A 125,305-nucleotide genomic window follows, 5' to 3' on the forward strand; every position below is an offset into this window, starting at 1 on the left:
CTGGAGTTTGATTGCAGGGTTGTGGGTTCAATGCTTGGGGTTGAAAAGCTGCCATTGTTGGGCCCTAAGCCCTGTGTCTATGAAACTGTATAGCAGTGAAAACAATATAACAATTATTTATTGATACATGACTCCAACATTTTGAGACCAAGCAAGACCTAATGTCTGCTACAAAGGACTTATGATCAACATTCAAATAACAATTACAATTTTTATATATTTTATTGTATCTTTGTTAGCTGTAACATGCTTCCTTCTCCTACAACACATAAATTATCAAACAAATCAATATATATATATATATATATATATATATATATATATATATATATATATATATATTGGCCTCACACAGTTCTATGATCAAATGAAAGAACTCACAATAACACAACTACAATTTTTCTCAACTGCAAGACTATTATTTTATATCATTTGATGAAAAATGAACCATATTCATCTTATGGCCACTGCTTATGCATCTATCTGTGCCTCCAGTTTTCTGTGGTTTAATTGGTTCCTCTTTCTGTAAACTGCATCAGAAAAGCTAACCTCATAGCTCTGCCCACCGCTTACAAACTTTTAAACATTGCATAATGCTGCCGTGTCTTTGCTGTTTCGTGTCTGTGTTTAGACAGTCTGAGGTTACTTTTGAAATAGCTCACAGTATCTTCTGTTTTATGGAGGATTAATCATGCAATGTCTTTTTAAATAAATAAATATCACGAATAACACATTTATGTTTATTATATATGTATTTATTAACCCCTGTTCACAGTGGCCATAAAATGCAATTTTGAAAATCACCAATATGACACTGTACACTTGTGGTTAATGGGTTTCATGTAATAGTAGATAGTTTGGTAGACACTGTTTGGTAAATTAATTAACCTCTTTTTGATTAAATATTTTGATAATTTTCCAAAAAAAAGTTTTTTTGCCCACACAAATAGCCATATCTTAAAAGTACATGATGATATCAAACTAATTCTGCTTACACAGATGCACTTACTGCCAAAATTTTGTTGAGCTACTTATTATGGTTTGAGTTTTATTAAAGATTAACCACAGAGTGCCCAGTGTGGAAAGGGGATAATTGCTTATACAAGTAATTGCAAGATATAGGCATGCATTTGAGATTCTTCAGCAAGCATCCATATATATATATTTGGATTGGCTTCAATATAGTGCAAATCAGACCAAGACTAATAAAAGGTGTAAGATCACCCCAATGGGTCTGTACGAAAATGTAGTGATGCCTTTTGGACTAATCAATGCTCCCACTGTCTAGCCATGCACCATTCATGAGTTCTTCTGTGAGATACTGTATTTGGGGCCCTATTTTAGTGATCTATAGGTGAGCTACTAACCTTGAACCATACAGCTTGATTTAGGGCATGTCAGTGTGCCTTTGCTGTTGTAACAATGGGAAAAGTACACCTTGAGTGGCTCGAAATGAGCAAAAGACATGTACTAATTCTCTTTATTAATCATGGCCATTTGCCATTTGCTCATCATTCTCTTTAAGAGTCAGGTGAGCTCTGACTTTAGCGGTTTGCTATTTTAACAGTGCAGCTACCTGGACTTAACTGAGCTGCTGGTTGATTTATATTATTGATGTAAAAGTTGGGTTTGTGCTGCATTGTCAAGATAGCGATGAACGTCTGACTGTTGGCGTCTGTCTAGGTTGTATTCAGTCAGTGGAGCTCCTGTGTTTTCTGTTACCAAGATAAACAAGCAAAACTCCAGAAATTTACCTGAACACACCTCATTTCCAGAACACCACGCCATCAGTGTAAATACATTCAGAAGCTCTGTTGCTATTTATATGACACAGGAGGAAGACATGAAAATACATTGTTGTCGGGATGTAGGCTAGCAATGAACATTAACCTACATCTATATCCAAACCTAGTACTAATCCTTAAGATAGTAGTTAAAAGTAATATTGTATTAAGTATATATCTTAGTTTATGTATCTTATATAAACAAATATATACAGCTCTGGAAAAAATAAGAGACCACCTAAAAATGATACGTTTTAATTTTACAAACTGAAAGCCTCTGGAATATAATCCAGCACAAAAACACAATACTTCTCTAACTGTGATTGTAAGAGTATGTCTTAACTCTGGGGTTTAGGCTTCTCGTCAGTGATGCTGATGGGAGGAACTTTGAGTTTGAGCAATTTTAACTCCTTCTGAGGAAAAGGAACCAACCACACAAGACTCTCACTCAGAGACGACGACTATTTATAAACTCAAGATCAGTTTAAGAATACTCGTGGAGTAAAGCTGAAGTTCAGGATGAAAATTCTCCTCTTCCTCACCTTCTACCTGATCTCAGGTCAGATTTTATACTTCATTTTCAAGAAAATAAATATTGTTCAGTTTATATATGTTTATAAAGCAGTTATAAAGAGGTTTCTGTGCTATGTATTATATATATTATTCTGAACTGTGGATGTGAGACAGTTAGATATAGTATTTTAATGAGAGTGAGAATCTTTAACTTGATTGGCAGGTGATTTGCTTTGAAGTGATTGGTTTCTCTGAAGGTAGTGTCATGACTTACTGCACAATACCTAAGAATATATATTTCTGTAAGGAACCAGGTTACCACTGTGTGTATCTGGAACCTAAGGAGAACATGATGCCAAGATGCATGAAAATAATATGTGATTAAAAAACAGGGTTATTCCACCAAATATTGATTTCTGAACTGATGACTATGAACTTGTTTTCTTTGCATTATTTGAGGTCTGAAAGCTCTGTATTTTTTTTGTTGTTATTTCAGCCATTTATCATTTTCTGCTAATAAATGCTCTAAATTACAATATTTTTATTTGGAATTTGGGAGAAATGTAGTTTATAGAATAAAACAATATTGTAATAATGTTCATTTTACTCAAACATAAACCTATAAATAGCAAAATCAGAGAAACTTATAGAGGTCAGAGAGTGTAGAGTTAAGGGTATTGTCTGGTAAGGAGTACTCTACACTAACTGCCTAAAACAATCATAATGAGTACATCCTGGTTAACTCTATGGAAAAAAGAGGCTAAGCAAAAATGGTCACCTAAAATAGCTTGTGAATAACTTTGAGACATAAACACTACATGTTCAGGTATTTGTGGGCATCTCTTGTAAAACAAATTGTGACAAATACTGACACAGATGTGCAAATGCACCAACATAGCTTGTCCTGTCAATAGATATTGATCTCGGTGTTGAGCTGTAAAGCAGTTGAACTGTGCTCAGTGTGTGTAATCTGAATGCAATCAAATTTTCACATCAGTGCTCCAAAGACTTGAGAAAGTCTTGCCTGGACAAAAAAGACACTGGGACAGTCAATGTCCCACAGCAATTTTTGATTATTATTTTTTTATAAATGTTTTAACCAGAGACAATAATTTTATACTGAACTTTTAATATTTCACAGGTACATCACCAGCACCATTACCACCAGGACCAACAGCACCACTACCACCAACATCACCACCAATTAAACCAACAACAACACTACCACCACCAATAACACCACCACCACCAATTAAACAAACCACAACACTACCACAACCAATAGCACCACCACCACCAGGAGCAACAGCACCACCAATTAAACCAACAACACCACCAGCACCAAGAACACCACCAATTAATCCAACAACACCACCAGCACCAACAACAGCATCACCACCAGCTCCAACAGCACCAACAGTGACCTCATCTGGTAAACTCTCTATTAATTCATTTCTTCATGTATGTTTTTCTTTGGGATTGATAGATTTTGTTGAACTATCAGAACGACCAACTTTACCAAGCTTGCCATTTATCTGGTCCAACTGGTTGATGAGTTTGTTAAAGTTGGTTGGCCAAATTGATCTTAAACCGATTAAGATCTATTTCTTGACCAGCCAGATTATGCTGGTCCTACTGGTAGGCCACCTAAACCATCACACTCAAATGGAAACCAAAGCTAATCTGTTTTTTTTTTCAGTAGATTAAAAGTAAATATGTTTGTAGCTGTTGGTGTTCTTTATTGTTTCCATGTCTCTCTCTCTCAGCTTCAGGTTTCTCTATCATCATCATCATTGTGATCATCTCTGTGGCTCTGCTTCTGATTGGAGGAATAACACTCATCATTTTTATTGTGATTTTCAAAAAGAGACAAGGTATTTGTTCAACTCACAGTTATATGTAGACTACACTTACTGTAACAGTTCCCACTCCTGATCAATAACTGTAATCAGGACTGAATCAATACAGCATTTCTATAAGTGACGTTTCTCTGTTTCTGTAGACTCCGCCCACATGGGACAAACATCTGGAACTAATGATGCAGTAAGTGAATGAGAACTTTACTTTAGGTTTACTTTACCTTTAGCTGCTTCTTGTTTTTGAGTCTTTCTGTTTTCAGTTGGGTCATCGGTGAGTTAAACAGCTAAACTGAATAATAAATATAAACTGTAATTTAACATCATTAATAGCTTTTAGTTTTTATATGTAGGGTTGTACAAATGTGAAAATGGGATTAAATAAAAATGTCATTTGTGAATGTGATTTTATTCCATGATTTTTACCAATCAATCTGAAATTTCTTCTCTTTTTAGCAGTTAAACTACAGAATATATAGAAGTGCATGAATAATTTAAAATGGATTCTTGATGTGTGATTTCAGAATGACAGTGATTATGAAAATGATCCACGTAGAACACAAAGGAACATCAGCATGAGCCCAATCTACCAGAACAAGGGCCCCAACACCATCCAATCAGATTCAGTCTACCAGAACAAGGGCCACAACACCATCCAATCAGATTCAGTCTACCAGAGCCTTGACCTCAACACCAACCAATCAGATTCAGTCTACCAGACCCTAAACACCAACACCAACCAATCAGATTCAGTCTACCAGAGTCTAAACCCCAACACCAACCAATCAGATTCAGTTTACCTGAGTTTAAAACCCAACACCAACCAATCAGATTCAGTCTACCAGAGCCTGAACCCCAACATCAACCAATTAGATTCAGTCTACCAGAGCCTAAACTCCAACACCAACCAGTCAGATTCATTCTACCAGAGCCTAAACCCCAACACCAACCAATCAGATTCAGTCTACCAGAGCCTAAACCCAACACCAACCAATCAGATTCCATATACCAGAGTCTAAACTCCAGCACCAACCAATCAGATTCAATCCACCAGGGTCTAAACCCCAACACCAACCAATCAGATTCAGTCTACTAGACCCTAAACCCCAACACCAACCAGTCAGATTCAGTCTACCAGAGCCTAAACCCCAACACCAACCAATCAGATTCAGTCTACCATAACCTAAACCCAACACCAACCAATCAGATTCAGTCTACCAGCCACTATTGACCCAAAATATTTTAAATACATTAAATACATTTTACCGATTGGTTTCTATTACTTTTATATTATATTATGTATGTATTTATCCTTTTCAAATCTATTGTTTTTATTGTTTTATTTTGGTGTGATGTCACACAGTTGCAGTAACCTAGAGTTGATGTTTCATCTATGTCAATGAATCAGTTATACCTTTTTGATACTTTCTTTGAATTGTTACTTATCTTAAAAAATCCTTTCTGAAGCGCTAGATCTCATGATGTTATAAGCTGTGTTATCCATGTTTAACTTTTTTTAACGTAAATATTTTTCAAATTATCACTGAATATGAATATGCTGCATTCAAATAAACTTACATTACTTTTACAACATTTCAGCTGAGGATATTTTACTGAGGATGTATGTTAAATTGTAAGTTAAATGTATTGGATATGTATTCAATTTTAAATATCAATAAAATTGTCTCAAATCTGAACAAGCGTAGAAGATTTGTTTTATATGTTGCAGAGAGAGATTGATTTCGCTGTGTAAAGGTAGCATAAAAAACATCAGATTTAATACGTGATACTGTGATGTCAAATGTCTTAGGACAGCAGTACTGTATATATTTTGTTGTTTGTGAAATACAGTAGGTCTCTCTGAGTTGTTTATGATGCTGCACATGAAACTCTTCCTCAATCTCCATTGTCTGCAGTAACTAGTAAAAGAAAGTGTTCAGAAAAATGAGTCGATTAGGAAAAGCACCTTGTCTACTTCAACCCGTGAATTAGTATTCATGGCTCCGCCCACTTTGGCTTGGGACCGCCCAGAGGCAGAGCTGAAGCCGGGCTGCAGCAGACCTCACACTGTCTCTCATCAGCTAAAGAGTTTACAGCTCTGTTTACAGCAGCTAGTTAGCGTTAGCTATGCTGTGTAAGTAACTACAGGTTTAAATTGGATCTCCAGTGGATTCTGCACAACGCTGCTCACCACCGCAGCCGAGCAATGCCGCTGAGATTCTGACTTTAAGTTAAAGTAAAGTGTAAGGGTTAAATTTATCGAGCACTCAGTGCTGTATCTTTATAACTAAGGCTCTATCTGTGAAAATATTTAGTTATTTTTTAGAGTTTTAGAGCTGTAAAATTCACTGTGGGGGGGAGACAAATTGGTGTGCTCTGCTGCAGTGCTGTTAGCCAATCAGAGGCGATGTGTTTGAATGTATAAATATTCATGAGCAAGAGTCCAAATCATGTCTTTCTTCAGAGACCACTAATCCTATGAACTAAAGCAGGGCTAAATAGAAACACCAAAAACGGCTCACATGGCATTCATTTATACTAGAGACACAACTAGACATTTTAAAATGAATAAAAAAAAATATTTATTTGGATTAACCCTCACTGTAAGCCCGCATAAGTTGAATTTACTTTAAAAAAAAATTGAGGAAACCGGTTGCCTTAAAAAAGTTAAGTAATGGGTAGTGAAAACTTAAGTTAGCATAACTTAGAACATCAAGTGATTTAAAAAATATATTGTTATACTGTAAGAACAGATAAGTTAAGTTTACTTAACTTTTTTAAGGAGCCGATTTGCTCAATTTTTTGAAATATTGTGGTACAAAAGTTGAGTTAGCATAAATTAAAACATCAAGTTATTACAACTAAAGGGGAAGTTGATTTATTTTTAAGGTAGCCCAGGGGGAATCACTACACACTGATAGTGAGTGTCAGAAACTGTTGGACACACCCAGTATGCAAATAGATTGTGACAGAAGCCAATGGAAAAGAAGCTGTTAATGGCAAAACAGACTAAACTCAGTTATTATAACTCAAAGATCTCAGTTTGAATAGTACAGTATATGTGCTCACAAATTCAGTTCAAGTAACTCTAAATAGTTGAGTATTGTTTAGAAATATCCAATTTTAAATCATTTGAGTTCAAACAGCATATGGGTTTACAGGGCAGTTTTCTAAGCAGTTTCAGCACATAAACTAAATATATCTCTGAATGTGTTTGTGAGAGTATGACTTTAACACTCTCTGGTTTGGGCTTGTGGTCAGTGATGCTGATGGGAGGAGTCGTGGGTTTCAGTAATTTTAACCCCTTGCTGAGAAACAGGAACTAACTAAACTAAAGAGAACATTTTCTCACGGAGACGACGACTCTTTATTATAAACTCAAGATCAGTTTAAGAATACTCGTGGAGTGAAGCTGAAGTTCAGGATGAAGATCCTCCTCTTCCTCATCTTCTACCTGATCTCAGGTCAGATTATTCTTAATGTGCTTCAGTTTTTAAATAAGATATAATATTCAGTTTGTATGTGTTTATAAAGCAGTTATAAAGAGGTTTCTGTGCTTCAGATATTCTAAACTGTAGAAGTGAGAGATAAATGTTGGTACCACTTTAAAATTAGGCTTCTTTGTTATTAATTAGGTTGCAAATAGTTTAACATTCATTATTAAGCAGCTACAACACATAAATAGTAACGGCAACAGTGGCCTGAGTGCATAGACCACTGAATTCATGCGTCATTCTGTAGTCCTCGTACGGCTTCCGTGTCTAAGTGTTTTTTCCCTATGAGAAAATAAATGCAGTCGCAATGAGAAAAATGCTAACTTTAAGCTAATGCTACAGCGGAGTGAACCGACCTCCCGGCGTCGCAGCAGAGATTAGCAGGGGACTGTTTTCGGCGCAACACCAGAGAACTCCAGCCGTCAGTTAGGAGCTTTTTACACACAGCTGATCCAACTAATGATCACATGTTTATTAAATATTTATATAAACCACCACATTTCATTGTATCACTGTAATGTTTAATTTTCTATTTTTTTATATAAACATGGTTAATATAAATGCTGTATAGGCCTACAGTATATTAGAGCTTAGATTGGGCCCAAAAAATCTGTCCCGACCCATAAACTGTCTGTTTTCGGGCCGTTCTTACTTACAAGGTTCTAATAGTTTTAACATTTTCATTATAGTTTAATTTTATTTTGTTTACACATTTTCTCCTCCAATTCAGTTAGTTTAAATTTGTTTCTCAGAGTGGGTTTGCTAGTTTAAAAAATTATAAACTATGAGCGAGTGAGGGAGATAGAGAAAGAGAGAGAGAGACAGATTTATCAGTTCATCCTCCCGCTTGAGGTGTTCAAGTGTATGAGCTGCTCACATGTAACGCTTCTCTCAGCTGTTTCTCAAATGGATTTATATCTGTGTGGAGTTTACTCCTCATACTGTATCTCCTGTTTTACTACAGAACACGAGCTTTTATCTCCCTCACACTCATATTCTAATCCCATACACAATTCTGCAGCTTCCTCAGTGTTTTCAGACGTTATCTCGTGGCTAGAGCGTGCCGCCGCGCTACCGCTGTTGTGCCGAATCAGACTTCCTGCAAGTTGGAGTGGAAACAGCGCTTATAAAAAAATACGCGAAAACAAAGCATATTCTATCAGTAATTTCAGTTTATGTTAGTTAGTTTTATAAACACACGATACAGTTCCTAGTGAACTGAACGCAACACATTTTTAATAAAGAACTTCAACGTGAATTAGTTCACTTTATGTGTCATGAACGGCAGACACCACTGTAAATGAACGTTGGCTAGTTAATAACATACTGGCAACGACGCGGAGAACGCGCAAGAGAGAGAGAGAGAGCGAGGGTGAGAGAGAGAGAGAGAGAGTGAGAGAGAGAGAGAGAGCATGGAGTGTGCAAGAGAGAGAGAGAGAGAGAGAGCGAGGGTGAGAGAGAGAGAGAGAGAGTGAGAGAGAGAGAGAGAGCATGGAGCGTGCAAGAGAGAGAGAGAGAGAGCGAGGGTGAGAGAGAGAGAGAGAGAGTGAGAGAGAGAGAGAGAGCATGGAGCGTGCAAGAGAGAGAGAGAGAGCGAGGGTGAGAGAGAGAGAGAGAGAGAGAGAGAGTGAGAGAGAGAGAGAGAGCGAGGGTGAGAGAGAGAGAGAGAGAGAGAGAGAGAGAGAGGGTGAGAGAGAGAGAGCGAGAGAGAGCATGGAGCGTGCAAGAGAGAGAGAGAGAGAGCGAGGGTGAGAGAGAGAGAGAGAGAGTGAGAGAGAGAGAGAGAGGGTGAGAGAGAGAGAGAAAATCAATAAACTTTGAAATACCCATTACAATATGGATCAAACTTTTTAAATCTGTTATAGAACCAATAGCCCTGTATGGCAGTGAGGTGTGGGGACCCCTGGCACAAAACGACTTCACCAGTTGGGACAAACATCCGGTTGAAATTCTGCACACAGAATTTTGTAAGAGCATCCTGCATGTGCAGAGAAAGACCCCCAATAACGGCTGCAGGGCTGAGCTAGGTCAGTACCCCCTCCTCATCACCATACAGAAACGAGCTCTAAAATTCTGGAAGCACATAAAATCCAGTGACCCCCAGTCACTGCACTACCAAGCACTGTCCGAACAGGAGCTCAACATTGAGCGGAGTCCCCTCAGCCAGCTGGTCCTCAACCTCAGTGACCTAAAACCCAACAACATTACTGACAACAGATATCCTCACCACACACTCACTCAGACCATCAGACCCAACCAAATCACAACCCAACAACAACAACACTACCTCACACACTGGACCCACACTACACAACAACAATCCAAACTGCAATGCTACACAGCCCTCAATCGTGATTACACACTGGCCCCATACCTCACAGTTCTCAGAGAGAGGTCACTGAGGAAGATCCTCACCAGGTACAGACTCAGTGAGCACAGTCTGGCTGTAGAAACTGGGCGTCACAGACAGAGCTGGGCTCCCAGAGAGGCCAGGCTGTGCTCTCACTGTGATCTCGCAGTGGTGGAGACAGAGCTGCATTTCCTCACAGAATGTTCTAGATATGAGTCTGTGAGAACCCGGTTCTACCAGAGAACGAGCAGAGTCTGCCCTGAGTTCCAGCTCTGCTCAGACTCTGAGAAGCTCCAGTATATACTGGGAGAGAAGAGAGAGCTGATCACTCAGGCAGCTCGATATGTTACAGACTGTCACAACCTGAGGGACAAAACCACACAATATAAATTATTATAACTCATTTCTAATATTACTGATTCATTGATATTATTACACATTTATAAAGTCTCCACACTCTTATTTCCTTCTATTTGAATGATCATTAATAATAATTATAAGTGTTAATCCTGTAAATAATCATTTCTGTTGGTGTAATTGTATATATGTAATCTTTCTTTTAATTATTTGTTATTAATTATTATTATTATTGTTTGTTTTCTGTTTTATGCTTTGGCAATAGTGTTGACTTTTACATTCATGCCAATAAAGCACTGTTGAATTGAATTGAAATTGAGAGAGAGAGCATGGAGCGTGCAAGAGAGAGAGAGAGAGAGAGAGAGAGAGCGAGGGTGAGAGAGAGAGAGAGAAAGAGAGAGAGTGAGAGAGAGAGAGGGTGAGAGAGAGAGAGAGAAAGAGAGAGAGTGAGAGAGAGAGAGAGAGAGAGAGAGAGAGAGAGAGAGAGAGAGAGAGAGAGAGAGAGAGACCAACGACGAGAGAGAAAGCGCTGCAATTAAAAAAATGTCTAGTGGAAGTGATGCACGGAGACAGAACAGATTCTCCTTATGAACATTTTCATCAGCTGGTGAGAAACCCACAATTACAGTGTCATGAGTAAACGTCTACAATGAGCAGTTTAAAGAAGGTATAGTGATTTCTAGCTTGTAGTGTGAACAAAAGTATTTATTTGAATATCTCACGAAAAAAGTAAAATGAACTGAACTTTGAACTGGTTCAGAATTAAAATTGTGAACTTTGAACGTGAACTGTTCACTTTGAGCGTGTATGAACTGAACTTGAACCAGTTCAGAAAAGCACAACACTGACAGTTCCAGTTAGTTGTTTTTTTCTTTTAATTACCGTTTTCATTAGTTTCAGTTAACAAAAATGTTTTTTTTTACTTTCAGTTTTAGTTATTTCGTTATTAACGATAATAATTGGTAATTAGGCATATTGTGATTATCACGCCGGAGATTTATATGAAGTAAAAATACCATTAAAAAACAGATGACTTTTTCACAGACTATTTTCTGGAGCCCGACCCGGATCGATTTCGGGCAGAGAATCTAAGCTCTACAGTATATGTGTTGGGCAGAACCTAGCTAAGTATATTAGTTTGGCCCTCTGAAACCGTTGCAATTTCTTATTAATTGCCCACCCCTGGTCTATATTATTTTATTAGATATGTTAATGCTGACTTATAAGAGTAAGATAAGCATCCAGAAAAATCAGAGGTTTGACGGTAAATCAGTATGTGGGATTAGTACTGATTAATAAAGTTTTGTAAGTATTTTAACATAATAACATTACTAACTTCCTTATAAACTATGTCTAAACCTTTTAGAAGGGACCTTTAGTTTAAAGTGTTACCGGTATTTTAATGGGAGTAAGAATCTTCATGTTGATGCAATTTAAAATCTTCATTTTGATTGGCAGGTCCTGTGAGCTGCTTTGAAGTGACTGGCTACACTGGAGGTAGTGTCATGATCTACTGTACAATACCACAGAATAGAGGACACAATGGACATTTCTGTAAGCTTCCATATGAACACTGTGTGTATCTGAATCCTGATGAATCACAGAACACATGGGATCATAAAGGCAGAGTTTCTCTACAAGAATCTGATGGATTCCTCATAGTGATCTACAGAGATCTGACTTCAGAAGATGCTGGAGTTTATCACTGTGGAGAGACTGGAGAGCCAACCAAATTAATAAAGCTGGAAATGAAAACAGGTCAGAATAATCTACTAATTTGTATAAAATATCTTTAAATTAATTACGTATAGATGATGATGTTCCTCAAGCTTCTTAATATTCTTCATGCAGATGTTTTGAGAAATTAAATATATTGTTTATGTTTTATAGATGAATGTTGTCAGGGGTCGAGGGTTGGTACTAAAACTGGAGAGACGGTCACCATCAGCTGCTCCTATCCAAAGGATTTTAAAGGAAAAACAAAGTTCATCTACAAACTGGATGGAGAAACGTTTACTCCAGTGATTAAAACCTCAGAGTCTCAGAAAGGAAGATTCTCCATCTCTGATGATAAAAGCTCTGGAGTTATCAGTGTGAGAATCAGTGATGTGATAAAAGATGATGGAGGAGTTTATTACTGTGGAGTATCAGGTGATGAGGGTGTAGCCAATTATGAAACTCTCTTTAATAAGATTAGTCTACTGATTGAAGGTAAGTTTAATTACCTCTCCTGTTGTTCACACGCTGTTAGTTAAAGTTCATAAGTGTGACTTTTAGTGATTTATGTAGAGTTTTCCAAACACTACAACACCAAAAAGTAACCAATACAGATATCAAAGTCTTCTGTCGTAAGTTCTCTTTTTAGATGCTTTATTTACATTATTTAGTGTAAGGACTTATTTAGATCTTCTAGGGCCCTATTTTTGTGATCTATATGGGAACCTTCAACTGTGCACTGTGCAGCTTGATTTAGGGAGTGTGAGTGTGTCTTTGCTATCATAACCACGGGAAAAGTCAAGGGCGTAGGAGCGGGTTTGATATTGGGGGGACACTTTTGCTAATGCACCAAATATAGTTTCTTAGAACAACATAGGAATTACTTTTAATCACAAATAATCCCTTTTTTCTGTACTCTGTTTATTATTAGTTACATCCAAGTAAAGGTGACTTTACAATGTTACCATGCCATGTTACTCCACATTACATTTAAACAAATATGCGTGAAATGTCTGAATTATATACATACATGACAAAAACTGATCAGTTATCATCTGCGCTTTTAATTGTTTCTACTGAAAGCACTTCTTATGATGGTGTCCTTTTTTGAAAAAAGAATGTAACTTTACGTTTCATAGAGATTTTTTACAGAAGTTTATATAAATATTAGACTAAAGAAAAAAACATTTGGATTCGCCTGGAATCCCTCTATTTACTCAGGATTTAGTCTTACTGTGAACTACAAATAAACAGAAGTCAGGTTAGAGCAGTGTTTCTCAACCCTGTTCTTACACATTCTACTGCATATCCCCACTGCCTACTCTGCTTTAAAGTCACTTAATAAAGTAAGTGGAGGTATGATGTGTCTAATACACTGCTGACATACATAATGAAAAGGATTTAAACAGGTAAACTCAGTAAAGGACTGTTTATTAGCTAATCAGTTGGATCTGGTAGAAAACACACAATTTTAGGGCAGAGATCAGGGTTAATAAACTGCTTTAAACTACCAACATAAAGTATTGTACTAAATTCTGACTATCCACTACATCTGGCTTCTAGCTAACTATTTTTTTAGTTTACTATAGCTTACAATAAGTCCTGCAATCCTAAATGAATAAACACAATTTGAAAATGAAATAGTGATTAGCTGATCAGGCATATCAGGGCAAGCTGAACATAACATATATGTTTTTTTAAGCCTTGACTCCCTGTCTAGCTAATTCCAAAGTTAAGATAACTGACTAACACAGCTGCAGTTTATTAATCACACGGTGGGTTTAATCTGTGTGTTTTGATTTGGAGAGGAGTCTTTTTAACCAGCTATCAGAAATAATCTCAACACAGGTCATAGAAATATCGCCGTATATCCAGATTTACTTCAACACCAGCTGATGCTGGACACCGCTTCTAAATCTCACAGCGAGGGGGAGGGGCTTCTCCTCCACCAGCACGCTAACTCTTCTCGCAAGACCAGCGAGCTGATTGGCTGTTTCTCCTGAAAGGCGGGACTTTCTCCCTGAACCGGCACCGTGATTGGTTTCCCAGCGCTTAGCGGTCGGTCTCTTCATTAACAGTACGACTGAGCTGAGTGAAACTATTTGATTTTTGGGGGGGACAAATCCACCTGTTTCCCCCCGGTTCCTACGCCAATGGGAAAAGTACACCTTGCTCGGCACAAGAATTCCCTGACTTAATCATGGGTGTGTTATGGGTGTGATGTAAAAGTTAATGTATGTGTAATAAGTGGGGGTGTACGCTCGGCTCGGTGCGCCTGTGTTGTCAAGATAGCAATGAACGTCTGACTGTTGGCGTCTGTCTAGGTTGTATTCAGTCAGTGGAGCTCCTGTGTTTTCTGTTACCAAGATAAACAAGCAAAACTCCAGAAATGTACCTGAACACACCTCATTTCCAGAACACCACGCCCATCAGTGTAGATATATTCAGAAGCTGTGCTGCTATTGTAACCAGACAGGAGGAAGGAGTGATAATAAACTGTAGGCAGGGTGTAAGATAGCAATGATGACCTTGATGTGCCTTGTAAATTGTGTAAGATAGGGCTGTAGTGTTAATTGAGTTAGACAGGTGAGAGAATGTACAGTTAGGTGCATTGTCTGGTCAGGAAACTGAACCATAGTCTACTACAATAAGCCAGTACTCAACACTAACTGCAACAACCAATCATAAAACAATTTGTTGACTTTTTAAATTAATTCTGTGGGGTGGGGATCATCATCATTCAACATCTTGACCTCATTAATTTTCTATTGTTCAAAATCTAGTAAAAAGCCTTCCCTGGACACAGAGCCATGTCAAAGACCATTGTGTTGTTTTACTTTTTTTTTTATATATTTATTCACAGAACCACCATCAGCATCAGCAATGGCTATGTCTTGTAAAAGTTTTCATTTGGGTTTGATAGATTTTGTTGAACTATCAGAATGACCAACTTTACCAAGCTTCCCATTAATCTGGTCCAACTGGTTGATGAGTTTGGTAAAGCTGTTTGGCCAAATTGACCAGCTGATATTTCTTTCACCTAAACCATTACACTCAAACTACAAATCATTACAATAGCAAGCTGCATGGTGCACAGTTGACGACTCGTCTATAGATCACTAAAAAAGTGCCCTTAATGTTCAAAATCTAGTAAAAGGCTTTGTCTGGACAGTAGAGCCATGCCAATGTCCCACAGCAACATTGGATGTAGACTATTGTGTCGTTTTATATTCCATAAATGTTTCAATGAGAGATCATAAGTTTACTTCAATGGAACTTCATAGTTTATTTCAATGGTCCATCCTACAAAACCACATCACCTGCACCACAAGCACCACCACCAATTGCACCGACAGCATCAACAGTGCCCCCAACAGCACCACCAGCACCACCAACAGCACCACCAACAGCATTAACTGCACCAACAACACCTTAATATATTTTTTAAAAATATGTTTTAATTTTGATTTGATAATTCACTAATCTAACAGAATAAACAACTTTACCAAGATGGTCACCTAAACCATCACACTCAGATAAACACCAAAGGACTTTGTTTAAAGCTAATCTGGTTTCTTTTCAGTAGATTAATAAGAAATATGTTTGTAGCTGTTGGTATTCTTTATTGTTTCCATGTCTCTCTCTCTCAGCTTCCTCTATCATCATCATCATTGTGACCATCTCTTCGGCTCTGCTTCTGATTGGAGGAATAACACTCATCATTTTTATTGTGATTTTTAAAAAGAGACAAGGTATTTGTTTAACTCACAGTTATATGTAGACTACACTTACTGTAACAGTTCCCACACCTGATCAATAACTGTAATCAGGACTGAATCAATACAGCATTTCTATAAGTGACGTTTCTCTCTTTCTGCAGACTCCGCCCACATGGGACAAACATCTGGAACTAATGATGCAGTAAGTGATTCTCGTTTTAGGGTCTTTTTGTTTTCAGTTGGGTCATTAGTGATTATTCAGCTAAACTGGATAATAAATATAAACTGCAATTTAACAGCATTAATAGTGTTTAGCTTTTAGCTCTAGGGTTTTACACATGTGGGAATGTGATGTGAATTTATGCATGCTTAAGTCTTAAAAATCTTCTTCCAAATCTCTTTTGACGTTTTGTTTTAATTAATCTGACATTTCTGTTGTTTTTAGCAGTTAAACTACAGAAGATATAGAAGTGCATGAATAATTTTAAATTGATACTTGATGTGTGATTTCAGAATGACGGTGATTATGAAAATGATCCACGTAGAACACAGAGAAACATCAGCATGAGCCCAGTCTACCAGAACAAGGGCCCCAACACCAACCAACCAGATTCAGTCTACCAGAGCCTAAACCCCAACACCAACCAATCAGATTCAGTCTACCAGACCCTTAACCCCAACCAATCGGATTCAGTCTACCAGACCCTTAACCCCAACACCAACCAATCAGATTCAGTCTACCAGACCCTTAACCCTAACACCAACCAATCAGATTCAGTTTACCAGACTCTTAACCCCAACACCAACCAATCGGATTCAGTCCACCAGACCCTTAAACCCCACACCAATTAATGAGATTCAGTCTACCAGAGCCTGAATCAAAACCTACTTAATGTATTTAATGTCAATCTGCTTGAGCCTGAGTCAACTAAACTGATTTCTCAGAGTCTAAATCCCAAAAGCAATCATGTTCAGTCTACCAGTGCCTACAACCCAACACCAACCAATCAGGTTCAGTCTACCTGTGCGTACTACCCAACACCAACCAATCAGGCTCTGTCTATCAGACCAGTGCCTAAAAGCCAATGCCAACCAATCAGGTTCAGTCTACTAGACTATAAACCCAACTGCAACCAATTACATTCAGTCTACCAGTGCCTACAGCCCAATACCAACCAATCAGATCATGTCTACCAGACCCTTAACCCCAACACTAACCAATCAGGTTCAGTCTACTAGACTATAAACCCAACTGCAACCAATTACATTCAGTCTACCAGTGCCTACAGCCCAATACAAACCAATCAGATCATGTCTACCAGACCCTTAATCCCAACAACAACCAATCAGGTTCAGTCTACTAGACTATAAACCCAACTGCAACCAATTACATTCAGTCTACCAGTGCCTACAGCCCAATACCAACCAATCAGATCTTAATCCCAACACCAACCAATCAGGTTCAGTCTACTAGACTATAAACCGGGTTCGGTCTCTATCAGTCAGTATTTACCCAATATATTTTGAATACATTTTTAACACTTCAACACATTTCTGCTTCAAATTAGTTCTATTCCTTTTATTTTATAGTATGTATGCATTTATTTTTTTCGAAAGCTATTGTTTTTCTTTTTTTGGTGTGATGTCACACAGTTGCAGTAAACTAGAGTTGATGTTTCATCCATGTCAATTAATCAATTATACATTTTTGATACTTTCTTTGACTTGGTACTTATCTTGAAAAAATTCTGAAGCGCTAGATCTCATGATGCTATTAACTGTATTATTCATGTTTCACTTTTTAATGTAAATATTTTTAAATTACCACTGAATATGAATATACCACATTTAAATAAACTTACATAGCTTTTACAGCATTTCAGCTATTTACCACACATCCACTGAAATTCATTTTCTCTTGATTCTAATGAGGATTTATGTTAAATTGTGAGTTAAATAGATGAAAAAGTCACATAAATGTATTGGATATGTATTACATTTTAAATGTCAATAAAATTGTCTCAAATCTGATAAAAAAGTAACACATCTGTTTTATATGTTGCAGAGAGAGATTGATTTCGCTGTGTAAAGGTAGCATAAAAACCATCAGAACTAATACGTGATACTGTGATGTCAAATGTCTTAGGACAGCAGTATTGTATATATTTTGTTGTTTGTGAAATACAGTAGGTCTCTCTGAGTTGTTTATGATGCTGCACATGAAACTCTTCCTCAATCTCCATTGTCTGCAGTAACTAGTAAAAGAAAGTGTTCAGAAAAACGAGTCGATCAGGAAAAGCACAGTGTCTACATCAACCCGTGAATTAGTATTCATAGCCCCACCCACTTTGGCTTGGGACCGCCCAGAGGCAGAGCTGAAGCCGGGCTAAAGAGTTTACAGCTCTGTTTACAGCAGCTAGTTAGCGTTAGCTATGCTGTGTAAGTAACTACAGGTTTAAATTGGATCTCCGGTGGATTCTGCACAACAAGTTTAAGGGTTAAATTTATCGAGCACTCAGTGCTGTATCCTTATAACTAAGGCTGTATCTCTAAAAAAAAACATTTTGTCCTTTTTTGAGTTTTAGAGCTGTAAAATTGACTGTGAGAGAAGGCAGGTATGCATTCTCTGCTGCAGTGCTGTTAGCCAATCAGAGGCGATGTGTTTGCATGTATGAATATTCATGAGCAAGAGTCGAAATCCTGTCTTTCTATAGAGATCTCTAATTCAGTGATCTAAAACAGGTTTATATAGAGTTTTTTCACAGGGCATTCATTCATACTAGAGACACAACTAGACATTGTCACGTCCTGGTCTTGTCTCATGTCTCTGTGTGTCATTCCCAGGTGACCTGTGCTCCTCTGTGCTCCACGTGTTTCTCATTTGTAGCTCCGCCCCTTCCCCAGGTGTTTCCAATTCTAGTGTGTTTCCTGTTTGGTTAAATAGCCCTCCTCTGTCACTTGTCCTCCGTCGGTCTTTGCACTAACCCCTGTTGTTTCGTCTCTCTCTGTACTTCATAGTTTATCTCAGTGTTTCATAGCCTCTGTTCTTCACGTCTTAGTTTCTGTGTTTATCCCTTGTTCATGTTTCTAGTTTCTTGTTTATTTCCGTCTTCCTTAGCTCCTTGTAGATACCCCTGCTTAGTGTTTATTAGTTTATTTCCTTGTATTTATTTCCCTAGCCCTGTTAGTTTATTTCTAGTATCTCTTGTTTGTTTAGGTTTATGTTATTTTGTTTCACTGTTTATTTTGGTTATTGGTTTATTTTGGTTTATTATCTTTGTTACGTGTTTTATTGTGTCTTTGTTTATTTGTTATTTATTTAATAAATTATTTATTGCGCCCTTACCTGCACTTGCGTCCGTCTCCTCGTCTCCCTGCCTGGGTCAACCCGTGACAGACATTTTTAAATGAATTTAAAAACGATGGAATGAGACTTTTAACCTTTGTAATGTAATTATTTTAATTAATCAGCACATAATTAACAGTATAAATATATACTGTGTTGGTCTATACTGTGAGTATGTCTCAACACCCTGGCATGTGGTCAGTGATCCTGATGGGAGGAGCCGTGAGGTTGAGTAATTGTTACCCTTGCTGAGAAAGAGGAACCAACAAAACTAAAGAGAACATTTTGTAAAGGAGGTGACGACTCTTTATAAACTCAAGACCAGATTAAGAATACGCGTGGAGTGAAGCTGAAGTTCAGGATGAAGATCCTCCTCTTCCTCACCTTCTTCTCTTTCTCAGGTAAGATTGTTCTTACTATACTTTAGTCTTTAGATACAATAAGATATAAAATTCAGTTTGTATGTGTTTATAAAGCAGTTATAAAGAGGTCTCTGTGCTTCAGACATTCTGAACTTTAGCAGTAAGATATTTTCATGAGAATAAGAATCTTCATTTTGATTGGCAGGTCCTGTGAGCTGCGTTTATGTGATTGGCTACACTGGAGGTAGTGTCATGATCTACTGTACAATACCAAAAGGTGGACACAATGGACATTTCTGTAAGGAGCCAGGTCAACACTGTGTGTATATGAATCCTGATGAATCACCAAACACATGGGATCATAAAGGCAGAGTTTCTCTACAAGAATCTGATGGACTTCTTATAGTGATCTACAGAAATCTGACTTTAGAAGATGCTGGAATATATAAATGTGGAAAAACTGGACAGCCAAGCCAAATAACATTGCTGGTAATAATAACAGGTCAGAATAATCCACTACTCTGTATAAAACATCTTTCAATTAATTACATATAGATGCTGATGTTTCACAAGCTTCTTAAGATACACCATGCAGATGTTTTGGAAAGTAAATATATTGTTTATGTTTTATAGATGAATGTTGTCAGGGGTCGAGGGTTGGTACTAAAACTGGAGAGACGGTCAACATCAGCTGTTCCTATCCAAAGGATTTTAAAGGAAAAACAAAGTTCATCTACAAACTGGATGGAGAAACATTTACTCTGGTGATTAAAACCTCAGAGTCTCAGAAAGGAAGATTCTCCATCTCTGATGATAAAAGCTCTGGAGTTGTCATTGTGAGAATCAGTGATGTGATAAAAGAAGATGAAGGAGTTTATTACTGTGGAGCACCAGATAATAAGGGTGGAGCCAATTATGAAAACCTCTTTAATAAGATTGGTCTACAGGTTACAGGTAAGTTTTAATACATCCTCATATTCTTCACGCACTGTTAGTTAAAGTTCATTAGTGTGACATTTTTTAATGATTTATGTAGCTTTTTCTAAACACCACAACAACAAAAAGTATGTGAGCCTTCAACCGTGCACCATTCTGCTTGATTTAGGGAGTGTCAGTGTGTCTTTGCTATCGTAACCATGGGAAAAGTACACTTTGCTCAGCACGAGAATTTTCTGAACTAATCATGGGTGTGTTTTGGGTGAAATGTATAAGTTTTTGTGGGTTTGTGCTGCTGTGTGTTCATGTGTGTGTAATAAGTGGGGGTGTACGCTCGGCTCGGCACAGCGCCTGTGTTACCGAGATAGCGATGAACGTCTGACTGTTGGCGTCTGTCTAGGTTGTATTCAGTCAGTGGAGCTCCTGTGTTTTCTGTTACCAAGATAAACAAGATAAAACTCCAGAAATGTACCTGAACACACCTCATTTCCAGAACACCACGCCCATCAGTGTAGATATATTCAGAAGCTCTGCTGATATTTAACCAATGCAGGAGGAAGGAGTGAAAATAGACTATAGGTGATTCAAATCTAGTAAAAAGCCTTCCCTGAACAGTAGAGCCATGTCAGAGTTTTACCATTTCCAGCACCACCAACAGCATCACCAGTTTGATAGATTATGTTTAACTATCAGAATGACCAACTTTACCAAGCTTGCCATTAATCTGGTCCAACTTGTTGATAAGTTTGGTAAAGCTGTTTGGCCAAATTGATCAGCTGATTGGTCATATTTCTTGACCAGCCAGTTCATACTGGTTCTGATGGTAGGCCACTAAATCCAACACACTCAAATTACAAAATATTACAATAGCAAGATGAAGCATGGTGCACAGTTGACTACTCACCTATAGATCTCTAAAATAGTGCCCTTATTGTTCAAAATATAGTAGAAAGCTTTGTCCTGACAGTAGAACCATTTCAATGTCCATTGTGTCATTTTATTTTCCATAAATGTTTCAACAACATATCATTAATTTACTCTGAACTCTTTAACACATCACCAGCATCTACAGCACCACCAGCACCACCAACAGAACCACCAACAAAAACACAAAAATTCTCTGTCATCATCATCATGGTAATCATCTCTGTGGCTCTGCTGCTGATTGGAGGAATAACACTCATCATTTTAATAGTGATTTTCAAGAAAAGACGAGGTATTTCTTCAACTGGGCACAAAAAACACAGTTATATGTAGACTACACTTACTGTAACAGTTCCCACTCCTGATCAATAACTGTAATCAGGACTGAATTAATACAGCATTTCTATAAGTTACCTTTTCTCTCTTTCTGCAGACTCCGCCCACATGGGACAAACATCTGGAACTAATGATGCAGTAAGTGAATGAGAATTTTACTTCAGGTTTACTTTACTTTACCTTCTTGTTTTTGGGTCTTTCTGTTTTCAGTTGGGTCATCAGTGAGTAAAACAGCTAAACTGAATAATAAATATAAACTGTAATTTAACATCATTAATAGTGTTTAGATTTTAGCTGTAGGGTTTTAAACATGTGGGAATGTGATTTTATGCGTGTGCAAGTTCAAAATCTTCTTCCAAATCTCTTCAGGCTTTTTTGACATTTTGTTTTAATCAATCTGAAATTTCTTCTCTTTTTAGCAGTTAAACTACAGAATATATTAAAGTGCATGAATGATTTTAAATTGATATTTGAAGTGTGATTTCAGAACTATGGTGATTACAAAAATGATCCACGTAGAACACAGAGGAACATCAGCATGAGCCCAATCTACCAGAACAAGGGCCCCAACACCATCCAATCAGATTCAGTCTACCAGAACAAGGGCCCCAACACCATCCAATCAGATTCAGTCTACCAGAACAAGGGCCCCAACACCATCCAATCAGATTCAGTCTACCAGAGCCTAAACCCCAAAACCAACCAATCAGATTCAGTCTACCAGACCCTTAACCCCAACACCAACCTATCGGATTCAGTCTACCAGACCCTTAACCCCAACACCAACCAATCAGATTCAGTCTACCAGAGCCTGAACCCCACCCCAACCAATGAGATTCAGTTTACCAGACCCTTAAACTCAACACCAACCAATGAGATTCAGTCTACCAGAGCCTAAACCCCAACACCAACCAATGAGATTCAGTCTACCAGACCCTTAAGCCCAACACCAACCAATGAGATTCAGTCTACCAGAGCCTAAACCGCAACACCAACCAATGAGATTCAGTCTACCAGACCCTTAACCCCAACACCAACCAATCAGATTCAGTCTACCAGACCCTTAACCCCAACACCAACCAATCAGATTCAGTATACCAGACCCTTAAACTCAACACCAACCAATCAGATTCAGTCTACCAGACCCTTAAACTCAACACCAACCAATCAGGTTCTGTCTATCAGACCAGGGCCTAAAACCCAATGCCAACTAATCAGTTTCAGTCCAACATTGCCTACAGCCCAATGCCAACCAATCAGAATTAGTCTACCAGTGCCTACAGCCCAATACCAACTGACTCTATCAGTCACTATTTACCCAATATATTTTGAATTCTTTTTTTACACTTCACCACATTTCTGCTCCAGATTATTCCTATTATTTTATATTATAGTATGTATGTATTTATTCTTTTTCAAATCTATTGTTTTTATTGTTTTTATTTTAGTGTGATGTCACATAGTTGCAGTAACCTAGAGTTTATGTTTCATCCATGTCAATGAATCAATTATACCTTTTTGATACTTTCTTTGAGTTGTTAATTATCTTGAAAAATCCTTTCTGAAGCGCTAGATCTCATGATGCTATACGCTGTATTATCCATGTTTTTAAATTTCCACTAAATATGAATATGCCACATTCAAATAAACTTACTTTAACAACATTTCAGCTATTTACCACACATTAATCAAAATCCATTTTTTCTTGATGTTACAGATAAAATCACTAGAATGTGCTCAGTGTCCTCATGCTATTAGCATAGCCGCCATTTAGCTATTAATCATGTTTTTGCTAATTCTATGCTAAAAACTCATTTCTGTTAATTTCATTCCTGTTACTCAAAACTTAAAAAGTAACAGGAGTGATTATTATTGATTATTTGAACATGCAGTCAAATATTTCTTTAAAATAAAGATTTTCTTTAGAGAAAATTAAAGAATTAGTGGACTTGCTTTTAAACATGCTTTTTAAATACCATCTTCAGATTAGAAACCTTGTAAAAAATTGAGTAAAGGTGCCTAAAATTGACCAGTACATGTTTTGAATAGTTAAATATATCTGTTATTAGATTCAGAGTTAAACAAATCTAAAAAATAAGTTTAATTTGAAAGAGATACAACAAAAATAGCACCCATTTGGCGGAATAGCCCATCTACTGTATAATAAAGCTGAATAAAACTCATGATCTATTGTGTTCTTATTGAGTTTGGTGTGACTGTTGTTTTTTTCCCTCCTTCTATAAAAAAAGTTCCAGTCTGTCTTTAATGAGATCATCACACTGATCTAATCTCTGAGTCATCAGATCTGATTATAGAAAAACGACTAATACAACAGAATTAGAGACTCAATGGAGAAAATCCATTTTAAAAAATTGTGCAGTCTTAATTTCTGATTGGGCCTACAGGGACAAGCTTCAAATGATGGGTGGACCTTGACCAAATAACCCATAAAGATGTATAAACTCAAATGATTTAAGTCTGTTTTACATTGTAAAATTGGATATTTCTAAACAATACTCAACTACTATATTTTGAGTTAGTTGAACTGAATGTGTGAGCACATATACTGTAATATTCTATATATATATACTGAGATCTTTGAGTTGAACCAGCTTATAATAACTGAGTTTAGTCTGTTTTGCCATTAACAGCTTCTTTTCTATTGGCTTCTGTCACAATCTATTTGCATACTGGGTGTGTCCAACAGTTTCTGACTAACCAGACACTCACCATCAGTGTGTAGTGATTCCCCCCCTGGGCTACCTTACAAATAAATCAACTTCCCCTTTAGTTGTAATAACTTGATGTTTTAATTTATGCTAACTCAAGTTTTTATTCCCCATTACTTAAAAAAAAAATTGAGTAAACCGCCTGCCTTAAAAAAGTTAAGTAAACTCAACTTATCCGGTCTTACAGTTTAACAAAAATAAAAAAGTTAAATCAACTTCCCCTTTAGTTGTAATAACTTGATGTTCTAAGTTATGCTAACGTAAGTTTTCATTACTCATTACTTAACTTTTTTAAGGCAACCGGTTTCCTCAATTTTTTTGAGGAAATGTAACTTATCCGGGTTACACTGTAGTTATTTGGTTTAATCCAATTTCGTTAACAGTTTCAGCACATAAAACTAAATATATTCTGTGTTTGTGAGAGTATGTCTTAACACTCTCTGGTTTGGGCTTGTGGTCAGTGATGCTGATGGGAGGAGCTATGAGTTTGAGTAATTTTATCTCTTGCTGAGAAAGAGGAACTAAACACACTAACCAGAAGAGACGAGTTTTCTCACAGAGACGACGACTCTTTATAAACTCAAGATCAGTTTAAGAATACTCGTGGAGTGAAGCTGAAGTTCAGGATGAAGATCCTCCTCTTCTTCACCTTCTACCTGATCTCAGGTCAGATTTTCTACTTCAGTCTTTAAATAATGTAAAATATTCAGTTTATATGTGTTTATAAAGCAGTTTTAAGGAGGTTTCTGTGCGTCAGTTATTCTGAACTGTTGAAGAGAAACAGTTAGAGAGATTAAAACCCTATATTTCCCTAATAAAGGTTTATAAATAGTTTATAAATGAGTTTATTAACGTTATTAATTAGACTGCAAATACTGTAAAATTCATTAATAAGCAGCTACAACACATAGATAGTAAGGGCAACAATGGCCTGTTTGCCAAACAGTAACCCCACACATACTGTCAAACCTCAGATCTGCTGATATGCTGATTTTACTTTGCTTTTCAATCTGTCAGCATTAATATACAGCTCTGGAAGAAAAAGATAAGAGATCACTTAAAAATTACGAGTTTCTTTGATTTTACCAAATTGAAAACCTCTGGAATATAATCAAGAGGAAGATGGATGATCACAAACCATCAAACCACCAAACTGAACTGCTTGAATTTTTGCACCAGGAGTAAAGCAGCATAAAGTTATCCAAAAGCAGTGTGTAAGACTGGTGGAGGAGAACATGATGCCAAGATGCATGAAAAAAACTGTGATTAAAAACCACCAGGGTTATTCCACCAAATATTGATTATTTCTGAACTCTTAAAACTTTATGAATATGAACTTGTTTTCTTTGCATTATTTGAGGTCTGAAAGCTCTGCATCTTTTTTTTTTGTTATTTCAGTCATTTCTCATTTTCTGTAAATAAATGCTCTAAATGAGAATATTTTTATTTGTAATTTGGGAGAAATGCAAAGTCAGAGAAACTGATTCAGAAACTGATTTTTTCCAGAGCTGTGTTTGATAATAACTTTATTCAGTTATTTAGTTATATTAATTATTTGCTTGGTAATCATAATGGGCTGTATACTAACATATTAAATGACTAAAGTGACTGTTTATACTATTTTATTAGATATGTTAATGCTGTTTTTGATTGGCAGGTCCTGTGAGCTGCTTTGATGTGATTGGGTATCCAGGAGGTAGTGTCATGATCTACTGCACAATGCCTAAGAATAGAGGATACAATGGATATTTCTGTAAGCATCCAGGTGAACACTGTGTGTATATGAATCCTGATAAATCACCAAACACATGGGATCATAAAGGCAGAGTTTCTCTACAAGAATCTGGTAGATTCCTCATAGTGATCTACAGAGATCTGACTTCAAAAGATACTGGAGTTTATCAGTGTGGAGAGACTGCAGAGTCAAGACAATTAATAAAGCTGGAAATGAAAACAGGTCAGAATAATCCACTACTTTGTATAAAATATCTTTAAATTACTTATGTATAGATGCTGATGTTCCTCAAGCTTCTTAAGATTCTTCATGCAGATGTTTTGAGAAATTAAATATATTGTTTATGTTTTATAGATGAATGTTGTCAGGGGTCGAGGGTTGGTACTAAAACTGGAGAGACGGTCAACATCAGCTGCTCCTATCCTAAGGATTTTAAAGACAAAACAAAGTACATCTACAAACTGGATGGAGAAACGTTTACTCCAGTGATTAAAACCTCAGACTCTCATAAAGGAAGATTCTTCATCTCTGATGATAAAAGCTCTGGAGTTGTCAGGCTGAGAATCAGTGATGTGATAAAAGATGATGAAGGAGTTTATTACTGTGGAGCATCAGGTGATGAGGGAGCAGCCAATTATGAAACTCTCTTCAATAAGATTGGTCTACTGGTTGAAGGTAAGTTTCATTACATCCTCATATTGTTCACATATTCATTCATTATATTCTAATAATTAAAGTCAGTTACTGTTTTTCGTTTGTGAGACTTTCAGTGCTTTATTCAGCTGTACCTTAACAACGTCTGAATGAATTAAGTTACATTTATGTAGCACCTTTCTAGAAACCCAAGGGCGCTTTACAATTTACATGTTGTTACACACAACCGTTTATACTCAGCTCTCATCCACACACCGGTGAGAAGTATCAGCCAACAGCGCACAGCGTACTCTCAACCGGAAACAACCGTCCACCTAGAGGACTGCCTTGTGCACTGCAGCATTTACCCAGCACAGAGTGCCAATTAATATCTGGGCACTAACCTACACAGCTACAGGGAAAACATGGAAATTCTACCCAGATAGGGACTTGAACCCAAGACCCCAGTGCTGGGAGAGTAACATGCTAACCACTAAGCCCCAATGCCAACATAACACCAAAGAGTAACAACTAATCCTGTCTTAGTTTCTTGTCTTTGGTCTGGAAATGAGGTGTGTTCAGGTAAATGTCTGGTGTATTGCTATCTTGGCAATGAAAAACACAGGAGCTCCACTGACTGAATACAACCTATACAGACGCCAACAGTCAGACGTTCATTGCTATCTTGGTTACAAAGGCCCCTGAAACCCAAATATTAAATACTAAATAAAATAACATTGCTGTTCCCGTAAATGAGCTCAGTTTCCTCTGCTGAGAAGAGTTTGTTGAACACGTCCAGGTAGCTGCACCGTTACAATAGCAATCCACCAAAGTCAGAGCTCACCTGATCTACTCTTAAAGAGAATGATGAGCAAGAGACACTCTGACTGGTTTATCATACATTAAAACATACCCATGGTTAATTAAGATAATAACTACACGCCTTTTGAGCATTTCGAGCTGTGCAAGGTGTACTTTTCCTGTCGTTACGATAGCAAAGACACACTGACACGCCCTAAATCAAGCTGAACAATGCACGATTGACCACTAGCATATAGATCTCTAAAATAGGGCCCTTAATGTTCAAAATCTGGTAGAAAGCCTTGGATGTAGACCATTGTGTCATTTTATTTTCCATAAATGTTTCAACAAGTGATCATAGGTTTACTCTGAACTCTTAATATTTTAAAGGTCCAACCCAAAAAAGCACAGCACCAGCACCAACTGCACCAGCAGCATCAACAGTACCACCAACAGCACCACCAGCACCACCACCAGCACCAACAACAGCACCACCAACAGCACTAACTGCACCAACAACACCAACAGTGACCACATTATGTAATCCTTCTTTTAATATATATATATTTTTTGTATATATATATATATGTTTTCATTTTGGTTTGATAAGATTCGCTATCAAAATCTATCAAAATTACCAACTGTACCAAGCTGGTCACCTAAACCATCACACTCAAATGAAAACCGAAGGAATTTTACTTTGTTTAAAACTAATGTGTTTTTTTTTTCAGTAGATTAATAGGAAATATATTTGTAACTGTGGATGAAACTGATCTTTTTTTTTTACTCTTTCTTTATTGTTTCCATGTCCCTCAGCTCCAGGTTCCTCTGTCAAGATCATCACTGTAAGCATCTGTGTGGCTCTGCTGCTGATTGGAGGATTAATACTCATCGTTTTTATTGTGATTCTGAAGAAAAGACGAGGTATTCTTCATCTGGCCACAAAAAAAAAAACACAGTTACACATAGGATACACTTGCCAAAATCCAACACCCTACTTAAGGGAACCCAATAACCAAGAAAAATTAGCAACATTATAGCATCCACTTAGCGTAAGCAAAACCTTGGACCTTAGCAATCATCAGCATCCAGTACCATAGCAACCACCTAACAATATCATAGCCACATCCTAACAATACTCTAGCATCCATCTATGGACCACTTAACAACTGCCCTACCGACCATCTGTTGTATCATAGCAGCCATCAAGGACAAGCAACACCACAGCAACCACCTAACAACAACATAAAAAGCATTTAGCAACCATCTTGCAATGCCAAAGCAACCTAGGAATGCCAGCTCATCTAGGAACAACATACAAACCACCTAGCAATATCATAGCAACATCCTAAAACACTATAGCATCCATCTAGGGCCCACTAAGTAGCTGCAACCATCTGGTGTGTCATAGAAGCCACCAAAGATATGTGCGACACTAAAGCAATCAATCAAGACCCAACCAAACAAAAGCAACCACCTAAAATGCAACATCTTTCACCAATAGCACTATAGATAAAACTTAGCAACACCACAGCAACCACCTACTGTACCAACAATATAACATCCATTTAGCAACATACTAGTAACCACCTGCAACGCAACAACACTTGCCAACAGCACTATTGCAAATACTTAACAACACCACAGCAACCACTTACCAACAATAAAACATCCATTTGACAACACCTTAGCAACCACCTGAAACACAAAACATGCACCTGGCAAATCCATACAATTGTCATCTAGGAACAACATACCAACCACCTATAGTATCATAGGCTACTGACTGCATAGCAACCACTGCTGAAAATGTTCTATTCTAGTCTGAAATCTGTATATCTGACCTGCATTATTATATATTCTGTACATTTACAGGCTCCACCCCTTCAGCCAGAACCAATCAGAGTGACCATAAAGAGGTTGGTTATAGTTATACTGTATGTTTTATGTGTTAATACGGTTTTAAACAACAACGTTTAGGTTTAAAGATCTTCTCATTCACTTTTGTCCTCGCTTAGGTTCCTGCTGTGGTCAGTAAAGATGAAGAGACTGGACTCACCACCCCAACTCCACCCAAAGACCAAGAGATCACCTACTCCACTGTGAGTTTCCATAAGAACCCAGGTTCTCCCACTGATGATTCAGTTAGCGTTAATAAGGAGGAACCTGAAACTGAGTACTCCACCGTCAAAAATCCTAAGTAACTAAGTTAAAGGAGAACTCTGGTATAAAATGTACTTTTCTTGTAGTAAAACATGATAAAAAGTTCTTATCTTTGATGAATAGCACACCTCCTTTCTCCCACAGCGTTCAGAGATCCAGAAATTTTAACAGTTTGTCCAACAAACAACCTTCAAGAGCTCACCTACTCCACTGTGAGTTTCCATAAGAACCCAGGTTCTCCCACTGATGCCTCAGTTAGCGTTAATAAGGAGGAACCTGTAACTGAATACGCCACCATCAAACCTCCTAAAGAACTAAAATAACTCAGTTAATCAGTACTCAACTAACTATTTATCACCAACTTACTGATAGTTCTACAAAGATCAGTCTTAAAAACTTGTTGTTTGTTGTATAAATGCTCAGATTATGTTTAACAATTCTATTTACAACCCTGTTATTTTGCCTCAGAATGGAAAGGTTAGTTTCCTATATTGCAATAGACTTGTAAACGATATAAAAAAGTAAGTAAAGTAGTTTATTTTATTGAGTGGCATTACTAGGCTAGCCTTGGTTAGCACTCTAAACAGACAGCCTTGTTAGAAACCAATGAACTTAATCAGCCACATTCCCCACTTAGCATTTAGCAACACCCTAGCAGCCACCTTGCAATGCCAAAGCAATCAACATCTAGGAACAACATACCAACCACCTAGCAATATCACTACCACATCCTAACAACACTCTAGCATCCATCTAGGGACCACTTAGGAACTGTCCTAGCAACCATCTGATGTACCACAGCAGCCACCAAGAATATAAAACACCACAGCAACTGCTTGGGACACTAAAGAAACCAACTAAGACCTGGTCAAACAAAAACATCCATCTGAAATGCAACAGCATTCACCGATAACAGTATAGAAAAAAACTTAGCAACACCACAGTAACCACCTGCCAACAATATAACAATCATTTAGCAACACCTTAGCAACCACCAGCATGCACCTATCAATGGCATAGCAACCATCATCTAAGAACCACATACCAACCTACTAGACAGAAAAATAAATGCTTTTTTTTTTGGGTGGCATAACAAAGCATGGCTAGCTTATATATCAGCCAAATTCGCCACTTAGCAAGACTCTTTATTTAGTAATTCAACACGTGGGGTATTGTTAGCATTTAGCATTTTTAGCCTTTCTCACATATTCTTTATATGTCGCTATTGCATTTAGTTTTATACGCGTTTTATAGTAGGTGGGCTTTATAAATATTTTGGGGGCACGAACATAAAAACTGTCAAAACTGTGAGGTAATAGTTTGGAAGTTTTGAAATTGGACATTTTAAATCTCAGTTTTGGTTCTGCTGGATGTTTCTTTAAAGCAGGACTAGCTGTGTTTGATGTTCATAGTTTGTCACTTCCATCCTTATTGCCTTATTGACTTGCGTTATTTTAAAATAATGTGTTTGTATAGCTTGTTTTGTTTTTCCGCATTATGTATTTTTGCTATTACTTTTAAATAAATAGACACCTTCCAAGCTGATAATTTGTCTGTGCTACTTATTACTTATTTTCTTAATAGTTGTACTTGTTTATTGCTAAAATTGTAATTTGTATTGTTCACTTTACACAGAACATCATTAATAATACAGTGAATAAACAGTAAGGTCATTTTGTTGTGGTATATTTGTTTAATAGTATAAAGTATTTTTCTGAATAAAGATGCCTTTATACATTACTATAGCAAACCATAGTTACCTAGCAATGTTACAGCAACTGGCTTTACCACTTAGTTACCCCTTAGGAACCCCAAGAGGTTTTCTTTTAAAGCCCATATCAACAAACTCGCAATTAAGTGCTGACAAATACTCAGGTTCTTTTATCAGAATAAATTGTGGGAAACAGATAACTGTTCTTGTAAAGCTTTCGTTTTGTAAACGTCTTCTTTATGTTTTACGTTATAAGGGCTGGTGACTGGCAGAGGCATCCTCCTGGGCACCAGAGGGCACTCCAGACCAGCACTGAGGACTGATTAATTGATTTCTAACACCTGGGTAAACCCATATTTAAGGGAAACCAATCAGTCACTCAGTGTTAGATCTTTGGCATGTTGTACGTTTTATGGCATTTCCCAAACTGCCGTCTGTGCAGGAAATGGCCAAGATGCTACTGGACCAGGTTGTCCACATCTACAAACTGCCCTCATACATAGTTTCAGACCATGGGGCTCATTTTACCAGTCGGTTCTGGGGTTCCCATCTGTCACTTGTTGGGGACGGATATCAGTCTCTCCCCAGAGTTTTATCCCCTATCTGACAGAGAGGGTCAAACGGGATCTGGAGAAGACCTTCTGCTGTCTGAATTCCTCTGAGCTGTCTACCTGGTCCGACCAGTTGAAGTGGGCGGAGTATGCCCACAACACACTCTGGCACTCATCCTTGGGGATGTCATCCTTCGAGTGCCAGTTTGGGTATGCTCTGCCTGCTTTCCCAGGACAGGAGACAATCCTGTTCAGTCCGGTTGACCAGACAGTCAGACGTTGCCATCGAGACTGGAGGAAGGCTTGGGCTGCCCTCTTTTCTGCTAGGGCGACCCAAAAATGCCACTCAGACACAAGGTGACAGCCCACCCATTCGTATTGGGTTGGCCAATGGGTCTGGTTTCTGCCAAGGACCTCCCATTGCATAAACTGGACGCATAGGGCTATTCAAAATCACCGGGTCAATCCAGTTTCTTACCGGTTGGCCCTGCCACCTGCCCTTAAGAGCATCTGCCCAACCTTTTATCTGTCCTGTCTTAAGCCCTACCTCTGTTTCTTGGGCTGCCACTCCAGGCATGCTGCCCCTCCAGGTCCCTGTACCTGGTAGACTGGGAGGGGTACGGGACAGAGCAATGCTCCTGGGTGCCCTCCAGTTACATCTTGGACCCTGAAATTGTTAGGGCTTTTCGGCAGGACCATGCAGTTGGTGAAAGGACTTTGGGTGCCACCCTTCCGGAAAGGGGGTCCTGTAAGCCTGGTTCCCAGCCAAGACATACTCTCAGGTGCCAGAGGACACTCCAGACCAGCACTGAAGACTGATTGACTTAGTTTTAACACTTGGGTACACCCGCACTTAAGGGAAGCCATTTAGTTGCTCAGTGCTGGGTCTTTCTTTCTTCTTCCTTTGAGGTCCAGCTCTCTCTTTCCCATCTCCCCGGTGGAACTGCTGACTGTATTCACAAGCACCTTAGCTTACTCCTCCTTCTTGGTAAAAAAGGCTCAACAGCGGTTGTACTTCCTGAGGAGGCTGAGGAAGTTCGGGATGTCTCCCAAGATACTCTGCAACTTCTACAGCTGTATCACAGTGTGGTACGGCAGCACTACTGCGACGGACCGTACACGCCTGCAGAGAGTGGTAAAGACTGCGGAGAAGATCATCAGGCCTCCACTGCCCTCTCTGCAGAGCATCTACCACCAGAGAGTCCTCAGGAGAGCTGCCTCCATCCTCAAAGACTCTACCCACCCCCAGCATGGACTGTTCACTCTTCTGCCTTCAGGCCGGAGGTACAGAAGTGTGAAATGCAAAACCACCAGGCTAAAGAACAGATTATTCCCCACTGCTTCCAGACTGTCAAACCTACCTCAGAAATAACCATTCACATTACTCTCTACACATTTACAAGTCAAGGACATTTCTCAGAGGCACATGTTCACTTTACTGCAAAAATGTCATAATTGCACTACTGAACTCTAACTCACGATGAACAAAGAATTTAATTGTATGAGGAAACTTGTTTATTAGTGTGCACATAACAAACTCTTTAAATATTGTATCCTTCAGTTTCAGGAAGCTGTTTGTTTCACCTTCCCCGTATTTTAAGGAGTAAGCCACACTTCCCTGGCATGCCTTAGTTTACACCCTCTGCTGTCTCCCTCGCTCATGCTCGGCGTGACTTTAGTTTCTGCCTGTTTTGTTTTTTCCACCCATTTTTGTTTCTGCGCCCGTTCTCAGTGCTTCCTTTTAAGGGCAGTTACTCGTGACCATGTCCCAATTCACTTGCCAGGGCAGCGGTAGAATATCTGGGTTCAATTCCTCTTGGGGGGTTTCAGATATTATTATTTTTTTCCTCCCTTCTCTTGAGTTTCCTGCTTGAAGGTCTGCTGTTCTGCAACTGGGTTCAATAACCCTCTGGGCTGGAGATCTGCCTATCTGTAGCACTCAACCCCATTACAGTTATTTTATGGTTACCTCCCTTTTTTTTCCAAAATGTAGGAAGCACTAGTTTGGACTTTTCCAACTATTCCAACTGATGTGGTGCTGTATATTTATCTACATAATAATTGTTGAGGAGTGTGTACAGCTCCTTATACTTGAGCCCTTATTGAGTACACATATATAGATATGCATATAATGATTTATCTTAAAACAGTGAGCTCTCAGAACCCTCTGTGTGTTTAATTTGGTATGTGGTCAGTGAAGCTGATGGGAGGGACTCTACATTTAGCTGCTCTAAATTTTGAGGAAACAGGAAACAGTCAAACCAGACAGAAAATAGACATGAACGGAGGACGACACATAAAGACGAGCAGAATTCACTGTACGGAGGATTAAATCTGAATTACAGAAGATAAAATCACTGGAGTGGAGTTTGTGTGAAGATCAGGATGAAGGTCAGATATTCTACCTCATGTTTGAGTAACGTATAATGAAGTTTAATGTATTTTTGATGCATGTAGATTCTGTGCTGTAGATTGTAGTGCAAAAAAGTGCAAAAAATGTTGAAATAAAAGACTTAGGTGAAACATAATGAGATCAGACAGTTTACTAAAAGTTTTCACTTTGATTGGCAGGTCTGGTGGTCTGCTTTGATGTGATTGGCTACTCAAGAGGCAGTGTCATTATTTACTGCATTTACCAACAAGATAAAGGAAATGATAAATATTTCTGTAAGGAATCAACAAACCAGTGTGTGAATCAGAAATCTGATCAGAGGCAGAACTCATGGGATCATAAAGGCAGAGTTTCTCTAATTAATCTTCATGGAGGTTTAATGGTGACCTACAGAGATCTGAGTTTAGAAGATGCTGGATTATATCAGTGTGGAGAGTCTGGATTGTGAAATCAGGCTGTGAACCTGAGCGTGGAAACAGGTGATAATTAATTATAAATAAACAACAACCAAATAATTTATTTGTTTAATAAAATACATACTATCAACAAATTCTGCATTCTGACATTGTAGTAATGATTTTGGGAAATAAACCAGAATATAAATCATTTTGTTTTATATAATTGACGGATCCATGTTGTGGATAAGGGTCTAAATCTTCACCCCAACTAATCAGATTCAGTCTAAAACCCAACACCAACCAATCAAGTCCAGTCTTCCAGAGTCTAAATCCAAACACCAACCAATCAAATCCATTCTTGCAGAGTTTTAACCCAACACCAACAAATCAGATTCAGTCTACCAGAGCCTAAACCCGACGCTAATCAATCCGATTCAGTTCACCAGAGTATAAACCCAACAACAACCAATCAGATTCAGATTACCAGAGTCTAAACCCCAACTCCAACCAATCAGATTCAGATTACCAGAGACTAAACCCCAACACCAACCAATTAGATTCAGTCTACCAGAGCCTGAACCCCAACACCAACCAATCAGATTCAGTCTACCAGAGTCTAAACCCCAACACCAACCAATCAGATTCAGTCTACCAGAGTCTAAACTCCATCACCAACCAATCAGATTCAGTCTACCAGAGTCTAAACCCCAACACCAACCAATCAGATTCAGTCTACCAGAGTCTAAACCCCATCTCTACAAGAGCCTGAACCCCAACACCAAACAATCAGATTCAGACTACCAGAGACTAAACCCCAACACCAACCAATCAGATTCAGTCTACCAGAGTCTAAACCCCAACTCCAACCAATCAGATTCAGATTACCAGAGACTAAACCCCAACACCAACCAATTAGATTCAGTCTACTAGAGTCTAAACCCCAACTCCAAACAATCAGATTCAGACTACCAGAGACTAAACCCCAAAACCAACCAATCAGATTCAGTCTACCAGAGTCTTGAACCCCAACACCAACCAACCAGATTCAATACCATTCAGGCTCTCATTATTATTATTTTTTTTTACTAATTATATATTTTTATATTTATATAAAATTTATATATAAATCTAAATCTAAAAATAACTTAAATCAGTGTGACAGAAAGCAGAGACAGAACAGCAGTGATCTGGAGTTAACATTGGTATATAGTCACATATTTTTGCTATATTCAGTATTTGCAAATAAAACAAATATTCCAATTGTAAAATAATAATAATAAAAAAAATCTTCTTAATGTAAACTTTAAATGTGCCAAACAATCATGTTCCTATGATTTACTTTTCTAATGCTTTTATTTTAGTGATGATTGTATATTATTTTGCTGTATAATTGTATCAAACTTCATTTTAATATACTTTCATTAATTTACTGTATTCTGACTTTATTTTACATCAAATACCTTACGTTTTCCAATTTTTTTTAACATTTTATTTTCTTATTTTTCAGCTTTTTTATTTACATATTAAGTGTGATTTTTCATTATTTCCAAATATTAAATGTAGTATACAAATAAATTAACTTTGCATTTCCATTTTCCCTTGATCTAAGTATAAAATTCAGATGAATTAACAGAAAAGTATCTAAAATTTATTAGATTTCATATTTAAATTTCTAAAATATCAAAGGTCTTAGAACAGCAGTACTTCCTAAACTGAAGTGTATTAAGGAGCAGTAAAGCCTCTCCACTGAAGTACAGCATTATACAGGAGTTTCAGTTTAGTTCTCCAGCAGTACTAGCATTAGCCGCTAACCGTGCTAGGCACTAGCTCTTTGGCCATACTAAGTATTATCGGACTGTAGTCTGCTGCTAACCTAGGCTTACACTGCTGGAGCAGCATTAGCATTACCTGCTAGCAGTTAGCCGCTAATGATAATGCTAATGCTCCAGCTTTAAGTTTACTTTTAATAAACGGAAGCACTTTACTCACCCAAATAAACATTAAGCAGCGTCAATTTATGCGATAAAATACAAAACATGCTAGAGTCTTTCCTTCGAACGCTCCGACGGCGTCGCTCACGTCAAATTACGGCTCTTTGACTGTGTCGCACTACATGGAGCTTTGTCACTCGCGACACTGAAATTCGGATCCGACGCACATAATTTGTCGGCGCCGACAAAATTGGGTCAAAATCGGCCTAAAATCGTGTAGTCTGATCCGGGCATAAAGAGGCTGGTAGAAGCCTAATGGAGTGGGAGCCAGTGTCAGACCGCATCATTAGAGCCAGGTTTGACTCCAGATTTCAAAAGGTCACAATCATTGTGTGTTTTCTGCCCGGTTACAGGAAGTGCTAAACAAGACTCCAAACCAAGGTATGCTGATCGTGATGGGCGACCTTAATGCCCATAGGGCAGGATAAGTAGGGCAGGATAATACAGGGTGAGAGAGAGAGAGAGAGATGGGTTCACATGGAATAAGAACTATGAACGAGAATGGAAAAATCTTGGCTGATTTTTGCGACCTCAATTAATTGACTGTTGGAGGAACTCTCTTCCCGCACAAGGTCTGTCATTAAGTCATTTGGGTATCCCCAGACCACAGAACAGAAAATCAGATCGACCATGTGATGGTGCGACAGCGGTGGCGAAGGTCACTACAGGACGCTAGGGCCAAGAGAGGTGCCGACATAGGGTAAAATCATCACCTACTTGTGGCCAAATTGAAGATGATACTGTCAGCAAGGAAGAAGAAACCAAACAGCAGAATCAAGTAGGATACAGGGAAACTGATGAAACCAGAGACTAGAGAGGCATTCCAACTTGACCCCCACAACCACTTTCAGGTCTTAAAGACAGAAGTGCCAGTGAGGATGTTTTAGGCAGGCCAACAGGCAATAGAAAAGAGTGGATTACAGACGCCACTTGGCGGAATGTAAAGAAAAGGAAAAGATTAAAGCAGCAGGTACGTCAGGCCAGAACAAAGCAGCAGAAACAACAAACTTGGCAAAGAAGTTAAGAAAAGCCTCAGAACCGATAAGAGAAATGACATCAATGAGATAGCCGAGCAAGCAGAGACTGCTGCCGAGAAAGGGGACCTGAAAGCCCTTTATGCAACAACCAAACAGCTGAGGACAGGGACAGCTTCCTTCAACATTTGAAGACCAGATGGCAAGGTGGAGAGAACACTTTCAGGACATACTGAATAGACCACCACCTGAGAACCCACAGGAGTTAGAACCATGCAACCAGTTAGACATCAACATGGGAGCGATTAGCAAACATTACATCCGAAACGTCCTGAAGAACCTGAAGACTGGTAATGCAGCCGGAGCAGACAACATCCCTGAATCACCTTTCTCTATCTCCCGAGCAAACTTCTCACGAGGATCATGTTAGGTAGAATGAAAGATGATATCAACAGGAAGTTGCGAGATAAACAGGCAGGCTTTAGGAAAGAGCGTTCCTGCACGGACCAAATTGCAACGCTGAGAATCATCGTCGAACAAACCCTAGAATGGCAATCCACCCTCTATGTCAGTTTCATCGACTTCGAAAACGCCTTTGAAAGTATCAACAGACAGTCAATGTGGAACCTCCTATGGCATTATGGGATGCTGGATAAACTCATCCAGATGATCAGAGAGTTTTACAACGGTTTCACGTGCAAGGTCATGCATAACGGAAACTCTCGGTGTGAGACAAGGCTGCTTGTTGTCTCCCTTACTTTTCCTGCTTGTACTCGATTGGGTCACTAGGATAGCCTACACTTGTGCAGTGAAAGGCATCCAGTGGACTCTTATGACAAAGCTGGAAGACTTGGACTTTGCAGACGATATGGCCTTGTTGTCTCACCGCCTGCAACATATGCAGGAAAAGATGGATGCACTGAGAGAGACATCACAGCGAGTAGGGTTGAAAATCAGCCGAGAGACGACAAAGCTCCTAAGAGTATACGCTGTGCAGGAAAAAGACATCACCATTGGGGAACATGTTGTGGAAGATGTGGACAAGTTTGTCTACCTAGCTAGTGTGGTTAGCAAGACTGGAGGCACAGACAAGGACATTCTGGCTAGAATCAGAAAAGCCCAACAGGCTTTTGCAATCCTCTGCCCAGTCTGGAAGTCAACCTCTATCTCTAACAACACCAAGCTTCGACTCTTTACCTCCAACGTGAAGTCCGTGCTGATGTACAGCTCAGAGACATGAAGAGTGATACAGACCAGCTCCAAACGATTCCAGACGTTCGTCAACACATGCCTAAAGGCAAATCCTCCATCTGAAGTGGTTTGACAGAGTGCCAAACGAAACCCTGTGGACCAAGGCAAACCAGCAATCTATGGAAGTGCAGATCAGGAGAAGGAAGTGGCGTCGGATCAGACACATTCTTCGATAAGATGGATAAGTTCCAACATAACCAGACAAGCGTTGGATTGGAACCAAGGGCGTCCAAGACAGACTTGGAGACGCAGCCTAATGCAGCAACTCAAAACAGCAAACCTGACCTGGGATGCAGCCAAACGGTCCGCCAGAGGCCGCAAAAAGTGGAAGACGACTGTAGACTTCACTAGTCTGATTTTTCAAAAAATGTTTTATTTTTTTTTATTTTTTGTTTTTTAAAAAAGTTTTGTTTATTTAGCTTATCTTAGCTTAGATACCCCTGTTACTAGAGTCACATAAAATGTGCCTTATAATCCGAAATGTGCCTTATAATGCGAACAATACAGTACTTTCACATATAGAGTATTTTAAACCCTAGTAAACCCTAGTATCTAAGCAAAGAATGGAGATACTTTGTTATCTTTAAATGTGTGCAACTCTTAATAAAGTTCTCAGTGAGCGCACACACTAAATGACTCTTTAGAAAAATGATCTCACAGTATCCTGTGTTTAATTTGGTATGTGGTCAGTGATGCTGGTGGGAGGAGCTCCACATTTAGCTACTCTGGCCCCTCATGAAAAACAGGAAACAGCAAAACCAGACAGAAGAAGAGACACGAACAGAGGACGACACGTAAAGAGGAGCAGAATTCCCTGTACGGAGGATTAAATCTGAATTACACTGAATTAAACTCACTGGAGTGGAGTTTGTGTGAAGATCAGTGGAGCTGAATTTCAGTTCAGGATGAAGATCCTCCTCATCTTCACCTTCTTCCTGATCTCAGGTCAGATATTCTACCTCATGTTTGAGTAACGTATAATGAAGTTTAGAGTATTTTTGATGCCTGTAGATTCTGTGCTGTAGGTTTTAAAATGTGCAGAAATGTGGAAATAAAAGATTTTGGAGAAACTTAATGAGATCAGAGAGTTTACTAAGAGTTCTCCATTTGATTGGCAGGTCTGGTGGTCTGCTTTGATGTGATTGGCTATTCAAGAGGCAGCGTCATTATTTACTGCAGTTACCAACAAGATAAAGGAAATGATAAATATTTCTGTAAGGAATCAACAAACCAGTGTGTGTATATGAAATCTGATCAAAGGCAGAACTCATGGGATCATAAAGGCAGAGTTTCTCTAATTAATTTTCATGGAGGTTTAATGGTGATCTACAGAGATCTGAGTTTAGAAGATGCTGGATTATATCAGTGTGGAGGGACTGGAGTGTGGAATCAAACTGTGAACCTGAAAGTGAAAACAGGTGATAATTTACCACAAAACAAATCACTAAATATATTACATTTTACAATTTATACATTAAACACATCACTAAACATTGTGGAAATGCTGTGATGATGATTTTGGGGAAAAAAAACCAGAATATAAATCACTTTGTTTTATATGATTGACAGATTCGTGTTGTTTGGGACCAAAGCCTGTGATTGGTTATCTGGGAGAGACCGTCACCATCAGCTTTTCTTATCCAGAGGAGTTTCAGACTGAATACAAACATCTCTACAAACTGGATGGTCGAATTTATACTGCACTGATGGACACCAATCTGTCTCAGAAGGACAGATTCTCCATCTCTGATAACAGAAGATCTAGAGTTGTCAGTGTGAGAATCAGTGATGTGAGAGAAGAAGATGGAGGAGTTTATTACTGTGCTGTTGCGGGTGGAGGAGATGAACTTGGTTATTATTCCCTTTTCTCAGAGATTCATCTGCAGGTTTCTGGTGAGAAACAAAACTTTTATATTTAAGAGCACGTTAATGTAAGTTTTAAGTTTTTCTGCAGCTTTAGAGGTTTTGCCTTTGATAATTCAGTTTTTTAGAATATTGGTATATAATCACCTATATACCTATTTAGTGTATAATCACCTTTTAAACATACAAAAGCATTTTACAAAAACAAAATGGGTTTACTAACTAACCAACCAACATCACCACAGTGTGTCCAAATGGACATATAGATAGAGTCTCCAGGAAAATGTTTTACTAGTTATTGGAGTGTTATGTAAAAAAAAACAATTTTAACACCTTTTTTTTACACAGCCAGCTCTTTTTGAACTGCTACTGATGCTGTAGCATTGCCGAGTAGCATCACAGCGCTAACGCTCGGAGGAAAGCGCAGCGACTCGGTTCTGATACAACAGCTCACAGACGCAGCCTTGTGCTGATCCACATCACCCTAGGAGTGATGAGGGGAAAGAGTGCCATCTACTGTACCCACCCAGAGAGAGCAAGGACAATTGTGCTCTCTCAGGGCTCCGGCAGCTGATGGCAGCACTTATTGTATTTATTAAATTCTAGACCACACCCTGCATGAGGCAGGGCAAAGAATCTTATTCTAATGGCAATACCTCTCCACAGAGACTAAACAAGCTGTGTGTGCATTTGCACATCTGTGTCAACAATGGTTGTAGCTTAAAGCAGCTTTAAAGCATTATTAGGGAATACTGAGTAGATCCTAAACCCTGCATATCTAAAATTCTTAATCTTGACCCTAACTCCATCGAACCCTTCTAATACCTCCTAATGCAGGACCAAACAGTACATGCAAAAATAATCAATTATCAATAATAGTATTTGAATATTTATGATTATTTATCTGTTAGTAATAACAATTGAATAACTGAACAATTAATCCAATAATAAATATAATATATTTTACAGCAAGACCAAGACCAAGTGAGAGACCTACAACCATTCAAACCGGAAAATCACCATCTATAACCTACAATAGCAAATCATCACCACCAGGGAAAACCTCACCTGATGCTAATGGTATGTGACCATATCATTGGTCTATAAACAAATTTTCCCTCCATTTTTTTTTACATATAAAGAATGTTATCATAGCAACAACACCTATTTTGTTTGCCCTTTATTTGGTCATATGTTTACTCTTACCTCTTGATGTTTTTTAAGGCTCATCCTCCAGAACCCCATCAGCAATATCCACAGCACCAACAGTGACCACATCTGGTAACCCTTTAAATTTAAAGAGGATGTTTATAGTAATATTTTTGTCACAAAATTCATGATTCATGATTGGCACCTTCTGTTTGTCATCTCCAGGTAACTTCATCATTGTCATCATCATCACTGTGAGCATCTGTTCGGTTCTGCTGCTGATTGGAGGATTAACACTGATCTGCAAACGGAGATGCTCCAAGACACAAGGTACTGTTCACACTCACAAATGTGGATACTTCTTGGTCAGTACTGGATGTTCAATTTTATGTGGATCAAAAGAAACAAAGGCAGTCCTTGAGGAGTTCGGATTCAAGATTAGGATATTTCTGGGTATAGGTACTGTATAAATGTCCACAGGCTTGTTAGCAACAAAGCGAGCACACCAATCAAATACCTAGCTGGTCTGGGGTTCCCAGACATGACTGGCTATGAATTGAATGCTTCGACAAACTGTGTGAGCACCCCTTTTAATTGTGTGATGGTCAATGCAGGAAAGGCCAACGATACTGTTATCAAACTGTTATGTTTGAGAGCAGGAAGAGGAGGTATGTTTTGCGACTGCAGTCCTGCAGGGGAAAGAGTGGTAGTGGATATAGTGGGAAAGTATAGATAGGAGCTGAAACATTTAGCATATTGGTGTTGGATACACCTAGGCAGAAGCCTGTTGATTGGCAAAAGCCTGTGGGTGGGCTTAAGGCTGTAAATAGGTAGAAGCCTATGAAGGGGCAGAGAAGCCTGTGAAGGGGCAGAAACATATGTCTGGACAAAAGCATGTAAATGGGCACAGAAGCCTGGGAAAAGGGAGGTAAACCTGTAAAGGGACAGAAGCATGTGTCTGGACAAAAGCCTGTACACAGGCAGAGAAGCTTTTGAAGAGGCAGAGAAGAGAAGCCTGTGAATGGGCAGACGCCTGTGAACGGACAGAAGCCTGAGAAGGGACAGATTAGCCTGTGAAGGGGTAGAGAAGCCTGGGAAGGAAAAGAGAAGCCTGTAAAGGGGCTAAATAAAAACCAGTGAATGGGGTTGAGAAGCCTGTGAAGGGACTGAGAAGCCTGTGAAAGGTCAGAAGCCTACGAAGGGGCAGAGAAGCCTGTAAAGGGGCTGGGAAGCCTGTGAAGGGGCTGAGAAGCCTGTGAAGGGACTGAGAAGCCTGTGAAAGGTCAGAAGCCTACGAAGGGGCAGAGAAGCCTGTGAAGGGGCAGAGAAGCCTGTGAAAGGTCAGAGAAGCCTGTGAAGGGGCAGAGAAGCCTGTGAAGGGGCTGGGAAGGCTATGAAGGGACTGAGAAGACTGTGAATGGGCAGAAGCCTGTGAATGGGCAGAGAAGCCTATGAAGGGGCTGAGAAGCCTGTGAAGGGGCAGAGAAGCCTGTGAAGGGGCTGGGAAGCCTGTGAAGGGGCTGAGAAGCCTGTGAAGGGACTGAGAAGCCTATGAAGGAGCAGAGAAGCCTGTGAAGGGACTGAGAAGCCCGTGAAGGGACTGAGAAGCCTGTGAAGGGACAGAGAAGCCTGTGAAGGGGAAGAGAAGCCTGTGAATGGGCAGAGAAGCCTGGGAATGGGCAGAGAAGCCTGTGAAGGGACTGAGAAGCCTGTGGAGGGGCAGAGAAGCCTGTGAATGGGCAGAGAAGCCTGTGAAGGGAATGAGAAGCCTCTGAAGGGACTGAGAAGCCTGTGGAGGGGCAGGAGTTTGTGAATGGGCAGAGAAGCCTGTGAATGGGCAGAATCCTATGAAGGGGCAGAAGTCTGTGAAGGGGCAGAGAAGTCTGAGAATGGACAGAAGCTTATGAAGGTGTAAAGGCCTGTGAATGGGCAGAGAACTGTAAATGGACAGAAGTCTGTGAAGGGGCACAAGACTGTAAAGCCAAAATGCTTCATCTACCATTCTACTATCTTCACTATTAAAATAAGGTTTAGGTGTGCATTTATGCTAAGTTCCAGTTTTGTCTTGTATTTTTATTTTTATTTAATGTGGGAATTCAGATTTATTCTCTTTTGCAACTGAATAGTTGAACTGATTTTTATTGTTTGCGGTTTATAGGCGCTAACTCATCAAACTTGGCCAATATGGGAGGCAATAATGAAGTAAGTGCATTTCAAAAGAAGGGTAAAGACTAGCACATGCCTTCTCCGACACATGTAAAGTTAGTTCCCTCTTTTCAAACTGCTGTTGATGTACAATCAATAGGTATCTAGCATGCTAATTTTTCATATTTTGTTACATTTAACCAATAAAGTTGAAGCTCTGTCTGATGAAGATATGGATAACTACATATTTTTTATTTCATTAATCCTTTTAGGTTTCTAAAAGTGTGAGAGTTCAATAAAGCGGTAATATCCTGTTCATATTCCTCTAATTTCAGACTGATGCTGATTATGAAAATGATCCACCTGGAAGTCAGAACATCAAAATGGGTCCAGTCTACCAGAGACTAAACCGCAACACCAACCAATCAGATTCAGTCTACCAGAGCCTTAACCCCAACACCAACCAATCAGATTCAGTCTACCAGAGCCTAAACTCCAAAACCAACCAATCAGATTCAGTCTACCAGAGACTAAACCGCAACACCAACCAATCAGATTCAGTCTACCAGAGCCTTAACCCCAACACCAACCAATCAGATTCAGTCTACCAGAGCCTAAACCCCAAAACTAACCAATCAGATTCAGTCTACCAGAGCCTAAACCCCAAAACCAACCAATCAGATTCAGTCTACCAGAACCTAAACCCAACACCAACCAATCAGATTCAGTCTACCAGAGCCTAAATCCCAACCAATCAGATTCAGTCTACCAGAGCCGGAACCCCAACCAATCAGATTCAGTCTACCAGAACCTAAACCCAACACCAACCAATCAGATTCAGTCTACCAGACCCTGAACCCCAACACCAACCAATCAGATTCAGTCTACCAGAACCTAAACCCAACACCAACCAATCAGATTCAGTCTACCAGAGCCTAAATCCCAACCAATCAGATTCAGTCTACCAGAGCCGGAACCCCAACCAATCAGATTCAGTCTACCAGAACCTAAACCCAACACCAACCAATCAGCTTTAGTCTACCAGAGTCTAAACCCCAACACCAACCAATCAGATCCAGTCTACCAGAGTCTAAACCCCAACACCAACCAATCAGATTCAGTCTACCAGAGTCTAAACCCCAACACCAACTAATTCAGTGCAAATCCCAACAACAAAAACGAATTAGTTGTACTATATTCAGAATCTGCAGGTAAACATATAATTTCATTATATTTGATTTGTAAAATAATAAAGTAAAAAGGTTATTAATCTTTATGTAAACTTCAAATGTGCCAAACTATCATGTTCCTATGATTGAATTTTCTAATGTTTTAATTTTATTGAGTACTATATTTTATTTTGCTTTATAATTTTATTATACTATTCCTTTAATTTTTTTACTGTATTCCTAAAATTGTGCAGTTTTTACCACTTTCTTTGGATTGTAACTATTCCTGCAAAAGCCTTCCTGAGGTTCTAGATCTCAGAATGTTATAAGCTGTATCATCCATGTTTTATTCTTCAGATTTTTATTTACATATTAAGTGTGATTTTTAATGTATATTTCTAAATATTAAATGAAGTATACAAATACAGCGTTTCAGCTGTTTTCATTATTGCTATTTTTCACCATTTCCATTTTCCCTTGATCCAAGTCAGATTGACATGAAAACGTCATATAAAAGTATTAAAAATGTATCAGATTTCATATTTAGATTTCTGAGATATCAAAGGTCTAGTGCATTCTAAACTGAAGTGTTACACCAGGGGACGGATTGGGAATGACCAAACCTGTATGAAAGGTCTGATAGTGGGTGCAGGTGAATTATGGGATTGGAGGGATTTTCAATGGGGCATATAGCAGCAGAAACATGGAACAGCCTATCGCATCCCAAATTATATAATCAACATTAACATCAGCGGGGGGGGGGGTAGGGGGGGGTTGTGTTTGGCTGGTGGTGTAGTGCACTGTAGGACTCCTAAGCTAAGCTGCCTAAGCTTTTGTTCTTAATGCTTTATTTTTCTCCTTACATTACTTTTACTTTCATACTTTAAGTAGCTTCGAGACCAGTACTTTTACTCTTTTACTTAAAGAGTAAGAAGCTTGTGTTGATAGCGTATTTTTCGCACTATATGGTGCATTTAAAATCCTTTAATTTTCCCAAAAATCAACAGTGCGACGTATAATGAATGTATGAATTCTACCAGTCAGGTATTAAGGAGCAGTAAAGACACTCCACCAAGGCTGGAGCAGCATTAGCATTAGCTTCTAACCGTGCTAAGTGCTAGCTCTTTGGCCGTCCTGAGGTAAGTATTATCGGACTGTTGCCAGCTGCTAACCACAGCTAGCACTGCTGGAACAGCATTAGCAATACCCACTAGCACTTAGCCAGTAATGCTAATGCTCCACTTAAAATCCTTTAATTTTCCCAAAAATCGTCAGTGCACCTTATAATCCAGTGCTTCTAATGTATGAATTCTATCAGTCAGGTATTAAGGAGCAGTAAAGACACTCCACTGAAGTACAGAGTTATACAGGAGTTTCAGTGAAGTTTCTCCAGCACCGAGACTGGAGCAGTATTAGCATTGCTGCTAACTGCGCTAAGCGCTAGCTCTATGGACATTCAGAGGCGAGTATATAGGACTGTTGCCTGCTGCTAACCCCAGCTAGCACTGCTGGAGCAGCATTAGCATTACCGGCTAGCAGTTAGCCGCTAATGCTAATGCTCCAGCTTCAGTGGAAATGTGAGCTTACTGTTAATTAATGGAAGCACTTTATTCACCCAAATAAACAGTTTTCAGGAGAGAAATCTCTGTAGATTAACATTGAGTTCTCGTTCGACTTTGATGTTTGACTGATTTGTCTGCTTTATAGTCCGGTGCCTTATTTATAAATATAGACTAGAAAATAGACATTTATCAATAGTGGCCTCATAATCCGGTGCACCTTATAGTGCGAAAAACACGGTACTTCCACTTCTACAGTATTTTAAAGCCTAGTTTCTATACTCCTATTTAAGTAAAGAATGGAGATACTTTATCTTTAAATGTGTGAAACTCTTAATAAAGTTCTCAGTGAGCGTACATACTAAATGACTCGTTAGGAAAATGATCTCACAGTATCCTGTGTTTAATTTGGTATGTGGTCAGTGATGCTGGTGGGAGGAGCTCCACATTTAGCTACTCTGGCCCCTCATGAAAAACAGGAAACAGCAAAACCAGACAGAAGAAGAGACACGAACAGAGGACGACACGTAAAGAGGAGCAGAATTCCCTGTACGGAGGATTAAATCTGAATTACACTGAATTAAACTCACTGGAGTGGAGTTTGTGTGAAGATCAGTGGAGCTGAATTTCAGTTCAGGATGAAGATCCTCCTCATCTTCACCTTCTTCCTGATCTCAGGTCAGATATTCTACCTCATGTTTGAGTAACGTATAATGAAGTTTAGAGTATTTTTGATGCCTGTAGATTCTGTGCGGTAGGTTTTAAAATGTGCAGAAATGTGGAAATGAGAGATTTTGGAGAAACTTAATGAGATCAGAGAGTTTACTAAGAGTTCTCCATTTGATTGGCAGGTCTGGTGGTCTGCTTTGATGTGATTGGCTATTCAAGAGGCAGCGTCATTATTTACTGCAGTTACCAACAAGATAAAGGAAATGATAAATATTTCTGTAAGAAACGAGCAAACAATTGTGTGAAATATAATGATAAAGACAGGCTTACTCTAATTTTTTTTCCTGGAGGTTTAATGGTGATCTACAGAGATCTGAGTTTAGAAGATGCTGGATTATATCAGTGTGGAGAGACTGGAGTGTGGAGTCAAACTGTGAACCTGAAAGTGAAAACAGGTGATAATTCACCACAAAACAAACCACTAAATATGTTAATTTTACAATTTATACATTAAACACATCACTAAACATTGTGGAAATGCTGTGATGATGATTTTGGGAAAAAAAAAACAGAATATAAATCACTTTGTTTTATATGATTGGCAGATCCATGTTGTTTGGGACCAAAGCCTGTGATTGGTTATGCTGGAGAGACCGTCACCATCAGCTTTTCTTATCCAGAGGAGTTTCAGACTGAATACAAACTTCCCTACAAACTGGATGGTCAAATTTTAACTGCACTGATCAAAACCAATCTGTCTCAGAAAGACAGATTCTCCATCTCTGATAACAGAAGCTCTAGAGTTGTCAGTGTTAGAATCAGTGATGTGAGAGAAGAAGATGGAGGAGTTTATTCTTGTGCTGTTGCGGGTGGAGGAGATGAACTTGGTTATTATTCCCTTTTCTCAGAGATTCATCTGCAGGTTTCTGGTGAGAAACATAAACTTTTATATTTAAGAGCTCGTTAATGTAAGTTTTAAGTTTTTCTGCAGCTTTAGTGGTCTTGCCTTTGATAATTCAGTTTTTTTTAGAATATTGGTATATAATCACCTATATACCTATATAGTGTATAATCACCTTTTAAACATACAAAAGCATTTTACAAAAACAAAATGGGTTTACCAACTAACCAACCAACACCACAGTGTGTCCAAATGGACATATAGATAGAGTCTCCAGGAAAATGTTTTACTAGTTATTGGAGTGTTGTGTAAAAAAACAATTTTATCACCTTTTTTTTACACAGCCAGCTCTTTTTGAACTGCTACTGATGCTGTAGCATTGCCGAGTAGCATCACAGCGCTAACGCTCGGAGGAAAGCAGCGCAGTGACTCGGTTCTGATACATCAGCTCACAGACGCAGCTTTGTGCTGATCCACATCACCCTAGGAGTGATGAGGGGAAAGAGTGCCATCTACTGTACTGTACCCACCCAGAGAGAGCAAGGACAATTGTGCTCTCTCAGGGCTTCGGCAGCTGATGGCAAGCTGCATGAACAGTGGCAGCGCTTATTGTATTTATTAAATTCTAGACCACACCCTGCATGAGGCAGGGCAAAGAATCTTATTCTAATGGCAATACCTCTCCACAGAGACTAAACAAGCTGTGTGTGCATTTGCACATCTGTGTCAACAATGGTTGTAGCTTAAAGCAGCTTTAAAGCATTATTAGGGAATACTGAGTAGATCCTAAACCCTGCATATCTAAAATTCTTAATCTTGACCCTAACTCCATCGAACCCTTCTAATACCTCCTAATGCAGGACCAAACAGTACATGCAAAAATAATCAATTATCAATAATAGTATTTGAATATTTATGATTATTTATCTGTTAGTAATAACAATTGAATAACTGAACAATTAATCCAATAATAAATATAATATATTTTACAGCAAGACCAAGACCAAGTGAGAGACCTACAACCATTCAAACCGGAAAATCACCATCTATAACCTACAATAGCAAATCATCACCACCAGGGAAAACCTCACCTGATGCTAATGGTATGTGACCATATCATTGGTCTATAAACAAATTTTCCCTCCATTTTTTTTTACATATAAAGAATGTTATCATAGCAACAACACCTATTTTGTTTGCCCTTTATTTGGTCATATGTTTACTCTTACCTCTTGATGTTTTTTAAGGCTCATCCTCCAGAACCCCATCAGCAATATCCACAGCACCACCAGCACCAACAGTGACCCCATCTGGTAACCCTTTGAATTTAAAGAGGATGTTTATAGTAATATTTTTGTCACAAAATTCATGATTCATGATTGGCACCTTCTGTTTCTCATCTCCAGGTAACTTCATCATTGTCATCATCATCACTGTGAGCATCTGTTTGGTTCTGCTGCTGATTGGAGGATTAACACTGATCTGCAAACGGAGATGCTCCAAGACACAAGGTACTGTTCACACTCACAAATGTGGATACTTCTTGGTCAGTACTGGATGTTCAATTTTATGTGGATCAAAAGAAACAAAGACAGTCCTTGAGGAGTTCAGATTCAAGATTAGGATATTTTTGGGTATAGGTACTGTATAAATGTCCACAGGCTCGCTAGCAACAAAGCGAGTAAACCAATCAAATACCTAGCTGGTCTGCGGTTCCCAGACATGACTGGCTATGAATTGAATGCTTCGACAAACTGTGTGAGCACCCCTTTTAATTGTGTGATGGTCAATGCAGGAAAGGCCAACGATACTGATATCAAACTGTTATGTTTGAGAGCAGGAAGAGGAGGTATGTTTTGCGACTGCAGTCCTGCAGGGGAAAGAGTGGTAGTGGATATAGTGGGAAAGTATAGATAGGAGCTGAAACATTTAGCATATTGGTGTTGGATACACCTAGGCAGAAGCCTGTTGATTGGCAAAAGCCTGTGGGTGGGCTTAAGGCTGTAAATAGGTAGAAGCCTATGAAGGGGCAGAGAAGCCTGTGAAGGGGCAGAAACATATGTCTGGACAAAAGCATGTAAATGGGCACAGAAGCCTGTGAAAAGGGAAGTAAACCTGTAAAGGGGCAGAAGCATGTGTCTGGACAAAAGCCTGTACACAGGCAGAGAAGCTTTTGAAGAGGCAGAGAAGAGAAGCCTGTGAATGGGCAGACGCCTGTGAACGGACAGAAGCCTGAGAAGGGACAGATTAGCCTGTGAAGGGGTAGAGAAGCCTGGGAAGGAAAAGAGAAGCCTGTAAAGGGGCTAAATAAAAACCAGTGAATGGGGCTGAGAAGCCTGTGAAGGGACTGAGAAGCCTGTGAAAGGTCAGAAGCCTACGAAGGGGCAGAGAAGCCTATGAAGGGGCTGAGAAGCCTATGAAGGGACTGAGAAGCCTGTGAAGGGACTGAGAAGCCTATGAAGGAGCAGAGAAGCCTGTGAAGGGACTGAGAAGCCCGTGAAGGGACTGAGAAGCCTGTGAAGGGGCAGAGAAGCCTGTGAATGGGCAGAGAAGCCTGGGAATGGGCAGAGAAGCCTGTGGAGGGACTGAGAAGCCTGTGGAGGGGCAGAGAAGCCTGTGAATGGGCAGAGAAGCCTGTGAAGGGACTGAGAAGCCTGTGAAGGGAATGAGAAGCCTCTGAAGGGACTGAGAAGCCTGTGGAGGGGCAGGAGTTTGTGAATGGGCAGAGAAGCCTGTGAATGGGCAGAATCCTATGAAGGGGCAGAAGTCTGTGAAGGGGCAGAGAAGTCTGAGAATGGACAGAAGCTTATGAAGGTGTAAAGGCCTGTGAATGGGCAGAGAACTGTAAATGGACAGAAGTCTGTGAAGGGGCACAAGACTGTAAAGCCAAAATGCTCCATCTACCATTCTACTATCTTCACTATTAAAATAAGGTTTAGGTGTGCATTTATGCTAAGTTCCAGTTTTGTCTTGTATTTTTATTTTTATTTAATGTGGGAATTCAGATTTATTCTCTTTTGCAACTGAATAGTTGAACTGATTTTTATTGTTTGCGGTTTATAGGCGCTAACTCATCGAACTTGGCCAATATGGGAGGCAATAATGAAGTAAGTGCATTTCAAAAGAAGGGTAAAGACTAGCACATGCCTTCTCCGACACATGTAAAGTTAGTTCCCTCTTTTCAAACTGCTGTTGATGTAGAATCAATAGGTATCTAGCATGCTAATTTTTCATATTTTGTTACATTTAACCAATAAAGTTGAAGCTCTGTCTGATGAAGATATGGATAACTACATATTTTTATTTCATTAATCCTTTTAGGTTTCTAAAAGTGTGAGAGTTCAATAAAGCGGTAATATCCTGTTCATATTCCTCTAATTTCAGACTGATGCTGATTATGAAAATGATCCACCTGGAAGTCAGAACATCAAAATGGGTCCAGTCTACCAGAGACTAAACCGCAACACCAACCAATCAGATTCAGTCTACCAGAGCCTTAACCCCAACACCAACCAATCAGATTCAGTCTACCAGAGCCTAAACCCCAAAACCAACCAATCAGATTCAGTCTACCAGAGCCTAAACCCCAAAACCAACCAATCAGATTCAGTCTACCAGAACCTAAACCCAACACCAACCAATCAGATTCAGTCTACCAGAGCCTAAATCCCAACCAATCAGATTCAGTCTACCAGAGCCGGAACCCCAACCAATCAGATTCAGTCTACCAGAACCTAAACCCAACACCAACCAATCAGATTCAGTCTACCAGACCCTGAACCCCAACACCAACCAATCAGATTCAGTCTACCAGAACCTAAACCCAACACCAACCAATCAGATTCAGTCTACCAGAGCCTAAATCCCAAAACCAACCAATCAGATTCAGTCTACCAGAACCTAAACCCAACACCAACCAATCAGATTCAGTCTACCAGAGCCTAAATCCCAACCAATCAGATTCAGTCTACCAGAGCCGGAACCCCAACCAATCAGATTCAGTCTACCAGAACCTAAACCCAACACCAACCAATCAGCTTTAGTCTACCAGAGTCTAAACCCCAACACCAACCAATCAGATTCAGTCTACCAGAGCCTTAACCCCAACACCAACCAATCAGATTCAGTCTACCAGAGTTTAAACCCCAAAACCAACCAATCAGATTCAGTCTACCAGAGCCTAAATCCCAAAACCAACCAATCAGATTCAGTCTACCAGAACCTAAACCCAACACCAACCAATCAGATTCAGTCTACCAGAGCCTAAATCCCAACCAATCAGATTCAGTCTACCAGAGCCGGAACCCCAACCAATCAGATTCAGTCTACCAGAACCTAAACCCAACACCAACCAATCAGATTCAGTCTACCAGAGTCTAAACCCCAACACCAACTAATTCAGTGCAAATCCCAACAAAAACGAATCAGTTGTACTATATTCAGAATCTGCAGGTAAACAAATAATTTACTTATATTTGATTTGTAAAATAATAAAGTAAAAAGGTTATTAATCTTTATGTAAACTTCAAATGTGCCAAACTATCATGTTCCTATGATTGAATTTTCTAATGTTTTAATTTTATTGAGTACTATATTTTATTTTGCTTTATAATTTTATTATACTTTTCCTTTAATTTTTTTACTGTATTCCTAAAATTGTGCAGTTTTTACCACATTCTTTGGATTGTAACTATTCCTGCAAAAGCCTTCCTGAGGTTCTAGATCTCAGAATGTTATAAGCTGTATCATCCATGTTTTATTCTTCAGATTTTTATTTACATATTAAGTGTGATTTTTAATGTATATTTCTAAATATTAAATGAAGTATACAAATACAGCGTTTCAGCTGTTTTCATTATTGCTATTTTTCACCATTTCCATTTTCCCTTGATCCAAGTCAGATTGACATGAAAAGGTCATTTAAAAGTATTAAAAATGTATCAGATTTCATATTTAGATTTCTGAGATATCAAAGGTCTTAGAACAGCAGTGCGTTCTAAACTGAAGTGTTACACCAGGGGACGGATTGGGAATGACCAAACCTGTATGAAAGGTCTGATAGTGGGTGCAGGTGAATTATGGGATTGGAGGGATTTTCAATGGGGCATATAGCAGCTGAAACATGGAACAGCCTATCGCATCCCAAATTATATAATCAACATTAACATTTTAATATTTTAATATTATAATCATTATGGCTGGTGGTGTAGTGCACTGTAGGACTCCTAAGCTAAGCTGCCTAAGCTTTTGTTCTTAATGACTTTATTTTTCTCATTACATTACTTTTACTTTCATACTTTAAGTAGCTTCGAGACCAGTACTTTTACTCTTTTACTTAAAGAGTAAGAAGCTTGAGTTGATAGTGTATTTTTCGCACTATATGGTGCATTTAAAATCCTTTAATTTTCCCAAAAATCAACAGTGCGACGTATAATGAATGTATGAATTCTACCAGTCAGGTATTAAGGAGCAGTAAAGACACTCCACCAAAGCTGGAGCAGCATTAGCATTAGCTTCTAACCGTGCTAAGTGCTAGCTCTTTGGCCGTCCTGAGGTAAGTATTATCGGACTGTTGCCAGCTGCTAACCACAGCTAGCACTGCTGGAACAGCATTAGCAATACCCACTAGCACTTAGCCAGTAATGCTAATGCTCCACTTAAAATCCTTTAATTTTCCCAAAAATCGTCAGTGCACCTTATAATCCAGTGCTTCTAATGTATGAATTCTATCAGTCAGGTATTAAGGAGCAGTAAAGACACTCCACTGAAGTACAGAGTTATACAGGAGTTTCAGTGAAGTTTCTCCAGCACCGAGACTGGAGCAGTATTAGCATTGCTGCTAACTGCGCTAAGCGCTAGCTCTATGGACATTCAGAGGCGAGTATATAGGACTGTTGCCTGCTGCTAACCCCAGCTAGCACTGCTGGAGCAGCATTAGCGTTACCCGCTAGCAGTTAGCCGCTAATGCTAATGCTCCAGCTTCAGTGGAAATGTGAGCTTACTGTTAATTAATGGAAGCACTTTATTCACCCAAATAAACAGTTTTCAGGAGAGAAATCTCTGTAGATTAACATTGAGTTCTCGTTCGACTTTGATGTTTGACTGATTCGTCTGCTTTATAGTCCGGTGCCTTATTTATAAATATAGACTAGAAAATAGACATTTATCAATAGTGGCCTCATAATCCGGTGCACCTTATAGTGCGAAAAACACGGTACTTCCACTTCTACAGTATTTTAAACCCTAGTTTCTATACTCCTATTTAAGTAAAGAATGGAGATACTTTATCTTTAAATGTGTGAAACTCTTAATAAAGTTCTCAGTGAGCGCACACACTAAATGACTCTTTAGGAAAATGATCTCACAGTATCCTGTGTTTAATTTGGTATGTGGTCAGTGATGCTGGTGGGAGGAACTCCACATTTAGCCGCTCTGGCCCCTCATGAAAAACAGGAAACAGCAAAACCAGACAGAAAAAGAGACACGAACGGAGAACGACACGTAAAGAGGAGCAGAATTCCCTGTACGGAGGATTAAATCTGAATTACACTGAATTAAACTCACTGGAGTGGAGTTTGTGTGAAGATCAGTGGAGCTGAATTTCAGTTCAGGATGAAGATCCTCCTCATCTTCACCTTCTTCCTGATCTCAGGTCAGATATTCTACCTCATGTTTGAGTAACGTATAATGAAGTTTAGAGTATTTTTGATGCCTGTAGATTCTGTGCTGTAGGTTTTAAAATGAGCAGAAATGTGGAAATAAAAGATTTTGGAGAAACTTAATGAGATCAGACAGTTTACTAAGAGTTCTCCATTTGATTGGCAGGTCTGGTGTTCTGCTTTGATGTGATTGGCTACTCAAGAGGCAGCGTCATTATCAACTGCAATTACCAACAAGATAAAGGAAATGATAAATATTTCTGTAAGAAACGAGCAAACAATTGTGTGAAATATAATGATAAAGACAGGCTTACTCTAATTTTTTTTCCTGGAGGTTTAATGGTGATCTACAGAGATCTGAGTTTAGAAGATGCTGGATTATATCAGTGTGGAGGGACTGGAGTGTGGAATCACACTGTGAACCTGAAAGTGAAAACAGGTGATAATTTACCACAAAACAAACCACTAAATATATTCATTTTAAAATGTATACATTAACACATCATTAAACATTGTGGAAATTCTGTGATGATGATTTTGGGAAAAATAAACCAGAATATAAATCATTTTGTTTTATATGATTGACAGATTCATGTTGTGTGGAACCAAAGCCTGTGATTGGTTATGCTGGAGAGACCGTCACCATCAGCTTTTCTTATCCAGAGGAGTTTCAGACTGAATACAAACATCTCTACAAACTGGATGGTCAAATTTTAACTGCACTGATCGACACCAGTCTGCCTCAGAAAGACAGATTCTCCATCTCTGATAACAGAAGCTCTAGAGTTGTCAGTGTTAGAATCAGTAATGTAACAGAAGATGATGGAGGAGTTTATTTCTGTGCTGTTGGGGGTGGAGGAAATGAACTTGGTTATTATTCCCTTTTCTCAGAGATTCATCTGCAGGTTTCTGGTGAGAAACAAAACTTTTATATTTAAGAGCTCGTTAATGTAAGTTTTAAGTTTTCCCGCAGCTTTAGAGGTTTTGCCTTTGATAATTCAGTTTTTTAGAATATTGGTATATAATCACCTATATACCTATTTAGTGTATAATCACCTTTTAAACATACAAAAGCATTTTACAAAAACAAAATGCGTTTACCAACTAACCAACCAACATCACCACAGTGTGTCCAAATGGACATATAGATAGAGTCTCCAGGAAAAGTTTTTACTAGTTATTGGAGTGTTTTTATCACAATTTTATCACCTTTTTTTACACGGCCAGCTCTTTTTGAACTGCTACTGATGCTGTAGCATTGCCGAGTAGCATCACAGCGCTAACGCTCGGAGGAAAGCAGCGCAGTGACTCGGTTCTGATACATCAGCTCACAGACGCAGCTTTGTGCTGATCCACATCACCCTAGGAGTGATGAGGGGAAAGAGTGCCATCTACTGTACTGTACCCACCCAGAGAGAGCAAGGACAATTGTGCTCTCTCAGGGCTCCGGCAGCTGATGGCAAGCTGCATGAACAGTGGCAGCGCTTATTGTATTTATTAAATTCTTGACCACACCCTGCATTAGGCAGGGCAAAGAATCTTATTCTAATGGCAATACCTCTCCACAGAGACTAAACAAGCTGTGTGTGCATTTGCACATCTGTGTCAACAATGGTTGTAGCTTAAAGCAGCTTTAAAGCATTATTAGGGAATAATGAGTAGATCCTAAACCCTGCATATCTAAAATTCTTAATCTTGACCCTAACTCCATCGAACCCTTCTAATACCTCCTAATGCAGGACCAAACAGTATATGCAAAAATAATCAATTATCAATAATAGTATTTGAATATTTATGATTATTTATCTGTTAGTAATAACAATTGAATAACTGAACAATTATTCCAATAATAAATATAATATATTTTACAGCAAGACCAAGACCAAGTGAGAGACCTACAACCTTTCAAACCAGAAAATCACCATCTATAACCTACAATAGCAAATCATCACCACCAGGGAAAACCTCACCTGATGCTAATGGTATGTGGCCATATCATTGGTCTATAAACAAATTTTCCCTCCAATTTTTTTTACATATAAAGAATGTTATCATAGCAACAACACCTATTTTGTTTGCCCTTTATTTGGTCATATGTTTACTCTTACCTCTTGATGTTTTTTAAGGCTCATCCTCCAGAACCCCATCAGCAATATCCACAGCACCACCAGCACCAACAGTGACCCCATCTGGTAACCCTTTGAATTTAAAGAGGATGTTTATAGTAATATTTTTGTCACAAAATTCATGATTCATGATTGGCACCTTCTGTTTCTCATCTCCAGGTAACTTCATCATTGTCATCATCATCACTGTGAGCATCTGTTTGGTTCTGCTGCTGATTGGAGGATTAACACTGATCTGCAAACGGAGATGCTCCAAGACACAAGGTACTGTTCACACTCACAAATGTGGATACTTCTTGGTCAGTACTGGATGTTCAATTTTATGTGGATCAAAAGAAACAAAGGCAGTCCTTGAGGAGTTCAGATTCAAGATTAGGATATTTCTGGGTATAGGTACTGTATAAATGTCCACAGGCTCGTTAGCAACAAAGCGAGCACACCAATCAAATACCTAGCTGGTCTGGGGTTCCCAGACATGACTGGCTATGAATTGAATGCTTCGACAAACTGTGTGAGCACCCCTTTTAATTGTGTGATGGTCAATGCAGGAAAGGCCAACGATACTGTTATCAAACTGTTATGTTTGAGAGCAGGACGAGGAGGTATGTTTTGCGACTGCAGTCCTGCAGGGGAAAGAGTGGTAGTGGATATAGTGGGAAAGTATAGATAGGAGCTGAAACATTTAGCATATTGGTGTTGGATACACCTAGGCAGAAGCCTGTTGATTGGCAAAAGCCTGTGGGTGGGCTTAAGGCTGTAAATAGGTAGAAGCCTATGAAGGGGCAGAGAAGCCTGTGAAGGGGCAGAAACATATGTCTGAACAAAAGCATGTAAATGGGCACAGAAGCCTGGGAAAAGGGAGGTAAACCTGTAAAGGGGCAGAAGCATGTGTCTGGACAAAAGCCTGTACAAAGGCAGAGAAGCTTTTGAAGAGGCAGAGAAGAGAAGCCTGCAAAAGGGCAGACGCCTGTGAATGGACAGAAGCCTGAGAAGGGACAGATTAGCCTGTAAAGGGGTAGAGAAGCCTGGGAAGGAAAAGAGAAGCCTGTAAAGGGGCTAAATAAAAACCAGTGAATGGGGCTGGGAAGCCTGTGAAGGGACTGAGAAGCCTGTGAAAGGTCAGAAGCCTACGAAGGGGCAGAGAAGCCTGTAAAGGGGCTGGGAAGCCTGTGAAGGGGCTGAGAAGCCTGTGAAGGGACTGAGCAGCCTGTGAAGAAACTGAGAATTCTATGAAGGGGCAGAGAGGCCTGTGAAGGGACTGAGAAGCCAGTGAAGGGACTGAGAAGCCTGTGAAGGGGCTTAGAAGCCCGTGAAGGGACTGAGAAGCCTGTGAAGGGGCAGAGAAGGCTGTGAAGGGACTGAGAAGCCTGTGAAGGGAAAGAGAAGCCTGTGGAGGGGCAGGAGTTTGTGAATGGACAGAACCCTGTGAATGGGCAGAGAAGGCTGTGAAGGGGCAGAAGCCTATGAATGGGCAGAAGTCTGTGAAGGGGCAGAGAAGCCTGTAAACAGGCAGAAATCTGAGAATGGACAGAAGCTTATGAAGGTGTAAAGGCCTGTGAATGGGCAGAAGTCTGTGAAGGGGCACAAGACTGTAAAGCCAAAATGCTTCATCTACCATTCCACTATCTTCACTATTAAAATAAGGTTTAGGTGTGCATTTATGCTAAGTTCCAGTTTTGTCTTGTATTTTTATTCTTATTTAATGTGGGAATTCAGATTTATTCTCTTTTGCAACTGAATAGTTGAACTGATTTTTATTGTTTGTGGTTTATAGGCTCTTACTCATCAAACTTGGCCAATATGGGAGGCAATGATCAAGTAAGTCCATTTTTGTGTCTATTCAGTACTCAGAGTAACAGTACGTTATGAATAATTTAATTTATGTTTTTTCATTCACAACTTTCGTGCAAAAATTATAAAGTGAAAGCTGAGCCATTAGGCAAGACTCTAAGACTCCTATAGTGCAAACGAACCTAAAGAGATCATGGATCCAAAAGGCCTATTCATTCTCTCATTCCAATTAATCATTAATCCTTTCATCAGGTTTCTCACTCTGCATCTGACTATGAAGAAATTAGAGACATCAGGCCACATCTAGACACCCAAACTACTCCACTTTACTCCACAATCCAACAACCCACCAATCCCCTGACCACCGTGTACGTCCTCGCACAGCGACCATCAACCAGTCCTGCTCAAGGAATCTACAACATGGTACAGCTTCCTCAACCCTCACCTGAAGCCCAGGGGTACTCTACTGTGAGTTTCCTGAAAAATCCAGATTCTGACACTGATGCCAGTGTTACATTCTAGTAGCAGCAAAAACCAAGTTGCAAGGCTTTTACATAACATCAGCTAACATGTATACATAGTCTATATGAGAGCAGTATGGCTTTTAAAAATATGTTATTTTTACTTTTCTTTTCTTTTGCAATTTAAAAGGAGATTATAACAAATATTTTTTGGTTAATACTGATATCTTTACTTATTTAGATTTCCCAGCATGCCTTCTTGTATTGTTTCCTTTGAATTTGACTTTTGCATTAATAAATATATTTTTGGCCATTTATTAGTTTTTTTTCTTTTTACTCTCTTTTTAGATTGCTTTTAAAAAGATTTACAACAAATGCTGTTTTAAGACAGATAAGACTGATTTTTATTGGTTGTGGTGTTTTTAAGGGTCTCCCCCCATTTGGTTATGCCTGGTACACTTCCAGCAGGAGGCAACCAGGGATAACCTCCTCAGGTGCCCAAACCTCTCAATATGCTAATCTCAAATTACGGAATGGTGGCTTAACTCTATTTTGACTGATTTTTTCCAAAATGTTATTTCTTTGGGTGGTACCCGCACCTTCTAAACAGGGTAGATGAAGGTGGGGACATGTGCAATTTTTTAAATCAAGACTGCAACAAGACTGAAATATGAGTTCAGTTGCACTTTTCTTTGATTAATATGTCCCTTTTGGGTCTTCTGGTTTGTTGCATGTTGGTGTTTCTGAGATATTTTAATTACATAGGAACAGTTTTGAAGTAGGCATTTAAACTTAAAGCTTTAGGACTTGTATTTCAATTCTTGAAATTTAGAATCTTCCGTTATTAGAGTTTTTTTTCTATGTTTAAGTGTGATGCTGTTATGATGTACCGGCCTACCCAGATTGGCTTGATGCAGTTTTGCATAAAATTTAATTTGGCTGAAATTTTACACTGTATGTTGAGGTTTCTTTCAGTGCAACAAAATCTTTTACTGTAATTACTTTAAATCACTATTGAAATATACAGAAGGGGATCAGAGCAAAATGGCAACTGGTCATGTACCAATAAACTCTTTTATTTGTGATATAGGGCTGGGCCTATGTTAAAAAAAAAGAAAACATGCAGTAAACATCTAAGTCCTTCATTAATCTCTGTATAAAAAACATCTATCATGCAGACCCTTAGTGCTACCTCATTTTAGTTGTGAACTAGTTGTGTGTGCTAGTTTTTTAAATAACATATTTTAAATAACTAACCAAGAGCAGTATACTCTGAGTAATTCTCTTCTCTGGAAGTTGGTAAGGTTTTAAAAAGAGGATGATGACTTAACTGAAACTTGATGTCGTGACAAGACTAACCACACACAGTTTGTCACCAAGAGGCTCAAGATAGACAGCATAGCATGACACAATGACGACATTACAAAAGATCAGATAATGTCAGACAATAGCAGTAGAATGAAAACAATGATGTTAAAAGTGTATCAACCATAGGGTTTGTTTCCCAAAAAGGTACTCCTCCTAGTCCCAGACTATATATATATATTTTAATTCCAGTGGAAAACCTCAATCCAGAGTTCTGCATAGTCCATGGCTAGGCTTAATCTCTGTCTGGGAAATGTGCCCTTAGGCTAGAGATATACTTGCCGTTTGGCCATGCATTCTTGTAGATGACTGGCTGCATTGTGGGTGTAACTGTTGACATACTTGCCTGTGTGCTACATGTGTTCCTGGAGGCTTTCACTAGAGGGCAGCTTAGACATTTGATGATTGCTGGACAAAACACTCTTTCAGCTTTGACCCTACTCATTAAATGTGAGCTGATGTACTGATGTTTCAACAGTGTCTTATAATAAAGTGTCTCTCAGGAGCTCAGTGAACTCCAGCACTGTGGTACCATAATAGGATGCAGTAGCTGTGCTACAAGTCCAGTTGTAAAATTTCACTACTCACTACTAAATATTCCACAACCAACTGTCAGTGATATTATAACACAGTGGACTGGGAACGCCGGCGACTCTGTGCCAGTGGATGATGAGATGAACCAACTTTCTGAGTCCATCTCTACATATGTCCAAACTTCATGTAGCTTCAGATTAGATCAAGAAGAGTAGAGAGTAGAGACTCATGCAATGGAGAGTTTACATGGCCAAGCAGCTCAAATCCATCCACAGTTAACATCTCTAAACACAATGCAAGCCAGCAGATACTTTTGTCAATAATCTATTTTTCTACCCTTAGAGTATGAAGGTCATAGGGTGACTGCACTCTCTTTTTTTCTAGGACAAGTCCTCTGTTTGGGATGTGAAAATGCACCTGATTGGGATATATTATACTGTATTAAGTTCATTAGTCACTAGATCTTGTCACCAGAGGGAATAATAATATAATATAAAAAGGCCCTAAATGGCTACTTTTGGATAGTGTACCTCTTGGCGAGAGATCACTGACTGCCTCTACAATGCATTCATAAAAAAAGTTGACAGATTTTGAGAGGGGTCACATTGTCGTATTGAGAAACTGTTCAAAATCTAGGCAATTTTTTAGGACATGTTCTCTGTTTGGGATGGGAAAATGCACCTGATTGGGATTTTTAAATTGTGTAAAGTTGTGTGGTTTGATTAGTCTCTAGATCTTGTCACCAGAGAGAATAATAATATAATATAAAAAGGCCCTCAAGCGCTACTTTTGGGTAGTGTACCTCTTGGCGAGAGATCAGTGACTGCCTCTACAATGCACTCATAAACAAGCTGAAAGACTTTGAGAGGGGTCACGTGGTCGTATTGACAAACTCTTTACAAACTAGGCCACCATCACCTTTATTTGTGGTGGTATCGTGTACAAGAAACATTGACTTGATTGTCTAGCAATTCATTTTGGTTGTAATTGGGATATGACAATCAGAATTAAGTCTTGAGACCTCATAGTGAGTGTCGTTGACATGGACTGAGGAGTTCACACTGTAAACTGCTAATGTGATTAATGTGTGATCTGGATAGCATCACATATGACAGTCAGTCACCCCTAGTTGTGATACCAGGGAATGTGCAGGACATCCAACTGATAGCATTTTTTAGCAGGATAATGCTCTCACACACATTTCAAGGGTTTTCCAGGAATGTCAATGTTATGTTATCACCAATCCAGCATTAATGGAGCAGCTGGGACGCAGCTTTAGCTTCAACCTACAAGTGTAGTGCAGAAACTACAAGCCCAGCTGTAGAAACATCTGTGGATTGAAATCTGCCTCCATACCCAACCATATGTTAACTTGTATCCAGGCTGCCCAATAGATTCCAAACAGGATACTGTACTAGGGCAATTGGCATTTGCAGAAATGAAACCCTGACTCCCCATACCCACATTAAATATTCCCCAACCAACTTTCAGTGATATTATAACACAGTGGAAGAGACTGGGAACAACAGCGACTTGCTCTGTCAGTGGAGAATAAGCGATATAATATAATATAAAAACGCCCTCAAGGGCTACTTTTGGGTAGTGTACCTCTTGATGAGAAATCACTGACTGCCGCTACAATGCATTCATAAACAAAGTTGAAAGACTTTGAGAGAGGTCATGTGGTCTTATTGACAAACTGCTCACAATCTAGGCCACCATCACCTTTATTTATGGTGGTATCATGTACCATCATGTACCATGGACATCCAACTGATAGCCATTTTTAGCAGGATAATGCTCTCACACACATAGCAAAGGTTTTCCAGGAATGTCGATGTTATGCTATCACCAATCCAGCACTTATGGAGCAGCTGCTACGAGTGTAGAGCATGAACTACAGGCCCAGCTGTAGCAACATCTATGGATTGAATGCTGCCTCCATAACCAACCACATATTACCTTGTATCCAGGCTGCTCAATAGATGAGAAACAGGATACTAGGACAATTTACATTTGCAGAAATGAAACTCTGACACCCCTCATACCCACACACTTCCAAAGTCCTACACACTTCCAAAAATTACTTGAAGTCCCCCACCCACAACATGCCAACCATGATATTTTTAAAAACAAGGGCATGGTCACCCTAGTCTTGGGCGTTGCACAATATGTTGCTACCAATGTAGCATACTGGTCTAAAAGACAGCTTTACATCAGGTAGTTTTTGAATGTGAGTCATAAACTGATGCAATATTTTGTGGCTTCCTGTGTGCAATGGTCATCGATGAGGGTGGGCGGTGGTGTAACGATAAGCGTATTTCATACACTACCACTGAAAGAGGAAGGGACTTGGTGACGGGAAGATGAGCAGACAGATGGACAAACTTTGCTCTGAGAGAGGAGCAGAACTAGACTTCTGATATACTACATACTAATATAGCAGATTTTTGAAGATTTTGAAAGTTTTGAAGTAGGACAACACTTTTAGTTGGAGAATGAAGACCCTCCTCATCATCTTCGCCCTCTACTGGATCTCAGGTCAGATATTCTATTCATCTTTTCACTTTGAAACTCGGGTTTTACGTTGTTTCTTTAGGAGTCAGGGGAACCTTAGAACTTTTTATTGTGTTTTAAAGCTACAAAACCAGGGAATAATGAAGGAATTTACAGAGATTAGGACAAAAAGGCGGAAATTTGACGTTGACTGAAATGTTTCATGGGGCTGCTTTGATGTTATTGGTGATTACAGAGGTTGTGTCATTATATGAAGCTGATAAAGTCCAAATTAATGCTACGCTTGCTGAAATGTGACCTAATCAAAATTCCATAATACATGTGTGTATACATTATAATAGCTTTTAAATAAGCTTCAGTTCTTGTGAATTTTACAGGTTTTGTCCCCATTTCTGCTATTTATGGTCTGTAGGCCTCACTGAACTGAGCTCATACAACTTTATGTGAATTGAGTATGACTTCTTTGATTATTGTATTTGACTGTAACAAACAATGTAAAAAAACAAAATATATTGGGATATATTTACAGACTATTTAATGTAATTTTAGCAAATAATTGTATATGTTTTAATTATTTATTGTGGTATAATATTTTTTGTTGGTGTGTGTTCCTGGTCAAAATAAAGAAGCAAATAAGGAATGTAGGCTGTAAAATTACAAATTAAATTTTAATTATATTATAAAATTCTTGCTTACACACAGTAAGGAAAAAAGAGTGACATATTAAAGAGCATGATTACATAGCTAGTGGTTTTCATTGGTTGCTATGGTGTTGCACAGTGGTTACTCAGGGGATGTTATGGTGTTGCTAGGTGGTCAACATGGTATTCCAAGTAGTTGCCATAGTATTGCTAAATGGTTACTATGTTGTTGATATGGTTTTGCTAGGTGATAGCTGCAGTGCCTAGGGTGGTTGCTAAGGTGTTAATAGGTGATCACCTTTTTTGTTCATGCCGGGTGATTGCTTTGGTTTTCTTATATGTTATTCGCTGATTCCTGTGGTTTTGCTGGTTGGTCAACATGATACACCAAGTGGTTGCTATGGTGTTGCTAAATGTTTACTAGATATTTGATAAGGTTCTGCTATGTGTCTGCAATTGTATCCAAGGTGGTTGTAGTGGTGTTTTTAAATGGCTGCTAGGTGGTTGCTAAGGTGTTTGACCTGGTATGTCAGGTGGTTGCTATTGTTTTGCTAGGTGGTCAACATGATATACCAGGTGGTTGTCATGGTGTTTCTAAACGGTATAAACCCCACATCACACAGTTAGCTATGGGTCAAACATCCTAAAAAAACATTGTGTTCCTGGTTAAAATTAACTAGAAATATTTTATTAGTAAAAAAATGTCTAGGCCAAAAATTACAGTTAAAAAACGTATAGCAAAAATGTAGGTTTAAACTAGAAAATAGCCTTTCCTAAGGACAAGCAGAATGGTTATATACATACAGTGTTTCCGACTGGCTACTATGATATCCCTGGTGGTTGCTATGGTAATTCTTAGTCTCTCAGTATCCCAGTTGTTTGGTTGCTTTATGGGTGGTTGCAATGATATGAATGTTGGATGCAAAGTTGTTGCTTAATGCTTGCTAGGTGGTTACGATGGTGACACTATATGGTTGCTACTTGGTTGCTATGGTTTTGCTGGCTTTTTAACATTTATTTCTTGCACATTTTGTGCAATTATAAACTTTATTTTGACCATGATACATCCACAGGACAATTTTACAAATTTTGTAAAATTACAGGAAATTTTTCAATTTTTAAATAAAGATTTTATTTTTTGTTTCACAGTTTATAAAAAAGATAATTCATGTAATATGCTTTTTTTTACACACACACAAAAAAAAACCAATATATTCTTGTCATTTTAGGTTTGACTTAAGGTCACATGGAATGAAATATAAAAAATGTTTTTATTTAGAATAAATAATTTGTACATATATAGAATAAATAACTAATATATACACACCTACATCTTAACAATCATTTGAGGGTACATTTTTAAATTTGGTTTGTGATTTGTTGTAGTGCAGAATTTTCTATTTATTTAACTTTGAGGATGGAAATTGTGATTGGCAGGTCCAGTGGGCGGCTTTGATGTGATTGGCTACTCAGGAGGCAGTGTTAAGATTTACTGTTACCACCAGAAGAACCACAGTAACAGATATTTTTGCAAGTCATCTGCAAACAGATGTTTGGAAACTTCTAGAATCGAGGCAACCAGCAACGCTGGATACACCTTGGTCACCATGACATCGCTGAAGTCCCAGGATGGAGGAACGTACCGGTGTGGAGAGAGTTCCACGCGGAACCATAACATAAACCTGATGGTAATCAGAGGTGAGGCAGAATAAGTTTCTGTGAATTTAATGAACATTTAGAAATATGCATGATATTCATTTTATTAGAATTTTATTAGAATAATGTTGTAATAGGCAAACAGTTGTGTAGTGCATGAATAAAGCATTACCCTGTATAAGTTGTGAGGTGTTATCTTGTAAGTGAAAATGGGAATGGGGCAGATGGATGATGGGACGTTCGTTCCATTTTCTGAAGTTAAAGTGGGCGTAGTTGGTGGTGGTATTGATCATGACCAGTGGTGTCTGACTTCCTCGTTACATAGCAAAAGTCACGGGACACTCATTTATCTCTTATGATTGACAGATCCATGTTGCAGTGAGCCAAAGTCGATGGTTGGTTATCTGGGAGAGAGCGTCACCATCAACTGTTACTATCAAGAGGAGTTTCAGACAAACGACAAGTATTTCTATAAACTGTCTGATCGAGAATTTATTGAAGTGATCCGTTCTACTAATTCCCAGAAAGGAAGATTCTCCATCTCTGATAACAGAAGCTCTAGAGTTTTCAGTGTGAGAATCAGAGATGTGATAGAAGATGATAAAGGAGTTTATTACTGTGGAGTTTGGGGAGGAGGGAATTCAGTTCAATATACATCAATCTACAGAGAAATCGTGCTCTCCATTTCTGGTAAGGACATTGTTTAGCATTGTATCAGGGGTGTAGAGTACTAGTGAAAAGTTTGAACCATCTTATTTAATGTTTTTATGGGTTTCCTTTTCTTTCTTACGTAGTAAATGAATAGTGAAGTGATCCAGACTATGCAGGAACACATAAGGAATCATGTAGTAACTTAAAAGTGTTAAATAAACCAACCAGGTTTTAAAAATGTTATCTGAGCTGTTAACTTGTGATTTCTGAGACTGGTAACTCTGATTAACTTCCTTTTCTGGGGCGGTCCTGATGAGTGCCGGTTCCATCATTATGATGTTTTTCACGGCCTTTGTGGCAACTGCACTTGATGAAAATTTCAATGTTTCTTGGTATTTTCCTTTAGAATTGACTGACCTTATTTTTTTCTTAGTATTTTTTTTCATACTGTTGTTTCTTCTCATAATCTGGATTCGAACATTACTCAAATATTCACTATTCACTGTATACCTGTAACTCTACCTCTTCACTACTTTACTTTAACTGATGCTCTCAAACACTTTAAGAGGCAAGAAATTCAAGTAATTAACTCTTGATGAGTTCAGCACAGCTGTTAACTGAAAGCCTGAATTCCAGGTGACTCTACCTCATAAAACTAGAGTCAAAGAATGTAAAATATAAAACACTCTTTGTTCACTAAATAAATTTCTATGTTTTTCATAGTTTGGATGAGTTTAGCATTAATTTACAATGCAGAACTTTGTTGACAAGTATTTGTTGACATCCCTTTTAATGAGTGCATTCATCACAGCAATGCTTTTGTTCCATAATCTAGTATAAAGTCAATCATGCTGGGCAGTAGAGACAGTTACTTCAATAAAAGCTGTATAAACTCTATTTTCAGAAGAAAGAATAAATTAACAAATACTTTTGTCCATATAGTGAATATTCCTTCTTTACCCACTGTGGACTGATTGTTTATATTCTACATGTCTTTGCTGTTTGACAGAGTTGCACATCATTATAAACTAGTTTCTTATCTGTTGGTTTTTGCAATTAATGTATTTTTTTTATTATTTCTCAAATTCTCAACACCAATGAATGAATCGCCATCACCATAACCAATGAAAAGGAGGCAAAGGGGGGAGAGTAGGAAACATATCGAACACAGATCAGTTTGGTAAGAAATACACACGCCATCCTCATTTTTCAGCTTATGCATTCTGTATTTTTTATTTTACATTTAATTTTTATGTTTTTTTTTAAAACGGATTGTTTTGTGTGTTTATATACTATTTGCATGTCTGTCACCAAACTATGAACATTGTGAACTCCAGCAATTCCTACATCATCCGGACAACCAGACAAAACCTCAACAAACAAGTTGGAATTCTCATGTCAGCGTGGTAAGTTTTACCAGTTCAGTCATACTTAATACCTACTTAAATAGTTTTTTTTTATAATATATCTATTTTCTATTTTTCCTGTGTTACATCTCAATTTGTTTCATTAGCATTTAAATCTAAAATTATGGTGATGTACTCTGTAGATCAATAGAAATCACTGCAAACCAAAGGCAACAATTCCCTCAAAAGAAAAAAAAAGGATGTCTATTAATTACATAGAATTAATAACTAATAGTATATTCTATATTTCCTATTCAGATCCCACTGTCGTCATCATCACTGCATGTGTCTGCGTGACTCTGGTTCTGATTGGAGGACTGGCTGTGATCTTCTATATCATCAAACACAGTGAGTATTCATTCATTTATATTTATATGGCTGTTTTGCGGCATTAGAATTAATATACACATTTTAATGTTTCATATTAAGTATTTTAATTAGCCAAAACTTTGTTCGGATGTTCTTTAGCTATTAAATTGTTTTAACTAACTAATCTAAGAGTGATGACAAATATTTGTGGAAAACTATTTTGGCTGGAGACTTTTATTGACACGTTGCCCTCCAAAATAGCAGGAGGTGACATCACAACACTTCCTTTTTGGTGCTATTTAAGGCCTGTGCCATGCATTTGGCTGGGTTTTGTTTGAGAGCTGTTTGAGATTAAGGAAATGTTACTTAGTGATTTGTTATGGTAAATCAGCTTATAAACAGTACAATATACAATATACTTGTAAATATTTTAAATAGTAAAAAATTAGCAGTGATGGTAAAAGTGGGGCTTCTGGAAGATTGATTTCACAAATGCTAATGTTTTGACAATTTTATTTTATTATTATTTTTTTATTTAAAGTTTTTGCACTTTGAGTAATGGACTTTAATAAACACCACACACTTGCACCTGACACAATGCATTCTCACCTGTTTTTTCCACCAAACCTTATACGCAAAGCAATATTTAAGGTTTAAGAAACAGAATAAGGGTTTATTTCTAGTTTTATTTCTCCATCATTGGTGGAAATGTTCCTTTAATACTCTCTAACAGTGTCTAATCTTTGATTGTTCTGCAGGATCTGTTTCTTCTGGCAAAAATACAAAAACCAATGACACGGTGAGTTAAAAAGCATTTAAATAAAAATGTAGCTCTTAACTATAGATTAAAGAAATAGAATCTCAATTCTAAAGCTTAGGCTTCGTCCACTATGTCAAATATTTTTTAATGTAAGATATTTAGATTGAGTGATTCTGCCGATTCAAGCACAGTTTTTAACTTTTGGTTAATCTGTATGGTGTCTGTTACTTTGGTTTCAGGCTGATGGAGATTACGTGTTCATGCAAAGCAGAATTGTACCGACACAGGTCCCGCCTACAACAGCCTCGACCCCTACACCAACCAATAAGATTCATCCTACCAGACCCAAAACCCCCAAACCAGCCACTTCCGATTTATCCTGCCAGAGCTTCAGCCCTAAACCTAAACATGTTGGTTTCCGTCTACCAGAGCCTCAACCCAAACCCCAAAACCAACCACTCTGATTCAGACTATCAGAACCTCAACCCCAAAACCAACCACTCTGATTCAGTTTGCCAAAGCCTTAACCCCAAATCCAACCACTCTGATTCAGACTATCAGAACCTCAACCCCAAAACCAACCACTCTGATTCAGTTTGCCAAAGCCTTAACCCCAAATCCAACCACTCTGATTCAGACTATCAGAACCTCAACCCCAAAACCAACCACTCTGATTCAGTTTGCCAAAGCCTTAACCCCAAATCCAACCACTCTGATTTAGTCTATCAGAGCTTAAACCCCAAAACCAACCAATCAGATTCAGTCTACCAGTGTCTAAACCCAAAAACCAACCACTCTGATTTAGTCTATCAGAGCTTCAACCCCAAAACCAACCAATCAGATTCAGTCTACCAGTGTCTAAACCCAAAAACCAACCACTCTGATTTATATCCCCCAAAATCAATAACTGTGATTCAGTTATTGAGGTCAGGATGTTTGAGGATCACCACTTCCCTTCATCCCAAAGGTTCATCATTGAGATGGAGCACCATTTTTTCATTCTTTCCTGATTTCTTTTCCCTCAGTTAGGTAAGGTTTGGGCTTGCTTTTGTGCTTAACCCTTTTGTATATATGTTAGGTAAGTTATAAAAGTTTTATATTTTGTTTTAGTCAGTTGTTTTCATTACTTTGCTACATTCAATTTAATCCTTACAGTCCACCTAATCCTTACATACTTTTAGTTTTTAAATATATATTTTATTTTTTTAAATTGTTTATCTGAAAGTTTGAAATGTATAAGATTATATATATATATATATATATATATATATATATATATATATATATATATATATATATATATATATATATATAAAGCATTATTCGTATATTCTACGCATTTAAACCAACTGTGTCCCTATATTTTGCTATATATTTTTTTATATTGTATGTTGCTCACTAACATTTAAGTGTAAAAAAATATTTTTTTCCAGCATATATATATTTTTGAATGATCCTGCCATGTTGTGTCATATTATACCAGTAAAATGTATATGTATGTTTACAGTAAAGAACATATTCTGGTATTTTGTAACACATTGCTTCACAATTTGCATTACTAAAAGTCTGACGACCAGCCACCAGACAAAAGAGGATGCTGTGTGTTTTTTCTTGGATATTTGAGTAATAACCACATCATGTCTGACCATATAGTTTACACAAGAAAAGGCAAGACAGTCATATATTTGTAACATTCTTCATATATTTCTAGATCTTAAATATGTATTTGTGTGTTGCCCACTAACATTTATATGTAAATGTTGTTTTTTGTGAGCATATATTATTTCTGTATCCTGAATTATCTTGCCATCTTGTATCGTATATATTTTTCCTTCATAAATAAAATATTGACTCAGTTTGATACAGCTGTTTACTGTGTTTGTCACTATCCATGTCCACCACTATGTGCCACATGTTAAATCCCTTCAGAACTGCAACCCTAAACACCAACCAATCAGATTCAGTTAATCAGATTCTAAACCTAAACACAACCAATCAGATTCAGAGCCTAGCAGATTTTACCAGAGCCTGAATCTTCAATCTTCTCTAAACATATTTTCACATCTTTTTATACCCAACTCATCCCAAACTCATCCTTAATTTATACCTAACCTATACCCATCTTTTACCCAACTCATTTAAACCTATTTCTAAATTACCCAAACTCATCCCAAACGTATTCCAAATTATCCCTAACAGATACCCAACTCATCCCTAAAGTACTCAAACTCATCCCTTACATATTCCAAACTGATCTAAAAATCATCCCCAACTCATCCTTAACTTATACCTACCTTTTACCCAGCTCATTTGAAACTCACCCAAACTCATCCCTCAAGTTATACTCAACTTATACCCAGCTTTTACCAAACTCATTTAATACGTATCCCTAACTCACCCAAACTCATCCCTAATGTAAACCCAACTCATCCCTAACTTCTACTCATATACCCAACTCATCCCAAGCTTATCCAAAATCTCATTCCAAGCTTATCCCAAACTTAAACCCAAACTCTTCCCTTACTCACCCCACCAACTCATACAGAATTCAACCAAAACTCACCCCAAACTCATCTCTAACTTATACCAAAGTCATCCTTAACTTATAACTTGTACCTTATTTATACCCAACTCATTTAAAACTCATCCAAACATTCAGAACCAGCTTGGTTGGGTTTCGGATGATTGGTTGTGAATTTATTTCTAATTCTATATCTGTACCTTATCAGTTACTAAGTATTCAGTACCTTTCAGTATTAATCTACAGCATGGAAAATAACACAAATAAGGATGAATTATTTATTGAATTAGAATAAAAGGGGTGTCTAAACTTTTTTATTGGTATTGTATCTGTGTTGATTACAGTGGAAAAAAAGGCACTCTGGTATTTCGTAACACATCACATGATATTTTCTGTCACTTAAAGAGAACGATGTGTGGTTTTACTCCGTTACTTCATAGATAACCACAACAAATTTAGAGCATAGAGTTTACACGAGAAAAGAGAGAGAGAGAGAGAGAGAGAGAGAGATATTATGTTGTAAATGTGAGGTTGAGCCTCTTTGCTTTCCATCGAAAGAGGAACCAACCAGACACGAGGAAAAAACGTAAAGATCTCTACAGTCAGTCAGACTGAAGCCTGAAGTTCGTCTAGACGTTCATCAGTGAAGCAGAAGATTCTACTAATCTTCACCCTCTTCTTCATCTCAGGTCAGACATTCTATTTCACATATTAATGATATTAAATGTACTATGAATTGGTATTTTGAATGGTGTACACTGTTATTATGGGTTTTCCACCAAAAACTAAAAAAGTCAGTCACTTACTCAGCTGCTGTGATGCGGAACTGCAGATTTGTTGGATTGAAGATTATTATTAGAGAAATGTATAAAAGCAAAAGGATAATGATGAATAAACACATGTTTTTTAGTTTAATTAAAAGACTCTGGGGACCAAGAATTAGCTGGTTGTCTCCAGAAATATGGTTAAACTATTTCCTGTATTGGTAGACTCTGCCCTTTTATCTTATACTAAGATCTTCTTTTCTCACATCTGTGTTAAGAGGTTAAGCTTCAGATTTCAATTGGAATCCATTCCCTGAAATGTTGCCTCTTTCTCTGAAATCTTGAATTCAACTGGAGTGCTTTATTTAAACCAGAAGTAACCTAAAACTCGAACTCTACATCTCTAAAACTTTACAACTTTCAACTCCAAATCTCTACAGCTTTACAACTTTTAACTCTACAACTTTACAACTCTCAACTCTAAAACTTTACAAATGTACAACTCCAAAACTCTACAGCTTTACAACTTTTAACTCTACAACTTTACAACTCTCAACTCTAAAACTTTACAAATGTACAACTCCAAAACTCTACAGCTTTACAACTTTTAACTCTACAACTTTACAACTCTCAACTCTAAAACTTTACAAATGTACAACTCCAAAACTCTACAGCTTTACAACTTTTAACTCTACAACTTTACAACTCTCAACTCTAAAACTTTACAAATGTACAACTCCAAAACTCTACAGCTTTACAACTTTTAACTCTACAACTTTACAAATCTCAACTCTAAAACTTTACAAATGTACAACTCCAAATCTCTACAGCTTTACAACTTTTAACTCTACAACTTTACAACTCTCAACTCTAAAACTTTACAAATGTACAACTCCAAAACTCTACAGCTTTACAACTTTTAACTCTACAACTTTACAACTCTCAACTCTAAAACTTTACAACTTTCAACTCCAAATCTCTACAGCTTTACAACTTTTAACTCTACAACTTTACAACTCTCAACTCTAAAACTTTACAAATGTACAACTCCAAAACTCTACAGCTTTACAACTTTTAACTCTACAACTTCACAAATCTCAACTCTAAAACTTTACAAATGTACAAATCCAAAACTCTAAAGCTTTACAACTCTCACCTCTACAACTCTAAAACTTTACAACTCTAAAACTTTAAAACTGTAAAAATCTAAAACTTTACATCTCTAAACTCTACAACTGTAAAACTCTACAATTCTAACTCAACAACTCTCAACTCTACAACTCTAAAAGTCTACAACTTTGCAACTCTAAAACATCCCACCCAAATCAGAATGAAATATATTAGATTCAAAATGTTTTTTGCTGATTTGAGCAGATTTGGGGCGCATTTACCTGCTGTGTGAATGTAGCCTAAATAAACTTGAAAAACAGCCATTCTACTCATATTGGAATCCATATATAACATTACTGGTATGATGTTTTTTTGGTAGGACTGAAAACTGGAGAACTTTGAGAGAAGACACTGAATCACCGAGGTTGACATTTTGGACAACAAGAATGAAGACTCTCCTCATCTTCACCCTCTACCTGATCTCAGGTCAGATTTTTTACTTTTAAATAGAAACAAATAGCATGAAACCTACACAAACACTCAGACACGTCCTGTATTGACATTTCAGAATTAGTATTATATTATTATTATACTATTAATATGTTCTGGAATGTTGTGTAAGATTTTCAGGTTCCCCCAACTCTAAACTTGGACCAAATTAGCAGATATTAGTTGACACAAACCACGGTCCGAATCAAAGAACCAGAATTTTATACAACCAAAAGTGGGATCTAATGAAGCATAACCAAAACTTGAGTAAAAGTAAAAGTGATCTATCAAAAAAGTGACTTGGGTAGAAGTGAAAGTGTTCTTTAAACACAACACCTAAGAATACAACCAATTACACTGGTGATTCTTGTATCTACTGTAACTGTAGATTAACATTTTTATTTTGGCAAAGAGGCAGAATTTGGCACAATACCTGGAAAAACAACTTGCCAAATAGACAACATGCCGCTGTGTGATGCATGTGTAAGAATTTCTTTTACGTATATGATTGGTTGGATTGGCCGTGACCTTGTGGGCTCACCTGATGTAATTGGCTGCTCAGAAGGAAGCATTATACACTGTAAACCTGATTAACAAATGAATTAAGTCTGTTTTACATAAAGTTAAATATTTCTACATTTTACTCAACTATTTTATTAGTTAGCTGAACATTTGTGGGCACATATACTGTACTATTCAAACTGAGATCTTTAAGTTAAATCAACTTTTACTAAATGAGTTTATTCTGTTGCCTCTAACAGCTTCTTTTTTTTCTTTAGCTATAGCACAATTTATTTGCATACTGGGTGTGTCCCCCATTTTCTGACTAACGCTGTGCTCTCAGTACTATTCACTCTATAGCTAATTTATGTGAATTACTCATTTTGGGAAAAGACTACTAATGTAAGCTTATTTTGTCAACAATATTAATTTGGATTTTTTTTTTACTATAAAAACAACTACAATATGCATATTTTCGCTGTCCAATTAAAAGGAAGTATCTCCAAAACAGCAACTTTTCAGGAGAGAGAAAAAACCTCCTAAACTTTCAATGTGAGTCAATGTAAAACCAGTTTATTTTAGATCATTTTAAAGTATTTCTTTTGGTCCGTTCATCAAGAAACTTTGGCACAGTGTAAAGGACAGTTTTCTGTTCAAATTATGTAGTAAACGAAAAATCGACAAAAATGGAGATACTTGTTTTTCATTGGTCAGCAATGATATGTTCACTAAAAACAACTTAATATAATCATCACAATAAACATACCTGTAAACAAGTAAAATAGACCGATTGTGCAATACTTACCTTAACCTATAAAAAATTTTAAGTTTCAGGTTCACCACGTTTTAAGTGGAAAGTACTTGTTGTTTGTCTGTTGAACTTAAAGATGAACATTTGTTCAACTCCATACAGTTTTAAAAATTAGTTAAATAGAAAACTTTATACCTTTAAGGCAACAAATTACCTCAAATTATTTGAGTAGACTTAACTTATTAGGATTTACAGTGTAATGGAAACATTTGTGGCCACATAGACATTCAAACTCAATCTTTGAGTTAAATCAATTGGCAACACTTTATAATAACATTTATCAGTATATATTTAACTAATGATCAGTAGATAGAAACAAAGCATTATGTTATCAGAATTTGAATATTAACTAATGTTTACACATGACACAGTTACCAGCATGGAGTTTCATATTTAAAAATGTTAAATAATTGGCATTAGCCAATGCGTTTATTAGTATTTACAAATATATAAGCAACGTTTTAGTTCCTTAAAATGTGAAAAACAATAGTTATTAATCATTAGTTAATGGCATATTAATGAAAAAAAGTGTTACCAATTAACTTATAATAATATCTGATTTTAGTCTGTTGCCATTGACCACTTATTTTCTGTTGGCTTCTGTAGCAAAATCTTTTTGCGTATTTGGTTTGTCCTCCAGTTTCTGATATTTGCCGTCAGTGTGTAGTCATTCCCCCCAGGCTACCTTAGATAAACTCGTAGCTTATTTATTATGATAAATTGTAATAGCAAGATGCTAACCCTTTTTTTTTCATATGGTTGATTTGATTGGTAGGTCCTGTGGGATCGGTCGATGTGATTGGCTACTCAGGAGGAACCGTTATAATGACCTGCAAATGGAATAGACTGACAAACTCTTTTTGCAAAACGTCACCATCCAATACATGTGAATCTACAATATATACTACAGACAGAGGCAGGTGGTTTAACAGAGATAGGCTTTATTTATTTGAAGAATTCTACAATCAGTTAGTAGTTCTCTACAGACGCCTCGTCCCAGAGGACACTGGGTCTTATCAGTGTGCAGAGAGTGGAAGACAGAGATATACCATTAACCTGAGAGTGAAATCAGGTGAGAAACTTCAACTCAAAGCTTAAATTCATACATAAAAAACTACATAAGATCAATTTTATAATAACAGACCATAAAACAGCATAAAAACTAACTAAATCAGATGTTTAAGCCAAGAACCCCCTACAGAAAATGCCAGAATTGAACAAATCTGATGAAAAACCTTCACAAGATATTAGAACTGAACAAATCTGGTCAATAAAAAAAAAAAGTATATATATATATATATATATATATATATATATATATATATATATATATATATATATATATATATATATATATATATATATTAAAACTAATCAAATACAGTTATATTTAAATAAATAATCTAGAAACAGAACTGAACAAATCTGGTCAATGTAAAATTATAAAAGAAAATGTTAGGAAGAATGAAATCAGGTCAGTTTCACACAGAATTCTTACAAAAATTGTCAAAATTGACCACATTTTGTTAAATTTGGACAAGTATCCTAGAGAAAATATCATAATTAAACAAATCTGTTCACAAACCTAAAGAAAACATTGAACAAATCTGAACAAATCTGGTCAATACAGAATAAAAAAAATACAGAAAATGTTAGAATTAATACAATTAGGTCTCTTTTACACGAAACCAATACAGAATTTGTCAAACCAATTGACCAAACCAGCTTTGATCAATTGTCTCAGACTGTAAACCCAATGAGTACTTTTAATTTAAATAAATTAAGTCTTTATTTCCATAAATTACTGAACTATATATAGTTAAAGACTCTAAATACTATTTAATAGTTTGTTGCTATTCTTTTCTATTAGCATGATGTTTTAACAGTTGATTTAACAAACATCTGTTAAATTAGTTTTTTTTTAGTAAAGGTTTAAAAAAAATGTATATTCAACTGATACTGCAATGCAAAAAAAAAAAAAAAAAACTTCCTACAGAATATGTTATCTCACTTCTTTTTGCTGCAGATAACAGTAAGTTTTGTTAAATTTGATTGACAGATCCGTGTTGTTTGGGGCCAACAAATATGACTGGTCACCTGGGAGAAACCATCACCATCAGCTGTTCCTACCCAGAGGAGTTTCAGACTGAGAAGAAGTATCTCTATAAACTGGAAGGTCCTGATTTTTCTGAACTGATCAGTACCTCAGAGTCTCGGATAAACAGATTCTCCATCTCTGAGGACAGAAGCTCTAGAGTTGTGAGAGTGAGAATCAGAGATGTGAGGGAAGAAGATCGAGGAGATTATTTCTGTGGAGTGAAGTTTGATGGGCAGGCTGTTAACTACGTCTCTCTCTTCAACGAGGTCCAGCTTCAGGTCGCTGGTGAGATACGTTCATTTTTTTCTCAACAGAAACCAAACCAGACCTCACCACACACAAACCAAACCAAAAACAGAAAAGACCAAACCAAACCAAACCAGACTTCACCAAACATAACCTAAACCAGCCTCAGACCATACCACACCTCATCACACAGAACCAGATCTAGCTAAACCAAAACCAAATATAACTTCACCAAACATAACCAAAAGCAAACCAGACAAAACCAAACCAAACTTAACCAGATTAACCAAACCAGACCAGACCTAACAACACACACAAACAAAAACCAGAATAAACCAAAAACAGACCAAACTAAACCAGACTTCACCAAACATAACCAAAACTAGACCAGATCAGACCTAACTATACCCAACCTTACCAAAACCAAATGTGGCAAGAGAGGGTAAGAATACTAATAAATATTTATAGTAAATAGTGCACGACTACGCCACCTAAGGGAATTTCACCCCTAGGAAATATAACTGGCCCTTAAAGCCAAGACAATTAAAGACACGCAGATCTAGAACACTTTGAGACCAGAGACGGAGTTCCAAATATTTAAACACAATTTTATTAACAATTATTTTTAAAACATTTTCACACACACACAAACACTGGACAGACAAATTAATATTAAGACTCAGGCCAGGACTGAGGGCTTACCGCGGCAGAAAGGAGCAGAAAAAGGATACGAGGTCACCTACACTACACACACCACACGTGACTGCACTGCATATCTCAAACACCAAGTGCTCTACACTACAGAATGGTGAAAAGGTACTCCACACCCCAAGCTCTGTCGCTTTGGCCCACAGCTCCTGTCCAGACAAAAAAGAAACAAAATTAAGTATGGCAAATGGTAGAGGGGAGAGACCACTAATAATTTTACCAGAACTATATTTCAAATTAAAACTACACAATTAATTGCAACAACTATATAAAAAAGAGAAAGGCACTTATCTTATTTAGTCCTGGTCACCACAACACACACACACACACACACACACAGTTCTGCTAAACAGAAGAAAGAGAAGAAAGCCCAAATAACCAAAATTTAACCCAAATTAAAGTAATCCAAACACAAAATACAAAAATCAGGAAAGTGCAGTCGACTGACTGCACTAATCTTCAAAATAAAATAATCCCACCAAATTAACCAACACTCAAACTCAAATTATAAAGAAATCAAATATATGAAACAAATGAGAAATACTTAATAAATGACAAGACACCAAATCATAAATGAGAACGTAGTCAATAAGAAATCAACCCTAATTCCAAACAAAACAAAAAAGAAGCAACAGATAGTTAGGGTTGATAACGCAAAGCAAAATTATAAAAATATAATACAAACTCAGGCAAAACAGAAACCAAATTTGAACAAAGAAATAATAATCCAAAACAAAGAATGAATAAGACAGAAAATAACAAAAGAAAATGAACAAAAATAGAGAAACAAAACAGCAGCACTGTGAGAAGCTAAAGGCCACAATCAGCACAGTCTGGGTGAGAAAACCTATAAAATACACAATTTTTAATTAAACAATTTAAAATAGCCAATTTGAGAATTAATAAAATATTATACTTACATACAGCATGCAGTTTCCCCCAACGATCAGGGTTAGAGTGCAGAGAGCAGACACCACTGGCAATCACAGCTGGTGCAGCAAACAGCAGCTAGCAGAAAATGGCCACAGCAGACGATCAGCTACAGCACGGCAACAGCACAGCCACACGGCCGCTATCCCTACCCCCAATCCAAAAGAGCAAGTCAGCTGTAATTCTAAAATCACGCTCAAACTAACAAAATAAGCAGAGCAGACCTACCTTATGAAACTGAAAGTGAAACTAGACCCACAAGAGCACAATACAACGCCGCTGGGCCGGCTAAACAGCCGAAAATCTTCAAGTCTACAAGTAAAATGTGCTAATGAGTTAATCAAGTCACACAGTAAGATTATAACAAACGACTGTAGCCACAAATACCTTCTTTGGAAGGTAGAGAGAGAGGAGTGGGGGACAGGAGGCGCACACCAAATAAGGGTCCCCCATCTATATATAGGAAATAGAAGTCCCGCCCGCACATCATTACTGACTGAAGAAAGGTGGGGTAAATGCAAAAACCCCTCCTGCTACACAAACTATACCACACATAACCAAAACCAGACCAAACATAACCAAAACCAGAACAGATCAGACCTAACCAAACCAGACCTTACCAGACATTACCAAAACTAAACCAAACTATACCACACATAACCAAAACCAGACTAAACATAACCAAAACTAAACCAGACAAGACCATGCCATACCATACCAGACTTCACCAATCATAACCAAAACCAGACCAGATCAGACCAAACCGGACCAAACCAAACTCGACCAGACCAGACTGAACCAGACCAGACTTTACCAATCATAACCAAAACCAAACCAGATCAGACCAAACCAGAATAAACCAGACCAAACCAAACTCGACCAAACCAGACTAAACCAGACCAGATCAGACCAAACCAGAACAAACCAGACCAAACCAAACTCGACCAAACCAGACTAAACCAGACCAGATTAGACCAAACCAGACCAGACCAAACCAGATCAGACCAAACCAGACCAAACTCGACCAGACCAGACTAAACCAGATCAGATCAGACCAAACCAAAACCAGCCACAGACCAGACCACACCTCATCACATAGAACCAAAAAACAATAAACCAAACTAAACCAAAACCAAACCAAACATCTCCAAGCATAACCAAAACCAGACCAGACCAAACAAAACCAAAAATAGACCAGACCAAACAAAAACATACTTCAACACACATAACCAAAACAATACCAGATCAAACCTGACGAAACCAGTCCAAACCAGACTTCACCAAACATAACCAAAACCATGTTGTTTATGTTAGCTTGCCTTCAATATTTTTGCTTATATTTTGTAAACTGAATAACTATGCAAAGCTAATTTGTGGTGACCAGATTCACTATTGAATTATTGGATTATAACCTGTCAAACCACATTTAGAGATCAGATGATCTTTTAATCTTCTTGAATGTCTGGAATCATGTTATTATTGTCTCTTTTAGCTTCAGCTTCCTCGGTCATCATCATCACTGTGAGTATCTGTGTGGTTCTGCTGCTGATTGGAGGAATAACACTGATCTACTACAAGCTGAGATACTCCAAGACGAAAGGTACTGTTTACTTTTTATTATCTTTTTTTATTTATTTTTTTTAATCATATTTACATGTTTTAGAGTAACAAACGCATATTCTTATTATTTTTTGTCCTGTACTTCAGCCACTGTATCTCCAACCACATCAACTGGACCAACTAATACAGTAAGAAAAATTAGCTGCAATGTAGCAGTATTGTTAATAAAGCACTGAATTGGAGATGTTATCTATAATATATTACCACTATATTTATCTGTTTGGTGTGTTTTGCTTTTTTTCAGACAGATGGAGATTATATGATTATGAGAAGCAGACCAGCACCAGCAAGGTTCCAATCTACCACAGTCTCAATGCCAAAACCTACCAGTCAGATTCAGTCTACCATAGCCTCAACCTCAAAACCAACCAATCAGATACTCCCTACCAGAACTGCATCGCCAAAGCCAACCAATCAGATTCAGCCTACCAAAATCTCAACCATATATGCTAATGATCAAATTAGGTCTACCGCCACCTCAACCTCAAAACCAAATGATCACATTCTGTCTAACACAGCCTCAACTCCAAAACCAACCAATCAGATTCACCCTGTCAAAGCCTCAACCCCAAAACCAATCATAGCCTCAACCTCCAAATCAACCAATCAGATTCACCCTGTCAAAGCCACAAACCCAAAACCAATAAATTCCTCAACTTCAAAATCAACCAATCAGATTGATCCTGTCAAAGCTACAACCACAAAGCCACCCAAACAGATCAAACCAATCACTGCCTCAGCCTTAAAATCAACCACAAGCCTTAACCCTAGAACCAACCAATCAGATTCAGTCTACCAAAGCCTAAACCCCAACACCGACCAATCAGATTCAGTCTACCAGAGTTTAAACCCCAACACCAACCAATCAGATTGAGTCTACCAGAGCCTAAACCCCAACACCAACCAATCAGATTCAGTCTACCACAGTCTAAAACCCAACATCAACCAATCATATTCAGTATACCACAGTCTAAACCCTAACACCAACCAATCAGATTCAGTCTACCAGAGTTTAAACCCCAACACCAACCAATCAGATTGAGTCTACCAGAGCCTAAACCCCAACACCAACCAATCAGATTCAGTCTACCACAGTCTAAAACCCAACATCAACCAATCATATTCAGTATACCACAGTCTAAACCCTAACACCAACCAATCAGATTCAGTCTACATGGGTCTCAAACCCAAAACTAACCAATCATATTCAGTCTACCACAGTCTAAAACCCAACACCAACCAATCAGATTCAGTCTACATGGGTCTCAAACCCAAACATCAACCAATCAGATTCAGTCTACCAGAGCCTAAACCCAAACACCAACCAATCAGATTAATGCTCAGTCTGAATCACCAGGAGCAAAGCTGCTAAGAGCTCCAGGATAAATATCACACAGTGGAAAAGAGCTTAACATACAGTTACAGTTGTAATTTTCTTTATATATTTTGTACATTATTATAGCTTATGCTTTAGATTATCCTCATCTTATCCTATTTTACCTAACATTGCTTCCTCACTCATCTTAGCTAATAATTTCCTTAGTTTATATCCTGGACATTTGCATAGATGTTTGCATAGTCATAAGTAAAGCCAGCAAAATGCGGTAATTGCAGGACCTTTGTGTTTTGAGAACAAAACTAGTGTGAATGTGAATATGGTTTGGTCAATGTTGTACAGAGAGTCTTGTTTTTCCATTTTCTATTGTAGTTCAATTTTTAATGTTTTAAGTGTTAATGCTTTTGTATATGTACAGGGGTTGGAGAATGAAACTGAAACACCTGGTTTTAGAGCACAATAATTTATTGTGGTGACGGACAGTTCTGGTGGAAACAGGAGAGTTGAGGTGCACATTGAATTCTGCGTGATTTGATCAGCCGTGGTTTTATGTTTTTTTGGATACAATCCGGGTTAGCACTCGAACATCCCTTTCAGACAGCTTCCTCTTACAGCGTCCACAGTTAATCCTGTTGGATGTGGTTGGTTCTTCTTGGTGGTATGCTGACATTACCCTGGATACCGTGACTCTTGATGCATCACAAAGACTTGCTGTCTTGGTCACAGATGCTCCAGCAAGACGTGCTCCAACAATTTGTCCTCTTTTGAACTCTGGTATGTCACCCATAATGTTGTGTGCATTGTAATATTTAGAGCAGAACTGTGCTCTTACTCTGCTAATTGAACCTTCACACTCTGCTCTTACTGGTGCAATGTGCAATTAATGAAGATTGAACACCAGGCTGCTCCAATTTAACCACGAAACCTAAAATCCCACACTAAAATGATGACCAGTGTTTCAGTTTCATTGTCCAACCCCTGTATATTTACAATTAAATAAAGTGCATAAATGCATGTGTTAAAGTCCGAAAGGAGGTTGCTTTTAAATAAAGTGCTTTTCAGAAGGTGTTGCATGATTATGTCCTTTATTAACACTCAGAACACAGGAAACTGAGATATTACAGCAATAACCACAGCCTGTCTAACCACAGACACGGCAGAGTACAGATACAGCAGCGTGGAGCAACGGGTGTGATGTTGTAAGTGATGGATGAAGCAACGAGGTTAGCGTTTCTGAAAGAGTTCAGTTCATAGAAAGAGGAACTAATCAAACCACAGCAAACTGGGGGTGCAGAGAGACACATACGCAGAGAAAATGGCATCAAAAGAGGTTACATATTTATTAAATAAATTAATATAATACCAATAAATTAGTTATAATGCACTGTATGTGCAAAAGTATTTGGAAAACAGCTTACTTATTGTTTGTTCAAAAATCAAGTGCTCTATCTATCCATCCATCCACCCATCCACCCATCCATCCATCCATCTTAAATGTTTCCGATTAGCAAACATTATTCCAATACAAAAAAAAAAAAAAAAAAACACCATGTATTTTTTGAATGAAAGTTTTTATTATTAAGAAAAATATATACAGCTCTGGGAAATAAAATAAGAGGAACACTCAAAAATTATGTTTTTGATTTTACTTAACTGTGACAGAACAAACAAATTGGTTTTCAGCCCTGTTCTGTCCCTACTCAGTGCATACATATTATTCAGCTATTTTTCCAGTTAACACTGATTCCCCCTTTAAAAGTTATCATTTTGCTAGCTTTGGACATTTCTCATATTTTACAGTTTAAATGTATGCTACTGGGACACACATTTCGGTTTTAATAGCTGCTGGTACAACTTTTGCATTCATACACTCACCTGTACTCTCTTCCTGGTCTGCCAAAGGGCCCTATCATTGTTTTTAGCTGCCCTTATATAGGGCCTGAGCAAAATTGGGGCATGCTCACTGGGCCCATTTTGGGCCATACCATTTTTGAGGGGGTTCTTTGGTGTTAAAAATATTTTAATTATTCTTTTCTTTTCTTATTTTCATGTTTATTTCATTGGATAGTGGCCTATGGAATGCATTATGATTATTTTGAGAATTTATTTTTTCCATTGTCTGTTGTTTGTTTGTTTGTAATTGTATCCCCCTGCAATGGAAAATATGTTGGTTTTGGCTGGGTTGGGTAGACCAGTGGTGGCCTATTTAAGGCCTCATTTCATGTTTGATATAGGTTGGTTAAGGTTGAGATTTGGTACGGTTGGTTGGTTGTCGTATGAACCAATGTATGACTTAAGGAATAGGTTGGTTCCTTATGTAAATTTTTGTAAACAGATTTTGTTTTTGTTTATTTTTTTATTTTTTTGGTATTTTGCCATTTTTGTGCACCTTCACAAATCAATTGCACTGGATGTACTACTGCAGTTGCCATCATTTCTTTTTCCTACAACCCACAACCTTTTTCGGCACAACTGCCCTCACCTACAAGTAAGGTGTGACAAACTGAACTGCTTGAATTTTTGCACCAGGAGTAAAGCAGCATAAAGTTATCCAAAAGCAGTGTGTAAGACTGGTGGAGGAGGAGAACATGATGCCAAGATAAAGCATGAAAAAAAACTGTGATTAAAAACCAACCAGGGTTATTCCACCAAATATTGATTTCTGAACTCTTCAAACTTTATGAATATGAACTTGTTTTCTTTGCATTATTTGAGGTCTGAAAGCTCTGCATCTTTTTTTTTATTTCAGACATTTCTCATTTTCTGTAAATAAATGCTCTAAATGAGAATATTTTTATTTGGAATTTGGGAGAAATGTTGTCTGTAGTTTATAGAATAAAACAACAATGTTCATTTTAATCAAACATAAACCTATAAATAGTAAAATCAGGGAAACTAATTTTTTCCCAGAGCTGTATATATATATAATAACAGGGAAAAAAGAGCCCAGGTGCTTCTTCCTGTACCTGTGCTGAAGGGGAGGGGCTACAGCACTAAGAGAAGGTGAGGCTCAGAGCTGAGTTGGTATAGGGAAGTTTCTGGAAGTGCTGGCATAGAGATCGGTCTTTTTAACAAAGTTTAAAGATTGAAATATTGATATTTTATCAAAAACAGCACCAGTTTCTTTGGAAGAAAACCATATTAACATGAGTGCATCAGGACAAATGCAGGGTGAGTAGTTTTTATATATATATAATATTCTATATATCTAAGGCAGTTTTGCCTGAACCAGGAAGCTGTAAATGCTATTTTACTAATTTCTAACTGAATCTTGTCGCAGTACATGTATATATATATATATATATATATATATATATATATATATATATATATATATATATATATATATATATATATATATTTAAAATGTATGTATACAGTTATATATTGCATGTATAAAATTCATTGAACTCTGGTCAGTGTTTGTGACAAACATATACTGAAAGTTAAAGTTTCATGCTCCAGATTTTCGGGTTAAAAGGATTTTGGTTTCATTTTCCAAAAATTATTAAAACTATTTTTTGTGTATTTTTAGAGCTGGATTTAAACTGTAACACAAAGAGAGTGTTTTAACATGCTGAGAAAAATATTCCAGGTGACCTTTTCTAACGAAAAAACTGAAATTAAAATACCAAGAGTCTGCAGATCTGAACTCAAAGAGAAATAAGATAAATAAATCTAAAATATAAAACATATTCAGGTTTATTTAAATCTTTTTTGTTTACTAAACAATTCTGCATACAGCTCTGGAGAAAATGCTATTTATAGGTTTATGTTTGAGTAAAATGAACATTCAAACTTCAAACTACAGACAACATTTCTCCCAAATAACAAATAAAAATATTCTCATTTAGAGCATTTATTTACAGAAAATGAGAAATGACTGAAATAACAAAAAAAGATGCAGAGCTTTCAGACCTCAAATAATACAAAGAAAACAAGTTCATATTCATAAAGTTTTAAGAGTTCAGAAACCAATATTTGGTGGAATAACCCTGGTTGTTTTTTAATCACAGTTTTTTTTTTCATGCATCTTGGCATCATGTTCTCCTCCTCCACCAGTCTTACACACTGCTTTTGGATAACTTTATGCTGCTTTACTCCAGGTGCAAAAATTCAAGCAGTTCAGTTTGGTGGTTTGATGGTTTGTGATCATCCATCTTCCTCTTGATTATATTCCAGAGGTTTTCAATTTGGTAAAATCAAAGAAACTCATCATTTTTAAGTGCTCTTTTATTTTATATATTTTTTTTAAAGTGATAGTCTAAAACGTGAGAACTGTAAGTAGCGTGAGGCTATGAGTCTGTATTAAACAAACACTACAAATCAAACAGTGCAGGGAGGAGGTGGAGACTAAATACACATAAATCCAGTAATGTGGTGGCAGTTGTTGTGTTTTATTACTTGCTGTCGATTAGAGTCAGAGATTAGTGCAGAACTGGCAGAACCGGGTAATCACCTCAGGGCAAGGTACAGTCAGGTACACTCAGGTACAGTCAGGTACAGGTGAACTGGTAATGGGTGTGTTCTAAGATCAGGAAGCTCCAGTGTGGAAAAATACAGAAAACTACTGGCGTCTGCATGAACCCTACACTGTAAAAAAAAAAGTCCAAAACATCACAAACCGAAGTTAAGACGGTTAGGCTATTGTAATGTAATGTCATTAAAGACAATAAACAGCGAATATTGAACAGTTCTAGTTCATTAGCATTGACTGCCAGGCAGGTAGCTTAACTAGCTAACATAAATATTACCCAGAGCACTTAAAAATGATGAGTTTCTTTGATTTTACCAAATTAAAAACCTCTGGAATATAATCAAGAGGAAGATGGATGATCACAAACCATCAAACCACCAAACTGAACTGCTTGAATTTTTACACCAGGAGTAAAGCAGCATAAAGTTATCCAAAAGCAGTGTGTAAGACTGGTGGAGGAGAACATGATGCCAAGATGCATGAAAAATACTGTGATTAAAAACCAACCAGGGTTATTCCATCAAATATTGATTTTTTCTGAACTCTTAAAACTTTATGAATATGAACTTGTTTTCTTTGTATTATTTGAGGTCTGAAAGTTCTGCATTTTTTTTGTTATTTCAGCCATTTCTCATTTTCTGTAAATAAATGCTACAAATGATAATATGTTTCGAATTTGTTTTTAGTAAAAAACAACTACGTTCATTTTACTCAAACATATACTCATACATATACCCTTTAAATATTGGTCAAAATAGTACAAGTAAACACAAAAAGCTGTTTTCAAATGAAATCTATAGTAATAAAAGCTGATTTTTAAAAATATTATATTTTATTATATGTACTCCTGACAGTAGAAAAAGCCAAAAGTATGTGTTAAAGCAAAGTCATGCAAATAAAAAATATATAAATCATAATATTAATAAAAATACTGTGATATACAGTTAAACTAATGACAAAAGAAATTCTTTGTAAAGTTTTGAACTAGCAGATCATTGAGATATTAAACGGACAGGGAGTTTTTCTTTCGTAATGATGGGAAAGTTTTTAAGTAGCCGATAACGTATAGAGTCATTTTTTTTTCTTCTCCTTCTTTTGTCTTCTTTCTTTTCTGGCTTCATGATGCTGAAGGTTCATGTTTTGCCGGCTGCAGGAATGATGAAACTGGCTTGATAGCTACTGCTAGCAGCTAGTGGGTGGTGGCGCCCCCTTGAGGGGGAATCTGATAACAGTGTTGTTGGACTTTCCTTGTATTGAAAATCACAGATTTTAAAGGGGCGCTCACACAGTTTGCCGTTGCATTTGATTAATAACTGCTGTCGTTGTCTGGGAGGCACCAGTTGAGCTCAGGACCCTATGCAATTGATTGGTGTGCTTGCCTTGTTGTGACGGGGGTGCTGGGACACTAAAATCAATGATCTGTTACAACCATTTCACCCCTTGGCTCTATCACTTACCCTTACCCCTTTAACCCTTTCCCTTGGAACAGAGTTAGAAGGGAGAAGGCGGGAAATCCTCCCTCTAAGAATTGGAAAACCCTTTAAAAAGGACCTGATACGTCATTGTTAAAGCGCTAAAGTTCAGTAACCTAGCCCTTTTTAGGCCATTGTATATCTACAGATAGGGGGGAGATGGTGCATAAATTAATTACCATTGTCCATTTCTTAATTTCTCTGTGATAAGGAGCTGAAATTAGCTTTGATTAGCTTTTATTTTATTATTTTTTCCGTTTCGCCTTAAATGCTGCAGAGCCTGCCGTCTATCGCACCATTTAAGGTGGAACGGAAAAGGTAGCTAGCTAGCTAACTACTGAGACAAGCAATTTTTATGATTGTTATGAAGAATTTGGCGGTACCACTTTAAAATAAGTACAATACCCTTACAAAGGGCACAAACATTGATAATGAGTTACAACACAACATATCAATTGAAAAGGCAACATTGATCCGTTGTTTGCTTAGTCATTTAATTAACCTTAGTCATTTAATTTATAGTAAATAGTTAAACATACCTACAAATATATTAATGTGACAGGTTGATGAAAAACAAAGTTATACCAGTATTTAGGAAGATCTGAGGTTTGACATCAGAAGTATGGAATCATTTTGCAAATTTACAAATGTTCAGCTCACTGTTGGCATTTCTATTAATGTGTTGTTATATATTTATTAACTGCTTATTAATGTTTAAGTATTTGCCACCTAATTAATAAACCATTCTTAAACCCTTTATGATGGTAGTCTTATTTTTAAGTGGTACCAATTTGGCCATAAAACATTGAAACTACACATTAACGGTCCCACTTTATAATAAGTGTCCCTAAGTACTATGTAGTTACACGCTAACAATATGTATCTACAGTGTAACTACTGATGAAGTACACATTGTTATAGATTTACTAGAGAGGTACAGGTTATGTAATTACACATGTGTAACAACGTGTGTGTGTACTCAATCAGCCCTAATTACATACTAGACAATAGCTGTTGGATAAGTGTATACTCAACCTATCACACACACATTGTTACACATGTGTAAGTACACTTACTCTATAATTTGTATAAGTACACTCACCCTGGTACACACGTGTATTTACACAAGTCAAAATTAACCTTAATACACATGTGTAATTACATAACCTGTACCTCTGTAGTTAACCTGTAACAATGTGTACTTCATCAGTAGTTACACTGTAGTTACATGGATTGTTACCGTGTAACTACATAGTACTTAGGGACACTTATTATAAAGTGGGACCCATTAAACTATGGTAATATAGAGCTAATCTTCACTTTTGACAAGTAAAATACTGAAATTTTTGGTTTCATACCAGTGAATCTCATATCCCTTGGTTTGAAGTGTGCAAAATCTGATAAATCTCTGTATGAAGGGCGAACAAGCGCTATCCCTTCCCCCCAACCTACCACTCCAGCTTAACAAGAATCGGGATGGGGTGAAATGGGATTGGACCTAATACTCTCCCTGTCCTTCAACAGCTTCAGCAGCTTCAGCCGAGTTGCGGATGGATAACGATGAACTGAGGATTGTTCTGGTTGGAAAGACCGGAGTTGGAAAAAGTGCCACAGGAAACACAATCCTAGGAAATGAAGTGTTTCAATCTGAATTATCTTCATCGTCCGTGACCTCAGAGTGTAAGAAAGCCAGAGGAACTGTGCACGGCAGAACTGTCGCCATCATCGACACACCGGGAATATTCGATACCAAACTTACAGAACAGGAAGTCATCGAAAAGATCAAGCTGTGCATGTCGCTGTGTGCACCAGGACCCCACGTGTTCCTGGTGAACATCCAGCTCGGCAGATTCACCCACGAAGAGCAAAAAACACTGGAGATAATCAACAGAATCTTCGGAGATGCTTCCTCGAGGTACACCATGGTCCTCTTCACCCACGGAGACCAACTGAAGAAGACTAGGAAGACCATTCATGAGTTTGTTAATGGAAATCCCGACCTGCTCGAGTTCATCAAGTCCTGCAGTGGTCATTACCACGTCTTCAACAATGATGACGCTGAAGATCGCACTCAGGTCACGGCTCTGTTTCAGGAGATAGATCAACTGATTGTGGAAAACGATGGAAAACACTTCACAAATGAAATGCTGGAGATGGCCGAGGACGCGATTCAAGAGGAAATGACTATACTTCAAGAAGCAAATCCAACGATGAGTTTAATTGAGGCAAGAAAGGCAGCGGAATTGAAAAACAATTTCTTGGATATTGATTGGAGAATATTTGCTGCTATAGGTGGTGTACTTGCTGTGGGTGGTGCACTTTTAGGGGCATTGGCCAATTTGAAATGCACAATTCAGTAATTCAGTCATTTTTTGAGACCCAATCTTTAACAAATGACTCAATAGGTGGTTGGATGTGGTTGGATGGACTGTTGGTAGCATGTTCAATAGCATCCAACACTTTTCAACAATTTTAATCAGAGATGTGTCTGTAGAGTTGGCTGGACATGGCATAGCATCTGTAGTGTCTTTGAAAGGAAGCTCTTGGGATGGCAGAACTATGTGGACCAAATGTAGGGTTTAAAATACTTTTGTAGAAGTGTCAACTCAAGCTTTTTACTCTTTAACACTTTCCGACCTGAAAAATTATGCTGTTTTCTGTGTCTTTTGCCCCCCCAAAACAGAGTATTGTTCTATAAAATCTGTACAAAAACCCAATTAAAACCAAGTAATTTCAATATTTAATTGCCTTTCTAATGTCCATTGCTTTAGCCTGTGTTTAATATTTTTTATAAAATGTTGTGAAATTAAAATAAAATATTTATAAAATTATGCTCATGCAAATTTAGTAAATTTGACTAATTGGCTTTGCAGTGATGTCATGCCCTGATGTCTGGTTCATGGTCTATTCCGATGGACAACAGGTCTCAATTAGTGCTATGTGCAACAAAATATATGCAAAAAAATATATATAATGTACATTGTAATTGGTGCAGGGTCTATAAGGGTTTAGTAAAAGTGTTTAGAAAAAGTACTGGTTTCAAAACTACTTAAAGTATAAAAGTAAAAGTAATGTAAGGGGAAAAAATAAAGTCTTTAAGCACAAAAGCTTAGGCCACGCCCACAGAGTTCTATAGCGCAATGAGCTGAAATGAAATACGAGTAACGAGGCTATTTTCAAAATGTAAGGAGTAGAAATGTCTTTATTTTTTCCCCAATGTTACGTTAATAAGGTTCTGCAACCAGTAGCTACTATCTTAAGAGCTTTGAGCCTGGAAGACACTATACTCTACAGATACTATACCATGTCCAGCAGCTTCCTCATATCTATTCTTAATTTAAAATGTGTGGGATGCTATTGGACAGGATATAACTTTACACATGCATTACACATGTTTAGCACAATAGATATTCCAGGTGCAACTATTTGTTTTTAATGATACGTCTCCACTTAATTATATTTAACTACAAAATTTGTAAACTTAATTATTTATCATTACAAACCCAAACCTTTCTGACAAACTATGAATTTTTGGGCATGCATTAGAGTTTAGATTTTCTGCCCGAGCCTGAGCCCAACCCAATGCCCCAAGATCGGGCCCAGTTGGGCCGAGATTTTCTACCATTTTCCTCGGGCCGGGTCAGATTGGGCTCAAGAAAAGGCGTCTGATTTTAAATTATATTTTTATTTTATATAAAAAGCTATGGTCTGATAAATCACAATATAGCAAAGTAACAAATCAAACTGTGTTAAAAAAAAAGTTATGTTAAAAGAATGTTATAATCATACAGCTCTGGGGTTCTGAAAAAAAGAATTTGTCCAGAATGTACTTTATATCCTTAAACCTTGTTAATTACGTAAGTGTGGAGTTTAGTCATTGTAAATTATCTTATTGTTGTTAGTCTATACGATGCATAGCCCTATTACTGTGTTTTTGTGTGTATTTTTGCGCTTATAAAAAAAGGCTATAATCTCTGTATAAAAAGTAGAAAGTAGAAAGTGTTTTCAATTCTTAAACCATGTTAAATTCTATTAGATTAGAGAAAAGTCATTCAGCCTTCATTCTTGTAGCCTAATTTACTGATGTTTAGGCTGTGGATCATTTCACATTGTTGGTGTTTTAATCTTTTGGAGATATTTCCTTAATAAATATTTTTCTTAAAGAATAAATAGGTCTGTGCTTCTTCAGTGTTGCAATGTTTAATGAACATAATTCTGAACAGACTTTGCTCATTCAAACAGCCCGAAAATGATTTTAAACAGCTCAGTTTTAAAAATGCTCTCCTTACTAAATAAATGTGGGGTTTAAATCGGGATCGGGCTCATGATGACAGTTTATGGGTTGGGCCGGGCTCGGGCAGAAAGTGCTCGAGCTGGATTTTTTGGGACTGATATAAGCTCTAGCATGCACAGGTTACGTTTACTATCAAATCATTAATGTTGAAAGTTGCACATGTATGAAATATACAGCTCTGGATAAAAATTAAGAGACCACTTCAATTTCTGAATCAGTTTATCTGATTTTGCTATTTATAGGTTTATGTTTGAGTAAAATGAACATTGTTGTTTTATTCTATAAACTACAGACAACATTTCTCCCAAATTACAAATAAAAATATTCTCATTTAGAGCATTTATTTACAGAAAATGAGAAATGGCTGAAATAACAAAAAAAAAAAACATACAGAGCTTTCAGAACAAAAGTTTTAAGAGTTAAGAAATCAATATTTGGTGGAATAACCCTGGTGGTTTTTAATCACAGTTTTTTTTCATGCATCTTGGCATCATGTTCTCCTCCTCCACCAGTCTTACACACTGCTTTTGGATAACTTTATGCTGCTTTACTCCTGGTGCAAAAAATTCAAGCAGTTCAGTTTGGTGGTTTGATGGTTTGTGATCATCCATCTTCCTCTTGATTATATTCCAGAGGTTTTTAATTTGGTAAAATCATTGTTTTTAAGTGGTCTCTTATTTTTTTTAACCAGAGCTGTATATATAGCTTTTAAATATTGTTGTAATGAGGACAATCGAGAACGAATGAGCTATTCAGAACCATTCTTTCCAGGAGCAAAGGACCCCCTGAGACTGGTGCTGGTGGGACTTCAGGGCGTGGGGAAGAGCGCCGCTGGAAACACCATCCTGGGCGGCAGGGAGGAGTTTGAGTCCGACGTCAGCTCCACCTGCCTGACGCTGAGGAGTGAAGTCCGGGAGGCTCGGGTGTGCGGGAGGCAGGTGACGGTGGTGGATACGCCGGGACTGCTCAGCAGGTCGCTCTCGGACGCCGAGGTGAAGGTAGAACTGGAGAAAGCCCTGACGCTCTGTGCTCCAGGACCCCACGTCTTCCTCCTCGTCGTCCAGCTCGGGCGCTTCACCCAGGAAGAGAGGTCTGTAGTGGAGAAACTGAAGAAGATGCTGGGCTCGAACGTGGAATCGTACTTGATGGTGCTCTTCACGTACGGCGACAGACTGAAGAGTAAAACCATCCAGCAGTTCATCGAGGAGGACAAGAACCTGCAGACTCTGATCCAGAAATGTGGTGGGCAGTACCATGTGTTCAACAATACTGACGAGGAGAACGAGGTGCAGGTCAGAGAGCTTCTGGAAAAGGTTGATAATCAGTTGAAGACGAGGATCAATCAGCCGTATTTTGTTGTAAAAGTAAGGAACACCTGGGCCAAAATCTTCTACTTTGCTTTGCCTGTTCTGACGGCATTAGCGTTTGCAGCCGTGCTGAGGTACATCAAGAGGGGTGTACCAGCAGAACCTGCAGAGCACCTGAAGAAGTTTTTGAAGCAAGAGTAACATGGTTGGTTAGATGTTTCCAATAAATGTGGAAAGCATGGACTCTACAATTTTACTCAACATATAATTCTAAGTGCTGGTTGAATGCAGAATCTTCTGTAGGATCTCCTTCTAAACTATATTATATCTAAACGAATTTATCTCTATAATTCTTTTTACAACTTATACTGAAACTAAGCAGTTTATAAACCGGTAATCAGACAAATTCAGTCAATACAAAACAGATGGCTGACTATAACAGAAAGTATAACAGTGTAGCTAAAAAAAGATAAAGAGCCAGAAGGTAACATAGACACAAAAGATCGTTAATTATTAAATAGTGTTTTTTGGGCATAATAGTGAATAAATACTGCATATTTGGCAGTGCTGAATCGATGTTTGTGGTTTCGATTGAGCGCTCTGTTTCAGGGGGGAGGAGTCAACAAAGAAATTCTTTAAACTGACGTAGAAAACGAGGTGCAGGTCAGAGAGCTTCTGGAAAAAAGTTGATAATTGATTGAAAACTAGGATCAATCAGCCATATTTTGTTGTAAAAGTAAGGAACACCTGGGCCAAAATCTTCTACTTTGCTTTGCCTGTTCTGACGGCATTAGCGTTTGCAGCCGTGCTGAGGTACATCAAGAGGGGTGTACCCGCAGAACCTGCAGAGAACCTGAAGAAGTTTCTGAAGCAAGAGTAACATGGTTGGTTTCGATGTTTCCAATGAGTATGGAAAGCATGGACTCAAATACAATTCTAATTCTAAGTGTGTTGGATGTAAAATCACCTGTAGGTTCACCTAAACCCATACATTTAAACCATATCAAAACTAATTTATCTCCATATTTCTTTTTACAACTTACACTGTAACCAAGCAGCTTATAAACTGGCAATCAAACAAATTCAATCAATACAATACAGATGCCAGCTCTGAATATAAGAGCATAACAAAAAAAAAAAGAGAAAGAGAAAGAGCCAGTCAAATTAACCCCGGAACACCATTACTGTTACTGACAAATGAACATAATAGGAGGGTTAACTCATACTAAAGATTGATTGTTAATTATTAATCATTGTTTTTGGGCATAATAGTGAATAAATGCTGCATATTGGCAGTGTTGAATCTATGTTTGTGGTTTCGGGAGAAGAGTCAACAAAGACGTTCTTTAAACTCGTTTGTTAATTTTCGCTTCGCAGAGCTCTTTGGAAAACACTCGCAGAACTTCTTTCAATTTCCAGTGTCTAATTCCAGCTGTTCGTTTTTTTGTGTGTTATTGCTACATTTTTAACATGATATTCTGCTATATCGTGAAAAGTTTGGAGTTACGCAAAAAGTTTGACTCAAAGAGACCTGTGATTAAATTTGGTAAAAGAGAACAGAAAAGGCTTAACTTTTTCACTGTAAATTTAATGACGACATTCTAAGGCATGAATCAGTTGGTATGAGGAAAGGGGGGCATGTTTATTTCATATAAGTACACAAATCTGGCTCAAATTCTTGTCTTTACTTAGTAGATATTTTTGGGTGTTATTACTACAGAAAAGAACCGAACAGAACCATGGTTTCCATGTTTTCTATAGTCATTGGAAGTCTAGGTAAAATTCTTGTTTTTTTTCCAAACAAAACTGCTTTTGTGATATTTGTCTGTATCCATATACAATGTAATAAAATATTGTTACTAGCTTATTTCTGTATTTTACACTGTTTCTACTATATAATAACAATGTTGTACAAATGGATGTAACTCTAATGTAATTGTAAAAGATATTGATTCACAAATAAGTAATTAAACTAAAAAAGGACTAATAAATCAAATCAAATCTTTCTTGTAGTGAATACTGATATTTCCTACAGTCGTTTGTTGTTTTATTCTTGTTTTTTTAATCTAAAAGTACAAAAAGGGCTAAAGTCCAACAGTGCAAAAGCAAAGTATAGAAATACTGTATATTATCGCCGTCCAGTGAAAAACAAGTATCTCCAAACCAACAACTTTACAGGAGAGACATAAAACCTTATTTACTTTCAATAGAGATCAAAGGTTTTTTTCATGTAATTTTAGAGAATTTTTATGTTTCATTAATCAAGGCATTTCGGTATAGTGTAGGGGACAGTTTGTTTGTTTAAACAGAAGTTAAAATGTAGTAAACTAAAAAAGAAACAAGAGTATTTAGAAATTTTATCCCTGAGCTTTTTGAAAAAGGGTTATCCCTTTTCTTTTATCCCTTTGCGATCAATTGTCTTATGCAAAATTTCTTAATTAAATTAAGTGTGTACCCTGTGATAGACTGGAAGTGTTAATTCTGAGAAAAGCAGTGCTGGATAAGTTGTTTTATAATGTTCTGAGGGGTTTTTAGTAATGTAGGTTAATTGAAAACTGTTGCTTTATGAAAGCATTATTCAATGCTTATGAATGTGCTATGAAGCCTGTATTAATGTATCCTTTAAACAAAGTTTTCCTAAAACATACAATTTTAAACAAGGATATAGCGAACTAAAATGTAGTAAAAAAAAAAGCAGCACTTGTTGACTGGACTGATTTATTAGAGATACAAAAAATAACCAACACATTTTGGCACTCATCAGGGTTTAAAGACAACAGTTTATAACACACCAGTTTTTAAACACACGTGTTTACAAAACAACCAATGAAAACACTCAAAGTACTGAAAGTTAGAAAATCAGCTAATGAGAGGCTGACAGCTTAATTATAATCCACAGGGGAACCACTTCAACCTAAAACTTTATAAAATAAACTTCTGAAATTCACAAACACAGTTAGTCATCAATTTTATTAAGTACATAATGTGTCTGAATTGTCAGTTTGGCTGTGTTTTATGTCTGTGTGGGTTCTTGTACAAAAGTCTTTTCTTAATAAAAAAAATAATAAAATGATAAAGTACTGACCTTCAATATTTGTATTTTAATATTTTTTGTCTTTTAATCCTGATGAAGGCCTGAGTACCTAAATGTTTTGGATTTTTTTCTTTAATCGGAATTTCTCCAGTCCATAAGTGCTTTTTTATTATTTTTAATTACTAAATTTGTTGTGATGCACTTTCTTGTGCAGTAAAGTTGCAGAAGATCCATCCGTTTCTAAACAAGAATACAGCTCTGAAAAAAAAGAGAGCATTTAAAAATGATGAGTTTCTTTGATTTTACCAAATGTAAAACCTCTGGAATATAATCAAGAGGAAGATGGATGATCACAAACCATCAAACCACCAAACTGAACTGCTTGAATTGTTACAGCATAAAGCAGCATTGTTAACTGCAAAGATATCCAAAAGCAGTGTGTAAGACTGGTGGAGGAGAACAAGCCAAAAACAGGATTATTCCACCAAATATTGATTTCTGAACTCTTAAAACTTTATGAATATGAACTTGTGTTTTCTTTGCATTATTTGACGTCTGAAAGTTATTTCATTTGAGTTTGTTATTTCAGCCATTTCTCATTTATTTTCTGCAAATAAATGCTCTAAATGACGATATTTTTCATTTGGATTTTTTATTTGAGAAATGGTCTGCAGTTTATAGAATAAAACAAACACAAAGCTATAAATTGCAAATCAGAGAAACTGATTTAGAAACTGAAGGGCTCTCTTAATTATTTTACAGAACTGTATAGCAAAATGTTTAAAATTTTGTTCTAGCAAAACTTAGTTGTGTCTCTTTTTTATTTTGCACAGTTCAAGGCCCTCAAACCTCTTCTGCAGATCTCAGGATTGTTCTTCTGGGAAAGACGGGAGTTGGGAAAAGCGCAGCTGGGAACACCATTCTCAGGGAGGATGTCTTTAAATGTGATTTGTCAGCATCGTCCGTGACAGAGACGTGTCAGAAGATCTCCAGGGACATCAATGGTAGACGAGTTGCTGTTATTGACACACCCGGTCTGTTCGATACCAGTTTTACCCCTGAGGCGACGGTCAACAGAATTAAGGATTGCATCTCCCTCTCTGCCCCCGGCCCACATGCCTTCCTGGTGGTGGTCCAGATAGGCAGCAGGTTCACTCAGGAAGACTGCCAGGTGGTGGAGCTCTTCCTGAAGATCTTCGGGGAGGACGCCGGTCGACACGCTCTGGTTCTGTTCACCCACGGAGACAAGCTTCGAGATAAAAGCATCCACGAGTTTCTTTGTCACAACGAAGATCTGGTGAGGGTTTATAACAAGTTCAAACGAAGATATCACGTCTTCAACAATGACGTCCAGGACTCCACACAGGTGGATCAACTCCTGGAGAAGATAGACCAGATGGTGTCTGATAATGGGGGAGGCTACTACACCAACAAAATGCTCCAGATGGCAGAGCAAGCGATCGAGGAGGAGAAACAGCGAATCCTGAAGGAAAACAAAGAGCAGAACCAGAGACAATGTGAAGCACTGAGGCAGGAAGCTAATTATGAAGCTGAGATGCAGCTCATAAGGTTCCAAGAAGATGCAGCGAGAGAAAAAGCAGAGAGAAACAACAGATACATCACCATGATAACAACGTTTCTGTTCGAAATCATGGAGATGTTCATCAGAAAGAAGTTAGGAAAATAATCCTGAATGGACACAAGCCATGGAGTAACTGTTGGTGATGTAGAGGGAAGGCTTTCTTCTAGACTCTTTTTTTAAAGAACATTGATATAAGGATTGAAAGATCACCATTTCATTCCAACTCATTCCTTAACTTAAAATGTATTGAATCAGTTACCATCATTACAAAGAAAACAGCTCCACAGCTCCAGCAATCTAAAGCACTGCCGCTATGTCGGGAGATCACTGGTTCAAATCACAGTGATGCTTGTGAGCTTGACATCAACTGCCGGAGCCCTGAGAGAGCACAATTGGCCTTGCTCTCTCTGGTTTATCTTCTCCTGGGAGTCCTATTCTTTTGGCGATCCTTCATAACTAAACGGTCAGCAATGAGTACAACCTTATGTAGATGAATGCATTCATTAAAAGTTAATGCATTCATTAGAGTTAATACCAAGAGGTCTTAATACTGATAGTCTTTTTGAGAGTGTGACAAGAAAGAAGCCATGCATGTGTAAATTAGTTTTACATTTTTTATTTAAAGTAGGAAAGTAGGAAAAGTAGGAAAGACATTGGAATGAGCACGAAATTGTTTTTTACTAGACTTTTTTTTTTAAAACATTGATGTAAGGATTGAAAGATCACCAACCCATTCCACTTCATCCCCAACTTAAAATGTATTGAATGGGTTACCATCATTCCAAAGAACACAGTTCCACAGCTGCCTATATGATTGGGATATTGCTGCTTTTGAGTCCAGGTGATGCAGCTTGCCCTGAGAGAGCATAATTGGCCTTGCCCTCTCTGGGTGGGTACAGTAGATGGCGCTCTTTCCCCTCATCACTCCTAGGGTGATATCGATCAGCGCAAGGCTGCGTCTGTAAGCTGATGTGTAGAACCAAATCTGACTTCACATGTGTCGGAGGAGGCATGTGCTAGTCTTTACCCTACTAGTGTTGTGGAATGACATGTAATGGAGATCTACAGCTGACTAGTAGCTGAATTGGTGGGATAATTGGCCAGATAAATTAGAAGTTTCATGTTCCACAGCTCAATGTTCGGGTTTTATACTTGTATATCCTTTATACCCCTCTGGTTACAGTAAGTTAATTCTGGTTAATCTGCTACAGGAAGTCCTATTCTTTTGGCAGTGCTTCATAACTAAATGATCAAAAATGGGTACAACCTAATGTAGATGTATGCATTCATTAAAGCTCACCTTCCACGAAAATCCGATTTTTCTTGTTTTTTGTGGAATACAGTAGGTCTCTCCGAGTTGAATGTGTACACCTGCACATTAAACTGTTTTGCAGCCCCCATTGTCTGCAGGAGCTAAGCAAAGAAATCCCCCCTCCCCCCCTCCGGAAAACGGGTGAATTTTGAATTATCTTTCTGCCTACGTAGGCAGAAACTCACAGACCAGCCCACCTTGGCTCGAGAAACTCCCAGAGGCGGAGCTGAAGCGACGCAACATCACCGCTCATCAGTTAGGAGGTGGGAGGCAGTGAGCGGCAGAGCGGTGGAGGGGCGTCGCAGTGCTCCTAGCCAATCAGAGGAGAGATATTTGCATGCTGTTTGCATGTATGAATATTCATGAGCAAAGTTGGAATCCGGTCATTTTGGACACACCCCTAAAACAGTCCATTAAAAAAGAGCTATACAGAGACACCTGAGCACTTTTTTTTTACAAAAACGGCTCACATGTCATTCATTCATACTAGAGACCACAACTAGACATTTTAAAATGAAAGAAAAAACGACGGAAGGTGAGCTTTAAAAAAATATGTAGATACAGGGTTCAGCAGCTGAGAGTGGAGTGAAGCTGCAACAGCTGAAACCTAGGGTAATTTTGAGAGTTTGGCAAAAAAGAAGCCATAGATGTGTAAAATAGTTTTACATTTTTTATTCTTTACTATTTTTTTAATTATTTTTTTTATACATAAATTTGTAATCCATACAAAGGTGATGGCAGTGAAAGGGGTCAAGAGTTTTGGAAGGCATTGTGTTTACTAGAGTTTGAATTACAAAGTAATGACCATTTATTTACTATCCCTACACCCGATCGCATATAAATGGTATGTTTTAATCAATCTATACTTTTATATAACAATTTCTATCATGTGGGTGATAAGGTTAAATTGTGTTAAGTCTTGAAGTGAGAAATGCTTTAATAAACATCTTTAAATTAAGAGTATGTTCCACTTTTTTTGCTATAAATGATTTCATTAAGAGTTGTTTGTTGTTATAATGACAATAAAAGGTAGAGATGGAAATTAAACATGTTTACTGGGATCAGGGGCGCAAATGAGTGCAGCGCCCCTTGTGCGTTGCATAGGCGCATCCCGTTTTGCGCCACGGGATGCCAGATGAGGTTTCAGGGATGTTCTTCATCTTAAACATTAGTAATTTTTCTTGTTTGTATGATGCCTTGTTAAAAAAACATAACCGAACTGAATCTTATGCTGTTGAAGGCCAGACCTCCCAGTAATTCCCAATGGTAACAAAGGATCTGTGATGGGTAAGACTGTTACATAATTTATCCTCTATTGTAACATTGCCTGATTAGTAGAGAAGAAGCTGGGGTCAGTAGGGAAGGGCCTGGAATGAACACATAAAATATTAAGATCAGAAGGGATGGGATTGTGATTAGCAGAGAAGAGATTGGGATTGAGCATGGAAGAGGTTAAGATCAATTAGAAAGGGGTTGAGATTAGCAGAGAAGTGGTTGGGATCAGTAGGGATGAGGTTGGAATTAACAGAGATAATGTTGAGATAAATTATAAAGGGGTTGCAATTAGCAGATAAGAGGTTGGGATCAGTGGGGGAGGGGTTAGGATGTGCAAGGAAGAGGTTGGGATTATCAGAGAAGAGGAGGGGATTAGTAGGAAAGGGATTGGTATTAGCAGAAAAGAGGTTGGGATGAGCATAGAAGAGGTTGAGATCAATTAAAAAGGGGTTGGGATTAGCAGAGAAGTGGTTGGGATCAATAGGGATGAGGTTGGAATTAACAGAGGTAATGTTGAGAAATTAGAAAGGGGTTGGGATTATCAGAGAAAAGGTTAAGATCTGTAAGAAAAGGGGTTAGGATGCGCAAGGAAGAGGAGGAGATTAGCAGAGAAGAGGTAGGGGATTAACAGAGAAGAAGTTGAGATCACTAGGGAACGGGTTGGGATTAGCAGAGAAGAGATATGGATCAGTAGGGAGAGGCGTTGGGATTAGCAGAAAAGAGGTTGAGATCAGTATAAATTGAGATCAGTAGGGAAGTGTTTGGGATTAGCAGAGAAGAGATTGGGATGAGCATGGAAGAGGTTGAGATCCAATAGAAAGGGGTTGGGATTTTCAGAGAAGTGGTGGGGATCAGTAGGGATGAGGTTGGAATTAACAGAGATAACGTTGAGATAAATTAGAAAGGGTTGCAATTAGCAGATCAGAAGTCGGGATCAGTGGGGAAGGGGTTGGGATCAGTATGAAAAGGGTTGGGATGAGCATGAAAAAGGTTGGGATCAGTAGGAAAGGGATTGGTATTAGCAGAGAAGAAGTTGGGATCAGCAGGGAAGGGGTTGGAATGAGCATGGAGGTGGTTGTGATCAGTAGTATTGGGGTTGGGATATGCCTGGAAGAGGTTGAGATTTTGGGAAAGGGTTGGGAGTAGAAGAGAAGAGGCTGGGATCAGTAGGAAAGGGGTGGGGATCAATAGCAGAGGGATTAGGATTAGCAGAGAAGAGGTTTGGATCAGTAGGGAAGTGTTTGAGATTAGCAGAAAAATGATTGGGATGAGCATGGAAGAGGTTGAGATTTTGGGAAAGGGTTGGGAGTAGAAGAGAAGTGGTTGGGATCAGTATGAAAAGGGTTGGGATGAGCATGAAAAAGGTTGGGATCAGTAGGAAAGGGATTGGTATTAGCAGAGAAGAAGTTGGGATCAGCAGGGAAGGGGTTGGAATGAGCATGGAGGTGGTTTTGATCAGTAGTATTGGGGTTGGGATATGCCTGGAAGAGGTTGAGATTTTGGGAAAGGGTTGGGAGTAGAAGAGAAGCGGTTGGGATCAGTAGGAAATGGGTAGGGATCAATAGGGGAGGGATTGGGATTAGCAGAGAAGGGATTTGGATCAGTAGGGAAGGGATTGGGATGATTATTGACAGGGTAAGAATGAAGGATTCACATTGTCAGCTAACATATCTTTGGGTTTACAACGTTCTGATCAGTTGTTTGTGTTGGTGGCATTTCTGAGGCTAGAGTTCACTAGTTGGTCACTACAGGATACATAGCCATAGCAACCACTAAGACAAACATGCATACCTCTTCCTCTGGGTTAAAATTAGTGTACGGTCAGCAGGCTGATGGGAGGAGCTGTGAACTCAATGTATGACTCATACCTTAAGGACAGGAAACATCAGACAGCAACCTGAACAACCATTTTAATATGAACTTACTTGACCAAGAAGCCCAGAAACACAAAGAGGCCTTGGAGAAGAGTGGATTGTAATTTGTGTGAACATCCCTGAGGTCACTAAGGTTGATGTTTAGACCAGGATGGAGATTGTCATTTTTACCCTTCTTCTGATCTCAGGTCAGATTTTCTACTTTCTACTAAAGACAATGCAGTTGAGCTATATATTCTTCTAAGACTGGTTCATTTTATGTTGTGGCAATTTAGCTTTGTATGTTTTTCTACTGAGTAGTATTTTTATTTATGAAACAATGTGGAGACAATTGTTTGGACACCTTCTGTTTAATATTTCTTCCAAAAATAATGGTATTAAAATAGAACTTGTGTATGTAGACTTTAGCATTGTTGTGAGGATTTGAAGGAATGTAGTGCCAAGAGCCTTGGTGCACTCAAGTTCTAAGGGTTTTATACCCCTCAGAGGGCTTTGTATCCCTCTAGCCTACACCTGGCATTAGGAATGGTGCAAGTAGGTTAATGTATATTTACTCCAGAGAGTCCTCATTCTGTTAGCCTATGACTTTAGTGAATAATGTATTTGTAAAAGTTCGGATAAAGAGATGAATAAAGCGTTGAATGTCATTAGCAGGTCTGGTGGGCTGCTTCGATGTGATTGGCTACCCAGGAGGAGGAGTTATGATAATCTGCAAACATCAGAACTATGGAAAGGGAGGGAAGAAATTTTGCAAACTGAGATCACAGCAAGAGTGTGGATATACGATAAGTAGTCAGTTCTCAACATGGGTTCATAAAGACAGATTTTCTATTTTCGATGAAGCTAAACAAGGCCTCAGGGTGATTATCAGACAACTGAAATCACAGGATTCTGGATTATATCGATGTGAAGAGGCTGGAGCGTGGAGTCGTAATGTGAATCTGTGGGTGAAAAAAGGTAAATATTTTAAAACTACTGTATTTTGTCTCAACAATAAATCATTAAAAAGTCATGCATTTTTATCTAGTAATTAAGTGGACAATCCAAAAGCATGGTCAACAACTTGCTGTGCCTAAAGGCAGCAAACATATCAAGGGTTGTGAGTGGGAAGGCAATAGTACTGAATTAACTGATGATAAAGGTTAGCAAACATTTGAAGGTCTTTTACATATTTTGGAGGTGGAACTTACACTTCTCTCTCTTTACATACAGATTGTGTTAAAGGACACATTGAAGAACCTAGCAAACTTGTTCGACATAAGCGGTCATATCGGGAAAGTGAATAAGGATATTGTACATAAAAGTGAAAATAAAATGGCCTAGCATATCCTTCAAAAATACACCGATCATGAACAACTAGAACACAAAGGCCAGGACCAGGCAGGAATGAGTTAAGCGCAGATACAATAAAAAAAAGGGACAATCCAAAAGTGTGGTCAACAACAGGCAGGGTCAAAACAATAATAATACAGTAACCGTAATCCTACAGAACTCAATAAGATTAATGCTACAAAAATATTTAGGGGGAATACCACACGGGTCTGCTTGAATGCCACTGTGTTAGTTGAAGGGAAGAGGTAGCTAAGAAGTGTCCAATAGATTCACACTACAGCCTTGAATGTATATAATGAACTTTTTAGTTTTAGTGAGGTATAAATGACCAATAATATTAGTAACAACAACAAGCAAGAAAAGAAAATGGATAGCCCACCCCCCCAACAAACAAATTTACAAACAAGCAAACAAACACCAGAGCCCAAAGTCCTTTTGTGCCTTTCTATAAATCAGTGTAAAAAGTCTATAAGAGCATGCTATTGGGTTTGAGGTAATCCTTTAGACAGAAGTACTTAGCACTAAGAACTAAGCATTATAGGATTAACATTAACATAGCATTAGCAAAGCATAGTATTAGCATTAGCATAGCATTAGCTTAGCATTAGCATAAACATAGGATTAGCATGTTAGAAACAGCATACTTAAAATAAACATAAAGCTCATAAACATTATAACAACATTAGCTTATAAGCACAGCATAGCATAGCATATCATATCATATCATAAGCATAGTGACCCATAATACTTACAATGAGCATGAAACAGTAGTTTCCTAAAAAGGAGGTTACCAAACAAAGAGTACATGTGCCTGTAGGACAAACCTCTGCTACCTCCTACCTGGCTTCCCTTTTTATACCAAAGAAGGATCAACCTCTAACAGCTCCCCTAATGGATAGGAGGAGGCATAACCAATACTTGTAACCAGGTTGGTTACAATACAAAAAAAAACATAAGGCAGCTAATGTTCCAATGGAAGTGAGACAGTAAGGTTCAATACATGGAAGACATAGAAGGAGATATTAAAAAGGAAGATACAACGAAAAAGAGTCAAATTCTGGCAGGGAAGCAGAATTCAGGACAACACCTAGAAAGGCAACTCACCAAACCAACAACAATTAAATATTTCCGCAAAATACACACAGAATAGATGGATTATATTGTTCTTTATGATTGACAGATCCTTGTTGTTTGGGGTCAAAGACTGTGATTGGTTATCTGGGAGAGAGCGTCATCATCAACTGTTCCTATCCTGAGCAGCTTCAGACTAACATCAAGTCCTTCTTCAAGCTGAACGATCTGTATTATACTGAAGTGATCCGTTCCACACAAATTCAGAGAGAAAGATTCTCCATCTCTAACTCCACCCAGGTTTTCAGTTTGACTATCAGTGATCTGAGGAAAGAAGACGATGGAGTTTATTTCTGTGGAGTGTGGAATGGACAGGATCCGGTCAGTTACGAGTCCATCTTCACAGAGATAAATCTACTGGTTACTGGTGAGATACAGTACCATGATTATTTTAATAATATTTTTATCTATTTGTAGTCTATGTGATTATTGAACACCGACAAAGTGAACACCACAAGTGATTAAACACTATATGTCAAAGTATATACATGATTTGTAATAGTGGTATAGATCAAGCAGAAATAAGAGATGATGACATCATCATTCACAATTATGGATTATTATGAAGTGATAAAAGTGGTTACTGATAGAAGATACCATACATTAATATGGATTGTGTGTTTCCTGTGCTTGTCAGTACCTTCTCATGATCTGAGCACCAGTCAACACTATGAAGTCAATCGTGAACAAGACAAAACCACAACAGAGAAGGCAAAAAGCACTACAAATGCTGATGATTTGGGTAAGATATTAACATTTTATATTAACACATACCTGTATATTAACACAGTGTTTAACCATCCAGATTTTGACAAAGTCATCAGTGTCATCATATCGTGGTATGTTCAGAATTCAGTAGACTTGTTCACAATAAATTACTTCTAGAAGGCATTTGTGTATTTAGCTGTAGAAACACATATGAATTTAACTTGAAATTAATAATATTTTACTGTGTCTCATCAGTTCCATCAGTTCCAGTTTCCTCTATCATCACCATCATTGTGAGCATCTGTGTAGGTCTGCTGCTGATTGGAGGAATAACACTGATCTTTACCAAAGTAACCACCAGAAAGTGTCAAGGTACTAATCACACATAGACACACATTTTAGAAAATAAAATAGGTATAGAAGATATTAGTCAATAAGCAACCTCAGTATGTTCTTTTTACACTGGACAATGGTATATTAGTTGATAAACACCTCAATCAATGTTTCTATACACTAGAATATGACAAATTAGACCATAAACACCCTTAATAAACACCCAAATACAATAGACAATATGACATTTTAGTCTATAATCCAAACCAATAAACACTGCTATTCACTAGAATAGGAGATATTAGACCATAAACACCTGGAAAAAAATAGAATATGGTATATTAGTCTGACACCCTCAGTAAAAACCCACATACACTATAAAATGAATTGTTAGAGCATAATCCACACTACGAAACACTCAAATACAGTAGAATAGTATGTATTAGTCAATAAATAACCTCAATGCACTCTTCTTTACACTGGACAACGAGATATTAGCCCATAAACGCTTGTATACACTAAAATAGGAGATATTAGTCAATAAAAACCCTCAATAAACACTCCTATACACTAGAATAGGAGACATTAGTCCATAATCCAAACAAAAACACACTCATGTACTCATGTAGAATATGAGGTATCAGTCTATTAACATCCTTAATAAACGCTTACACACTAATAAATATTTTTAATCCATAAACATCTAAATTAACAAATCTGACACACTATAATAGAAGATATTAGTCCATAAGCTCAATAAATGTAATAATTTAACACAAAATAGAAGAGACTGTGGGTTTAATAAAGCTCTCGTTGATTTTCTGAACTGCAGGCTTCTCTTCCACTGATATGGCAATAAGAACAAATAACACAGTAAGTGAAAATATTTTTCATCTTGCTTTACATTGTAAACTTTGTCAACCCCAACACCAACATTTGCCAAATATGAAAACTTTGTGTGTTTTTTGTGTTCTTCTAATTTCAGGCTGATGGGGATTATGAAAATGATCCACCTAGAGACCTCAACACCAACCAATCTGATCCAGTCTATCAGAGCCTAACCCCCAACACTATCCAATCAGATCCAGTCTACCAGAGCCTTAATCCCAACACCAAACAATCAAATCCAGTCTACCAGGGCCTTAATACCAACACCAACCAATCAGATTCTGTGTATCAGAGCCTAAACCCCTACACCAACCAATCAGATTCAGTCTACCAGACCCTAAAAGCCAACATAAACCAATCTGATCCAGTCTATCAGAGCCTTAATCCCAACACCAACCAATCAGATTCTGTCTATCAGAGCCTAAACCCCAACACCAACCAATCAGATTCAGTCTACCAGAGCCTATACCCCAAGACTATCCAGTCAGATTCAGTCTACCAGACCCTAAAAGCCAACACAAACCAATCTGATCCAGTCTATCAGACCCTTAATACCAACACCAACCAATCAGATTCAGTCTACCAGAGTCTAAACCCCAACACCAACCAAACAGATTAAATCTAACACAGCTTAAACCCTAACACCAACCAATCAGATACAATCTAGCAGGGCCTTAATCCCAACACCAACCAATCAGATTCAGTCTACCAGAGCCTAAATGACCAACAACCAATCAGATTCTGTGTTTCAAACCCTAAACCTAGAAAACAAAGAACCAAATTCATTAATTGATTAGTAAGTAATCTGTTTACTGTATTGAGTTATTTAAGTATTATTTAGCTTGTAGTTGTCCTTAAAATTGCATTGCATATAGATCAAATTACTGCACTAGCTGTTATGTATTATATTCTAAAGCACTCCAACTCCCATAATTCTCCTGGCCTTACCATGAGCACACTGACCAGTAGTCAATCAACCTTACTCACAAGATAACACCTCACAAGTCATACAGCTGTGGGTGTTACTAACCTTCTAAGGGACTATGTCATTATAATTTACATATAGGTATCTCACAGCTATTAAAATTCAGTGTAAATATTTAACCTTACAAATGCTTTTGCTTATGACTAACATGTAATGACTGTGTTATATCTGTCTCATATCATTTAATATAGTTACATGCTATTTAACTATAAATATATTGCAATTAGTTGTAGAAAGTGTTCATAAATGCATTTATAATACATTTAAATGAGTTTTTAAAGTTAATATGCAGTTATTCTTTAAATAAAGTTCTTTATTTAAGAGGTCATTGCATGATTGCATTATTTCTTTTTAATGCACCTTCCTCAGAACAGAGCTATTTCAAAAATAACCACAGCCTGTCTAACCACAGACACAGCAGCATGAAGTAATGGGTGTGATGTAAGCGTTTCTGATGTAGTTCAGTTTGCAGAAAGAAGAACCAATTAAGCCACAGAAAACTGGCCATAGTATAAAAAGCTGAACCCTCTAACAAACCAATGGTAAAAATAAATGAAAAAAATGAGAATATCATCCAAGTACGCAAACAATTAAAGACCAGATTTCTTGCAGAGAGAGGCACTGGAACATGACAGGAGCGTTTGTTAGTCCAAACGGCATCACTGTGTATTCGTAGTGACCAGTTTATGGTTGCTGAATGGTTATTGGGTGTTTGCTATGTGGTTGCTATGGTGCTGCTACAGACTTGCCTGTAGTTCTGCAGTTGTTTATGCATACTTGACATAGTATTGCTAGGTTATTGCTATGGTAACTTAGCAGCCAGTAAAAAAATAATAGAAAAAGAAAGACATCTCCATTATGTATGCCATGTGTTTTACATAGGGTATTCTGATCATTTAAAATAGTAGAATGTTCATAATTATAGATGCCATTAAGCACAGTTATTGAAAAATGAACAGCAGAGACAAAAGTTTCAGTTATCAGTTTGAAAGGCATTTATTTTTCGGTACAGTATTAAAATACTTTGTAAAAATGCAAATGACACTTCTATACACTCAACTTACTAAAAAAAGAAAATAATCATATTAGCCTAAATACAATAGAATTAGTAAGAAATGTTAAAAACGCTACAAGCTAAAAATGCTACACTACCCCACAGGATGAATTCTTATTCAGCTGATTAAGTTTACTGGTTTCTAGGCTAAAATTGTGGAACTATGTTTGCAACCATGTGAGCAGCTAAAGAGCTAAAGGCTAACACTAGGTCCAAACAGAAATGGGAAAAGGGCCAATTTGGTACCAGCTCTTCAGTTAGCCAAGAAGACCCAGAACAGAAATCAATACTATTGGGTAATATTTTTGTTACAGTGCTAACCAAGGCTAGGCTAAGCTAAGCTATGAACGTGAATAAAATAAACTTGTACAGACCATTTAAAGCAACTTAAGTCCTCAGTAAATATAGTATTCCATGGAAAATTGGAGACTTGTATTCATAGATCTATCAGTAAGTTGGTGTAGAACAGTTACTTCAGTGCTGTAAGATGTTTGATGGTGGCGTACTCAGTTTCAGAATCCTCCTTACTGATTCTAACTGAGGCATCAGTGGGAGAACCTGGGTTCTTATGGAAACTCACAGTGGAGTAGGTGAGATCTTGGTCTTTGGGTGGAGTTGGGGTGGAATAGGTGAGATCTTGGTGTTTGGGTGGAGTTTGGGTGGTGAGTTCAGTCTCTTCATCATTACTGACCACAGCAGGAACCTAAGAGTGGACATTAATGAGAACATCTTTGGACCAAACAGCCATGTTTATAAACAATATAAACACAAACAATAAATAACCAATAACTAACCTCTGTATTGTCACTGTGCTTGGCTCTGGTGGAAGGGGTGGAGCCTGTAAATGTACAGAATTAAAAAAAATAATGCAGGTCAGATATACAGTACATACAAATTCAGATTCAGTGTAAAATATTCAGTGCACTCATTGTAACTCATATACTAGCACCTTACTTCATATTATAACAGAGAAAGTGATACTATGTTGTGAATATTGTGTTAGTTAGTAGTTGTTTAATGTTCTTTAGAAGTTTCTATAGTTTTGCTAGGTGGTTGCTGTGTTGTTGCTGGATGGCTAAACCTAAAATGATAGGCAGCTGCCAGATTGCTAAGTAGTCACCTAGTGTTTTTGCTAAGTGGTTGGTACAGTGTTGCTAAGTATTTGCTAGGTGCTTGATATGATTTTGTGATTTTGATAAGAGAATTGCTATGCGATTCATGGTGGTTGTTAAACAGATGCTACTACATTTTGTTATGTTGTGTTGAACCACACAAAACTGGCCATAGTATAAAAAACCAAACCCTCTAACAAGCCATTGATAAAAAATGGTGAAACCCAGAAAACAGTGCAGACATGGAAGTAAGAATTTTCCAACTTCAAAAAGGATGGATGTCCAGAAGCAGCAGCAAGTTCCATCCATTCATGGTTGATATGTTAGTCCAACTAAACATGAGGATATCATCCTGATACAAAAATTCGTAACTCATGAATGAGGCATTGGAACATAACAGGAGCCTTCATTAATCCAAACGGAATTACTATGTGTTCGTACTGACCCAATTTTATTCTTTCCCACAAAGAAGCACCCTGCACTAGTGAGGGCTATGGTTATGGTTGCTGAATGGTTATTAGGTGGTTGCTATGTGGTTGCCATGGTGCTGCTGAAGACTTGCTGTAGTTCTGCAGTTGTTCATATGTACTTGGTATAGTGTTGCTAAGTTATTGCTTTGTTAACTTAGAATATCTACCACTACCGTACTAGAAAAAGAGAAGCAAAAAAATGTACCTCCTTAATGTATTTGGTGTTATGAATGGGATTCTGGGATTTTGATCATGTAAAATAATAGGACATTCATAATTGTAGGTACCAATAAGCACAGTTTATTGAAAATAAAGAGCAAAGACAAAAGTGACAGTTATCAGTTTCTAATGCATTCATTTTTTAGTATAATAAAATAAAATACTTTTAAAAAATGCTGGTTACACAAATGGCTTAAAAGGCATGCCTGCATTAAAAAATGTGTTGCCAAGTGGATGCTATGTGGTCCTTAGTGTGGAAATTTCTTTAGATATGTGATTAGTATATGGATAGTAAGTGGTTGCAATGTAGTGGATATTGTGTTGATTGTACAAATGCTTTTGTATTTCAGGTAGTTGCTATGGCATTACTAGGTGGTTGCTATGTGCATACAAAGTGTATAGTGCTACATCTATCTATCTATCTATCTATCTATCTATCTATCTATCTATCTATCTATCTATCTATCTATCTATCTATCTATCTATCTATCTAAGTTGTTGCATTTTAGGTGGTGTAGCAGTACATTTGTTATTTTAGGTAACTGTGTGTTTGTGTCCCCAGGTGAACAATACCTCGTCTCTTTTTGAGGATCACCACAAAACATATCAGTGTTAGTCCTCCAATAAGCAGCAGAGCCACACAGATGCTCACAATGATGATAATGATGGTGGTGGTGATGATTGAGGAACCTGGAGCTGGGAGACAAAAAACTAATGCTGATCATTTTTTTTCTATCTGAAACCAGCTAACAACAAGAACTGATCTTGCTCTTTCAGAATGACATTTTTAGATGTGAATGTAATAGATTATCACATTTACACAATTATATAACAATAATAGATAATTACATTTAATCAAATCCTAATTTAATGAATGTGCCCTGTGTATTTTCAATACAACCAATAAACAGAAATATATGTAAAAGATGGTTTACCAGAAGCGGACACTGTTGGTGTAGTTGGCTCTGTTGGTGCTGGGGTGGCTATTGGTGCTGGTGGGGTAGCTGTTGGAAATGGTGGGGTAGTTGTTGGTGATGGTGGGGCAGCTGTTGGTACTGGTGGGGTAGTTGTTGGTGCTGGTGGTTTAGATGTTGGCACAGGTGTTGCTGATTTTGCTGGTGATATTGGTACTGGGGTTAATACAAAGAATTCACATAATACAAGGGACACTACAGTAATGTGATGGTTGCTAAATGTGTTGCTAGGTGGTTGTTAGGTGTTACCATGTGGTAGTGCTGGTAGCGGATTGTTTGTTTATATGTTGCTACACAGTTCCTTAGGTGTTTTAGGCTGGTGCTGAGCTGTTGATATGGTAATGTTTTGTATCAGCTGTTTACTGAGTGGCTCCAGTAGTTTTTTTAAGTGGTTTCTAGGTGTTAAAAAAAGATTAATAAAGAGTCAATGGAAGGAACGAGGGACGAAAATTTGTCAAACAGATGTGTACAGGGCAAATGGCTTCCCTGAGGGAGTTTATGAAGCTTCTTTTATACACCTTTTTGTATACATGCACTCTTTCACATGCTACACTCATTTTCATCCTGTTTTCCCATAGAATCCTATTCATACTATTTATTTTTTGCAGCCACCCATCTATTATACATCTGTACAAGCGATACAATTTTTTTAGGTGTACTCAACATCCTTAACATGTCATAGCAACCATTAGCAACAGCAGTGCAACAACTTAGAAACTGCTTTGCAATACCATAGCAACAAACCTATTACCATATCATCTGCATAGTAACACCTTATCATCACATAGCATCACATTAACAATTGACTAAAGCAATATAGCAGCAACCTAGCAATTGCCTGAACCAGGAAGTGTTCTGTGTTTTCGTTAGAGAAAAATAAAAATTTAAATCATGAGAACAGTATGTTAACCTCTTAAACCGTAGGCTTATTATTAAATTATTTGTATTTCTAAAGCATTAACTTTATGAATTACTTTTAATAATTTTAGCACATAATTTGCTGCCACAATGAATTTTATATTTAAGATTCTATATTAGGGTTTAGAAAATAGATGAAAATGGCATTAATGGAATTAATAAAGAGAATAAGTGATGTTTAGGACTACAAACAGGGCTAATTTTTTGAAAATCCCATCTTTATTTCTCTCTTAATCTTTCATCATAAGTGTATAGACGCAAGACTATTGACCACATGTCTAAGCCGGAGCCATTTCCTCTGTTCTCTGTGGTTTGAAGGTTGTGATATAAAGACTGGTTAATTTATACACTTCACCTTATTTTAAGATGTATTTTAGGTCAATTAAGAGCTATTATTCACCCATCTTTTACTGTACATATTAAAACTTTTATATTTAAAGAAAAACTTTTTTGTCCAATTTAAAACAACTGATGATCTTTAGTAAAAGTTTAAGTTTCTCACCAGAAACCTGCAGATGAATCTCTGTGTAGAGGGGAAGATAACTGACTTCAACAGTTTCAGTCCACACTCCACAGTAATAAACTCCTTCATCATCTTCTCTCACATCACTGATTCTCACTGTGATTCTAGATCTTCCGTTATCAGAGATGGAGAATCTTCCTTTCTGAGTATCTCTGGTTCTGATCACTGTAGATACATATTGTTGATCTTGCAGTTTGTAGAAGGTCTTGGTGTTTGTCTGAAACTCCTCTGGATAGGGACAGCTGATGGCGACGGTCTCTCCCAGATAACCAATCACAGTCTTTGGTCCCAAACAACACGGATCTGTCAATCATTCACAATAAATAATATACCTACTGATTAGTTTATTTCCATACATCATAATCAGAGCAATTACACAATACAATTATGTATGATGTCTGAATGTCATTCATATGCTCTTCTTCATCAACAGACTAGCGCCACCTACTGTAACCACTCTAAGAGAGCAAGGCTAACTGTACTCTCTCAGACTCCAGCTGCTAATGAAGGTGCAGCATGACATGGGATACAAACTGGCAATCCCAAAATCATAGTGCCACTCAGAACAATATATTATGTTTGGAATACTTCAGTGAACCTCTAATATTTAAAAACTGATTGTAATTGCAATTAAAAATGCAATGATGTCAAACAAACCTGTTTTCACTGTCAGATTCACAGCTCGATTCCACCCTCCAGTCCCTCCACACCAATATAATCCAGCATCTTCTAAACTCAGGTCTTTGTAGAAAACTCTAAAGTATCCAGGACCATCAGTTACAGAAACTCTGCCTCCATGATCCCATGAGTTTTGTTTTTGAGCAGATTCCAGAAACAAACACTGGTTTGTTGATTCTTTACAGAAATATCCATCATTCCCAGATAGTTTGTTATAGCAGTAGATAATGATGCTGCCTCTTGAGTAGCCAATCACATCAAAGCAAGCTGCTAGACCTGCCAGTAAAACAAAAGACTCTAAGTAATCTCTCTGATCTTATTAGTTTCTTCCAAATTCTCTCATTTTTACATTCCTGCATCAAAATCTACAGCACAGAATCTACATGCTTCATAAATCCATACAATTAAAGTAGAATATCTGACCTGAGATCAGGAAGAAGGTGAAGATGAGGAGGATCTTCATCCTGATGTTCAAACAAACTCCAATCCAGTGAGTTTATCTTCTGTACTTCAGATTTAATCCTCCATACAGTGAATTTTGCTCGTCTTTACGTGTCGTCCTCTGTTCGTGTCTCTTCTTCTGTCTGATTTTGCTGTTTCCTGTTTCTCATGAAGTGACATAGTAGCTAAAAGTAAAGTCCCTCCCATCAGCATCACTGACCACATATGAGATCATTGTTTCGAGATGAGTCACTCGGTATGAACACTCTCAGACTTCCACCTGTTTATTTATGCACTTTTCTAATCAACAATCTTATGGCAAAATAAATTCTATAAAATCAAGCAGATATGGGTCATCAGATTCAGGTTATGAGCACTACAATGATAAGAATGGGAATAAGTGTGTGAACTGTTTAGGCTGGTGGAGGTGTTGTAATAGTGTCAGTTTCTTTCTTGGTACAAATTGGGTCTTTACTATTCAATCACTCCTTGAATAACAGACTTTTTGAGCATTAATATCCTCCATGTTGACATTTGTAAGATTTTTAAACTGTGTTTAAGGAGAATATTCTGTCTTAATATAAAATTAATTTGGTTGGAGGGTGATCCTTACCCTATTGCTCAGAGAAATATGACCTCAGTAGGTTCAAACTGGAGGAATTAGAAATTAGAATTGGAGCTTCTTCATTCTAGTCAGGACTACCCTTGATACTGCCCCTAGTGGCGAGTGATCAACCGTGCACCATGCAGCTTGATTTAGGGCGTGTCAGTGTGTCTTTGCTATCATAACGATGGGAAAAGTACACCTTGCGCAACTGGAATCATGCAAAAGTCATGTACTAATTATCTTAATGAATCATGGGTGTGGTTAATTTTACCTTCAGTTCTACTACATCAACAGCTGTACACTCTACATCAATAACTTTAGAACTACTTTATGGTGGACTAGATTACCCTCCACGCTACACCTGCTCAAGTACACCACCTTTCCCCATCCTACCCAAGCCCTTCTTCCCACAATCATTGATTAGGTCTTTGGCAGTTCCGTAACTGCTGTTTAAAAGAGGGTTTAAAAGATGTCCATGTCCAAATAAGGACTTCCTCTAATCAGGGCACGCACACGCAGCCATTCAGCCCTGATTAGAGATCAGCTTCACCTGGGCAGAGTTGCTTAAAAGCACGCTGTTTCTCTCTGCTGTAGCTGAGTGGTCTCATGGTCTGTGTTTTCTTGTGGTTCCAGCCTGTTTTCTGTTTGCCGTTTTGTTTTTCCCCTTTCCCTGTACTACTTCCTGGTTATACTGTTTTGGCAGTTTCACTTATTCCTTGTTTCCTTAATCACTGTTTCTTTTGGCCCAGTCCAGTTTACTTTGCCAATTTTTATATTTGTTTCATATTTTGCCCAACTTTAGTGTGTAGCTCTCAACGCTTGATTATTGTTTATTTTGTAGTTTTGTTGTTTATTTTAAATACATTTTCTGCTTCATTTTACATCCCAGCAGTGTCTCTTAATTCCTCTCTGCCTGTTTACAGTCAGGCATGACATCAACAATGGTGACCAGTGAAGGATTTTTCAAAAACTATGCCCTCATTGCATCCTTCACCCTCTTTCTGTATATAAGACGCTATGGGCATGAGGCCTTTTAGGCCTAGTTCATGTGAAAATAAGGTTTTGAAAAGAAGGAAAAACACAGAAAAAAAGATGTATCACATTTAGTCAATGGTTTATTTATGAAGTAAAAATGTAAATGATGCAATGTGGCAGGATAATACAAGATACACAAATATTTGCTTGCAATAAAAAGCATTTTCATATTAATGTAAGTTGCGATGCACAAATACCACTGTAATGTAAGATATAGGACACAACAGGTTTCACTGCAATGTACATATGAAGAATGCTACAAATAGACAAAAGTTAAACATTTTAAAATGTAAAAGGTACAGAATATAAAAATATTTGCTTGTAAAAAGACAGTATTTATATATAAGTGTGAGGAGGCAACAATACACTGTACAACTTTAATGTAGAATGCAGAACAACAGGTTTGATTGTAATGGATAAATGAAGTTTGCTACAAGTAGATAAAAACATATGAGCTGATACAAGCCTGCAGATTTTAGGTGAACACTGAATAAATGAGAAATTTAAAACACCATGAGTATTTTACTGAATCTGATTGGTTGGTGTTGGGGTTTAGTCTCTGATAAAGTTAATCTGATTGGTTGGTGTTGGGTTGTAGGCTCTGGTAGACTTAATCTGATTGGTTGGTTTTTAGGTATAGTCTCTGATAAAGCTAATTTAATAGGTTGGGATTTGGGTTAAGAGTCTGGTAGACTGAATCTAATTGGTTGGTTTTTGGGTCTAGGCTCTGGTAGACTGAATCTGCTTGGTTGGCATTTGGGTTAAGAGTATGGTAGACTGAATCTGATTGGTTGGTGTTGGGGTTTAGAGTCTGGTAGACTGAATCTGATTGGTTGATGTTGCGAGGTTGATTCTGGTAGGATGAATCCATGCCGAAATTCTGATTATTTCTGGGTGGATCATTTTCATAATCCACATCAATCTGAAATAAAACAAAAACAGAGACAACACTGACTATACTTTCAACATCATATTAATAAATGGGATTATAAACGGGTTTTTAATAGAGTAGTTGTAGTTTTAAGCTAATATGCATTTCTGTACATGAAGGAAAGGGTTTCTAAAAAGGTTTTTAAATAACTCACTGTATTATTGGTCCCAATTTGCATGTTTGGAGATCCTACTGAAAAAGAGAAAAATAAAACAGATTATATAATGAATCATTAATAGCCGAAGTCGAACAATCAGTCCTGTCAAAGCCTGTGAGGATGTCTTATATGTTGCATGGTTAAAATACAGTTATGATAAATGTGAAGAGTTATGATAAATATTTTATACAATAAATATTATCTTTAGTGTTTTAGTCAGAATTTGCTCCAAATTAAATTATGACTAGTTATTTACAGCATCATTCATCATACAGCATTATCATTCTGTCTACAAGCAGGGTACTGTATGTGGAGGTATTGATAGTTCTACTAATACAGCTATCAGTGGTAGTAGAGTGGATATCATATTGATTAATATCGGTTTATAGTATATATAGTGTTGTAGTGGTTGCTGTGGTGTTGCTGGATGAATGCTTTGGTATTTCAGTTAGTTAATATGACATTACCAGGTGGATGCTTTTAAGTGTTGCAGTACCTTTTTTATTTCAGGTAACTGTGTGTTTGTGTATCCAGGTGAACAATACCTTTTCTCTTCTTAAGAATCACAATAAAGAAGATCAGTGTTAGTCCTCCAATCAGCAGCAGAGCCACACAGATGCTCACAATGATGATGATTGAGGGACCTGGAGCTGGGAGACATAAAAACTGTCACACCTTAGCCCATGTCTGTCTTGTGTTTTTCCCTCATTTGGTCCCTTGTGCTCCTGTCATGTGTTCCCAGCCATGTGCTATTGTTTTGTTACTGTCCAGTCTCCACCCTGTCTCATTTGTAACCCCACCCCCTTGTTAGCTCCCACAGGTGTCCCTTATGTTTGCCTGTGTATAAATACCCCATGTGCTCCTTTATTATCTGTCGTGCTTTTTGTTTGAGGTCGTCCTGTTACTCTGTTCGAATCTTGTTTAGTTGTTTGTTTAGCCTTTAACCTGCCGTGTTTTTGTCTACAGTGTTCTGGTTTGTTTTCTTTAGTTTGTTTCTTTGTTTGATTATTTTGCCTGTTTTAGTCTTTTAGTTTGTTTGTTTTAGATACCTTTTCTTTATATTATTTCATAGTGTTTTGTTCTTTACTTTGTTTAATGGAAAATAAAACCAACTTGCGTTTACATCCTGCCTCCTCTATGTTACATAAAGCACGACCTACTGAGGATGTAGCAAGTCCGTATTTAGCGATGCAGGAACAGCAGGAGTTTTTGGAGAGCCTTGTCTCCAAGCTGCAAGATGGACAGCCTCTGGTGTTACCCTCGTTAATGTCTACCCCCTGTGAGTACGATGGGGAACATGGGACCTGCTAGGCCTTCATCATGCAGTGCTCCCTCTACCTTGACCATTTGTTGTGCCCTACTCCTCCGGAACTTATAAAGGTACTTTTTATTAAGACTTTGCTGAGGGGAAGGGCTTCACAGTGGGGTGACATTGGATGTGACCAAAGGCCTGAAATGGCAAAGACAGTGGAGGGATTCTTTGAGCTACTGAAGCTCAGATTTTCAAGAGCACCAAAAGTGTCTGCTGCTCCAGCTCCAGCAGCACCCGCTGCCCCAGATTCAGCCCCAGTAGCACCTCCTGCCCCAGCTTCAGCGCCAGCTCCAGCAGCACCCGCTGCCTCAGCTTCAGGTCCAGCACCAGCAGCACCCGCTGCCTCAGCTTCAGCTCCAGCATCAGCAGCACCTGCTGCTCCAGCCTCAGCTCCAGCAGCGACCGCTGCTCCAGCCTCAGCTCCAGCATCAGCAGCACCTGCTGCTCCAGCCTCAGCTCCAGCAGCGACCGCTGCTCCAGCCTCAGCTCCAGCACCAGCAGCTCCCGCTGCTCCAGCCTCAGCTCCAGCACCAGCAGCAACTGCTGCTCCAGCCTCAGCTCCAGCAGCGACCGCTGCTCCAGCCTCAGCTCCAGCACCAGCAGCTCCCGCTGGTCCAGCCTCAGCTCCAGCACCAGCAGCAACTGCTGCTCCAGCCTCAGCACCAGCGGCACTCGCTGCTCCAGCTCCAGCACCAGCACCAGCAGCAACTGCTGCCCCAGCCTCAGCTCCAGCTCCAGCAGCACCCGCTGCCCCAGCTTCAGCGCCAGCTCCAGCAGCACCCGCTGCCCCAGTTTCAGCGCCAGCTCCAGCAGCACCCGCTGCTCCAGCACCAGCAGCACCCGCTGCTCCAGCCTCAGCTCCAGCACCAGCAGCACCCGCTGCTCCAGCCTCAGCTCCAGCACCAGCAACTCCTGCTGCTCCAGGCTCAGCTCCCGCTGCTCCAGCTCCAGCACCAGCAGCTCTCGCTGCTCCCGCTGCCTCAGCTCCTGCTCCAGCACCAGCAGCACCCGCTGCCTCAGCTCCAGCCCCAGATCCAGCAGCACCCGCTGCCCCAGCTTCAGCGCCAGCTCCAGCAGCACCCGCTGCCCCAGCTTCAGCGCCAGCTCCAGCAGCACCCGCTGCCCCAGTTTCAGCGCCAGCTCCAGCAGCACCCGCTGCTCCAGCACCAGCAGCACCCGCTGCTCCAGCCTCAGCTCCAGCACCAGCAGCACCCGCTGCTCCAGCCTCAGCTCCAGCACCAGCAGCTCCTGCTGCTCCAGGCTCAGCTCCAGCAGCTCCCGCTGCTCCAGCACCAGCAGCACCCGCTGCTCTAGCTGCAGCTCCCACTGCTCCAGCTCCAGCACCAGCAGCACCTGCTGCTCCAGCCTCAGCTCCAGCAGCACCCGCTGCTCCAGCCTCAGCACCAGCAGCACCCGCTGCTCCAGCCTCAGCACCAGCAGCTCCCGCTGCTCCAGCTCCAGCACCAGCAGCTCTCGCTGCTCCAGCAGCACCCGCTGCCCCAGCTTCAGCGCCAGCTCCAGCAGCACCCGCTGCCCCAGCTTCAGCGCCAGCTCCAGCAGCACCCGCTGCCCCAGTTTCAGCGCCAGCTCCAGCAGCACCCGCTGCTCCAGCACCAGCAGCACCCGCTGCTCCAGCACCAGCAGCACCCGCTGCTCTAGCTGCAGCTCCCACTGCTCCAGCTCCAGCACCAGCAGCACCTGCTGCTCCAGCCTCAGCTCCAGCAGCACCCGCTGCTCCAGCCTCAGCTCCAGCAGCACCCGCTGCTCCAGCCTCAGCACCAGCAGCACCCGCTGCTCCAGCCTCAGCACCAGCAGCTCCCGCTGCTCCAGCACCAGCAGCTCTCGCTGCTCCAGCAGCACCCGCTGCCCCAGCTTCAGCGCCAGCTCCAGCAGCACCCGCTGCCCCAGCTTCAGCGCCAGCTCCAGCAGCACCCGCTGCCCCAGTTTCAGCGCCAGCTCCAGCAGCACCCGCTGATCCAGCACCAGCAGCACCCGCTGCTCCAGCGCCAGCTCCAGCAGCACCCGCTGCCCCAGTTTCAGCGCCAGCTCCAGCAGCACCCGCTGCTCCAGCACCAGCAGCACCCGCTGCTCCAGCCTCAGCTCCAGCACCAGCAGCACCCGCTGCTCCAGCCTCAGCTCCAGCACCAGCAGCTCCTGCTGCTCCAGGCTCAGCTCCAGCAGCTCCCGCTGCTCTAGCTGCAGCTCCCACTGCTCCAGCTCCAGCACCAGCAGCTCCCGCTGCTCCAGCTCCAGTGCTCGCTGCCCCAGCTCCGCCACCAGCTCCAGCAGCTCCTGCTGCCTTTGCTACAGAACTTGCTCCAGTGCAAACAGTGCCTGCCACTCTTGTGGTACCCACTGACCCTGTGCCCGTGGCTCATGCCGCCCCTGACCCTGTGCCCGCGGCTCATGCCGCCCCTGACCCTGTGCCCGCGGCTCCGGCCGCCCCTGTGCCTGCGGCTCCGGCCACCTCTGACCCTGTGCCCGTGGCTCCGGCCGCCCCTGACCCCAGTACCTACTGCCACCCCTGTACGTGTGCCTGTGGCACCCACCTCTGATCCTGTGCCGACTCCCAGAACTTTGTATGCCCGCAGGCCTATCCCCAGGCCTGCTCCCAGGTCACGGGCTCCTAGGCCCGCCCCAAGGTCGCCTTTACCAGCTCCTCGAACGGTGCCCAGGCTGGCCCCTCAGACTTTTGCCAGTCCTGGGTCTTTAAAGTTTGTGCATGTACCCTTGTCTCTACCTGTCTTGGTCCCCGTTACTGTCTGTGATCCAGTTCCCGTGTTTGGTAATTTTTCGGTTCCTGTCCCCATCACTGTGTTAGTCTCAGTTCCTGTCAATGTTTTAGATCCTGTCCCCATGTCCGGTCCCGTCCAGTCCCTGTTCCTGGCCACTGTCCAGTCTGTGTTTCAACCCCATGTCCAGTCTCCATCCCTGTCTAGTGTCCAGCCCTCTGTCCAGTCTAAGCCCCGTGTCCAGTCTTTTTTCCAGTCCTTGTCCCCATGTCCAGTTTAAGCCCAGTGTCCAGTCTTTTGTCCAGTCCTTGTCCCCTGTCCAGTCTCAGCCCACTGTCGAGTCCTTGTTTCCATTCACAGTCCAGTCTCCCCTGATGTTTTAGTCCATTCTCCTGTTTTGTCATGAGTTCCTTCATCCTAAGTCTCTTGTCTTGTCCCTCTGTTCCCTCTCTCTCAGCGCCTCTGGCAGTGGCGCCGTTGAGGGGGGGGGGTGATGTCACACCTTAGCCCATGTCTGTCTTGTGTTTTTCCCTCATTTGGTCCGTTGTGCTCCTGTCATGTGTTCCCAGCCATGTGCTATTGTTTTGTTATTGTCCAGTCTCCACCCTGTCCCCGCCCTAGCCCTGCCCTAGTCATTAGTGTCATCACCTCTTGTCTCATTTGTAACCCCACCCCCTTGTTAGCTCCCACAGGTGTCCCTTATGTTTGCCTGTGTATAAATACCCCATGTGCTCCTTTATTATCTGTCGTGCTTTTTGTTTGAGGTCGTCGTGTTACTCTGTTCGAATATTGTTTAGTTGTTTGTTTAGCCTTTAACCTGCTGTGTTTTTATCTACAGTGTTCTGGTTTGTTTTCTTTAGTTTGTTTCTTTGTTTGATTATTTTGCCTGTTTTAGTCTTTTAGTTTGTTTGTTTTAGTTACCTTTTCTTTATATTATTTCATAGTGTTTTGTTCTTTACTTTGTTTAATGGAAAATAAAACCGACTTGCGTTTACATCCTGCCTCCTCTATGTTACATAAAGCACGACCTACTGAGGATGTAGCAAGTCGGTATTTAGCGATGCAGGAACAGCAGAAGTTTTTGGAGAGCCTTGTCTCCAAGCTGCAAGATGGACAGCCTCTGGTGTTACCCTTGTTAATGTCTACCCCCTGTGAGTACGATGGGGAACATGGGACCTGCGAGGCCTTCATCATGCAGTGCTCCCTCTACCTTGACCATTTGTTGTGCCCTACTCCTCCGGAACTTATAAAGGTACTTTTTATTAAGACTTTGCTGAGTGGAAGGGCTTCACAGTGGGGGGACATTGGATGTGACCAAAGGCCTGAAATGGCAAAGACAGTGGAGGGATTGTTTGAGCTACTGAAGCTCAGATTTTCAAGAGCACCAAAAGTGTCTGCTGCTCCAGCTCCAGCAGCACCCGCTGCTCCAGCTCCAGCAGCACCCGCTGCCCCAGATTCAGCCCCAGTAGCACCTCCTGCCCCAGCTTCAGCGCCAGCTCCAGCAGAACCCGCTGCCCCAGTTTCAGCGCCAGCTCCAGCAGCACCCGCTGCCTCAGCTTCAGGTCCAGCACCAGCAGCACCCGCTGCTCCAGCAGCAGCAGCTCCCGCTGCTCCAGCTCCAGCAGCAGCAGCTCCCGCTGCTCCAGCTCCAGCAGCACCCGCTGCCCCAGCTTCAGCCCCAGCAGCACCTGCTGCCCCAGCTTCAGCGCCAGCTCCAGCAGCACCCGCTGCTCCAGCACCAGCAGCACCCGCTGCCTCAGCTCCAGCCCCAGATCCAGCAGCACCCGCTGCCCCAGCTTCAGCGCCAGCTCCAGCAGCACCCGCTGCCCCAGCTTCAGCGCCAGCTCCAGCAGCACCCGCTGCTCCAGCACCAGCAGCACCCACTGCTCCAGCCTCAGCTCCAGTACCAGCAGCACCCGCTGCTCCAGCCTCAGCTCCAGCACCAGCAGCTCCTTCTGCTCCAGCCTCAGCTCCAGCACCAGCAGCTCCTGCTGCTCCAGGCTCAGCTCCAGCACCAGCAGCACCCGCTGCTCCAGCTCCAGCACCAGCAGCTCCCGCTGCTCCAGCACCAGCAGCTCCCGCTGTTCCAGCTCCAGCGCTCGCTGCCCCAGCTCCGCCACCAGCTCCTGCAGCTCCTGCTGCCTTTGCTACAGAACTTGCTCCAGTGCAAACAGTGCCTGCCACTCTTGTGGTACCCACTGACCCTGTGCCCGTGGCTCATGCCGCCCCTGACCCTGTGCCTGCGGCTCACGCCGCCCCTGACCCTGTGCCCGTGGCTCCGGCCGCCCCTGACCCTGTGCCCGTGGCTCCGGCCGCCCCTGTGCCTGCGGCTCCGGCTACCTCTGACCCTGTGCCCGTGGCTCCGGCCGCCACTGACCCCAGTACCTACTGCCACCCCTGTACGTGTACCTGTGGCACCCACCTCTGATCCTGTGCCCACTCCCAGAACTTTTTATGCCCCCAGGCCTATCCGCAGGCCTGCTCCCAGGTCACGGGCTCCTAGGCCCGCCCCAAGGTCGCCTTTACCAGCTCCTCGAACGGTGCCCAGGCTGGCCCCTCAGACTTTTGCCAGTCCTGGGTCTTTAAAGTTCGTGCATGTACCCTTGTCTCTACCTGTCTTGGTCCCCGTTACTGTCTGTGTTCCAGTTCCCGTGTTTGGTCATTTTTCGGTTCCTGTCCCCATCACTGTGTTAGTCTCAGTTCCTGTCAATGTTTTAGATCCTGTCCCCATGTCCGGTCCCGTCCAGTCCCCGTTCCCGGCCACTGTCCAGTCTGTGTTTCAACCCCATGTCCAGTCTCCATCCCTGTCTAGTGTCCAGCCCTCTGTCCAGTCTAAGCCCCGTGTCCAGTCTTTTTTCCAGTCCTTGTCCCCATGTCCAGTCTAAGCCCAGTGTCCAGTCTTTTGTCCAGTCCTTGTCCCCTGTCCAGTCTCAACCCCCTGTTGAGTCCTTGTTTCCATTCACAGTCCAGTCTCCCCTGATGTTTTAGTCCATTCTCCTGTTTTGTCATGAGTTTCTTCATCCTAAGTCTCTTGTCTTGTCCCTCTGTTCCCTCTCTCTCAGCGCCTCTGGCAGTGGCGCCGTTGAGGGGGGGGGGGGGGGTGATGTCACACCTTAGCCCATGTCTGTCTTGTGTTTTTCCCTCATTTGGTCCGTTGTGCTCCTGTCATGTGTTCCCAGCCATGTGCTATTGTTTTGTTATTGTCCAGTCTCCACCCTGTCCCCGCCCTAGCCCTGCCCTAGTCATTAGTGTCATCACCTCTTGTCTCATTTGTAACCCCACCCCCTTGTTAGCTCCCACAGGTGTCCCTTATGTTTGCCTGTGTATAAATACCCCATGTGCTCCTTTGTTATCTGTCGTGCTTTTTGTTTGAGGTCGTCCTGTTACTCTGTTCGAATCTTGTTTAGTTGTTTGTTTAGCCTTTAACCTGCCGTGTTTTTATCTACAGTGTTCTGGTTTGTTTTCTTTAGTTTGTTTCTTTGTTTGATTATTTTGCCTGTTTGTTTAAGTCTTTAAGTTTGTCCTCGTAGTTCATAGTGTTTTGTTTTAGTTACCTTTTCTTTATATTATTTCATAGTGTTTTGTTCTTTATTTTGTTTAATGGAAAATAAAACCGACTTGCGTTTACATCCTGCCTCCTCTATGTTACAA

General features: G+C 38.8%; 5 protein-coding genes and 2 long non-coding RNA genes across 9 annotated transcripts; 6 read left to right on the forward strand and 1 right to left on the reverse strand.

Annotated features, from left to right (window-relative positions):
• The first annotated feature begins 24,910 nt into the window (after nucleotides 1-24,910).
• Nucleotides 24,911-29,858, forward strand: LOC103029773 (uncharacterized). Its single transcript, XM_049469647.1, has 7 exons — nucleotides 24,911-25,088; nucleotides 26,080-26,379; nucleotides 26,512-26,832; nucleotides 27,982-28,131; nucleotides 28,408-28,515; nucleotides 29,467-29,510; nucleotides 29,610-29,858. Exons 1-7 carry the CDS (start codon nucleotides 25,049-25,051, stop codon nucleotides 29,793-29,795), a joined length of 1,149 nt encoding a protein of 382 aa, XP_049325604.1. The 5' UTR covers nucleotides 24,911-25,048; the 3' UTR covers nucleotides 29,796-29,858.
• Nucleotides 29,859-40,609: 10,751 nt separating this feature from the next.
• Nucleotides 40,610-59,721, forward strand: LOC111197594 (protein let-653-like). Its single transcript, XM_049469655.1, has 6 exons — nucleotides 40,610-40,915; nucleotides 49,470-49,580; nucleotides 57,263-57,328; nucleotides 57,422-57,526; nucleotides 59,037-59,080; nucleotides 59,306-59,721. The coding sequence occupies exons 1-6, from the start codon at nucleotides 40,729-40,731 to the stop codon at nucleotides 59,573-59,575; spliced, it is 783 nt and encodes a 260-aa protein (XP_049325612.1). The 5' UTR covers nucleotides 40,610-40,728; the 3' UTR covers nucleotides 59,576-59,721.
• A 4,053-nt stretch (nucleotides 59,722-63,774) lies between these two features.
• Nucleotides 63,775-70,151, forward strand: LOC103024738 (uncharacterized). The gene is made up of 8 exons (XM_049469648.1): nucleotides 63,775-63,954; nucleotides 66,009-66,269; nucleotides 66,594-66,917; nucleotides 68,011-68,058; nucleotides 68,216-68,284; nucleotides 68,543-68,632; nucleotides 69,352-69,392; nucleotides 69,593-70,151. The coding sequence occupies exons 1-8, from the start codon at nucleotides 63,912-63,914 to the stop codon at nucleotides 69,815-69,817; spliced, it is 1,101 nt and encodes a 366-aa protein (XP_049325605.1). The 5' UTR covers nucleotides 63,775-63,911; the 3' UTR covers nucleotides 69,818-70,151.
• Nucleotides 70,152-72,490: 2,339 nt separating this feature from the next.
• Nucleotides 72,491-77,693, forward strand: LOC125785671 (uncharacterized). Its single transcript, XR_007427998.1, has 4 exons — nucleotides 72,491-72,563; nucleotides 74,128-74,234; nucleotides 76,325-76,621; nucleotides 77,609-77,693. It is a non-coding gene; the product is annotated as an uncharacterized LOC125785671 (long non-coding RNA).
• Nucleotides 77,694-77,849: 156 nt separating this feature from the next.
• On the forward strand, nucleotides 77,850-82,559 carry LOC103030722 (anti-sigma-I factor RsgI2-like). The gene is made up of 4 exons (XM_007239109.3): nucleotides 77,850-77,932; nucleotides 81,024-81,131; nucleotides 81,239-81,279; nucleotides 81,396-82,559. The coding sequence occupies exon 4, from the start codon at nucleotides 81,411-81,413 to the stop codon at nucleotides 82,023-82,025; it is 615 nt and encodes a 204-aa protein (XP_007239171.3). The 5' UTR covers nucleotides 77,850-77,932; nucleotides 81,024-81,131; nucleotides 81,239-81,279; nucleotides 81,396-81,410; the 3' UTR covers nucleotides 82,026-82,559.
• Nucleotides 82,560-85,497: 2,938 nt separating this feature from the next.
• Nucleotides 85,498-99,163, forward strand: LOC103030412 (GTPase IMAP family member 4-like). 3 transcript variants are annotated; one of them, XM_049469651.1, is made up of 2 exons: nucleotides 85,498-85,658; nucleotides 97,905-99,163. In XM_049469651.1, exons 1-2 carry the CDS (start codon nucleotides 85,634-85,636, stop codon nucleotides 98,756-98,758), a joined length of 879 nt encoding a protein of 292 aa, XP_049325608.1. In that variant the 5' UTR covers nucleotides 85,498-85,633; the 3' UTR covers nucleotides 98,759-99,163. The 3 variants fall into 3 exon arrangements, with proteins under 3 accessions (XP_049325608.1, XP_049325610.1, XP_049325609.1); XM_049469653.1 differs by lacking the exon at nucleotides 97,905-99,163 and adding an exon at nucleotides 93,502-95,833; XM_049469652.1 differs by lacking the exon at nucleotides 97,905-99,163 and adding an exon at nucleotides 89,961-92,384.
• A 12,767-nt stretch (nucleotides 99,164-111,930) lies between these two features.
• Nucleotides 111,931-113,841, reverse strand: LOC103031364 (uncharacterized). The gene is made up of 3 exons (XR_007427997.1): nucleotides 113,741-113,841; nucleotides 112,282-112,461; nucleotides 111,931-112,042 (listed from the first exon to the last, which is right to left on the reverse strand). It is a non-coding gene; the product is annotated as an uncharacterized LOC103031364 (long non-coding RNA).
• Nucleotides 113,842-125,305: the final 11,464 nt, after the last annotated feature.

This window comes from Astyanax mexicanus, chromosome 21 (assembly GCF_023375975.1).
Source record: "Astyanax mexicanus isolate ESR-SI-001 chromosome 21, AstMex3_surface, whole genome shotgun sequence".
Taxonomy (NCBI): domain Eukaryota; kingdom Metazoa; phylum Chordata; class Actinopteri; order Characiformes; family Acestrorhamphidae; genus Astyanax; species Astyanax mexicanus.

Excerpts from the sequence above, each read along its gene's own strand:
- LOC103024738 (XM_049469648.1), top strand. The coding sequence starts at position 63,912 with ATGAAGACCCTCCTCATCATCTTCGCCCTCTACTGGATCTCAG. Across the intron at positions 63,955-66,008 it reads CGCCCTCTACTGGATCTCAG|GTCCAGTGGGCGGCTTTGAT; the intron begins GTCAGATATTCT and ends TGTGATTGGCAG. Across the intron at positions 68,059-68,215 it reads ATCGAACACAGATCAGTTTG|CAATTCCTACATCATCCGGA; the intron begins GTAAGAAATACA and ends TGTGAACTCCAG.
- LOC103030722 (XM_007239109.3), top strand. The coding sequence starts at position 81,411 with ATGATTATGAGAAGCAGACCAGCACCAGCAAGGTTCCAATCTACCACA.
- LOC111197594 (XM_049469655.1), top strand. The coding sequence starts at position 40,729 with ATGGACACCAATCTGTCTCAGAAGGACAGATTCTCCATCTCTGATAAC. Across the intron at positions 40,916-49,469 it reads GATTCATCTGCAGGTTTCTG|CAAGACCAAGACCAAGTGAG; the intron begins GTGAGAAACAAA and ends TATATTTTACAG. Across the intron at positions 57,527-59,036 it reads GAGATGCTCCAAGACACAAG|GCTCTTACTCATCAAACTTG; the intron begins GTACTGTTCACA and ends TGTGGTTTATAG.
- LOC103030412 (XM_049469651.1), top strand. The coding sequence starts at position 85,634 with ATGAGTGCATCAGGACAAATGCAGG. Across the intron at positions 85,659-97,904 it reads TGCATCAGGACAAATGCAGG|TTCAAGGCCCTCAAACCTCT; the intron begins GTGAGTAGTTTT and ends TATTTTGCACAG.
- LOC103029773 (XM_049469647.1), top strand. The coding sequence starts at position 25,049 with ATGAAGATCCTCCTCTTCTTCACCTTCTACCTGATCTCAG. Across the intron at positions 26,380-26,511 it reads AAAGCTGGAAATGAAAACAG|ATGAATGTTGTCAGGGGTCG; the intron begins GTCAGAATAATC and ends TATGTTTTATAG. Across the intron at positions 29,511-29,609 it reads ATCAGAGTGACCATAAAGAG|GTTCCTGCTGTGGTCAGTAA; the intron begins GTTGGTTATAGT and ends GTCCTCGCTTAG.